Source organism: Narcine bancroftii, chromosome 5 (assembly GCF_036971445.1).
Source record: "Narcine bancroftii isolate sNarBan1 chromosome 5, sNarBan1.hap1, whole genome shotgun sequence".
Taxonomy (NCBI): domain Eukaryota; kingdom Metazoa; phylum Chordata; class Chondrichthyes; order Torpediniformes; family Narcinidae; genus Narcine; species Narcine bancroftii.
The window spans coordinates 256679281-256823459 of NC_091473.1; the positions used below are offsets into that span (position 1 = coordinate 256679281).

General features: G+C 41.3%; 1 protein-coding gene across 8 annotated transcripts; it reads left to right on the plus strand.

Annotated features, from left to right (window-relative positions):
- The first annotated feature begins 36097 nt into the window (after nucleotides 1-36097).
- On the plus strand, nucleotides 36098-78209 carry tmdd1 (transmembrane and death domain 1). 8 transcript variants are annotated; one of them, XM_069942317.1, is made up of 7 exons: nucleotides 36098-36223; nucleotides 36680-36750; nucleotides 38004-38098; nucleotides 56601-56777; nucleotides 58371-58490; nucleotides 72778-72930; nucleotides 77766-78209. In XM_069942317.1, the coding sequence occupies exons 4-7, from the start codon at nucleotides 56627-56629 to the stop codon at nucleotides 78128-78130; spliced, it is 789 nt and encodes a 262-aa protein (XP_069798418.1). In that variant the 5' UTR covers nucleotides 36098-36223; nucleotides 36680-36750; nucleotides 38004-38098; nucleotides 56601-56626; the 3' UTR covers nucleotides 78131-78209. The 8 variants fall into 8 exon arrangements, with proteins under 8 accessions (XP_069798418.1, XP_069798419.1, XP_069798416.1 ...); XM_069942318.1 differs by lacking the exon at nucleotides 36680-36750; XM_069942315.1 differs by lacking the exons at nucleotides 36098-36223; nucleotides 36680-36750; nucleotides 38004-38098 and adding an exon at nucleotides 49227-49333.
- The last annotated feature ends 65970 nt before the right edge of the window (nucleotides 78210-144179 follow it).

The window sequence follows — 144179 nt, forward strand, 5'->3', positions numbered from 1 at the left end:
GTGGCAGGCACCAAGAGATTTCTTTAGGCAGTCCTTGTACCTTTTCTTTGGTGCACCTCTGTCACGGTGGCCAGTGGAGAGCTCGCCATATAATACGATCTTGGGAAGGCGATGGTCCTCCATTCTGAAGACGAGACCCATCCAGCGCAGCTGGATCTTCAGCAGCGTGGACTCGATGCTGTCGACCTCTGCCATCTCGAGTACCTCGACGTTAGGGGTGTGAGCGCTCCAATGGATGTTGAGGATGGAGCGGAGACAACGCTGGTGGAAGCGTTCTAGGAGCCGTAGGTGGTGCCGGTAGAGGACCCATGATTCGGAGCCGAACAGGAGTGTGGGTATGACAACGGCTCTGTATACGCTTATCTTTGTGAGGTTTTTCAGTTGGTTGTTTTTCCAGACTCTTTTGTGTAGTCTTCCAAAGGCGCTATTTGCCTTGGCGAGTCTGTTGTCTATCTCATTGTCGATCCTTGCATCTGATGAAATGGTGCAGCCGAGATAGGTAAACTGGTTGACCGTTTTGAGTTTTGTGTGCCCGATGGAGATGTGGGGGGGCTGGTAGTCATGGTGGGGAGCTGGCTGATGGAGGACCTCAGTTTTCTTCAGGCTGACTTCCAGGCCAAACATAGGTCTTAACAATTCCACAGTTCTTTGCTACCTCCTTCACTGAATAATTTGCAGAAATATTGTTTAGTTTCTCACAATAAACCAATTAATCCCTAGTTTCTTAAAACAGGAATCTGTAAAAAAAGTGATCATGAATCTCTGAAATGAGAACTGATGCCCTGGTCAACTTGTGCATGTCTCATCCTGCCAGGATTCCAGTTCAGACAGGGTGCAGAAACAGTCCGTCTCTTACAGAATCAGACGTAGTCTGAAACCAAGTGCTGGTCATTATCCACAGTTATAATCCCTCTTTTGTGATCCTCACAAGATCTGATTTACAACTAATGGAACCTGCCTTGGTCTCTACACCCATCTGTGGCAATGAATGTCAATGGCTCCTCTCATCTCTGTTCTAAACGGACATCCTTTTATTCTGAGGCTCTACTCTTTCAATACTTCAATGAAATCCACTCTCATATTTCCAAACTCCAGCATGTACAGACCCAGTGTCATCAAATGCTCCTCATATGTTAACCTTCTCGTCCCTGGGATCATTCCCTTTTTAAAATTTTTTTTAAACTTTATTTAAGGTTTTCAAAATATATAAAAACAATACATAAAAATAATATTAAAATAATCTAAACATAAACCCATCCCACCCTCAGCAGGCCCTTCAAGGGGAGCCCAAAAAAAGTAACAGATACAGAAATAAACTCTATAGTATCTTCAGATATTTCCAACCCCATACATTTCAAATCGGGTGACCACATTTGAACGAAAAAAGTGTAATTATCATACAATTAAATGTTATCTTTTCCATACAGATACAAGATCTCAACTCATTCTGCCAACGAACTATTATTTACTTCTACGTCATCTTTCCAAGTAATCTCGATACATTTCCATGCTACAGCCAATGCTAAAGGAACAAAAGCTATCTGAAACTTATCCAACCCCAAACCAGTCAACAAAACAATGTAACCCAATAAAAAAATTTCAGGTTCTAATGGCAATTTGATCTTAAAAATACTCTAATTTTTTCCCAAAATGGTTGAACATTATCACAAAGCCAAACTGAATGCAAAAATGTTCCAACACGTTGTCCACATCTAAAACATAAATCCAAATGACTGAATCCATATTTTTTTCAATTTCTCAGGGGTCAAATACAACTGATCCAGAAAATTATAATTAACCATACTATATCTTACATTAAGTAATTTAGTCACCCCATCTTCATGAGGTATATCGTAAGATAGATCCCCTTCCCATCTATTTCTAGATTTATTTAAATTTGACTTATCCATACTATCCTGTAACAAAGCATACATATCAGAAAGAAAACCGTTTTTTGACGATTGCGAAATCAAAAATTCAAATTTCATTAATGTAGGCATTATAATTTATTTTCCAAAATTATCCCTAACTAATGCTCTCACCTGATAATACACAAATAAAGAATTCACTGATATTCCAAATTTTTCTCTAAGTTGATTAAAAGGAAGTCGTCCATCTTCAAAACAATCCTCCACCTTTATGCCTTCAAATTCCCATTCCTTTAAGTACCTATTATTCAACAAATAAGGAATAAGTCTATTTCGATAAAACAGAGTTTGGGTTGATATCTTACTTTTAATACCTATAAGAGAATTCTTTTTAGTCCAAATCCCGAGTAAATGTTTTAAAACCAGCACATTATATCCCTGTAATAGACCTAAATTCCACTTAAATATAAACTGATGAACCTGAAATTCAAAAATTCTAGCTCATTCCACTTTAGCCCAACTTGGAGGCTGTGTAACATCCAACATCCTGTTAATAAATTTTAACTGTGCCGCTTCATAATAATTTTGAAAATGAGGCAATTGTAAACCTCCCAAAGCATACTTCAATGTCAATTTTGCAATGCTCTTCTTGCTAGCTTCCCCTTCTATAAAAATTTCTGTACCGGATCATTCTCGGAAACTCTCTCTGGACCCTCTCCAACCCCAGCATATCAGTCCTTAGACATGGAGCCCAAAGCTACACACAATAGTCCAAATGTGGTCTGGCCAACACCTCATAAAGCCTCAGCATTACATCCTTGCTTTATTCCAGTCCTCTCGAAATTAATGCTAACATTGCATTTACCTTCAATCTGCAAATTAACCTTCAGGGAGCCCTGCACTCTGACTCCCAAATCTCCTTAGGCCTCTGCTTTCTGAATTCTTCGCCCAGAGCAAAAAAATTTTCTCTTGACATTACCAAAACCAAGGAGATTATTGTTGATTTTAGGAAGGAGAAATGCAGGACCATCTTGTCAGGATTAGTGGACGGAGGTGAAGAGGGTTGGTACCTTCAAGTTCCTGAGAGTCCATGTTTCAGAAGACCTCTCCTGAAGCCACCAATTGCAGTTACCATGAAGACACGCCAGACCTCGACTTTCTAACGAGTCTGAGAAGATTTGCCATGTTGTCCAATACTCCATCAAACTTCTATAATCTGGAATGCATACTGACAGATTGCATCACAGCTGGGTTTGGGAATTTAATAACCCAGGAATACAGAAAGTTCCAGAAGGCCACAAACACAGCCAGGCATCTCACAAAATCTGACCTCCCATCTATTGAATGCCTCAAGAAGACAACCAACATCATAAAGGAAAAAAAAGTTCAAGGTTAAATGTTCAAAGTTCAGATTTATTGTCAGAGTTATCTACATGACATATATCCCTGAGATTCTTTTTCCTGTGGGCCAGGCAGAATTTCTACTTAAGAATAGTGCAAAAAACTGTACTCAAGAAAAGATAGGTAGACAAAGAGAGAAATGGAAACAAAGAAAGAAATGTAAGCAAACTGACTGTGCAATACAGAAAATAAATACATCTTCAGTAATAAATAATGTACAATAAATTCTCATCACTCATTTGTTTGAACTTCAGAACATGTCATCACCATGACCTAACAGCTCTCCCAATGAAAGACCAGTCACCTGGCCAAGCTCATTTCCCAAAATAAGATTCAGCATTCTCCCTCCTTTAGTAGGAATATCCATGGACTGTATCAAGAAAACGAGAAATTTTGTCCCACTTAACCCTCTGGCATTAAGGAAGTCCCAGTCCATATTGGGTCAATTTCCCATGGTAAAAATGTCACAAAGGATATGCATTTAAAATGAGGGGGCTGGAGTTCATAGGAGATGTTTTTTTACACTGAGAAGTAGAGGCCAGGAACAGGCTGCTTTCTTAAAATTCAAATTTAAATTTACACTGGCAGCATTGTAAAACGGCCTTTAGGTCCATGAGCCAAATACCCCAATTAACCTACAACCCCCATAGGTTTTGAAGGGTGGGTGGAAACCCACACTTCTAGAAAGACACATGAACATGCAGGGAAAGAGAGACATACATCATAACCAGGCAGCATAGGTTTAGTTTAATTCGGGCATCATGCTCTGTACAGACACAAGGGCTGAAGGGCCTGTTCCCATATTGTTCTATTCTGTCCTCCATTTGAGGATATTCTATGAGATCTGTTATTGTGGTAGGAGACAGGTCTCATGACTCTTTTTGTCAGCCCACTGTAGCAGGATGGGATGTGAATGGTTCAAGATTCTACAGTAGCCAAATTCAGATGTTTGCATTGTCCTGTTAATAGAAAGATCAATGTCAATGGGCCATGGATCAAGAAATAAAAGAGAGTATACACTGACAAAATGCCTAAGGCGGTGCATTCTTTTTTCAATAGATGCTCAACAGAGAAATCATCCTTAACCTTTGCCCATTACAGTATATTCGATACACTCAGAAATGCTAAAATTATAATTATTTGTTTAAAATTGAAGAAATATAAAAATGTGAACAATGTAAATGGCAATGAAATCAGCACACGGACAGGAGCTGGCCAGTACATGCCCCAAATTCTGCCACATTCCAATAAGCTTCTCACTGATTTCTCCACTGTAATTCCTCTGAATAATCAGCTCTTCAATTATATAATTTGTTCTATTGTTTCATACTTAGCGGTGATTCAATCGGTAACAGTCTCACCTCTCTGTGGATTCAAGTTGCATTCCAGAGGAGAAAGCACCATCTGTGATTCTGGTGTGGAAGGAATGTTCATTCATTGGGAACGGTGTTCAACTCCCCCATATTAACTCAAAAATAGTATGAGATCATTCAAGTAATACGATGGTCAATAGATACCCATCAAAAATCATATGAGAACCAATCCCTCCCCATTTGGACCCAGATTGCTGTATTAGTGATACTTCCTCGATTCATATGGAATGAAAACAAAACAATACCTTTGGTTGCCACTTTCCATCTTGCTCTCACTTTTGTAAGTTCCATATAGGATTCCTCCTTTCCTTGACTTGTCTGTCTCCACCCCATGGAGATCAGTGACAAATCCCAACATTCCCACCCCATAAACAATTAGACCTCATTCCAGCCTATGTAGTACCAGCACTTCAGCCCATTCTCCCAGTCTCTGTGTCTCCATGACTTTCTAAATCACTGCTTCTGAGAGGTCATGGAGGTATACAGCACAAAAGCAGGGTCTTCAGCCCCACTCATCCATGCTGATCAAATGCTTATTCTAAGCTTTTCAATCCATGTAGCTGTCTAAACATATTTTAAACTTAACACTGGATAACAAAGATTTTTCTTGGATGTATTTTTATAGATTTTGGCAGCTGATCATGAAAATCACCTTAAAATTTCCTATCAGGTATCGTTTTTTAGATATAACCTATTTTTGTGATTTCCTCTCATATGTTGTCTACTTCAAGTATAAAAACAATGAAGTGCAACATGACGTTGAGCATTCATTTTCTCTTATTCCCACGTGGGCATCTTCCCTGCTGGTCTTGGTTCAGTCAGTGATGAACACGTAAAAGGTTTCACCAGGAAACTGCAACCATAGAAAAGTGGTATCAGGGAAACTGGAATCCATCAATGCTGGTCAACGATTGTTGGACACTGACACAAGAGGCATCAGATGCTAAGTTCAAATTAAAATCACTGGCAAAACATTTTGAAGTCAGTTGAACTAATGCAATGTGTCAGCATCATTATGTGTTAAACAGGATGAATTCAATCAAAGTTCATTAAACGTTTCTCCAACTTCCTACAGGTTTCAGATTCAGAATCAGAATATATTGTCATGAACATGAAATTCAGTGTTTTGCAGTGACGTCATAGTGTAAACCTCATAATTGTCCACAAAAAGTCAGGCAGTGTCTGGTTCATTGATCATTCAGGAATCTGATGGCGGAGGGGAAGAAACTGTTCTTGTGTTGCTGGGGGCTCGTCTTCAGGCTCCAGGACCTGATGGTAGCAGAGTGAAGAGGGCCTGGTCTGGCTGGTGAAGTCTGAGGATAGAGGCTGCTTTTTTAAGACACCGCCTCATGTCGATGTCCTTGATGGAATGAAGTCTGGTGCCTGTGATATCGCAGGCTGAGTTAACAACCCTCTGGAGTTTATTCTTGTCCTGAGAGTTGGTGCCTCCCTACCAGGTAGTGATGTAACCAGCCAGAATGCTCTCCACAGTCCACCTGTAGAAATTTGTGAGAGTCTTCTGTGTCATACTGAACCGCCTAAAACACCTCACAAAGTCTGGCCGCTGGCGAGCCTTCTTTGTGATTGCATCAACATGGAGGCTCCAGAACAGATCCTCGGAGATGTTGACACCCAGAAATTTGAAGTTCTTGACCCTCTCCGCTACTGAGCCCTCGACGAGGACTGGGTTGTGTTCCCCTGACTTCCTCCTGAAGTCCACAATCGTTTCCTTGGTTTTGCTGACATTGAGTGCAAGGTTGTTGTTGTTACACCATTCGACGAACTGATCTCTCTCCCTCCTGCTCACTTCCTCAGTGCTGTTTGTGATTCTGCTTCGTGGTGTCACTGGCAAACTTGTGGATAGATTGGAGTTGTGCCGGGCCACACACTCATGGGTGTATAACAAGTAGAGCATCCTTGGGGGTGCACCTGTGTTGATGATCAGTGAGGAGGAGATGTTGTTTCCAATTCATACTGACTATGGCCAATGAGGAAGTCAAGGATCCGGGGTGGGGGGGGTGGGGGATACAGAGGGCCAGAGTTTGTAGCCTCTCGAACAGCACTGAGGGAATAATGTATTGAAGGCTGAGCTCTGTGAAGTGCAGCTGTATGTGTGAATTACTGTTTTTTGAGGTGATCCAGAGCTGAGCGGAAAGCCAGTGATATTGCTTCTGCTGTAGAGCGATTGTGACAATAGGCAAATTACTGTGGATTCAGATTTTTGCTTAGGTACGTGTTAATTCTGGCCATGATCAGCCTCTCGAAGCATTTCATCAAAGTAGAAGTTAGTGCTACAGGGTGGTCGTCGTTGAGGCAGCTCACTCTACTCTTCTTGGGGACGAGGAAGATTGATGCCCTTTTGAAACAGGAGGGAACCTCTGCAACAATGAAAGGTAGAAAATGTCTGTGAAAACTCCAGCGAGTTGGCTGACACAGACTTTCAGTACCCTGCCAGGTTCGCCGTACAGCAAATCTGAAATTATCTTTATATTATGCTTGAAGTTGTCTATCATAATCCTCAGTTTTATTTAGGAAGCAAACCTTTCAAAAAAATGTTGTTTCCCAGTTTAATTGGACCCATCTTGACCACTTCCTCAGGCAATTATCATTGCTGCAGTGGAGGTTCACACCTGCTTCAAAAGGGGATCAATTAACCTGATTCCTGAGCTGCCTCAGTGACTGTACCCCAGTAGCATTCACATCCACTGTGAAGAAATGCTTCGAGAGGCTGATCATGGCCAGAATTAACACGTACTTAAGCAAAGGACTGGACCCACTGTAATTCACCCATCGTCACAATCGCTCCACAGCAGATACAATATCGCTGACTCTCCACTCAGCTCTGGATCACCTCAAAAACAGCTTCTTTTCATAGACTACAGCTCGGCCTCAATACCATTACTCCCTCATTGCTGATCAACAATCAAACCACTGTGCACCCACTCTCTAAAATGGATCCTTGACTTCCTCATCAGAAGACTAGAATCTGTACAAATTGGAAACAACATCTCCTCCTCACTGACTATCAACACAGGCACCCCAAGGATACGTGCTTAGCCCACTGCTTTACTCACTCTACACCCATGGCTGTGTGGCCTGGCACAATCCTAATGCCATCTACAAATTTGCCGATGACACCAATAGTTCTTTGGCAGAATTTCATACGCAATGAGGAAGATTCCAGGAGGGAAAAAGATCAGCTTGTTGAGTGGTGTCACAACCACGTCCTTGCGCTCAACGTTAGAAAAACAAAGATGATTGTGGACTTCAGGAGGAAGCAGGAGAACACGACCCAGTCCTCATCAAGGGCTCAGTAGTGAAAAGGGTCAAGAACTTCAAAAAGCATCATCATCTGTCCTGGAGCCTCCATGTTGACGCAATCATGAAGAAAGTTCGCCAGCGGCTATACTTTGTGAGGTGTCTGAGGAGAATCCATATGTCAATGAAGACTCTTGTAAACTTCTTCAGGTGGACTGTGGGGAGCCTTCTGGCTGGTTACATCACTGCCTGGTATGGAAGCACTAATTTTCAGGACAAGAATAAACTCCAGAGGGTTGTTAACTCGGCCTGCGACTTCACAGGTGCCAGTCTTCACTCCATCGAGGACATTGACATGAGGCGGTGTCTTAACGAAACAGCCTCTATCCTCAAAGACCCCCACCACCCAGACCAAGCCCTCTTTACTCTGCTACCCTCAGGGAAAAGGTACAGGAGCCTAAAGACGAACACTCAACAGCACAAGGACAGCTTCTTCTCCTCCGCCATCAGATTCCTGAATCATCAATGAACCAAAAACGCTGCCTCACTTTTCATGCAGTATTATTTTTATTTTTTATAGAAAAGTTGTAAGATGGTTATATTAATGGTTGCATCGTGATGCTGCCACAAAACAACGAATTTTGTGGCTTGTTCACAACAATAAATTCTGATTATTTACTATTTTTCCTTCCAAAATTATGCCAGAACATACTCATCACTGAGTTGAGGGAGCTTGTGTGAAATGGCTTGATCTGCCTAACCCTAATATGTCATCTGCAGAGGTGTAAATTGCAGAACTGCAAAGGATGCCAATGCTTCATCCAAGATCTTTGCTGCCTTCAGTTCAGGGTGTAAATGTAATGGAATGTCAGTGGGCTCCATGGGAAGTCCAGTTGGAGAGAGCAATCATGAAATTCCTCATGACCTTGGCCACCAAGTTCTGCACAATCGCATTTGTGTAATAGTTTAGAAACTGAATGGAATTTAGATTTTGAAATTCTTTGAATATCTTTGAAACACTCTCCCCTCCCCCCGCCCCACCTCCAAATATCTGGTCATTATGGGCGGCCTGTTTAATGCAGATGGGCGACATGGTTAGCGTAGATGGGTGATGTGGTTCGTGCTGTTAACGCCACGTTTTACAGAGAGCGGTTAACGCCACGTTTTACAGAGAGCGGTTAACGCCACGTTTTACATTGCCAGCAACCTGGGTTAGAACCTGGGTTAGAATTGGCCCAGTCAGGAGATTGCGCCTTTTCCCCATGTCTGCATGGGTTTCTTCCTGGAGCTCCAGATTCCTATTACCCTTCAAATTGTACCTGGGTTGTCAGTTAATTGGGTGTAATTGGGCACTATGGGCTGGAAAGGACTGTTATCGTGCTGTGTTAAAAATTTAACATTTCACATACAAGATCAAGACTGTTCATCTTATCATGAAAAAGGATGAAATGACCTCATGGAATGTGAAACCAAAATGCAATAGAATATTTTGAGAGTGAGATTCTTGCCCTTTTCCCCATTAGTGCCTGGACAAAGTGCAACATGCCAGGAATGATTTACTGTAGTGTTCTGTCATCTTATCTTCACTGTTGATCTTTCACACCAGGTGGAAATAGATTAATCTTCTCCCTCCTGCTTCAGGCAAAAAACTACATTCACATTTATATGGAAACCTTTACTCAAAATTCCTGAACCCTTGTTCCACCCACTAAAATGGAGAAGTGCAAGGCGATGAAATGTATTTCCTTCACTAAGTTCTCATCCGACAACTATTTTAAAAGTTTTTTGTTCTCTTTACATGAGAGAACAACAGTTTAAGTAGCTAATAAACTGTAAAGATACATGTCGGAATAAAATTGAAAGCCAATTAGATATTCATCAGGTGTACTGCATCTAATCTGAATGAGGATCAGCCTCAGCAAGACCAGACCTTCAGAAGCCCATGCAGAAATTAAAAGTTGTCCAAAATATTTCAAATAAAAACACAAAAATGCTGGAGGAATTCAGCAGAATATTGCAGAGTTTACAGAAGGTAAAGATACAGAACCAATGTTTCAGGTCTGAGCCTTCTTCAAGATGCAAGCAAAATGTAGCCAGGCACAAGAATTAAAAGGTTGGAGGAGAAGGGAAGGAAGAGCGGGGGGGTGGGGGAGTATAGGCCAACGGACAAAAGGAGGACAGGACAAGAAAGGTGATCAGGAGATGGTGTCTCTGTGAATACAGCGGTGGAGGAAAGGAGAGATAAGGTTAGGAAGGGAGAGAGGGTGAGAGAGAGACAAAAACAGAGAGAGAGGGGGGAGAGACAGAAACAGAGAGGGGGAGGAGAGAGAGAAGGGGAGAGAGAGAGACAGAAAGAGAGAGAAAGGGAGAGAGAGAAGAGGGAGAGAGGGGGGAGAGACAGAAACAGAGAGAGGTGGAGAAGGAGAGAGGGAAGGGGAGAGAGAGGGGAGAGGGAGAGAGGGTGAGAGAGACAGAAACAGAGATAGAGGGGGAGAGGGAGGGGGAGAGAGAGAGAGAGAGAAGGGGAGAGAGAGAGAAGGGGAGAGAGAGAGAAGGGGAGAGAGAGAGAAGGGGAGAGAGAGAGAAGGGGAGAGAGAGAGAAGGGGAGAGAGAGAGAAGGGGAGAGAGAGAGAAGGGGAGAGAGAGAGAAGGGGAGAGAGAGAGAAGGGGAGAGAGAGAGAAGGGGAGAGAGAGAGAAGGGGAGAGAGAGAGAAGGGGAGAGAGGGACAGAGTGAGGTGATATGGCTGGATGCACTGGCTGGCCCACCCTCTGGATGTCTCCCTACCTTAGCTCCTCCCTTGATCCTATCTGTTATGTCCTCGGTTGTACCATTGGAGGGTTTAATAAACACAGAGAAGCTGGTAAGTTTACAGCTCAAGTTTTACTCTCATCTCAGGCTGCCGGTCACGTATGAATACACTGTTGCACTGAGCAGGCTCACCACTCAGTGTGATGCAGCTCTTGCAGTGTTACTGCTCCAGCCTAAAATAGTCCCAAATTTCCACTGTATATAACACTACCCATGTGACCCCTGGCCATAAAGGTCGAGTCCCCTCTCCTTCCCGCTCATTTTCCTACACCCGGGCCAGCAGTCTCTTGCTCAGTCTTCTGTCTGCGTCATTATTGGGGCTACCGATAGCTCCCAACAATTTATTGAGCAAGATTTTGGAACTCTCCGGTTACGGACGAATTCCTGCGCCCTGAACAGTTGGAAGTAGACCCCCAAGTCCTGGGTGCATCGGTACTCTTTGAGCAGTGGGTGAACTGTTTTAATAATTTTCTTAACGCCACTGAAGAGGTGGTCGACTCAGATGAAAATAAGTTGATCCTTCAGGCATGAGTTGACCAAAAGGCCTATCTGACCATCCAAGGCTACACCGAGGCGATGGCTGAGCTATGGACACTCTATAAACCGAAGGTGAACTCGGTTTACTCCTGTTACCAGCCTGGTGAGTCCGCTGAAGAGTTTGTCCGGTCCCTGGTCACACTGGGAAAAGACTATATAGGGGATCTCATGGGCCTAGGCATGATATCACTGAACTAGTGCATGGAAGAGTTGATCAGAGACGCCTGTGTGTCTGGAGTGTACAGGCATCTTCAATATCCTATTGCTACAGATAGAGGTTCCCGCTTGCTTCAAAAAGACAGAGTGAGCTCCCTCAATGACTATCACCCAGTCGTCAAGTCAACAAATTTATTGTCATCTGATTGTACAAGTACAACTTGACGAAAGAGTGTTCCTCAGTGCAAAACCAGACAAAACCCACATACAGACAAACAATACATGAACAGGACAAGTATTTCATCTTTACAAATAAATAAATAAATTGATTTTTTTCATGACTATGAGAGTTTCAGATGGTTAGTGTGGCCCATGGGAAGAAGCTGTTCCTCAGCCTAGTGCTGCTGGCTCCGATCCTCCTGGATCTGTTCCCCAACAGGAGCAGCTGAAAGATGCTGTGTGCAGGGTGAAAGGGGTCCTCAGTGATTTTGAACACCCTTTTCAGACAACAATCCCAGTCAATCATGTCGGTGGGGGGAGGAAGACTCTAGTGATCCCCTCTGCCAGTCTTATGTCCTGTGGAATGACCTCCAATCCATTTCTCTGCAGAAACATACCCACACCGTGATGCAGCTGGCCAGGACACTCTTGATAGAGCTCCTGTAGAAGGTTGACACGATGGTGGCCGGTAGCCTTGTCCACTTCAGTCTTCTCGGGAAGTGCAGTTGATGTTGTGCCTCCCTGACAAGTGAGGAGATACTGAGTGTCCACAATAGGTCATTAGTTCAGTGAACTCCAAGGAACTTGGTGTTCTCCCCTCTCTCCACTACAGAGTTGTTGATGTGTTGTGGGGGGTGGTCGTTCCTGGTCCTGACCCTCCACAATCATCTCCTTTGTCTTGGCCACTTTGAGACTCGGGTTGTTACTCTTGCACCAGATCACCAGATCATGAGATTTCTACCTCTTCTATGTAAAGCGACTCATTGTTGTTGCTGATGAGGCCGATGACCTGCTGTTTCATCTGCAAATTGACGACAGTATTGGATCTAGTGATTCAGTCATGGGTGAGTAGTGTGAACTGGAGTGGGCTGAGTGCACAGCCCTGAGGTGCTCCAATGCACAATGATATAGTGCTGGACATTCTGTCACCACCCTGGACTGACTTTGGTCTTTCCATTAGAAAGTTCAAGAGAGAGGTTTTGAGTCCCTCTGAGGTCAGCTTCTCCATTAGCCTCTGAGGAATGATCATGTTAAATGCCAAGCTGAAGTCAATGAAGAGCAGTGTGTGTAAGAGGTGTTATTCTCCAGGTGGGTCAGAACAGAGTGAAGGGACAAGGCTATAGCATTCTGAAGAATGGTTTCTTCAGTAGGCAAATTGAAATGGATCCAGCATCTCTGCGAGGTGTGCTTTGATGCGTTCCATCGTCAAACACTCAAAGCATTTCATAATTGTGCCGATCAGTGCCACAGGATGTTAGTCATTGAGGCCTCTTATTGTTGCCATCTTGGTGATGGTAGCTGTTTTGATCCCTGTGGGAACGATGGACTGCTGTAATGAGATGTTGAAGAAGTTCATGAAGACCTCCATCAATTGGTCCATGCAGTCCTTCAGTACCTGACCAGGTATGTTGTCTGGTTCCACCGCCTTGTGTAGGTTTCACTTTGGATAGGGTTCTCCTCACCTTGGCCGCGACTATGTAGGGCACACATGTCAAACTCTGGCCCGCGGGCCAAATTTGGCCCGCGATATAATTATATTTGGCCCGCAAGATCTTATCAAAAATGTATTAGAGGTGGCCCGCTGGCCGCCGCGCCAGTATAGCGCATGCACAGTAACCGCTGTGTCCCAGGGTGAGAGAGAGAGAGAAAAATCCTGGTCCTTGAAAAGTAGTGGTGGGTGGTTTTATAAACACACTGTCGTGTCCCCCCGCCCACCCCCCCACCGCAGCGCAGCCTGGCCGGTGTCAGGAGAAGCCAAGTCTGCTTCCCAGCGCCCGGAACCCCAGTGGCACAGCATTTCTTGGAGCTGCAGATGGAGTCGGGACGTCGGAGGGAAGATTGGGGCTCCCTGCCGGGCGACGGGGGCACCGGCCGCCCTGCGCCTTCCCACCGGACCAGCAGCGGGTGCCCGGAGTACACGTGGAGAACGAGGCTGGTCGGGCAGGTAGGGTGGAACCCCCCGCCAATCTCTGGAGTGGCGTGAGCTGGATCAGGATTAGCCACGCTCACCTGCTCCTCCACTGCTGACCGGGATCCCAGCGCGGTCCTGAGAGCGGAGACTGCCCTGGAAAGGTCCTGGGACACCGGCACGGAAAGAAGAGCAGGGTCCGTAGAACATTACAGATCAGAAACAGGCCCTTCGGCCCTTTGACTCTACCTCGTGAAAACCCAACACTGGAGAAACTCAGCGGGTTAAACCGTATCCTTTATCCAGCAGAGAGGTATCTGACAATGTTTGGCCCTTGATCCCCCTCATCAATGTATGAGCGAAAGTCTGTGGTTCTCGTAAAAACACCAGAAGGGAGAAGGGGGTCAAAGGGGGTCCGGGAGAAACTCAGCAGGTCAAGGGAGGTCCGGGAGAAACTCAGCAGGTCAAGGGGGGTCCGGGAGAAACTCATCAGGTCAAGGGGGGTTCAGGAGAAACTCAGCAGGTCAAGGGGGGTCCAGGAGAAACTCAGCAGGTCAAGGGAGGTCCGGGAGAAACTCAGCAAGTCAAGGGAGGTCCGGGAGAAATTCAGCACGTCAAGGGGGGTCCGGTAGAAACTCAGCAGGTCAAGGGGGGTCTGGCCGAAACTCAGGGGGGCCCTGACCTCGCCAGGACCGTTGCCCACTCCCCCTCCATGCCGCAGGCCGACCCGCGACTCATGGTGACGGGGCCGCTGATCCGCCGAGATGCCGCCCTGCAGCGAGAGCCGATGCCCCCACACTGTCGTCGTCCAACCCGATCGCCCGCAAACCCCGCCCTCCCGCACACAGGCCTGAGTAAGTATTATGAACTTTAATCTCAGGATAAAACGATCTTCCAATAGTTTCATGTCACAGTGATCAATATATTCCTGGTTAAAAATGGTCCTGCACCTGGATACAAGCTCATTAGGCATAAAACTTGAAAAATGTGTAAATCAAAGGATATCTCTACCAATGGAAAAAGGGCAAGGCAAATAACCCTGCTAGAGTTCATGCCCACAATCAGTCACCCATTGGATTGTTTCAGGAATCATGTTATTCTCCCACATTCTCAATAGCCCTCAGATTTTACTATTCGACAGCACACTAGCAACATTTGACAAATCCTCTATAGAGAAATATTATTGATTGAATATTTTATTTCTCATTTGTTAATGCTTCTGGAAAGAGTTTATCCAAAACTATTATTAAACATTTATTTTAATAAGAAAAAGTTTAACATTACATATGTTGAAAGAAGAGAAAACATGCAGATGTGGTTGAAAATTTTCAATAAATATTTAGTTCGGCCCTCGACTTAGTCCAAGTTTTTAATTTTGGCCCTCGGTGAATTTGAGTTTGACACCCCTGATGTAGGGGGTTCGTTCATCAGTGGACACAGAGGCATCCTGTGGTTTTGTTGCGATTAAGAAAATAGCACTCACATCTACTGTAATGAAATGCTTTGGTCATGGTGAGAATTAAAGATCTGGACCAACTGCAATTCACCTACAATACTATAATCATTCCACAGGAGATGCAATCTCACGGGCTTCCCACTCAGCCCTGGATCACCTGGACCACAGCACCACATAATGCTTTTCATTCACTATATCTCAGCATTCAATACCTTTATTCTCTCAGTGCTGGTCAAGAAACTCCAAAACTTTGGCCTTTGAAACACCTCTGCAACTGGATCCTTGAATTTCTCATTGGAAGATCACAGCCAGTATGAATTGGAAACAACGTCTCCTCCTCACTGATCATCAACACAGGCGCACCCCAAGGATGTGTGCTCACCCCGCTGCTCTACTCACTCGACAACCATGACTGTGTGGCCAGGCACAACTCCAATACCATCGACAAAATTCCAGATGACACCATGATTATTGGTAGAATCACAGATGGCAATGAGTAAGCGTACTGGAGGGAGATGGATCAGCTTGATGAGTGGTGTTACAATAACAACCTTGCACTCAACGTTAGCAAAACCAAGGAGCTGACTGTGGACTTCAGAAAGGAGAAACAAGAAGAACATGAAGTCCTCATCGACAATGCAATCACGAAGAAACTCGGCAGCAGCTATATTTTGTTAGGAATTTGAGGAAATTTAGTACGTCACCAAAGACACTTGCATATTTCTACAGGTGGACCATGGAGAACATTCTGACTGGTTGCATCACTGTCTGATAGGGAGGTGCGAATGCCCAGGACAGGAAAAGTCTCCAGAGTTGTAAACTCGGCCAACGACATCACGGGCACCAGCCTTCACTCCGGACATCAACAAGAGACGATGTCTAAAGAAAGCAGCCTCTATCCTCAAGGACCAACACCACCCAGGTCTTGCCCTCTTCACTCTGTTACCATCGGGGAAAGGGTACAGGAGCCTGAAGACGAGCACCCAGCAGCACATGGACAGCTTCTTCCCCTCCGCCATCAGAATGATCAATGAACCACAGACACTACTTAACATTCTCTTCTTTTGTTCTAATTATTGGTGTCCCCATACCAGGCCATGGTGCAGCCAGTCAACACACTTTCCACCACACTCAGAAGTTTACTGCAGAAGTTTACCAAGGTTTTTGATGTCATACCAAACTCCTGAGCTGGTGAGCTACCTTCACAATGACATTAGTGTGTTGGGTCCAGGAAAGGTTTTTTGAGATAGTGACTCCCAGGAATTTAAATTTGCTCACCCTCTCCACCTTTGATTTCCCATTGAAACCTGGATCATATGCCTCTGGTTTTCCCTTCCTGAAGTCCTCTGAGATAGTGACTCCCAGGACAACTCCCAGGTGCTGCATCTGTGGTGCAGTAACGTGCACAGGATGTCATGTAGTGTGATGCCACATACATATTTACTCTGGCCATACATTTGATCTTTGACTTTGAAGTGATGCTACTAAACAAAGACCTTCTGATGGAAGACCTGCATGATCTCCTCGGAACTCTGTGTGTAATTTTGGCTGTCCCGTTACAGGAAGGATGTGGAGGCTTTGGAAAAGGCATAGAAAAGGTTTACGGGATGTTGTCTGGTTTGGAAGATATGCGTTATGGGGAGAGATTGATCAAACCTGAGTCGTTTTCTCTGATAGAAGTTTATAAAATCATGGGAGATGTTGATAGGGTGGACAGTCAGAATGTTTTCCCAGGGTGAACGTGCCACACACTGGAGAACATGTATTTAATGTGAGGGTGTGGGAAGGTTTAAGAGAGATGTTCAGGCCCAATTTTTGTTGTTACACACCAAGTGTTAAATGCCCGATAAGGGCTGCCTGGGGTATGGGTGAGAGCAGATATGGTAACTTTGAATTTAATATCTCTCTTTTGCACTTATTACCCTGTTTTAACTTAATTTAATCTAGGCTAGGTAGTGCTTTTTAACAAAGTATGTCCAATGGCAGCAAGTGAGAATTTTGTGCATATGTACATTACACTATGTACATGACAATAGACTCGTCAGCATTTTCACTTCCACCACTGTTCTTATAACCATATAACTATTTACAGCCATGCCGGCCCTTCGAGTCCACGCCGGTTCACTTGAGCAACTCCATTGTGACAATCTAAGATTTTCATTATTCTCCGTTGTCTTTACATGAGCTTTAATTTGGTGTCTATAAGTTGAATGAATTATTAATAGAGTGGAAGAATAACTTGCATGAAGTAATTTATTGGAGACTTCCATTGGTCATCACTTTAACTGCAGTTGAAACCACTACTTCATACCGGTATAAATGTTACCCTTTCTATTCAGCTATTACTGATGGATCATATATTTGATTATTAAACATGTTTTTAAATAACCAATGCCAAGTTTCAATACACTATTCTGAATATTTATCCTATCCATTTCTTTAAACTTCAGGAATATAATGTGCAGGAGACATCCAAAAATTAAACTTGAAGATCTTTATGGTCCCACTTTTTTTGCATCATTTATTCAATGTAGTGTTTATCTTTATCTTTATCTCAAGATCTATGAAAGATCCCTAAAGCACCAAGATATCCCGAACCAACATTGAGTTAATCTGCCTTAAGTTCAACACATTTATTTTCATTACCTTTGACTTGCCTTCCATCGCTTTGTTGGTGCATGTTTTCCCATTGAGGTTCAGCTGCAGGGAAACCTGTCTGCACCTGCCCCAGAAACTATGCAATGGAATGTAATGCAAGGCTTCTAGCATCTACACCTCTCCTCCACTAATTGAAAAGCATGATCTTTTCTCATTCCTGAGCAGTGTTTGAAATAATGCCTTTCAATAAAAGTCCAATACTTCCATTATTCTAAATTTAATGATAATTATTTTAATTTTTATTATAGAAACAATGGGGGCAATGTGATACAGGAGAGCAGGGAGCAGATACACATACCAATGGCCCCTGATAGGGTTCGAGCAATGGTGCAGCTGTGGAAGTTTTAGGGGGAGCAGGTGCCAAATTTCCTCTCGTTTTGAAGTCAAGGCTCTGGCGCACTTTTCTGGCCATTGCATAGACCTGGGTGGAGCAGGACATGTCATGGGAGGTTATTACCCTGCAACCTAAAACTGTCAACAGTCATCACGTCATCTCATTGATGTGGGCTGCGAAGTGAGCTTCCTGGACAGGTTATTGTCCTTGTGCCACATCTTCAGTCAATGCTTCATCATTGACAATGGTGTTATCCACTAACAGAACATTGAACAAAGCAGCACAGTACAGGCCCTTCAGCCCTTGATGCTGTGGTGACCCATATATCCCTTCCTAAAAAAAGCACTAAACCCTCTATCTTTCTTCCATCCATGTGTCTCTTAATGCACCCCCCCCCAATCTTTCAATCTCCACCACCATCCCTGGCAATGCCCTCCAGGCCCCCACAACTCACTGTGTAAAAGAAACTTACCCCTGATGTCTCCCCTAAAGTTTCCTCCCTTAACTTTGTACACGTGTCCTCTGGTGTTTGCTGATCCTGCCCTGGGAAACAGGATTGGCTGTCCACCCCATCTATGCCTCTCATAATCTTGTAGACCTCTATAAAGTCTCTCATCCTGCTACACTCCAAAGAGAAAAGTCTTGTTTCCCCATCCAGGTAACATCCTGGTAAATCTTCTCTGCCCCCTCTCCATAGCTTCCACATCCTTCCTGTAATGAGGTGACCAGAACTGAACATAATTCTCTAAATGTGGTCTCACCAGAGATTTGTAGAGTTGTATCATGACTTCTCTACTCCTGAACTCAGTCTCTCATTAATGAAGCCCAGCTTCCCATTGGCCTTCTTAACCCTCCTATAAACCTGAGCAGTGACCTTGAGGGATGTTTACATTTGAACTCCAAGGTCCTTCTGTTCATCCACACACTTAAGTAACCCTGTCCTCAGCCTTATGATCGGTACAGCCATTATGGGTCAAAGAATCTATTTTTGCGCTGTGCCATTCTATTCATCGCCATTTCTTAGATAGGAATGTAATAATTATCGTAAATTTAAGGCCCAAATTTTCTTCATAGGAACCATTAACTTATTTTACATTATCATGAACTGAACATTTATTGAACTTTTGTGGTTTCTTTTTCTTTGGCTTGGCTTCGCGGACGAAGATTTATGGAGGGGTATGTCCACGTCTGCTGCAGGCTCGTTGGTGACTGATGTCGACAGGCAGGCACGGTTGCAGCGGTTGCAAGGGAAAATTGGTGGGTTGGGGTTGGGTGTTGGGTTTTTCCTCCTTTGTCTTTTGACAGTGAGGTGGGCTCTGCGGTCTTCTTCAAAGGAGGTTGCTGCCCGCCGAACTGTGAGGCGCCAAGATGCCAAGAAAACAGTATTCACATACAGAGCTTGGAGTTAAAAGCTAGCATAGGGTAATGTGAAGAGGTTGATGTGAAATGAATATTCCAGATATGGTCAGGGAGTTAAATTACACATTCATTCTTTTTCAAGAAGCTGCATGTCTGGACAGAACAACAAAGTGAGTGAGGTTTTGTTTTCAACACACCTTGAATGGTGAGGTGGATGGCAGCTCGTCTGTGCAACTGTGCCAGCATCCGACAGGAATTCCTGCAGCACCAGGTGCTGCACGTCCTTCAACCTCATACATCCAGGTTTGTCTGAATCTGTTATAACATGACAAGGTCTGAGTCCTCCTTCAGTCTCATTCAGAACAGACCTTGCGTCGACAGAAAATCAGAGATAACACATTCCTCAAAGTCAAGTTGCAACAGATGTACGTCTTGATTTCAAACCTCACACTTGACGCTGATATTTTCTTGTGACTGTAACGAACATTATTCACAATCAAAAACATTTGATACATATACAGTACCAGGAGAGTAAAATTTCCTCAGAAGTTTCACAAATTAAAAGCAGCTTGTGAGATTTCAGAAGAAAGTGGATCGTGGAAATGGAACCTGATTCACCACGTGCAGTGTACCCGGGAAAGATCACAGTATCACCTCATCATTTTGCTTCCAGGATTCCAGGATTCCTTTCATGCCATGGCAGATGTCCACACAGTCCAATTCTGTGAATGCCTGTGGACTCTCAAAGTGCAGAGAAAACAATCCTGCTGAGTGTGACTTCCCTATCCACGGCTGGTAAAAGTCTCTCCCACATGCTGGGAACATTGTAAACATCATGACTGCTCACAAGTAAGAACAGACACACATATTTCCTGATTAAAGAGGCTGGAGAGGTGACAGAGAGTCCCCTACCTGAAGAGACAAAGGAAGCATGAGAAAGAGGAGGAATTCGTGAGGAGAATAACATCAGGAGTCAACGCCCACAAACATTTGTACAAAGCCATAAAATTGGTTGGATTGTTCTGGACCTGGCTAATGGCCCAAAAACGCCTGTCACAACATCCACCAATGAATACACTTTCCAGGTGAAGAGGGCTGACAGAGTTGACCCTCGTACTTGAAGGATGTCCAGCAAGGCAGAGTGGGCCTCACGAGAAGACTAAGCCACAGAGTTTGGATCCTCTGAAGATTTTAAATATCTCTCATTGTCAAAAGAATTTAGCTGGTTTTAAATCTCCAATAATGGTATATTTTATTAAAATAGAACATAGAACATTCCAGCACCGTACAGGCCCTTTAGCCCACGATGTTGTCCTAACTCAACAATCTAAGCCTTCCCTACTTCACACCCATAATCCTCTATTTTTGCTGCATCCATGTGCCTAGTTTAAGGTCCTTTAAATATCCTTTATACCAAGCTCCATCACCACCCCTGTCAAGGCATTCTGGGCACTCATACTCTCTGTATAAAAAAAATGTCTCTGACATCTCCCCTAAATATTTCTCCATTCACTTTGTACAGATGTTCTCTGGTGTTTGCTATTCCCACCCTGAGAAAAAAGGTGCTGGCTGTCCATCCTACCTATACCACCCAGAATTGTATAGACCCCAGTTGAGTCACCTCTCATCCTTCTTGACTCCGAAGACAAAAGCCCCATGTCTGCTAACCTTACCTTATAAGAAATGTTCTTCAATCCAGGCAGCATCCTGGTGAATCTCCTCTGCCCCCTCTCCATAGCTTCCACATCCTTCCTGTAATGAGGTGACCAGAACTGATCTGAACACAATACTCCAAGTGTGGTCTCACCAGAGATTTATAGAGAGCTACAACATGAAATATTCAAATGGATTTTAATAATAATAACAGATAAGTAAAGAATATTGAATGAAATTAATGTACAAATAAATAGTTTGAAAAATACCATAATATAACCTGTACAAAACATTTTCCACTTAAATGATTCTTTGTACACCAACCGGCCTTCATGTGAAGATAAGGTGCCAGTTGTGCCTTTGGCCTTGATCTAAAAATATTACTATATGAGAATTTATTGTACAACTGTAAGTGCAATGTACAGATGCACCAAAATTCTTACTTGCTGCAGCCCTGTGTAAGACAAACATAACAGTATAAATTCAATTACCACGATGTGTCACAAGGTCAGGAAAAGAGTGAGGGCAAAAAACAAATGGATGTTTCAATTGGGCAGACAAATCTTTTGGTGGAACTCGAGTAGTTTACGGTTAGAATTAGGGTAGCACAGGGACGTTCAATAGCCTGATAAGTGCTATTGAATCTGTTCTGGAACCTAGAGCCATAGTGAACATGGCTTTGTGTGAGGCAGGTCACTTCTTACAGCCTTGACTGAGTTTTTTGAGAGGACGACATTTGATGAGGGAAAGGCAACGAATGTTGTCTGCATGAATTTTATGAGATCTTTCATGGTAAGCTGATTCACAAAATAAAAATGTTTGAAATCCGTGGTGAACAGAGAATTTATGAAGTGATTTGGATGAAAATATGGAAAGTTGGGTTAGTAAGTTTGCAGATCCCATAAAGGTTGCCAGATATATGGAGAGTGCAGAAGATGATCAAATGATACAGTTCCAGATGCAGCTGAAAAATACCAGATGGACAGTCTGAGCAAGTGTGAGGTCAAATAGCAGGGCCCTTCGGAACACTGATGGACAGAATGATTGGGTGTCAGTCAATAGCTCCTTGAATATCCAGCGAATGGGAGGTGGAAAGGACCATTTGCAGACAGTAGAGATTTATTTTAATTTGGCATAGACATTATGTGTCAAAGGGGCTGACCCTGTGCTGTACCATTCTGTGTTTACAGTAAATTACAGGATTGTTGAGTAGGGATCTCCAAAAGCGGCAACACCAGTGGATATATGTTTAAAAGACTGAATCAGAGTGACTGCCTTCATTCACCAGGACATTGATATAAGAGGGTAAAAGCTGGACATTGAACATTGGACTGTATCAGAGTCCCTGCCTTCATTCACCAGGACATTGGGTATAAGGGGAATAAAAGCTGGACATTGAATATAAGGGGAGAAAAAGGGGAATAAAAGTTGGACATTGAGTATAAGGGGATAAAAGCTGGACATTGAATATAAGGGGATAAAGCTGGATGTTGAGTATAAGAGGATAAAAGCTGTATAAAATTTTGGTTAGGATGCATTTGATACATTTTGTGCAGTTCTGGTTACCTAACTAATGGAAGGATGTAAAAACTTTGGAGAAGCTTCCACAAAAGAGAAAAGCAGATCATTTTTAAAATAATTATACAAAGCAGAAGAATGTGGCTAAATGAATGCAGCTCCCTTGGAAGATGAGAAGGAATATTTAGATAGAATAATGCAGAAATGGCCTGATCCTAGGACAGCTATATTATCTTGGTCTTCCAGGCAATTGTAATTACTAAAGAGGCAGCTGTCCAAAAGTTAGACATCCTGGTCCTGATGGACTGAAAGAAACGGTGGACATTAGAGGCAATTGTGATAACTCACCAAGATTCTCTGAACTCTGTGCTGGTCCCGGCAGTTTAAACAACAGCAAATGTCACGCTCCTGTTTAAAAAAGGATGTAGACAAAATTTGGTATCTATAGGCCAGTCTGTTGACAGGAAAGGACATTCATATAAATACTTTGAAATATCCAAATGCCACTTTAGTTCCTTGTATCCTACATCCTGGTTATTTCTAATGATGGCAACTTTCAATAACATTTCATGGCAATGTCTACAAACCCAGCTCATATTAAAATCACTGACAAGGTTAAGGAGCATTTGATTTGAAACAAGTACTGTTCTAACATGCAAAAACTGCCTAATCATTAAGCAGTGCTTTAAACTATTAGTTTACAGGCCCTGCACAAGAGATTCAGCTTGGATTTTCATTTTTAAATATTTTCATTTTAATTTTTGATTTTCACATTAAGATCTACCATCTTTTCATTTGCGCTGAAGATTTCTTAATAAATCTGAAGTAAATCTGAAAGTTCATGAAAGAAAATTAACATATTAATGTGAGATTTAAAAAACAAGCCAGAAATGGAAATTTGGTTCACTTGATTTGCTCTTTACCAATCTCCATCGCTGGATCAATCCTTTTCAAATTCTGTCAATACATTATTGTATGCATGTGCTTGTTTGTTTAAAACTTTTTGATTCGAGTAAAAGCATATTCATAAATAATTGTAAATATGCAAAATTATATCCTGAAATGAAAGCTAAGACTCAAAATGGGGAATAATTAATTGGCTTCTCAAATGCTTCAGGTTTAATGGGACCTACTGAAGGTTTAGTTGATATAAAATACTCCAGGGTGACTTCCATTTTCCTGAAAAATAAATTTCACAAAATCTATTATATGTCCTGTTTAAAAGTAAACGTTAATACAAATCTACCCTAACACTTCCATTTCTATGCTCTCAGCGTGCTGTTGGATAACGGGCCACTATCCCCTATACTGGTTCAAATATTAGCTATATTTAAAGTCCACATACAAAATTGCAGCGCTATCAACATGTGTCAATGAAGTCATTTTCCTGTGGTTCCGATGTTTAGGAATTTATTCGACCACATTTCTAGGACTTCAAGAAGCACAAAAGAATCCTGTCACTTAGTTCATTAAGATGAATAGGCCAATCAAAACTCAATTCTGTGATAATGTTGTCTGAGCTCCCTGCATATCATTTGCCTGATGGTCTTTGTGCAATAAGGTTATAAAGTAGATCTGTAATGTTGCTCTCCAAATATTGTAAAGTATGCATTTTTTTTACTCTTTGATAACTTGATTCTTCTCTTGCACAATAGCAAATGATCCTGAAAGAGTTTCTTTATGCAAAGCATGACATTAGTAAGTTCTAGAGAGGCAGGGAAGTTGCTGTAGAAAAAGTAGCAAAGCAACAAATTCTCTCTTCAGTAAATAAAACACGACAGTCTGCAGACACCATGGTTAAAGTATAAACGCAATGCTGGAGAAACTCAACAAGTCAAACCATGTACTTTATACAGCAAAGATTTGTAAAGTTGGTTCTGTATCTTTGTCTTTGCTGTAGAAAGTACACGGATTGACCTGTAGAAAGTACACAGATTGACCTGTAGAAAGTACACGGATTGACCTACTGAGTTTTTCCAGTTTTGTGATTTTATTCTCTCTTCTGTTACATTATTGCATAAAGTTTGCTCGGTATTAATGGAAGAATCAAGTTTCTATTCTACTACAAAACCAAAAAGAAAGTTGTTGACACTAGAATCGCAGGGCATGGGAAGTCGAGAAGAGGGGCAGCAAATGGATGAACTGAGAGGATGCGAATGTTATTGCAACTGTCTGAAAGGAAGGACAAGGGAATGGCGAACTGATGGGCTGATGTATTTATTTTAATGCAAAGAGGTTTATGGATAAGGCAGACGAACTTAGACCCTGGATCAATATTTGGAATAATGATATTGTGATCATTACAGAGATGTGGCTGCAGGAGGGACAGAATTGGCAGCTCAATGTTCCTGACCTTTGATGTTTTGGACAGAATAGAAAAAGACAACCTCAATTTCATCAAAAAAACATTAGCGAAGAGGTGAGCAAAATACAGCCATCTCTCCCAGAACGTTAAACTGGAGCATATTTTATCATCTTTCACAGTTTTGTTATTCGAGCCAGATGCACAGACAACCAGTGGCTGATAACTTCTTGGGAATTAAAAGTTTAAAAGGTTTTCTGGAAACAACTGTAGTCTTATAACAAAGCTCACATTAGATAAACTACAGGTGCTCATGGCCTTATCCTACTTCGACAGTGCAAGAACACTGAACCCCATCGAATCCTTGCGTCTCATTCCAGACAACATCAGGGGATATGATACATTAAACAGCAGAAAGTGCACGTAACCTTTGTTAATTTCAATGACATGTCTCTAATGTTTAGACAAAGACTGGGGGGGGGAGGGGGAGGGGTTGGGGTTGATTGGGAACAGCTATTTCTTGGCAAGTCCGCAACTAACGTGGGACTTGTTTAAGGACAGAGTCCAGGACCAGCACATTCCAGCAGGAAGAAACGACAGGCACTGCCAGGTAAGAAAATCATGGATGATGAGAGATCACAAGATCACAAAAGGAGATGTAGGCCAATCGGCCCATCAGGTCTGCTCTGCCATTTAATCATGAGCTGATATTTATCACTCAGCCTTGCTCCCCACCCTTCTCCCATTAACCCTTGATATCCTGTCTAATCAAATACCTTATCATGGATTCAGTCAAGAAGAAAAAGAAGGCAGATGCAATGTTCAGGAAACTACAATCAGACAGGACATTGGAGTTAAATAAATATTGGTGGAAAGAGGTCAAGCAATGCATTAGAAGCCCGAAGGGGGCCATGAAATATCCTTGGTGTCTCATGTTAAAAAGAATCCAAAGGCATCTTATATTTACATTTAAAACAAGAAGACAACTAGGGAAAGGAGAGGATCTCTTACAAAAATAGGAGTGAACTAATGCCTGGAGTCAGAGGAAATAGGCAATATACTACATGAGTACTTTGAATTGACATCACCAAGGAAAGGGACATGGGGAATAGTGGCAGGGGGTTTAGTCTGGGGAATATTAGTGTGTTGGGGCAGTTTGAGATCAAGTATGATATGGTGTCTGGATGTGTGGACCTCAAGTTATTGAAAGAAGTAAGTGAGAAGATTGCTGAGGTTTTGATGAAGATTGTTGTATCCTCACTAGCAACCACTATGTCCCAAGGACTGAAGAGTAACTGACTTTGTACCTTTGTTCAAATAGGAATATCTCAGGAAATTATAGTCTGGAGAGCCTCACATCAGTAATAAGGAAATTATTGGAGGGGGTAGTTAGGGAAAGGTATCATGCATATTTGGAGAAGCATTGTCAGTTCAGGAAGGTCATGTCCTACCAAATTGACAAGATTTTTTGAGGAAGTGATAAAGATAGTTGATGTTGACATTGCAAGGCATTTGACAAAGTGCTTCATGGTAGACTGTTGCATAACATGGGATCTATGGTGAGTTGATCGTTTGGAGACAAAATTGGCTGGCTTGTAGAGGAAAGAGAGTAATGGTGGAATGCTGGCGTCCTGTGACCGGTGCTGTTCCAGAAGATCAGTGTTGGGATCCCTGTTGTTTGTGATTATATAAATACTGGAATGAAAAAGTAAGTGGGTGGATTAGTAAGTTTGCAAATGATAGAAAGACTGGTGGTGCTCGGGACAGTGGAGAAGCCTATTAATGTAAGATTTCAATAGAATATAGATCAGTTATGGAAATAGGAAGAGAAATGGTGGCAGAAGGTGTTTAATTCAAACAAGGGAAGGATGTAACAGATAAATGGAGGATATTCAAGGGGGACATTTTGAGAGTCAATATGCTCCTGTGAGGGTTAAAAGAAAGGTTAGAAAATATAGGGAGTCTTGGTTTTCAAGGGTTTTGGAAATTTGGTTCGGAGGAAGAGGGATGTGTACAGCAGGTATAGACAGCAGGGAATAGATGAGGTGCTTGAGATATAAGGAGTGAAAAAAAATCAAGAAAGAAATTAGAAAGGCTGAAAGGAGATATGAGGCTGCTTTGGCAGGCAAGGTAAAAATCAATCCAACAGGTTTCTACAGGTACATTAAAAGTAAAAGAATAGTGAGGGATAAAACTGGGCCCCTTGAGGATCAGACGGGCAGGTTATATGAGAAGGTCAGAAGAGATGGGGAAATTTTAAAAGATTTTTTTTTCTTCAATATTCACTAAGGAAAGGAATATTGAGCCCCAGATGAAGTAAGGAAATTGGGTAGTGAGGTCATGGACAATATAAATTAATAAGGAGGTAATATACTGGCTAGTTTAAAGAGAATCAAGGTGGATAAATCTCCTGGTCCTGACAAAATATTCCCAAGGAACCTGAGGGACGTTAGGTAACAAATACTGGGGGCTCTAACAGAAATATTTAAAATGTCATTAGCCATGGGGGAGATGCCAGAGGATTGGAGGGTTGGTAGCTCATGTTGTTCTACTGTTTAAAAAAGGCCCCAAAAGTAAACCTTATAATTATAGGCCTGTCCGTCTGACATTGGTGGTGGGTAAATTAATGGAGAGTGTTATTAGAGATTGATATTTACACTTATGAGGGGGATTGACAGAGTAGATGGGAGGGTAGGTGAGATTAAAACAAGAGGCCGTAAGTTAATTGTTAGTGGGCAAAAGTTTAGAAGTAACATGAGACGAAGCTTCTTCCTTCAGAGAGTGGTGGTTGAGTGGAATGACCTTCTGGAAGAGGTGGTTGAAGTAAGGTCAATTTTGTCATTTAAGGAAAAGTTGGATAGATGCATGGATGTGAGGGGATTGGAGGGTTATGGGCAGGGTGCAGGTAAGTGGGACTAGAGGAGATCACTTAAATTGGTACAGACTAGAGGGACTGAGATGGCCTTTTTCTGTACTGTAATTGTTATATGGTTATATATGTTTATTTGGAAAGAAAGGGATTGATTAGGAGTAGTCAACATGGTTTTGTATGTGGTAGATCATATTTTAAAAATCTTATAGAGTTTTTTGAGAATGTTACTAAGGTTGACAGGAAAGGCTATGGATGTTGTCTATATGGACTTTAGTAAGGCCTTTGACAAGGTTCTGCATAAGAGGTTAGTTAGGAAGGTTCAAGCATTAGGTATTAATGTTGAAGTAGTGAAATGGATTCACCAATGGTTAGATGGGAGATGCCAGAGAATAGTGGTGGAAAATTGTTGATCAAATTGGAGGCCGGTGATTTGTGGTGTGCCTCAGGGATCAGTACTGGGTCTCTTGTTGTTTGTCATATATATTAATGATCTAGATGAGATACGAAGATTGGTGATGTTGTGGACAGTGAAGAAGGTTTTCAAAGCTTGCAATTAGAAGAGTGGACTGAAAGATGGCAGATGGAGTTTAATACTGATAAATGTGAGGTGCTACATGTAGGTAGGACTAATCAGCAATGGTCATACATGTTAAATGGTGGATAATGGAGGAGTGCAGTGGAACAAAGGATTTAGGAATTCTGGTACATAATTCCCTGAAAGTTGAGTCACATGTAGACAGGGTGGTGAAGAAAGCATTTGATATGTTGGCTTTCATAAATCAGAGTATTGAATACAGGAGTTGGGTTGTCATGTTGAAGTTGTACAAGGCATTGGTGAGGCAAAATTTGGAATATTGTGTGTAGTTTTCGTCACCTAATTATAGGATGGACAGAAACAGAATAGAGAGAGTGCAGAGGAGATTTACAAGAATGTTGCCTGGGTTTCAGGGATTGAGTTACAGGGAAAGGTTGAGCAGGCTGGGACTTCATTCCCTGGACCATAGAAGATTGAGGGGTGATTTGATAGAGGCATTTAAAATTGTAAGGGGGGGTCAGATAGAGTCAATATGGACTGGCTTTTTCCATTTGGAGAGTGGGGGAAATTCAAACAAGAGGACATGGATTGAGATTGAAGGGGAAAAGTTTAAGGGAAACATGAGGGGAAATTTCTTCTTCACTCAGAGGGTGTTGGAAGTGTGGAATTCAATTTTAATATTTAAGGAAAAGTTGGATAGGTATACGGATGAGAGAGGTGTGGAGGGTTATAGGTGCAGGTCAGTGATATTAGGTGGGAGAAGGTGTTCGGCATGGACTAGAAGGGTTCAATTGGCCTGCTTCTGTGCTGCAATTTTTATATGGTTTGCATTGCACATTCGAAGGTTAAATATAAGGGGAAGGTTTTACAGTTTATGTCAGAACTCTTCAGATGCTATGTATTCATGGTGAAGTAGTGAAATGGATTCAACAGTGTCTAGACCAGAGAGTAGATGGTTGCTTCTCAGACTGGAGGCCTGTGACTAGTGGTGTTGCCTCAGGATCGGAGCTGGGACCATTGTTTGTCATCTATATCAATGATCTAGATGATAATGTGGTAAATTGGATCAGCAAATTTACAGATGACACTAAGATTGGAGGCGTTGTGGACAGTGAAGAATATTTTCAAAGTTTGCAGAGGGATCTGGACCAGCTGGAAAAATGGGCTGAAAAATGGCAGATGGAATTTAATGCAGTCAAGTGAGAAATGTTGCATTTTGGAAGGACTGTTACAGGTATGTGTAAACTTTTAATTTAGTGTTAAACTATATTTCTCATATAAAAATGTCTTCATAAAGTAATTTATAGAGTTAAAATATTGTATCTGTATTCTTAGTAAGTTAGTTGTGGGCTGGTACATACAGATCACACACAAGTCACAGCACATTTACAGAGAACCATTGTTTTCAGGGAAGAGCATTGGTTTTTGGAGTCGACATGTCTTGGAAAGATAGAGCTTTTGGTTTTGAAGTAGGTTTTAATTATCCAATGACAATGGAATGTTCGCTTTATTAAAATCTGAAATATCTAAGTACTCAATAAGAACTGCTGAAGGAAGCCATCTGATTTTACACTAAACCATTTAAGGCTCCTGATCAAGAGAAATGAAACTCAGAGCCATGTGAGTGATTTACTTAAACCTTTGAAACAGAAGTGAGGTAATTTTTTAATCTTGTCGTCTACAAGACAGAAGTATGAATATCACATGGTTTACAAGAAACTGGAGTTGGCAACTGTTAAAAATTCCAATAACTGATCACATGTTTTCTAGGAATTAAGATTGACCTTGTTGATGGTTTGGAGAAATATATTATCAAATTCAGACATTTTTGAAGGGGTTCAGTTTGGAGAGTACAGAAGTCCAAACCTTGTGACACCCAGGGGTTGAAACCTTGTGAAGGATAGGGCTGAGTTACAGTAACCAGAATAGGTGCTGTTATGTGTGTAACACACTTTTTCCTGGGACAAAGGGAACAGAGAATCAGTGGCTTTTGAAATAAGGAAGACCATTTCGCTGTTTCTACTGGGTCAATTTTTGTATGACCACTTCATTTAATCCTTGTCTGGATTTGAGAATTCATCAGGGAAGAAAATAGCCACATTCACTATCTCTGAAAAAAGGGCAGAATTGTAAGTAAAGAGGTCTGAAGATCTGATGTTAAAAGCACTTTATAATTATTTTTGAACTGAGAATTTAAGACCTTCAAGCAAAACAAAAATGATGCTGAAGTTTTTAAAATGGACTTTTCAGAGTGGGACTTTATTACACACACACACACACAGACACACACACACACACACACACACACACACACACACACACACACACACACACACACACACACACACACACACACACACACACACACTATATTTAACATTTGCGCATAGTTACATTAAGAGATAGTTAAGAAATGTTTTGTTGTTAATAGTTGAATTAAAAAACTATTATTTTGAATTTACCAGTGTCTGGTGAATTTTCCACTGCTGTTCCTGTGTTAATGCTAACAAAGTCCCTTTAGTCCCAAAAATAATTAAATGGGTTGTTAGTTTGTAACAGGACAAATCAAGAAAGGACATACATGGTAAATGCTTGGGCACGAAGGAGTGCAGTAGAACAGAGACATCTGCGAATACAGATATATAATTCCCTGAAAGTGGTGTCATGGTAGACAGGGTTGAAAAGAGAGCTTTGAGCTTCATAAACAAAAGTATTAAGTACAAGAGTTGGGATGTTGTGGTAAAGTTGTATAAGGCATTGGCGAGCCCAAATTTGGAGAATTGTGTGTCACTGAACTACAGGAAACATATCAATAAGATAGAAAGAGTACAGAGAAGATTGACTAGGATGTTGCCTAGACTTCAGGAACTGAGTTACAGGGAAAGGTTAAACAGGTTAGGACTTTATTCCCTGGAGCATAGTAGAATGAGGGGAGATTTAGTTTAATTTAACTTTGGCATCAGGTTCGGCACAGACTTGAAGGCCAAAGGACCTGTTTCTGTGCTGTACTTTATGTAGTTTAAGATTGAGGATTGACCTTACAGTTATATCAAACCATAAGAAGCATAGATAAGAGAGATGTCTCTTCCCCTGAGTAGGGGAACCTAGAGCAGTGGTTCCCATCCAGTGGGCCATGGCCCATGAGTGGCCCTCAGCATGCGGCCACAGAGACATCAACCCACTGAGGATAGGATTGTGTGACTGTAGCTTGTAACTAATTTTCAAGGAAACATCCCGACACGATAGTAATAAATTAAACTTAAACGAATGAAGCATGTATTTATGTATGGCAATTATTCAGAAGATGAACCCTTCATAAGGTGCTAATAAAATTAGTGTTTTCTTATGTTATTTGATGTGCTTTTCATGATTTGGAAATTCATTTCCTCCAGAAATTACTTGTTTTTTAGATATAATCCTTTTTACACTTTGGAAGTAGACTCATTTTTCAGAGAAATATTAATAATAAAAGCCTGATAACCATAGCCATCATGACAATCAACATGGATGGTATATAATTAGAGTTAAAGCAGAGACAAACCATGAAAAAAAAATATATATAACTAATTAAATTAAAAAGGGAGCACCAAGAAATAGCGCAATTATGCTTTGGCAACACTAGTGGTGAAGGCATATTAGGCCGGAACCTAGGTGGGCCTTAGACCAAAAATGGTGGAGACCACTGGTCTACAGGGAGGAGGTTTAAGGTGAGAGGGGAAAGATTTAAATCGAAACGGAGAAGCAATATTTTTCACACAGAGGGTGATAGATACATAGTGGAAGTGTAGGTGAATTGTTCATCATTTGAATTGTGAAAAATTTTGTTTTGTCTGCTCTCCAATCTGTATGAACTGCAACAATTGGTGCAAGGAATAGAGTTTGTGAAAAGTACATTGAGCAGTGCAGGAGAGGGTAGTGATAGAGAGCTATCACTAGGTGGAGTCAGAGATGAGTTTGTGGAATCTTAGGAATTCAATATGGAATACTCCATATGAGGTCTTAGTTCTGTGTGCTTTACTTAATAAATATAGTTGTTTAAAAGTTTCTTTATTGTAATAAAAGAAACATCACATGATACCAGGAGTAGTATAGCAGAAAATATGGAGAATGTGATGCTGTAAATTGGATGGAAATGTCAACTATGAGTGGAGGCTGTTCAAACAGAGATTTATGCTTTACCTACAGGCCATTGGAATCAATAGCAAACCTGATACATGGAAGATATCAATGCTACTTGCCATGCTGGGACCTAAAGTTCTAAAGCAGTTTTCAAATTGCCTCCTTAAATTCACATTCCACCTTAAATAATCTCGATGCCATAAGTGCTCTGTGATTAGTAAAGGACTGCTTAAAGTGGAATGTGAGTGGGAAGGAAGGTGGAGAATCATAGCTCTAGACCCAACTGTTACTGAAATATTTTGCTTGAGAAAAATTAGAGTTATGAAACTGTGCACATAACGAGTCAATGATGTACGATTAAAACAGTAGATTTCAAACTTTTTCTTTTCACTCACATCCCACCTTAAGCAATCCCTTACTAATCACAGAGCAATTATGGCCGAGAGATTGCTTAAGGTGGAGATGTTTGATGAATACAATTCACCAAAGAAATAAGTGCAAAGGCCAGCATCACGATGCAAAGCCACGTTTTTCCAAAGGGAAACAAAACAGAAGTGAAAGTGTGCCCACTGTAGAAGAAACTGCTCTCAGTGATACACTTTTTGTGGGCATGAAGGTACAAGAAATGAACAGAGTCAAGCAGGACAAATGGACTATGTCATTGCATACAAATGGAACAAATGTTCCTTTCAAGCTGGACATGGGGAAAAGGTCAATTTGATCTGTAAGTGTGTCATCAGGGCAATGAAGATAAAACCATACATCCATGTAAATCCTGTATAGCTCAAAGCCTACAATGCCCAGAGCATCGACATGAAAGGTACATGTAAACTCGATGAAGGTTAAAGATAAAGAGCACTATGTTATGTTATGTTATGTTATCAGGTTCACAGTAGTCCCAGATGGACATAAATCACTGCTTAGTGACAAAGCAATATAGTTGTTTAAAAGAACCCAAGTTTCTTTATTTTAATAAAATAAACATCACAGAGAGGTCCATTTAAAAGACTGATGACAGTAGGAAAGAAACTGTCCCTGAAGTGCCTGTTTTTAAAAATGTATCATTTGTCTGCTGGGAGGGATAGAAGAGATATGACCAGGATATAATGAATCCTTTCGTATGTTCATTGCTTTCCTAAGGCAATGGAGGGGAGGTTGGTTTGTGTGAGGACTGAGCTGTATTCACAGCTCCCTGCAGTATCATGGTCTTTCCCAGAGCATCCCCTGGTCCAAGCTGCAGCAGACAGGATACTTCCTCTGGTCCATCAATGGTGAGGCACAATGGACACATGCTGAAGTTTTCTAGGTTTCTGAGATAGTATGTTTTCCTAGCTGTAATATTAGAAATGGTACAATATCATCAAGTCAACTTTATTGTCATCTGATTGTACAAGTACAACCCAATGAAACAGCGTTCTACAATTCTCGATGCAAAAACATGCAGACATACAACCAGACATAACACACATACAGACAAACAACACTTATGTAGGACAAGTATTCAGATATACAAATAAATAAATATTGCTTTCTAAATATGAGAGTCTTGGAGGGTCAGTGTGGGAGGTTCCTTTGGTTGTTCAGCATTCTCACTGCCCGTGGGAAGAAGCTGTTCCTCAGCCTGGTGGTGCTGGCTCTAATACTCCTGTATCTCTTCCCCAAAGGGAGTAGCTGAAAGATGTGAATGGAGCGGAAGGGATCCTCAATGATTTTTGCACCCTCGTTAGACAGATAGATCTCATCAATGGGGGAGTAGGGAGACTCCAGTGATCTTCTCTGCCGCTCTTATGATCCTGTGGATTGACCTCCAATCCAGTTCTCTGCAGCATCCGTACAACACTGTGATACCGCCGGCCACGATGCTCTCTATAGAGCTCCTGTAGAAGGTTGTCATGACGGTGGCCAGTAGCCTTGTCCACTTCATCTCAGGAAGTGCAGTCACTGTTGCGCCTTCCTGACAAGTGAGGAGATGTTGAGTGTCCATGATAGGTCTCTAGTTAAGTGAACTCCAAGGAACTTGGTGCTCTCCACTCTCTCTACTACAGAGTTGTTGATGTGTAGTGGAGGGTGGTCATTCCTGGTTTTCCTGAAGTCCTCGATCATCTTCTTTGTCTTGTCCATGTTCAGACTCAGGTTATGGTCTTTAAAATACTTTTAGATATATACAAAGATATGAGTGGTTTAGACAGGTATGGTCTAACTGAAGACAAATGGGATTAACTCAGGTAGACAACTTGATCAGCAAGGACAAGTTGGGCTGGAGACTGTTTCCATTGCTATATAACTCCATGATGCAGTGAAGAATTGTTCCTACCAAGAATGTTATTTATATGTCAATTTTATTGGACCATTGTTAAATTGATGCTTATGAGATCTTACATATAAATTGACTGTTGCATTACCGATTTTACAGAAATGACTACAAATGAAAAGTAGAGACAAACAGGAGACTGCAGATGCTGGAGTCTGAAGCTAAACACAATCTCCTGGTCTCAAGAAGGGGTTTTGGGTTGAAATGTTGACCATTCTTTATCTCACACTTTTGCTGTGTGACCCACAAATTCCCTCCAGCAGATTGTGCTTAGCAAATAGAAGAATCATTCATTGGCCGTAGAGAGTCAGAGTTGGCTCCGCAGAATTGTAAATCTTTTTGAAGTCCAGCAGAAGATCCTATGAGTTGTGACAAATACTACAAAATACAAACAAATGGATTGTTTTGCAACTCAGGAAAATAAATCAGATTATATATGATGGAAAGAAATCTGATATAATTAAATTTTTCTGGAAGAACAATAAGAAATTACAGTTAAGTCATAAGAAGGTGATAGATTTAGAGTGAGAGATGCTTGAAGTCTTTAATAGTGGAGAATCAAGTTCATCTGGAACTGGAGATGGGATGGATTACCTTGTCTACTGTAAAATGCCTTGTCTGCCAGTTAAATCAGCAATGCCCTAACTTCTTTGTACTTATGGAGGAAGATTATGCTCTCATAGGAAAATATTGAGATACATATTAAAATGGTTCAATTTTCCACTTTGGGATCTTGGTGTCCCAATTGAAGATAGTGAGACAATGTTGCTAATATTTCAAATGGCTAGCAATTCAGAAAGAAAATAAAGAATTTAAATCTCATTAGAGATGAATTGCTTGGGTTGGAAGACCTGGGCCACCTTAGTTTGGACTCCTGTAGACAAATTCAAATCAAAAGGATTTAGTGGGTTTTGGGAAAGTGGGCATTTTCTACTTCCTCAGATGTTTCCACAGGAAACACAGGAAACAGGATAATTTCATTATCTTGTTGAAATTAAAATCAGTGGGGTTTTTTTGTCCACGCATATAGTGTTCATCAGGTATCAAAGGGTTAAGTATCCTGTAACTGCTGGTTATTGGACTTCCCTGGATAAAACCAGGTGTCAGCTTTTGGAAACAAAGACTTCCCCCCAAGCATAAAATCTTTAACATGTCAAATTGGAGGCGGAGTAGAGTTGGGGAGTTGCTGTTTATTGGACTGTTGTGTGAGACAGGCTGACAACTGGGATGTCGAGACTGGTAGATAAGAGCTAGTAGCCCAGGATGAAACTTCTCATCTCAAACTTCCTCAAACTGCTATCCTTCTGTTTCTTGTTTACCTGTTTGGTTAAAATAACATATTTTGCTTTTTGTTTATCTTTTAAAAAGTGTTTATCTATTTACACGGGGATTTCTTTTTACGAAATACTTATTTCTCCTTTCTTTATATGAAAACTTTCTGCAACATTGTATCTTCATGCCAAGTATTCTCACTGTTTAATCTTCTTAACTTTTCAGTTAAACAAAAGTGATACATTTCACTCATGTTCTGGGAAACTTAGTTCTTCGTTTGGTGATGAACATGTCAGGAAGTTGGTGAGTGACTTCAGTTTGGTAAGCTTTTATAATAACAGACACAGGTTTTAAAAGTTCAGACAGCAGTTGCTTTTATGAAAAAGAAATGTGGTTTGTTTAATTTTATTAAGATTAATTTATAATGGTATTTCTTAGCTCCCTCTTCATTAGATGTATATTGTTTGGCTATTTTTGGCCCTATGAGTTTTCTCTGACAGAAAGTGAAAACAATCCAGGTCCCCACAAAAGGTGACACTCCTGGTAATAGTTTAAGGGAAGTATGTGATCCTGGTAATAGTTTAAGGGAAGTATGTGATCCTGGTAATAGTTTAAGGGAAGTATGTGATCCTGGTAATAGTTTAAGGGAAGTATGTGATCCTGGTAATAGTTTAAGGGAAGTATGTGATCCTGGTAATAGTTTGACTTAATCTCGTGCTCTTCTCTTTCTTCATCTGTAAAACCTAACTCCACTGCAAGTCTCCTTGATGGCTTGGTGAAGATCAGAACAGTTTAAACATCTGGAGGATTCATTCAGTGAAACCAATGTGGTGAGAGTGTAGTCACTAAATTATTTATTGCTACTGTGAACCTCAATTGAAAGGCACTCTCAGATAGTTGGGAAGCAGAAAGTAAACCAAGTTAATTATTTTCCTTTTCTTTCTGAGATTATTTTAAAATGAGGTGCTCACATATGTAACTGGGGAAACAATGTTATTGTGATGTGAAAAGACATCTTTACAGGAGTTATCATCCCAGGATTAATTAAACCAAAAATTTTGCAAACATTGAAAGTCTCTGTAATCTGATGCAGGGTCTTGGCTTGAGACAGAGACAATTTCCCAGCCCCTACAGGTTCTGCTCAAACTGCTGAGTTCCTCCAACTTCTTTTCTCTCTCAATTCCAGCATCTGTGTTCTTCATTGTCCAATGAAAATCTCATCCAGTGAGGTGATTTGAAATTTTAATCAGAAATGTATCTGACGTCTAATTACAAAGTTTTCCAATATTAACAATCACGTTTTTGGGTTCAAACTTTTAATCAAACTCTGATCAAATTAAAGTTCCAAGAAGCCATAATAATTTGTGAAAACTGAAATATCCTTTCATGACATTTTGATTAAAAATAAATCTGAGAAAGGGTTTAAAATGCAATTTCTTGTGTGATTTGGAGTAAATGTATAGAAAGTTTCTAATTATTGATAGTTGAAACGTTATGAGCAATAAAATCCTGAATATATGAAGAAACGTTCATTTTGGTTGAAAATTTTCCACTTTGGAAGTTTAAATGATCCCATGTTTTAATTTTTATATGGGACAGTTCCATATAAAGGGCTAATGCCAGAATCGCTGGAAATGAACAATGGCTGTTTGTTTCTCCCAACCTGCAGCAACCTGCAGAAAGAAGGAATGTTTGACAAGTCTGAAATGGTCTGAGAATTTGCAGTTGCCAGGTGTAGTCATCTTTAGGTGTGGACCTTCTGACTCCAAACCAACCTGCTGTCGCAAAAACTTGAGAATTTTCTTCCCTAAAAGGGAAGCTTATCCTTGTGCTCAGGCAAAATCTATTGCTTATCCATTTAAGGACTGGATTTCCTTACTTGCTCTAATCCATTATTTTTAAAGAACCCTGTAGTAAAGTTGAATATTACAAAATGAGATGAATAGAATAAACCTGAATGACCTTAAATGCTGTATTTTGCTCAGTACATGGAACTGTGTGCAACTTAATGCAATATTTATCTTTAATCTTCAAACAATGTTTTTAGACTGAATGCATTTATTTCTACATTTTGTAATTTCAGGTCTACAAATGCTTGCTGACAAAGCAAGAAATGCCCCAGATTACATTCAAAGCTTTTCAATCTGCAAAAACACTCTTAGTGGATATTGTTAAACTGTAAGTAGCAATATAGTTAAGGCTAACTAATTAATCTGCAAGCCAAACTGCTTGTTATTTTCTAAAATTCTCTTTTTTTAAAACCCTGGCTTCATTCCAAGAAATTAGAAACTTCTGTTGTGATAACGTTTGACAATCTCAGTGTGCTGAGATCTGTTTCCAATATTGAAAGAGTCTCAAACAAGGGACTTAACAACAAGAGAAAGGGGTGGTCTTTCAAAACTGAGGGATGTACAAATGTTGGAGGGTGCTGAATCTCTGTTTTGCTGGATGATGGAAGCTGGATCATTAAAAGTATTTAAAGTGGGTGGATCAAAGAATATCAGGGGCAAGGAGAAGAATCACAGAAAAGAAGTTGAGGCCAGCATCAATCACCTATGATCATGTTAAATGGTGGGGCAGATCTGAAGGTTCTGATGGCCAATTCCTGCTCCCATTTTCATATTCTTGAGTTCTTTTACATAATTTATCATTTCCTTTCATCTTAAATAGATGTAAAATATTTGAAAGGGAAATCACTTGCCATATTCCTGCACTCTCAATTTGTTAGACACCTAAAACTGAAATGATTTCATTAAATGGAGCCTTGAGTTGAAATTTCCTACCTCCAGACTCATTATGCTACATGGAGAAGACGTGTTTGAAGGTAGAATGTGGAAAACAAATTAAATGACAAAACACTTTAAGAACAAGAGATGTAACTTCTAAGCTGGCCTATTAACATCTGGAATTAACCTGACCTGCTTCCTTAGGGATTGGTATCATAGGTTGTTGTTCGTTTGAAATGGCATGTGATATTTTGAAACTATTAACCAAACCTCAATACTTGACAACAAAAACTCAACACATGGTTCACTGGAATGTTTTAATCCCTAGTTCTAGAATTATTTTCCAAGCAGTCTTGCTGTAAGGATTTGTCAGTTCATAGTATCCTGCATTGGTCGGACAAAGGGATTTGGGGATAGCAGTTACATCTCCAGCACCAAATGGCCACATCATCCCTCATTTTAAAAATGGCTAACTATTGTCAATGTTTTGTCGGCTTGGATCTTTAAGGACTTCAAATCAGTCCAGATGCATTGGTCTTAAATAGACATATCGCTATCAATATATTCGAGCAGATGGGTTGAATATAAAAGGAGCCATACATGTTGAAACAAATTTTACTCTCTGCATGTACAGTCTGAGGTTAAAAGATGCCCAAACAAAATTTTGTGATGTAATACAACACACAGCTATTTGTTTCATGAATGTATAGATATGTAGCACTGGAAATCACGGAAATGTGACCGAGACTTGTAAACACTTTATTGCCATGAGCATTTTGATGAATGTACTGATGTAATCCATCCATCCTACTGTCCTTCATTCCACCGGAGTCTGTGGCATTAACCAATCAGATTTCAGTGGAGTGAAGTACATGAGACATGGAACCCAATCGTCCAATCAACAGCTTCTGAATGATGGCTACATCCACCAAACAGCTTCAAGGAAAGGAACCACATTCTGTCAAGCAGTTTTGAGATGCTCAATACATGTAATTTATCACTACAGTGTTCCCTTTCAAAGGAGCAGAGAGAATTAAAATAATTCAGTGATCATTTGTAGGCTAATTTTAATCAAAAACTCATTCCATTATTTTTATGCTTTAGAGTGTAATTTGAGAAGATTAAGTGTTACATGATTGGAAGATAAAACTGAAGTTTGCTGAAACTAATTCAATAAATTGAAGCATTTTGAACAATATGGAGTTTTGCTTCCATGAAGTTTTTGCCTTTGCATCAAGAATTTCAACCACTTACAAATTTTGCTGCCTCTAAGGGGCTTTTTTTTAGCATCGTGAGAAAATGTGTTCCCTTTTGCATTTCACAATAAAGATTGTTGGGCATAAATGTGTGTTTTTTTTCTTATAAAGAATTGTTCACTTGTGTTCTATCTGCTAAATCCAAGAGGTACCAAATTTAGAAGAACAAGGAATCAGAAAGGGGGCCTCTTGTCTGCCTGGCCAAACTCACTCAGGTTCCATTACTGGGTCCATAACATAGTACAATATAATACAATCCTGCCAGGCAGAGATTTGAAAACTCCTATCATCCTCTAATTTAAAAAAAACTTTATTTGTCCACTACTCCTTCAACGAATTAAACGTCTAGCTCCTACATTTTGATCACTCTCCAGAAGTAGACAGGCCCTTTCTACTTATTTTATCTAAACCCTTCACCACTTTGTACATAGAACAGTACAGCATACATGGCCCTTTGGCCCACAATGTTGTTCTCATTTATATAAACCTACTCCACCATTAATCTAACCCTTCCCAACCTCACAGCCAATAACCCTCTATTTTTATTACATCCATGTGCCATCTGAGCCTTTTAAATGTCCCTATTGTCTCAACCTCCACCACCACCTGTGGCATAGTCACACAGGCACCCACCACTCACCTTGGTATTGCTCATTGATGCGATGAGAAAAAGGTGCTTCTCATAATCCTATATACCCCCATTAAATCACCTCTCATCTTCCATCAGTCTGAAGAGAAAAGTCTGATCTTGGTCAACTTTATTCATGTTCTCCAATCCTAATAAATAATCCATAGCCTCCTCCCTAAACCTTCAACATCCTTCCAGTAATGAGGTGACCAGAACTGAACAAAATACTCCAAGTGGGGTCTAACCAGAGTTTTACAGGGCTGCAATATTAATTCATGGCTTGAACTCATTCCCCTAACAAATGAAGACCACTACACCATATGCGTTCTGAACACCCTATCAACTTGCTCAGCAACCTTGAGGGATCTATGGACTTAGGTCATCGGATCCCTCTGTTCCTCCACATTGTTAAGAAACCTGCCAATGACCATTTACTCCACCTTCAAGTTTGACCTTCCAATCTGCATTACTTCCCTCTTAACCAGATCAAACTCCATCTGCCAAACTTTGCATCCTGTTTATATCCTGTTGTAAGCCACAACACCTCCAACCTCTTTCATTACAAACCTACTGACCCATCCCTCTAGTGAGAACCAAAGAATATTGCAGCACACAATCAGGTCTCTCAGTTCATCTGGTCCTTGCTCATCTATTTATTCCACCAAGACCCATCGACCTGTATCCAGACTATAATCCTCTATACCTCACCCAACCATGTACTACCCAATCTTCTCTTTAAACCTGAAAAGTGTGGCTGAGTTTCTTCAGCATTTCTGTGTTTTTACTACAATCACAGCACTCATCTCAAGATTGCTGCCCATGCCACGTGCTAGTGAGGTTAGAAATTGGAGGATAACATGATGGCTAAAAACATGATGCAGGAGGTAGGGTTTCAGGTTTCTGGATCATTGGGCTCTTCCGGGGAAGGTGGGACCTGTTCTGATGGGATGGTTTACATCTGAACTGGAGGACAGGTTTGTTAGTAGTGCTCTGGTGGGTTTAAACTAGATTGGCAGGGAGATTGGAACCAAAGTGCCAGAGAAGATAGAAGAGAGGAGGAGGGAAAAGATGATGTTAAACTGAGAAGTCAACGAGTTGTATGTGGTGGAAATGTTCTCAGGTGCATCTATTTCAATGCAAATGGATTGGTACGTGGAATTATGACATTGTGGGCATTAGTGAAATAATTGCAGGAGGGGGCCAGGACTGGCAGTTCAATGTTCCGGACATCCATTGCTTTAGACAAGATAGAACAGAGGGATGAAAGGGGGAGGAATGGTCTTGCTCATCAGGGAAAATATTTGAGCTGTGTTCAAGCAGGACAGACCAGAGGGCTCATCTACTGAGGCTATATGGGTGGAACAAAGGAACAGGAAAGGTGTGACCATATTATTGGAGTTGTATTATAGATTGCCCAATAGTCAACAAGAATTTTCAGGGACTCTGGCAGAAATATTTAAAATGTCCTTGGCCACGGGTGAGGTGCTGGAGGATTGGAGGGTAGCTCATGTTGTTCTGTTGTTTAAAAAAGGCTCCAAAAATATCCCTGGAAATTATAGGCTGGAGAGCCTGACATATATCAGGACCACAGGACGTTACAGCACAGGCCATTTGACCCTTCTGGTCTGTGCTGACCAATAAAACTACCTGGTCCCACTGACCTGCTCTCATTCCACAACCCTCCAGACCTCTCTTATCTACGTATTTATCCAATTTTTAAAACTTAAGATTGAATCTGCATTCACTACATCAGATGGCAGCTTATTCCACACTCCCACACCTCCCTGAGTGAAAAACTTTCCCCTAATGTTCCCCTTGTACCTCTCCCCTTTCAGCTTAAAGCTATGACCTCTTATTTTTATCTAAGTGGAAGCATCCTACTCACATCTACTCTGTCTGTACCCCTCAATCTTATAAACCTCTAACAAGTCTCCCCTCATTCTTCATTCCAAGAAGTATAGTCCTAACCTGTTTAATCTTTTTCCCGGTAACTGAACTGCTGAAGACCAGGAAACATCTTGGAAGGTGTTCTAAGAGATAAGATATTTGGATCGCCAGAAACTGATTAGACATTGTGCGTAGTAGGTCATGCTTAACCAATCTTAATACAGTTTTCGAGGAGGTTACCAAGAAAGTTGACAAAGAAAAGCCTGTGGATGTTTTCTACATGGACTTTAGTAAGGCCTTTGACAAGGGCCACATGAGAGGCTAGTTCAGACACTCGGTATTCATGGTGAAGGAGTAAATTGGATTTGACAATGGCTGGAGAAGCCAGAGAGTTGTGGTGGACAATTGCTTCTCCAACTGGAGGCCTGTGACCAGTGGTGTTGCTTCAGGAATCGGTGCTAGGACCATTGTTGTTTGTCATCTATTATCAATGATCTGGATGATAATGTGGTAAATTGGATCAGCAAGTTTGCAGATGACACTAAGATTGGAGACGTTGTGGACAGTGAGGAAGGTTTTCAAAGGTGGCAGAGGGGTCTGGACCGGCTGTAAAAATGGGCTGAAAAATGGAAGATGGAATTTAATGCAGATAAGTGTGGGGTGTTGCATTTTGGAGGGACAAACCAAGAAAGGACGTACATGGTAAATGATTGGGCCCTGAAGAGTACGGTAGAACAGAGAGATCTGGGAATACAGACATGTACAACCTGGAGGCCATAGGTTTAAGGTGAGAGAGGAGGGAGTTAGGAGGAACCTGAGAGGGATATCTGTCCACATCTGGGATGAGCTGCCAGGAAACTGTAGAAGCAAGTACAGTGGCAACATTCAAAAGGCATTTGGACAAATTGATGGAGAGGAAGGCTTGGAAGGATATGGACCAAATGCAGGCAAATGGAGTTAGTCCAGAATACCAATTTGGTCAGCATGGATTAGTTGGACCGAAGGGCGTGTTCTATGACTTTGATCCTGTCACTATGGTTAAAGTGAATGCTTCTTCCCAGGGAATGCAATTCTGGAACAAGCAGGCACAAGTTTAAAATGGGAGGGGAGAGATTTAAGAGAGACCTGAGGGGCATCTTTTGAGAGGGTGATCCATGTCTGCAGCATGCTGCCAGACGAAGCTTTGGAAGTGGAAATAATTGGTATGTTCAAAAGATATTTGGCCAGATATATGGAGAGAAAGGGCTAAGAAGGATTTGGTCCAAATGCAGGTAAATGGGACTGGTCCATAAGGTGAACTTAGTCAGAATGGCCAAGTTGATCTGATGGACCTGTTCCATGCACCATGAATCTGTGGCAAAAGAAAATTCTCCCAAAGTGAAAACACTGATTGCACTGCCAGCCGTCCAATTTTGCATGTGCTGGTCTGTGGACAAGTTTCACTGGAATCTTTCAGAACTAGTGCAACTTAATGCTGACTTTCGTCAGCATGGGTTCCTTTAGGGGAAATTTTGCTCGAAAATCCTATCGGAATTCTTTGAGGAGGTTTTAGGAAGGACAGACAAAGGAGTCAGTGGATCTAGTTTAATTGGATTTTCAGAAGGGCTTTGACAAGAAGCCACAAACCAGCCTGCTAAACAAGATAAGAGCCCATGGTATAATAGAAATGTATGAGCGTGGATTGGCTGGCTGGCCGTAGGCAGTGAGTAGGGATAAAAGGGGCCTTTTCTAGCTGGCTGCCAGAAACCAGCGATGTTCTGCAGGGCTTGGTGCAGGGACCACTTCTTTTCACATTAATGTTTTTAATGGTGGAATTGATGGCTTTGTGGCCACGTTTGCAGATGATACAAAGGTAAGAGGAGGTGTGGGTAATATTGAGGAAGCACAGAGTTTGTAGAAGGTCTTAGACAGATTAGGAGACAGGGCAAGAAAATGGTAGGTGGAATACCATGTAGGCAAGTCTACGATCATGCACTTTAATGAAAGGAATAAAGATGTTGACTATTTTGTAAACAGGCAGTGAGTTCAGAAATCAGAATCAGGGACATCTCAATACATATGATTTCCTGAAGTAGAGTCAGTGGTGAGAAAGGGAAATGAATAAAAGCCTGCTGGCTTTTTGCTCAACCCTTGACAAAGGCCCAGCCCTTTGTTTCCTAAAGATACCGCATTAACTGCTGAGTATCTCCAGCACTTTTTGTGCATTGCAGAAAATGCCATGATGGAATGGCAGGAGGGACTCGACGGGCTGAATGGCCTATTTCTGCTCCTACGTCAAATGGTCCAAGCTTACAATTTGCATGCAAAACGGTCAACTAGTTTACCTACCTTGGCTGCACCATTTCATCTGATGCAAGGATCGTCAAAGAGATAGACAACAGACTCGCCAAGGCAAATAGTGCCTTTGGAAGACTACACAAAAGAGTCTGGAAAAACAACCACCTGAAGAAACACACAAAGATCAGTGTGTACAGAGCCGTTGTCATACCCACGCTCCTGTTTGGCTCCGAATCATGGGTCCTCTACCGGCATCACCTACGGCTCCTAGAACGCTTCCATCAGCGCTGTCTCCACTCCATCCTCAACATTCATTGGAATTACTTCATCACCAACATCGAAGTACTCGAGCTGGCAGAGTCCGCAAGCATCGAATCCACGCTGCTGAAGACCCAACTGCGCTGGGTGGGTCACGTCTCCAGAATGGAGGACCATCGCCTTCCCAAGATCGTGCTCTATGTCGAGCACTCCACTGGCCACCGAGACAGACGTGCACCAAAGATGAGGTACAAGGACTGCTTAAAGAAATCTCTTGGTGCCTGTCACATTGACCACCGCCAGTGGGCTGATCTTGCCTCAAACCGTGCTTCTTGGCACCTCACAGTTCGACGGGCAGCAACCTCCTTTAAAGAAGACCACAGAGCCCACCTCACTGACAAAAGACAAAGGAAGAAAAACCCAACACCCAACTCCAACCCACCAATTTTCCCTTGCAACCGCTGCAACCGTGCCTGCCTGACCCACATCAGACTCGTCAGTCACCAACGAGCCTAGAGCAGACGTGGACATTACCCCTCCATAAATCTTCATCCGTGAAGCCAAGCCAAAGAAAAAGAAGACAACTTGCATCAAATACTTGCTTATAAAAAGTGGAAGTAAAACGAGGTCCAACCAGAAATTGGTTTACAGTCAATGTCTCCCTCCACTGGTAGTCGAAGGGATGTCATGGGATGGTCAGCGGAGAAGGCACTGTGGGATGTTGTGGCAAAACACTGTTTCTCCAGCATTGTGTTTTTACTAAGTTCAAGGCAACTGACAGAAGCTGATTATTACTGTAGTTTTTTCACAACTTCACACACGACGTTTTCTCCATTTCTTAGACTATAGATTGTTTATACTCTATTTTCCAGCATCTGCAGTCTCTTTCTTGTGCTTTCATTATCGTTTAGACATACAGCACGGTAACAGGCCCTTTTAGACCATGAGCCCGTGCCACCCAATTACACCACTGGTATGTTTCAAACAGTGGAGAAAACCCACACAAACATGGGGAGAACCTACAAACTCCTCACAGACAGCGCGAGATTCGAATCCAAGTCCCAATCGCTGGCGCTGTAACTACGCTAGGCAAACCACTACACTAATCATTCATTCCACCTTCATGACCCTTCCTTAAACTGCCTCCTAATGAAATATCTTCTCCCTATGATCCATCTGAATTTTGTTCGCTCTCTGCGCTTTATGCACAATGAACTTCCAATCCCCTTTCTCTGCTGCACTAATGTCATTTACCATAATGTGTGCGTGCATGTGGGCTCCCGCAAGTGCGTGCACGTGGGCTCCCGCGAGTGCGTGCACGTGGGCTCCCGCGAGTGCGTGCACGTGGGCTCCCGCGAGTGTGTGCATGCATGCGTGTGTGAGTGTGTGCATGCATGTGTGTGTGAATGTGTGTGTATGTGTGCATGCATATGTGTGTGTCTGTGCGTGTGTGTGTCTGTGCATGTGTGCATGTGTGCATGTGTGCGTGTGTGAGTGCGTGCATGCATGTGTGTGAATGTGTGTGTATGTGTGCATGCATATGTGTGTGTCTGTGCATGTGTGCGTGTGTGCATGCGTGCGTGTGTGAGTGTGTGCATGTATGTGTGTGTGAATGTGTGTATGTGTGCATGCATATGTGTGTGTGTCTGTGCGTGTGTGTGTCTGTGCATGTGTGTGTGTGCATGTGTGTGTGTGTGAGTGCGTGCATGCATGTGTGTGTGTGAATGTGTGTGTATGTGTGCATGCATATCTGTGTGTGTCTGTGCATGTGTGTGTCTGTGCATGTGTGTATGTGTACATGTGTGTGTGTTTGAATGTGTGTTTATGTGTGCATGCATGTGTGTGTGTCTGTGCGAGTGTGTGTATGTGCATGCGCATGTGTGTGTGCAGTGTGTATGTGTGTGTGAGTGTGTGTGCATGAGCACAAGCTTGTGTGTGTGTATATGTGTGTGTGTACGTGTGTGCATGTGCATGCATAAGTGTGTGTGCGTGAGGGTGCATGTGTGTGCGCCTGTGTGTATGTGTGCGTAAGTGTGTGTGCGTGGATGTGTGCGTGCGTGGGTGTGTATGTGTGTGTGTGCACGTGCGAGTGTGTGTGCATGCGCACGCACATGTAGGTGCGTGTGTATGTGTGTGTGCATGTGCGTGTGTGTGTGGGTGCCTGTGGGCTCACGTGTGTGTGTGCATGTGTGTGTGTGTGAGGATGCATGTGTGTGTGCACACATGTGTGTGCTCATGTGCATGGGTGTGCGTGCATGCATATGTGTGCGTGTATGTGGGCTTGTGCGTGAGTGTGCATGTGGGCATGTGTGCGTATGTGCATGTGTGTGTACGTGTGTGTGTGCATGTGTGGGTGCGTGTGTGTGTGCGTGTGTGTGTGCTCATGTGCATGTGGGTTCATGCATGTGGGTGCATGCGTGCATGTGTGCATGTGTGTGTGTGTGTGTGTGTGTGTGTGTGTGTGTACTTGAGTGTTTGTGACAGGATGTAAAGTTGGGCAGAGAATTGGCAGATGGCGTTCAATCTGGATAAGGTTGAAATGATGGATTGTAGAAGGATAAACCTGCAGGCAGAGTTCATGGTTAATGGCAGGATTTAACAACATGGAGGAACAGAGAGATCTTGGGGTTCAGGTCGATAGATCCCTCAAGGATGATCCATAGATCCCTCAAGGATGGGTGGTTAAGAAGGTGTATGATGTGCCTTCATTTGTCAGGGGATTGAGCTCAGGAGTCGTGAGGTAGTCTTGCCGCTCTATAAATCTCTGGTTTGACCACACTGAGAGTATTACATTCAGTTTTGCTCACCTCATTACAGGAAGGATATGGAAGTTATGGAGAGGGTGCAGAGGAGATTTACCAGGATGTTGTTCATATGAAGTAAGGTTAGCAGAGCTGGGACATTGCTCTTTGGAATGAGAGGTAACTCAGTAGAGGTTTGTAAGGTTATGAAGTGCACAGACAGGGTGAAGACCCAGCACTTGTATCCAAGGGCAACTATAGCCAATAACCAAGGAAATCTAGTTAAGGCAAGTGGAGGAAAGGGAGATGTCAGGGATAGGCCCATCTATAGGGGAGGAGGAGGAACACAGCAGGATTAGCCCATCCATCAAGGGGAATTCAGCTAGATAGGCCCATCCATGGGGGAGGGGGAGGAACTCAGTGGGATAAGCCCATCCATCAAGGGGAACACAGTGGGATAGCCCCACCTATAGGGGAGGGGGGAACTCGGCAGGATAGGCCCATTATTGGGGGGGGGATCTTGGCGGGATAGGCCGACGTCCCTGTTTTAATCTCACCTGGAGCCTCAGCCTGACTCTCATTTCCTGAAATGACCTGGGATCCATCAGCAGAAATGGCCATCCCCACAGATTGCTGGGTGCACCCTGGGTCAAAACTGTGATGCCGGGGGAACTGTGATCTCGAAGGAGACAAGTTGGTGATATTCGGGGGTCATGATCGGGGTGTTGAGCCAAGTTCCTAGCTCAGGATGCTGGAGAATCAATGCTGAAAGGGTAGTGTTCCTGATGGTGGGAGTGTGGGGTGGGGTGGAATTAGGGATGGGGTGGCTGGGGTGGTTGAATGTTGGGTGGGGTGGATTTAGGGTGGGGTGGATGTGGTGGGGTTAGGGTAGGGTGGAGGGAGAGGTGTGTGGAAGGAGGGGATGGAGAGTGAGGTGGAGAGAGAGGGAAGGTGGATGGATGGGAGGGGAGAGTGGAGGTTGAGGGCAGAGGGGGGATGGTGGAGGGAAGATGGAGGAGGAGGGTGCAGGGAGGGAGGGTGGAGGGGAGGAGGGAGAGGGAGGAAGAGGGGAGCAGGGAAAGGGAGGAAGGGTGGAGGGGAGGGTGGAGGAAGAGGGAGGTAAGGTGGAGGGATGGGGAGGGGTAGGGTGGAGGTAGGAGGGTGAGGGAGGGAGGGTGAAGGGGAGGATGCAGGGAAGAGGGAGAGGGAGGAAGGGTGGAGGGAGGGCGAGGTGGAGGCAGTGTGGAAGAGGGTGCCATGGCAGTTGGGTAAAGTGGTAGTTAATCTGGGGACTGAGATTTCCTGGGCAGCTTACAGAATGACATTGTACCCCAGATCCAGTTCCATTTCTGATGAAGGGTTTGTTCATAAAGGATTTCATTCACCGTTGTCATCTGACCTCTGGTTCTATCAGTTTCCTCTGACTTTCTATATTTTGTTTGGTGTATCACTGATCGGGCATTTGGCCCCAGCAGCACTGGGACTTTGGATTCCTACTGACAGTTTGCTTCATTCAAAATTCTAAATGTGTTTAAATCCAAACTCCTGAAGACATTCTGTGTTCATGTACAAGATGAAACTTGCAAGGACATTAGTAGTGTTGGTTTTCTGCATCCGAACATGTTCAGCAGAGGACACAGGTGAGAAATGAAAGTTCTGTAAGCATTTTCCCAGATTAGAACATTGGGATTGCATCATTTGAGGATGATCTTCAGAGGTTGTTGTGTCGTAGAGCGGATCATGTGGGTGATTAAGTTCCCGGACTGATGACATCCCAGATTGATTTGGTCATTCGATTGCCCAGGAATACAGAGAACTGCAAAAGGTAGCAACTGAAGCAGAGTCCATGATGGACTCCGATTGCCCACGCATTGAATACATCCACGAGAGGGGCTACCTCAAAAAGGAACTTCTTGCTGCTACCTTTCGGAAGAAGGTAAAGAAGCCTTAAGATCACAACTCGAGGTTCAAGAACAGACTTTTCCTCCCAATGGGGATCAGATTCGTGAACCTGCCTTTCCTACACTCATCTAAAACTACTCTGGGTTACAAAAGATTTGCCTGCGCGATTGTAATGCCATTTTTATTTTCTTGTACAATGTTAACTTTAATACTGAACATCTCCCTGTCTTTTGCATATACTCATCTGTTAACTTTATTAATTTAAGGTATCTAATGTCCAGCTGTAGCAAATAAGAATCTCGCTGCAGATGTGCATCATACATTGTGTAGAGCAGGAACACTTCATTATCAGTGTTCATTGGAAGGGTTGTTGAAACAATTGGCAGGTTAATTGTTTCAGAAACTTAAAAAAATTAAGACCAAAACAACATTGAGTTACTGAATTTTTCCATGAGTCTGCAGTTGGTTGCTGTGGCGATTAATCAACGATCCATGTGTTCTTTTAGAATGTGATGTTTCGACTTTAAATCTCATTCATTATGGTTCCATTATAATTAAATATTCTGAATGAGTTGATAAAAGTCACTGTCAATTGTGACCAATGTTCCAAAAAGGCCGGGGTTTGTTTGTGTGAGATTGGCTAATTAACTGTAGTCAATAAAAGGAAGGGAAGGTCAATAGGAGAAGCCAGTGTGTGAGAGGGGCTTCAACAAGGAGGGCTGAGGAAGTAGTGAAGGTGACAGTGGCCATATCAGAAAAAGGCTTTTGTAAGAAGGCACAGGTAAGAAGGCAGGTGAGGTTAGGTAATGTTTTCTTTTTATTGTACAGTTGTCCATAAAATATAGGAGCAGAAATAGGCCATTCAGCCCATCAAGTCCACTCTACCATTCCATCATGAGTTGATCTATTCTCCAACTCAGCCCCATTCCTCTGCTTTCTCCCCATAACCTTGATACCCTGACTATTCAGATACCAATCAATCTCTGCCTTAAATGCACCCAACAACCTGGCCTCCACAGCCACCCATGGTAAAAAATTCCAGAGCTTCACCACTCTCTGAATAAAGAAATTCCTCCACATCTCTGCCCTGAAGTTGTGCCCTCCTGTCCTAATTCCTAAAACATGGGAAACAACTTTGCCACATCTACTCTGTCCAGGCCTTTCAATATTCAAAATGCTTCTTTGAGGATCCCCCCTCTTCCCTCCCCCCCACCCCCACTCATTCTTCTGAAATCCAGGGAGTCCAGTCCAAGGGTTGTCAAACATTCCACGTAGGCTAATCCCTTCATTCCAGGAATCGTTCTTGTAAATCATTTCTGAACCCTCTCCTTTCTTAAACAAGGAGCCCAAAACTGTCCCCATACACCATGTGAAGTCTCACCAGTGCCTTATAAAGCCTCAACACCACATCCCTGCTTTTGTATCCTATCCCTCTAGATATGAATCCCAACATTGCATTCGCCTTCTTCACCGCTGACTCGACCTGGAGGTTAACCCGCATTGAGACTCAGGTTGAGGCTCCCATTTCATGAGATTTTCCACCTCTTCTCTGTAGTGCGACTCATCGTTCTTGCTGACAAGGCCGACGACTATTGTGTCATCTTCAAACTTGATGTAATGTGGCACTTTTTATTTGTTTTGTTTAGCATTTCTCATTTTTCTAGCTTTTGTTGAGCCTTCCCCCTCAACTCTTCCACTTGCTGCCCTGCAGTTCTGGTACCCAAAGAGCACAGGCAAACCACAAGAATATTAGTCCCTCCCATCTCTCTTGTACAGAATCAGAAACTAAATTTATTATCATGAACAAGTCACGAAATTTGGGGTTTTGCATTAGCATCACAGATCAAATGTTCATATTATAACCATCTTACAATGTTAAATATAAAAAATAGTACACAAACAGTGAGGCCGTGTCTGTGGTTCATTGATTATTCAGGAATCTGATGGCCATATAACCACTTACAGCACAGAACAGGCCAGTTCAGCCCTACTAGTCCATGCCGTAACAAATCCCCACCCTCCTAGTCCCACTGACCAGCACCTGGTCCATACCCCTCCAGTCCTCTCCTATCCATGTAACTATCTAGTCTTTCCTTAAATGTAACCAATGATCCCGCCTCGACCACGTCTGCCGGAAGCTCATTCCACATCCCCACACCCTTTGTGTAAAGAAATTTCCCCTCATGTTCCCCTTATAATTTTCCCCCTTCAATCTTAAACCATGCCCTCTTCTTTGAATCTCCCCCACTCTTAATTGAAAAAGCCTATCCACATTTACTCTGTCTGTCCCTTTTAAAATCTTAAACACCTCTATCAAGTCCCCCCTCAATCTTCTATGCTCCAGAGAAAAAAGCCCTAGTCTGCACAACCTTTCCCTGTAACTCAAACCCTGAAATCCTGTCAACATTCTTGTGAACCTTCTCTGTACTCTTTCTATTTTGTTTATATCTTTCCTATAATTTGGTGACCAAAACTGTACACAGTACTCCAAATTTGGCCTCATCATAACCTCCCTACTCTTGAATTCAATACTCCGATTGATGAAGGCCAACATTCCAAATGCCTTCTTCACCACACCATCTACCTGAGTATCAGCCTTGAGGGTACTATTTACCACAACTCCTAAATCCCTTTGTGGCTCTGCACATCTCAATAGCCCACCATTTAATGCATATGACCTATTTAGATTTGCCTTTCCAAAATGTAACTCCTCACACTTATCTGTATTAAATTCCATCAGCCATTTCTCAGCCCACACCTCCAGCCTTCCTAAATCACCTTTTAATCTACGGTAATCTTCCTCACTCTCCACAACACCACCAATCTTTGTATCATTCGCAAACTTGCTTATCCAATTCTCCACCCCTACTTCCTGATCGTTAACATATATAACAAACAATAGTGGACCCAGGACCGATCCCTGAGGAACTCCACTAGTCACCGGCCTCCAATTGGACAAACAATTTTCTACCACTACTCTCTAACACCTCCCATCCAACCATTGCTGAATCCATTTCACTACCTCCTTATTTATACCTAATGCCTCCACCTTTTTTCCTAACCTCCTGTGGCGGAGTGGAAGAAGTTGTCCTTGTGCCACTGAGTGCTCGTCTTCAGGCTCCTGGACCTTTTCCATGAGGATAGCAGAGTGAAGAGGTCTTGGGTGGTGGGGGTCTTTGAGGATAGAGGCTGTTTTTTTAAGTCAACGCCTCATGTAGATGTCCTCGATGGAGTGAAGTCTGGTGCCCGTGATGTTGCAGGCCGAGTTAACAACTTTCTGGAGTTGTTACTTGTCCTGAGGTCTGGCACCTCCATACCAGACATTTAATGCAACCAGAGAGAAGGCTTCAATGACATTAAATTTATTTTTTTATTTTAAATTAAAATTTTGACATACAGCACAGTAACAGGCCATTATGGCCCACAAGCCTCTGCCGCCCAATTTATACTCAATTGACCTTCAACACATTGTATGTTTTGAACAATGGGAGGAAACTGGAGCCCCAGGGAAAACCAATGCAGACATGGGGAGAACGTACAAACTCCTCACAGACAGCGCAGGACTTGATCCCTGGTCCAGATCACTGGCACTGTAAAGCTGTTGTGCTGACTGTCAGAAATAAAACTTCTCACACATGAGTCTCTTTAAAACTGATGACACGACAAGCTTTATTTACAAGTCTGCAGAGTTGGACTTAACTGGCTTCTCATCAGTTAAGCCCCGATACATACAGTGCATTGATTTTTATACCCTTATTGTTTGCCCTTCCCCTTCTTATTAATACTGTTTTAATTGGTTAGTATTGCAAAAGCATTCTAAGTATAACTGCATTTTTAATTATCACGTTCGTTACGTACGCTGTGAACTCTACATACACTAAATTTTGTTTCTCACCCTTCTTATCAATCCTTTGTCTCCTGCATGTCTCTCACTATGACCATGAAAAGATAGGTTTTTAAAAAAACATATTCAGCTGAACCTTTTGTCCTTGGCTGCTAGTAAGCTCCCTGTCCGTTCTGGCTTCCCTTTTTATGATTAATCATCACATTTTAACTTAAGTCATTTTAACCTAAATTCTCTATATAACACTGACCACTATGTGAACATTGCTGCCCTCCTATACGTACCGAATCTCCTCAAACACCTCAAAGTGTAGCTGCTGGCGAGCCTTCTTTGTGATTGCATCAATGCGGAGGCTCTAGGACAGATCCTCGGAGATGTTGACACCCAGGAATTTGAAGTTCTTGGCCCTCTCCACTACTGAGCCCTTGATGAGGACTTGGCCATGTTCTCCTGACTTCCTTCTAAAGTCCACAATCATCTTTTTGGTTTTGCTGACATTGAACACAAGATTGTTGTCATATGTATGAGTTGCTGTTTTCAAGGTGATCCAGAGCTGAGTGGAGAGCCAGCGATATTGCATTTGCTCTGGAGCAATTATGACGATAGGTAATTGCAGTGGGTCCAGATATTTGCTTAGGTTCATGTTAATTCTGGCCACGACCAGCCTCTCAAAGCACTTCATCACAGTAGAGGTTAGTGCTGATGTAGTCATTGAGGCAGCTCACTCTACTCTTCTTGGGTACCGGGATGACTGATGCCCTTTTAAAGCAGATGGGAACCTCCGACTGCAGCAGCGAGAGTTTGAAAATGTTTATGAACGTTCTGGCTAGTTGGTTGGTGCAGATTTTCAGTCCCCTGCCAGGTTCGCCATCAGGACCTGATGCCTTGCGATGGTTCACCCTTTTGAGTGATGTTCTGACATCGTTCTCAGAGACAGATACCACAGGGTCCTCAACCTTTGCAGGGATTCTAGTGAGCACTGTTTGGTTCCCCTTCTCAAAGCAGCATAGAAGGTGCTCAGCTCATCAGGCAATGAAGCATCACAGCCCTCTATGGTGTTTGCCCTCGCTTTGTAGGCTGTAATGGCCTGCACTCCCCGCCATAGCTGGCGGTATTTGTCTCTGTCTCTAACTTCCTCTCGAATTTCCACTTTGCTTCAGAGATAGTCTTCTGCAGGTCGTAACTAGACTTCTTGTAGAGATCTGAATCCTTGACCTTAAATGCTCTTAAGATCCCACCTGCCCTGGATCTTGTCAATAGATAAGTTAAAGTGTGATTCTGTTTGCATGTTTAAAGATAATGAAAAACAACTTTTGTTTAAGTAACCATTTGTGATTTATTAATTAATTGGAGGTTTTTTTCAAGCTAATTTAAAGCTTGTGTGTGTATAAACAGCAGTAATGGATGTTGATACATTTTTGTCACAACCATCACCTGCAGAGCTGTAGAACAAGAGGAAAGAGGAACTGATGGTTATTTCTAACTTTAACTTATCACTATTGACTTAACTAACCTAAATTAACCCCCTTCTAATTCTAAGTGCAAGTGTATGTAATGTGTGTGTAAGTTCAAAAGATTGCAGCCATTTCTTATACTGTGCGCAGAATTTAACATGTATAAAGTTCACCAGGCTTTGGTGCTTGAAAGGTAAATGGTTACCACTCAGGAAGGTTCTTGTCGGTTTTCAAAGAGAGATTTGTTGTATAATGGTCACCCAGCCACTTCAGTATCTTGCTGATGAAAAGTCCCCCTTCAGGGTTCTCCAGATGATAACTTCTTTCTTTCAGGTCACCACAGAGTTCCTTCTTGTTTCTCTTATTTCAAGTGAAGCATTAGACAGCCAGTCCTCTCCTCTTGCATGAACCACAAGGGCTTTGGCCAGGCTGAACTAAGAACTCACAAACCATCTTTCAAATGGGATTTTTCACAAACTTGCCAGCTTGTCCTGTTCCAGTCCCAGCTGCTGTTACTGTCTGTAACACTGTAGAACGGGTGTGTGGGTGTGTGGGTGTGTGGGTGTGTGGGTGTGTGGGTGTGTGGGTGTGTGGGTGTGTGGGTGTGTGGGTGTGTGGGTGTGTGGGTGTGTGGGTGTGTGGGTGTGTGGGTGTGTGGGTGTGTGTCTCTCTCTCTGAGAGAAAGCCTGTTTTACTCTCTCTGCTTTCAAAACCACATGACCCTCCTAGAACAGCAAGTTCTCTTCCAGACAGAGTCAGCTCCAACGTGTTCTTTCATCTGCTGCCTTTTTGTAAACAACAATCCATTAGTGAAGTCTCTGGGGCCGATATGTCTTGCATGAGCAGAGCTCCAGTATTTCAAATAAGATCTGTTTTAATGTATGCGACCAACATTAACAGCCCTTCTCCAATTTATCTCCCAAAAACATATCTATATTCTGTCACATCCCACCTTTCAAAATTTACTGAGGTTGTAGGTTAATTGGGCGGCACAGACTCATGAGCTGAAATGGCCTGTTGCTGTGCTGTATATGTAAATTTAAATTAATTAAACATTTAAAAATACAAAATTCAAAAACTTTAAAGTACACTATTGTCGTTTTTTGGTTGTTTAAGTGTTTTTTTTTGTTCTAACCAAGAGCCTGTTCAAGGTGTATGACAATAAATTTGTTATCACCATCTGCCTACCTTTGAGAGGTGGGCCCACCTCACTGACAAAAGGCAAAGGAGGAAAAACCCAACACCCAACCCCAACCAACCAATTTCCCCTTGCAACCGCTGCAATCGTGTCTGCCTGTCCCGCATCGGACTTGTCAGCCACAAACGAGCCTGCAGCTGACGTGGACTTTTTACCCCCTCCATAAATCTTCGTCCGCGAAGCCAAGCCAAAGACCTTTGAGATGCAGATAAAATTGAAACATCTAGGGAAACCAGTGGAGTCACTGGGGGAAGGTGTAAATTGCACACAGTCAGCATCAGAGCTCAAGACTGAACCCTGATCATTTGATTTGTGAAAGAGGCAGTAGCTCCACTAGTTGTGCCACTGAACCCCCTTCCCTCCACCCCCATTTCTAATCTTACGAACAAATTAACTACTTGAAGTAAAATTTGTTACTGATACAGCTGGGCACACCGGCAAAAGAAGCTGGAAGCATCAATTTAATAATCCTATTTTGTACACTGATACAAAACTATTCTCTTTCTCAGCTGCCGATGACATAGGTATTCACCAAATGAGTCGAATTGCAGACTTGCTCACCTCAGTTGAATGTGACACTTTACACACTCAGCTCACTCATCCTGAAAAAGACGCTATGGAGGAGATACACAACATGTTAGAAGAAAATGACAATCTCTTCAAGACCAGGAAACGCAGAGAAATCAGTAGGTAGATTTGTTCTGAGGAAGCAGAGGTGCTGACGTGCTTTCTTCTCGATGAATTAATGTGTTGGATCCAGGAAAGATCCTCCGAGATAGTGACTCCTCAAAATTTAAATGTGCTCCCCCTCTCCACCTCTGTCCCCAGATCCAAGTGATAAAACATTGTATGGACTGTGTGCAGGTCAATGGGACAAGGCAGAAAAATGGTTCGGCACAGACTAGAAGGGCCGAAGAGACCTATTTATGTGCTGTAATATTCTATGATTCCAAGGCAGAAAGAGCCACCATTAGTGTTACCTGACCCCCTTTACTGTACAGGAGAAAGGGAAGCAAACGAGAGCCCTTACAGAATCACCGAGTGTCCGTGGATTCACCTCCTGCAGCCTCCGCAACTACACAAAGTCCTGTTCGAACCATCGGGGACCTGAGCTCCAGATCGAAACCTCCAACACAATCAGGAAGCTTTCTGCACCAGATGCTTCCGAGATAGAGTAGAAAAAATATTTCCCTTGGGAAAGGTGTAAAAATTCAACCAGGTTTAATCAAATTGATAAAAGGATGAGAAAAGAGGATATTTTATTACCCAGAGTATGGGCAGGAACTAAGATATTACCTGAACGGGTGGTTAAGAGAGAAAGCATGATCATATTTAAAAAGCTCTGGGATATTTACTTCAGAAGCTCTGGTCTGGAGAATCCTGTATCAAGCACCAGAATGTGGGATTAAGATGGCATCTTGTGCACTTGGGCATCTATTGTCCTATTACATTGTAATACAGTAAAACCCTGGCATCTAGCACTTATAGGGATTGGTAGATGCTGGATAAGTGAATTTTCCAGTTGCTTGAGATGACTTGCTGTTTGTTTGGAGAATTGATGGCAAGGTGCACCAATTTTTACCTATTTATTTTATGTGTTTTGCCTGAGGGCTGCCAGTTGCTTGAATTACAGATAATGAGGGTTTTACTATGTATACTGTATAAAGTTGGTTACGTTTCTATACTATGTGACGTTCGCTGCATGACCTGCTGAGTTTCTCCAACACTTTTGATATTAAATTCGCTTTCTAGTGTGTTTTCTAATTCCTTGATATGTACCATTTTATTTTACATCCAAATCCAGCAAAAACTCCTTGGTATGAATTGTTACTTTGAAGGTGTTTTAGCGTGAACTCTTCTGATATCCCAAAGATGCTACCTTTCATTGATGACCATTTTTTCATTGCCCTGAAACCAGGTCCTCACATGTCTAAATTTCAGCAAATCAAAGTTGCAGTTCAGACAGCAGCTGGAGTGTGAAGTGTACTCTGCCCCCTCAGCTTGAAGCAAACACAGAGGGTCTTACCATCACAGGCAGCTTTGATATGTTCAGAGGAAGTAGAAGGAAGGCGCTGTTCTCCCACATCCTGAAAAATGCTTCATGTAAAATGCCAAGTTTTTGGCATCAGGCGGTCTAGATATTAATTTCCACCTTTGACCAGGACTGGATTGAATTTATTGTGGATCATTGGACATTCAAACCTGCTCGACTCACACAGTTTGCCATTGGAGGACCCATAATCACTAATCTTTTCCATCATTCACTGGTTGCTTCTTAGCTGATGTCAAAGACTGCAGGGAACTTTTGATCAACTGGCTGAGAAAGGATGGTGACAGCATGTATTGGGATCGGCTCTCACGGGCATTGAGGCAAGTTGGTCGGGAAGATATCGATAAAGGTACTCTTTAAAATATTTCACTCCTAGACATATTTGATAATGATAATTTTGTTATCAAAACTAAACCATATGTATTTTGAGGTATAGCTGAAATAATGGAATTTGAATAAAATATATGGATCATTTTCACCATATATTCAGCCTAAGATTTTGAATGAGGCTTGTTTCTTCAAGATGAAAAAAGGCTGTATCCACAGAAAGTGGATAGAAAAGTGTAGAATTGAGATGAGATGTAACTTGAGAGGTTATATAATTTTTACTTGACACTAATAGAGGGATTCAGGTCATGTGCAGGCTGATGAGACAGGCATCATGGTGGGGGCAGATCTGGTAGATCAAAGGGCATATTCCAGAGAGAGTATGGAGTTAAACCAAGTCAGCAGTTGAATGCAATACAGAAATGTGCTGGGCAAACTCAACAGCATCCAGAGTAAGTAAGGCATAGCCAATGTTTTAGGACTGAGCCTTTTGTCAAGGTACAAGCAAAAAACAGAGTGCCTGAATAAAATGTTGGGGGGGGGGGGGGGAGGGTTGTTGAGGAGAGGAAGGAGGGGCAGGGGGCGGAGCACTGGCAAAGAGATACGAGTTCATAGGTGGATATAGGTGGGAAGGTAGAAGAGAATGGAGCTGCGAAGTGAAGCGGATGGGTAGCTCTCTGATAGGAGAGAGAGAAGGAGGTGGGGAGCTGGAGACAGAGGGATAGGAAAAGAGAGAGAGAGAGTCAGGGAGAGGTTTAACAGAAATTGGAGCAGTTGATACCATCGTTGGAGAGTGCCCAGATGAAATTGTGGATGGAATTAACTGAAACTTCAAATATCGTTTCACAGACTTTATTTTACATAATATATTTTGAAGAGTAGGCAGATGTCTCCACTGCTATCCAACTCTGAAATCTATTTCAACAAGCATGGATATTTATGCTGAGAGACAAAGTGTTACAGAAAATAGGATTAAACCATAGAATAAGCCTATTGAAAACTACATCAGGACCTTTATTTCAATTTTTGTCTTTTAAAATCTTTCAGCTTTGTCTAATTTGAATGCATCAACAAGCCATTTATCATCCTTGACTATTTGTTAAGTCTAGACATCGGCATGAAAATGATATCTTGCTCAACGGATGCTATATTAAAGCCAATTATGTTGCTAATAAGTGTCAATTCTTTCTTCATAAAATTTCTTCCACAGAAATATAGAGCATGTTCCTCAAATTTGCAGGTCACCTTGGCTTGGCACTGTACGAGGCCACGTGGGAATGGTGTGTGGAATTAAAATAGTTGGTCACAGGGAGGTCCTTGCTGTTGCAGTGGACAGAGTGAAGGTCCTCAATGAAATGATCTCCTAGTCTGCATCCAGTTTCACTGATTATAGAAGAGGCCGAATGCAGAAAATGACCCTTGCAAATTCACAAATTGTTGTTTCACTTGGAAGGACTGTTTGGGGCCCAGAAGGGCAGTAAGGAAAGAGACGTGGGAGCAAGTGCAGCATTTCTTGTGGTCACAGGGTAGGTGTTGAGGGTGTAATTAGTGAAAAGAGATGAATGGATGAGGGAGGGATCAGTCCCTGCAGGATACAGAGAAATCAGGGGAGGGGAGGATATGTCTGGTGGTAAGATCACATTGCAGGAGTTGAAAATTGCTGGATGCAGACTGTGGTTAGATGGTAGGTGAAGACCAGGAGAATTCTGTCCTTTTTTCATCTTAGGGCAGAAGGGGCCAGGTAGGATGGATAGGAAATAGAAGAGATTCAAGCAAGGGCTGAGTTGAATGCAGTGGAGGGGAAGCCACACTTTTGAGAAAGGAGGTCATCTCATTTGTTCTAGAATAGAAGACCTTACTGTGGGAGCAGATTCAAAAGAGATGCAGGAATAGAATCCCAATGGGAGATAGAGTGTGAAGAGGTGTAGTCAAGGTAACTCTGGGAGTTTCCAGATTTATAGAAGGTATCTAAAGAGAGTTTGTCTCCCAAGATGAAGACTAAGGTCAAGAAAGGGGAGAATGTGGCCAGAGATGGACCAAGTGAATTTGAGGTCGAGGTGAAAGTTGGCAGCAAAGTGGATAAAGTTGGTGAGTTCATTGTGGGTACTTGAGGCCACATCAATGCAGTCAACGATATAGTGGAGGAAGAGTTGAGGAGCCTTGTCTGTGCACGCATGTAGCATGGATTGCTCCACATAACCAAATAAAAGGAAGGCACAGCTGGGACCTATGTGGTACCCATGGATACCCCTTTGACTTGGAGAAAATGTTATTGAGGTGGTGGAGAAGGGAGACTAGTTGAGTATGAAAATTAGGACTTTGAGACCTTCAGTATGGGGAAATGGAGGTGTACAGAAAAAAAAGAGTCCGAAGTGAAAGTGAGGCAGTCAAATCAAAAGAACTGGAAGTTGTCTTTCAAAAATGTTCAGGGATTATCGGTTAATCTGGTGTAATTGGGTGCACGGGCTCATGGACTAAAAGGACCTGTTAATGAGCCGTATGTCTAAATTTAATTTATTTTAAAATTGTTGAAGTGATGGAGGGCATATAAGCTATTACAGATGTAGGTTGGAAGGGACTGGACAGAGTCAAGGAGAAACAATGAGTCCACTGGGAAAGTTGGTTTGTAGATTTTGAGTAGGAGGTAGAATCGGGCAGTATGAGGTTGGGAAACAACGATGTTCGAGGCTGTGGGAGGGAGATGACTGGAAGAGATGATGCGTAAGATAGTGGCTTGATGTTTCTTTGTGGGGTCCTGTTCAAGGTGTAAGTAAGAGAAGATGTCTGAGAGCTGTTGTCTGATCTCAATAAGGTAGAGGTCAGTGTGCCAGATGACCACAGCACCTTGGTTTTGTATGATTTTGACAGTGAGGTTGGCATTGTTGAGGAGAGAGTGGCCAGAAGTGTGTTCCGAGGGGGTGAGATTAGGATAAGTGCTGGTATACCACTTGCAAGATTATAACCTATCAATTGTGAACACCTAGAAAATCATTCACTTACTTTCATCTCCTGCCCCTGTGTAATCATTCTTGCATTTCTACATTTGGAATAAGTGACAAAATCATCATGAAGTACACTTTGTTCGAAATTTTATTTTAAAATTTCCATCATGAAACCAGGAGAGCAAATCACTGACTGTTACAGAGCTTATCAATATCTTCCAGCAATCTGCATACACATGATGTTTCTCCCCCTCCCATTCCCAACCCCACGAGAGAGAGGGAGAAGTAGAGGTAACAAGAGAGAAAGAAAAAGAGAGAAAAGGGAAAAAAGAAAGGAAAGAGAGGCTGGGCGTGGCATCAGTGCTTTCAGTACATATCCATAGAAGCAGTGGAGCTACCCCCTTGTACAGCTACTTCTCTTGATCCATCAGTTGGTAAATTTCTGTCTTTTTGTCAGGATGTGGCTACAGTTGTTCTCCCATGAACTTCAGATATGGCTGCCTTATTTTAACAAAGGTGCTGAGTCAGTTCCTAAGATTTATACATAATTTTTTCCATGGGAATACAGCTATGCATCTCAATAATCCATTTGCTGGTATGAGGAAACGGTGGGGGGGAGGTGGTGTCAGACTTCCAGGTCATCACTATGCACCTTGAAATACTCTTTTTATTAAAAAACAAAAATAATGAACACTCCTCAGGCCTGGTTCATTTATAAGGAAAGAAACGGGCAGTTTACAGTAATGGGGTGCTTTAGCTTTCCATATAATTACCAAACATGCATAGATACATTGGACTGGGATATTTTTGCAATCACAGAAACCTGGCTGAGAGGGGGGCAGGATAGGTAGCTTAGTGTTCCAGATGCTTTGGATGACATAGAGCTGGAGGTGAGAGAAGTGGTGTGTTATGTACTTGATTAGGCAGAACACTCCCGTACGAAGGAATATATTCTTGGGGATCCTCCAGGGTAACTATATGGGAGTAAGTTAAGAATAAGGTACGTATGATCATTTTGAAGGGATTGTATTTTATTGGCAGCACTTGGAGTGTTGGGAGATCACAGACAGTTGTAGTAAGAAGAAGGTCATCATAATAGATAATTTCACTTGTATTGACTGGGACACTCATGGTGCACAATGTTTAGATTGAGTAGAATTTATTAAATGTGTCCAAGAAAGTTTTAGAAATGCAATATTACACCACAGAAGACAGGAATTTTATCGACTCTGTGCCAAATTGTTATTCTCCCTAGTCCCACTGACCTGCACCTGGACCATATCCCTCCAGACCCCTCCCATCCATGTACCCATCCAAATTTTTCTTAAATGTTAAAACTGAGCCTGCATTCACCACTTCAGCTGACAGCTCGTTCCACACTCCCACCACTCTCTGTCGATGGGTCTAAGCAGAATAAATGGCTCAGCACAGTCGAGATGACTAGATGTTGCTGTGCTGCAGTATTCTGTGGGTGGTTCATGGACCATGTGAATATGAAGGACCTCTTTCTGTTCAGTGTGTATCTATGACTATCTGGCTGATTCTAACATTGCTTGTTTTCCTCCATCATACTGGTTTAGAGTTAGATGGTGCAGAACAGGCCATTCTCCCCAACTCATTCATGCCATTTAACTGTATTCTTGTCCATATTCTAAAGCTTTTCTTGGCATATTCATATCCTAATGTCCTTTGCAAAATAAAATTGTACTGTACATGCACTAGACACACAGTGAGCGAAACGACCACGCAGAATCAAAAGTGAGGTGAAGCAAGTGACTTTAATGAACTCTCACACACATTTAAATCCCTCGGAACTGGATGACGCTTCTGACTCCCGGGACCTTGATGACATCAGCCGCTAGGCTGTGGTCTTGCCCTGCACCTGGAACTCTCACAATCAGATCTGCCATGCACTCGCCCGCAACTCCATGAGTTGGTTCACCTGCTGCGTGGACGAGCTGCCACATGATGCCCCCCCAGAACCGGCATTAGGAGGTGTGGAGTCCACGGCCAACACCTCTTTAGTCCGTTTGGGAGGTGATTCGCCTTTTGCATGGGCGATCCACCACATTACCCACTTTTGTACGTTCATCTGGCAGCTCGTTCCAGATGAGGCCCACCCACTGAGTGAAAAAATTGCCTCTCAGTTTCCTCAATATCTCACCTTAAACCTTTGCCCTCTGAATAGAACATTACAGCACAGAACAGGACTTCCACACACAATGTTGTGCTGACTGATGTAAACCTACTCCATGACAACCTCACACCCATAACCTTCTTTTTTCTTTACACCCAAGTGCTCATCCTGTAGCCTTTTGAATGTCCTCTTTGTACCAATCTCCACCCTCAGCAATGCATTCCAGACATCCGACGCTCTCCGAGTTAGAAAAAAACCTACCCTCTTCTTTCCTCCACTCACCTTTAACAGACGTCCTCTGGAATTTTTGATTGTCACCACAGGAAAAAGGTGCTGGCTGTCCACGTCATCTCAGCCTCTCCATCTTGTCTACCTCTATTGAGTCACCACTCATCCTTCATCATTTCCAAGAGAAAAGCACTAGCTCCGTCAACTTTGCTTCATGCAACATATCCAGGCAACATCCTGCTGTCTCCTGTACATCTAAAGCTTCCTATGGAAAAATGAGGCAACCAGACTGTAGACAATACTCTAAATTGTGGTCTGGTTAGAGTTTTGTAGAGCTGCAATATTGCTTTGCAGCTCTTGAACTCAATTCACCAACTAATTAAGGCCAGTACACCATACATCTTAAATACCCTCTCAATTTACATAGAAACTTTGATGCATGGACTGGGACCAAGAGCCCTGCTCCTCCACATTGTGAAGACTGTTAAGAATCTTGCCATTAACCACATACTCCACCTTCAAGTTCAACTTTCCATGGTCCTGTAGCTGCACTACTTTATAACAGCTTACAAACGCATGAAGAATACACTCATTCGTTTCTTCCAGCACACTAAGAAATCAACTTTTTTAAATCAATTCTTCAACTCCTGCAACTGCTCCCCCTCCCCTCCCACCCAAGCCTCCAACCCATGCAAGGAGGGGACTGATTGGAACTGTCCCACTTGGTAATGGTCCAGAGGGCTGACAGTTTGGGCAAACCTCGTACAATAGTGCGAGACAGGCAATGAACGGTCTGACTGGCAATGATGTCACATTTCCTCTGACTTGGGTTCTGACACAGAACGTGGACCATTGATATACACCAGCTCCAACCTGCCGATGGAAACTGTTGGGTTTTCCATTCCTATCAATTATAAAAGTCTTCAGGTGACGTTGTAAGACCTGAAAAGGACCAGCATAAACAGGCTGAAGTGGTTGGCGACAGCATCGTGCCAAAGTACATGAGTACAGCGTTGTAAATTATTCAGCCCGTGCACTGCAGGTAATGGCTGCCATGTCGGAGTAGGCTGGAGTGATCTCATGTTTTCCCAAAGACAATCGACATAACTAGCTGGATCATAGAGCATTGTGCTCGGCCAGATTCCCAGACTCGCCTGGCAAGGTTAACGTAGAGCCATAAACATAAACTAGCTCTGCAGCTGCACGTCCAAGATCTGCCTTAACAGCACACCAAGAAGAACCATGGGCAAATGTTTGCTCTGTGTAGATGCATCACCACCTCCAGTTAATGCTGCCTTCAGTCATCAAGGGAAATGCTTAATGAGGCTGTTGGCCTGCAGATGGTAATCCATAATGTGAATACGAGTTGTGCCCAGAAAATCAGTGAGAGCTCGGAACAACGGCAACTTGAACTGAGGCCTTCAATCAGTTGTAATAATGACTGCAATCCAATGATCCATGAAAGCCCTAGAGACTGTCTCTGCAACAAAGTCAGTGACAGGAATGGCCTCCTACCACCTGGTAGTCCGGTCTTCACACGTCAGCAGATAAGTTTATCCCCGAGGTGGCGGAAGTGAGTCCATCAAGTCTAGGTGCACGTGCTGGAAACAGGAATCCAGAACAACAGAACCCTAAGCTTGGATTTCGAGTGTCTGGAAACTATAGAACATTGACCCAGCAAGCAGGTCCTTGCCCATAATCCAACATCCCATTTAACATGAGGCCAAGTAAAACGTTCCGTAACTAGTTTGATTGATGTTCTTCTACCAGGATGCGATAGATTGTGAAGAGACACAAAAATCTTCCACCTCGTAGTCACTGGCACAAAAGCCTAGGCCTTCCTGTGGAAAAATCATAAACTAACTTTTCACCTGATTCATCCAGCATAACATCTTGAAGATGGAGACCAGAGCTGATCTGGCAGTACCGAATGAGATCGGGATCGATGTGCTGTATACGTGCCACAGCAGTGAAATCAATGGAATAGTTGTATTTAAGGCATCAATGTCACATTTGGACAGGGCGTTGGCCACAGCATCTGGTTTTCCTTGGATGTGCCACATGTCTGATGAAAATTGTAGGATGAAGACCAAGTGCCGAATCTCTCTGGGAGAGAAGAGATGTGTGCTTTTACCCGTGGTATGCGTAAGAGGCTGGTGGTCTGTATAAATGGTGAAAGGACAACCTTCCAATAAAGTTGCACTGCAAGATAGATGGCCAAGAGTTCTCAGCCAAACATACTATACTTTGCCTGAGCCAGTGGCAGCTTGGCAAAAAAAAACACCAGAGGTTCCACTTGCCCACAGATTCATTCTAATACTGCAGCCAAAGCATTGATAGACACATCTGTGGTAAGAGAGAGCAAGGCATTGGGCTTCTGATGTATAGGCATCGTGTGATTCACAAGCACAGTCTTAACTTCATTGAAAATCTGCATGGCATCAGCTCCCAAAGTTAATTGTCTTTTGAAAACAGACTTATCGGATCATTTTAGTAGTTCAGACGGGGGTAATAGAGATGTTTCAGTACTTGTTTCATCACGCCTACAAAACATCGCAACTGGCCAAATGTAAAGGGTGTAGGAAATTCTCAAAAATCTCACACATCTGGCAAAATACCATGTTGCGAAACTCTATATCCCCAAAATATAGGATCAGAAGCGCCAAAAATGGATTTACTGGGATTGATCACAATGCCAAACTCATCAAGCCTCTGAAACAATGAGATAAGGTTCTCCTCTTCATCTATACTTGTGACCAGAATATTGTCGATATAAACAAACACAAAATCGAGGCCGGTGAGTACGTGGTCCATAAACTGCCGGAATGTCTGAGGTGCATTCCATAGACCAAATGGCATTCGCAGAAACTCCACCGTGCCAAAGGGGGTAATCACTGCCGTCTTCACAACAACCAAGGGCTCAACTGAAATCTAGTAAGCATGTACTAGATCAATTCTCAAAAATATACATTTTCCTTGGAGCTTTGCTGAAAAGTCTTGTAAATTGGGGATATTGTATTGGTCAGGCACGGAGGAATCGTTCAGAGCACGATAATCACCTCGACACAGCCAATCCCTAGGAGATTTTTTTTGGAACCAAGTGCAACGGTGAACCCCAGAAGCTGTCAGATCTGTGGACTATGCCCAACTCCTGCATATGGTCAAATTCCAATTTCATGCTTTTAAGATGGTCCAGGGATAATCTACGAGTCTGCACTGTAACCGATGGACCCTGAGTCTGTATGTGGTGGTTGCTGCATGTTGAATGTCTGTATGATGGGGTCACTAGGCAGGGGAACCTCTTGAGCAAGGCTAGGAATGGGAAGGATCCAGGTTGAAGGCTCGTCAGGCAGCTGATGACATTAGAGGGACGATAGATGCAGCTCACTTGCATACAAGAGCTGCAGTCCACGATGCAACAGTTTTTCAAAGCCACCAACAAAGAAAAATTTGATAAGAAATCCGCTCCCAAGATGGAATTTGCCACATTTGCAACCGTGAAAACCCACCAAAAAGGATTCTTGAGACTGAAATCCAATGTGAGTGACATCTGACCATATGTTTAAATATGAGAATCATTCGCAGTTGAAAGAACACAACATATTAGAGTTGGAGGGAAAACTGAAATCTCTGCATTAGAATCAACAAGAAATTGGACACGAGAGTTGGTCTTTGAGGAAAAGATGGCAGCTGACATACCCACGGGCAGCAGCTCCCATTGCTACCAAGCCTGGTCATTTCCCGGCTGCCATTTGTAGACCACCACAATTCCAACCCAGTCGACGGAAGGAATTCCATTGCGTTGCCAAAGCCTGGGGCTGCATAGACATTGCTGCCAAATACTGCTTCAACAGTTACCTTCATCTGAGATGGTACCGGCGCCTCACAAGGTGCAGTAAGGAGTTGTTCCAGATCCATTTGCTCCTGTTGACTAGGGGAAGATGCCAATCTTCAATGCAGAGGTCGTGGGCATAACAAGGTCAGCTTGATACCCCAACTGATCGAGGGTGGACATTCAAAAGACACTCACCAAATGCCCTTGAACATGATGAGGTAAACATTGTTTCCAAAAATCACCTTAGACAGGATCTGTCCAGCCAGCCTGCGTCACATCCTCAACATCTATATTCTTCTTGCATCTTTATGTCAATCCAAGAGTTTTTTTTAATGTTGCCCATCGCCTAGGATGTCATCAGCTAGTAATTAGGCAATACAAGTCTCCCCAGATGGTGCAGTAGGCCACAAAATAGTTACTTTAAGCATGTTATATGGGAGATTGCCATCCGGATCCACGAAATCATCCTCCGCTTCACAGGCAACTTGCTTGTACTTCACCTTCTGTCTCGACACACAGAGAACAGAGAAATGCGCTACGAGGATCGTGAGCCATGCTGGTGCTTTATTAATATAAAGGGTTAGGTTTAGTTTGACCTATAAGGGGTCCTGTAAGGGGTTTAATCCTCATCACTATCTAGTTCAAATCAGAAGGTCCTGTGAAGTCACAAAGTCACCATTTGTAGCTGCACTGCTTTATAACAGCTTACAAACAAATAAAGAATTCACTCGTTTCTTCCAGCACACCATAATTCAACTTTCTTTTATTCCATTAGACACAACAATGAATTCTTCAACCCCTGCAGTCCATCATTTCACACATCCTGATTGAACTCCATCTGCCACTTCTCCACCCAGCTCTGCATCCTGTCTCTATTTCTGGAATTTTCTACCCTGGGAAAAAGACTGACCATTAATGTTTTCTATGCACCTCATGATCTTAGAAACCACAATGAGGTCATCCCTCAGCCTCCTGCAATCCAAGGAATAAAGACCCATCTTGTCCCACATGTCCCAATAATTGAAGTCCTCCAGACCTGGCAACATACTGATTGAATCTCTTCTCCACTCCTTCCAACAATGACTCCTTCCCACAGCTGGATGAACAGACTCCATGTGGTTTCACCAACGACTTATCATGATGTTCCAACTTTTGGTCTTCAAAACCCCGTCCACTGAAGGTAGATGTGCCAAATTCCTTCATCACTGTATGTGTAAGTCAGCACTTTCAGGGAACAATGCCCATATTCCCAAGTTCCTCTCTTCTACAGCATTCTCAAGGGCTCTACCATACACTGTGCCAGTCCTGCCCTAGTTTCACTTACCAAAGTGCAACACTTCACAGTGTGCCATTCCTTAGCCCACCTTCCCAAATAGTAGTTGGAATAACAAAGGAATGTGTGGCTTCTTCTATTCCATTTCTCCTATTTTACTGAAACCTGTCACTCTCACTTTCTTATCTTAGTTTAGGTTTATTTATTGTCACATACAGTTCTTGTATCTTGTGCGGTGCTTGCTTTTCCTGAGTTACCACGTTCCAATGTAATCTTGCAAAACAAAAGAGAAAAAACAAAGAAAGCCAAGTCCCTTCACATTCAGTGAGGTTTTCCAATCTAACTATCTTCCCATATTCAACTGCCTGCCCTGCATGGCACCGCTTCAATCCCTGGTCCCAATTCCAAAAGCCATAGACTTCTGTTGGGAATCTGGCTGCCTGCAGAAGACCAATGCTGGTCTCCAGAGATCGATCCAGCCAGAACAAAGCCTTCTCGGTCTGAGTACCATTGGGACTCTAAAGTTGTCACCTTTGCTCCACAGCCATTGTTCAACTGAAAACTGTCCCTGATACTGAATTCACATAAAAATTCCTCCATCCGTATCACATGTTACAGGTTTCTGGAAAGGCTCATTTGTCCCCACAAGGACATCCTCACTGTTGTGGCCCTCATAGGTTGAAATTTATTCTCTGCATTCAGTCTGACAGTAAGTGGTGGTGAAAATCGTGCCATCCATTCCTCTGTCATAACCAGTTGCCTGCCAGCCTTCCATGTCACCATGCCAACGTGCCACTCAACCTTTCTGCTCCACATCTAGATTTCCAACAGAGAGAATGCTTCAAATCATTCCAGTAAATTTTTAATTTTTCTAAGTTTAGACATACAGTATGGTTATGGCCCTTCTGGCCCACAAACCCATGCAGTCCAATTTACACCCAATTAACCTACACCCCTGGTACGTTTTGAACGGTGGGAGGAAATTGGAGCCCCCAGGGAAATCCCATGCAGACATGGGTGGAATGTACAAACTCCTTACAGACAGCGAGGGATTCGAACCCTGGTCCAATCCCGATTCCTAACCCTATAAAGATGATGCACTTAACCACTACGCCAAGCATGCTACCATAAATAACTGCAATATTAAACAATTTCACATGAAAACGGAGATCATTACAGCAGAATACAGGCCCATCAGTCTAAGATGTTGTGCTGACTGATGTAAACCTACTCCACAATTATTTTTCCTACCTCACACCCATAGCCCTATCTATATTCTTACTGCATCTTTATGTCAATCCAAGAGTTTTTTTTAATGTTCCTATTGCACCAGCCTCTATCATCAACTCTGGCAATGCATTCCAGACACCAACCGCTGAATAACAAAACTTTCCTTTGACATCTTCCCTAAACTGTCCTACACTCACCTTAAACAGATCTCTCAAGGTTGCCACACAGTTGATAGGTATTTAAGAAGGCTTATGGTATCCCAACCTTCATTAGACAGGGGGTTAAGTTCAAGAGCCAAGAGGTAATGTTACAGCTCTATAAAACTGGTTAGACAACACTTGGACTATTGTGTTCAGTTCTGGTCACCTCATTACAGGAAGGATGTGGAAGCAATAGAGAGGGTGCCTGGATGTTGCCTGGATTTGATAATGTGTCTTATGAGGCAAGGATGGTAGAGCTGGGACTTCACTCTTTGGAGTGAAGAAGGATGAGAGGTGATTTAATAATTTAACAGATGTCTACAAGATTATGAGAGGCATAGATAGGGTGGACACCCAGCAGCTTTTTTTTTAATGCAGCGAGAGTACCAAACTCCAGGGGACACCTGGACAAGGTGAGGGGAGGAAAATTTTGAGTAGACATCAGAGGTATGTTTTTCTGACACAGAGTGCATTAGGGTTAGGGTTAGGGTACCTGGAATGCATTGCCAGGGGTGATGTTGGAGGCTGCTACAATAGGGACATTTAGGAGACTCTTATCAGGAATCAATGGTATCCCCTCTGAGATCTTGAAGCTTGGTGGCAAAGCATTCATCTCTAAGCTCTCAATACTATTCAAAACATGCTAGCTCCACCGCTGCATCCCCAAAGATCTGCGGGACGTGAACATTGTGACCCTCTACAAGAATAAAGGTGATCGGCAAGACTGCAACAACTACTGTGGCATCTCACTGCTCAGCCTTGTAGGCAAGATACTCTGTCATGCAATCCTCCCCCACCTGCAAACCATTGCCAACAGAATATTGCCTGAAAGCCAATCGATCAACTATCGATATGGTCTTCACCTTCCACCAACTGCAAGAGAGATGCATCAAACAATGCAAACCCCTCTATGTGTGTTTCATTGACCTCACCAAGGCCTTTGACTATGTTAGTCGCTTAGGCCTATGCTTAAAACGTCTTGGGTGCCCTGACACACTACTGTCCATCATCATCCAGTTTCACAACAACATGCAGGCCACTGTCCAATTCGACGGCTCGAGATCAGAAGAGTTCCAAATCCGCTGCAGTGTAAAACAGGGCTGTGTACTCGCTCCAGTTTTGTTTGGAAATTTCTTCTCTGCTCTTCTGCACTGTGCCTTTCCAGAAGTTTCAGGCATAGCCGTGCACACAGGAGCTCCAGAAAACTTTTTAATCTGTCACGGCTCTGGGCCAAGACCAAAATCAGAAGAGTTATGATTCGAGAACTGCTCTATGAAGATAATGTTGCCTTTGTGGTCACTCCCAGCCAGAGCTGCAAGCGTTGTGTGACGTATTTGCATCTGCCTGCACTGAATTTGGTCTGAAAATTACCCTGGGCAAGACCCTCATCTTTAGCCAACAAACCCATGACACTCCATCAATTACCATCAATGGTCAGTGCTCACCAACGTAGAGAAATTCTGCTACATGGGCTCCACCATGACAACAAAATCACTCCATGCAGAACTGGATGCATGCCTGGGAAAAGCATCTACTACCTTCGGACGCCTCCGTGCCCGCGTGTGGGATAACTGCCCCTCTCCACCAAGTTGAAGATCCGAGTCTACGAAGCCTGCGTGCTGAGTACTCTTCTCTACAGCTGGGAATCCTGGGTCACATATAGAAAGCAAGAACACTGCCTTAACGCATTCCATTTCTGCTACCTCAGATCCATCCTCGGCTACTCATGGCGCAACAGAGTCACAAATGTCCAAGTCCTGGAGAAGACTGGAAGTATGGACCTCTACTCAATCATCTGCACTCACCACCTGTGGTGGGCTGGCCACATTGTCCATATGGAGGACAGCCAATTGCCCAAAGATATCCTCTACAGTAGGCTAACAGATGCTCCCCGCCCTGTTGGCTATCTATGTCTTTGCTACAAAGACATAATCAAGTGCGATCTCCAGTCATTCCATGTCAACCATACTGACTGGGAGGACCTCGCAAAAAATCACACTGCATGGCATCATAATATGCCAACCACTTATAAAAGTTCTGTGAGGGCAGAAGAGCTACAAGGCACCATGTTCATATTCACTCGTGAAGGGATGGGCCAAGCTGATAATGATCGAGCACATGGGTGCAAGAAAAATAAAGGGTTATGAGTGTGAGGTAGGGAAGGTTTAGTTTGTTGGGTAGGTTTATATAGGTCAGTCCAACATTGAAGGACAAAGGGCCTGTAATGTGCTGTAAAATTCTATGTCCCCTGGTATTTGTTATTGACGTCCCAGGAAATCAATACGATGTCAAAACTTATGCATTGATTATGAATGTGACTGAAGGAAGTTTGTATGTAAAAGGGAAATTAACTTTATATTTTTAAGTTTTATATTATTGTATTATGTGAGATTTAAAATATCTGTATTGGAATTCACTTGCTGAAAACGGAAAGTCAGAGATAGAATCTGTCTCCTTTTGCCAGAATTGCGAAAGAATATGAATCAAGATAAGACTCTGGAGGTGAATAAAAACGTTGAAGAATATGGTAAAACACTGGAGCATGCACATTCCTCACTGGTCGTGACTGACGATGAAATTAAATTTAAGGACGGAAACAGAGGCAAACGTAGTGAAGGCAAGTTCAAATGAAAACAGGTAAACATACAGCCTACACCACCATTCATTTTGATCATGGCTGATCATCCACTCAGTACCCTGTTCCAGCTCTCTCTCCATACCTCTTGATCCCCCTAGTCACAAGTACTAAATCTAACTCTCTCTTAAATATAGCTATGGAACCGGCCTCAATCACTTCCTGTGGCAGAGAATTCCATCAATTCATCACCCTCTGAGTGAAAAAATTCTTCCTCATCTCAGTCCTAAAAGACTTCCCCTTTATCCTTAAACTGTGACCCCTGGTTCTAGACTTGCTCAACATTGGGAACAATCTTCCTGCATCTAGCCTGTCAAATCCCTTAAGAATTTTGAACGTTTCTATTAAATCTCCTCTTAATCGTCAAAACTCCAGCGAGTATAAGCCCAGTCGTTCTAGCCTTTCTTCATATGCAAGTCCCGCCATCCCTGGTATCAATCTGGTCAACCTTTTCTGCACTCTCTCCATGGCAGTGATGTCCTTCCTAGATAAGGAGACCAAAACTGAACACTATACTCCAGGTGAGGTCTCACCAAGACCCTGTACAACTGCATCAATACCTTTCTGCTCCTCTACTCGAATCCTCTTGATATGAACGCCAACATACCATTCGCCTTTTTTACTGCTTGCTGCACCTGCCTGCCCACTTCAAATAACTGATGCACAGCGACACCCAGGTCTCTTTGCATTTCCTCTTTTCCTAATTGGATACCATTAAGACAGTACTCAGCCCTCCTATTCTTTCCTCCAAAGTGGATAACCACACACTTATCCACTTTATATTGCATCTACCATGCATTTGCCTACTCACCCAGCCAGTCCAAGTCACCCTGCACACTCTTAACAGCCTCTACACAGCTTACAACGCCACCCAGCTTCGTGTTGTCTGAAAACGTGGACATGCTGTTTTCTAATTCCTCATCTAAATCTTTAATATATATCGTAAATAACTGGGGTCCTAGCACTGAGTCTTGTGGTACCCCACTAGTAACTGACTGCCATTCCGAAAAGTACCCGTTTATTCCTACTCTTTGCTTCCTATCTGTCAACCAATTCTCTATCCACCTCAATGCCATATCCCCTATACCATGTGCCTTAAGTTTGTATTGTAATCTCCTGTGTGGGACCTTGTCAAAAGCCTTCTGAAAATCCAGGTAAACCACATCTACTGGTTCTCCCCTATCCACTCTACTAGTTACATCCTCAAAAAATTCAATAAGATTAGTCAGACACGATGTTCCCTTCATAAAACCATGCTGCGCTGACCAATGAATTCACCACTTTCCAGATGTGCCACAATCACATCTTTAATAACTGATTCTAACATTTTCCCCACTACCGATGTCAAGCTAACCAGTCTATAATTCCCTGATTTCTCTTTCCCTCCCTTTTTAAAAAGTGGAGTTACATTAGCCACCCTCCAGTCCTCAGGAACTACTCCAGAATCTAAAGAGTTTTGAAAAATTATCAATAATGCATCCACTATTTCATGGGCTACTTCCTTTAGCACTCTGGGATGCAGACCATCTGGCCCTGGGGACTTGTCTGCCTTTAATCCCTTCCATTTATCCAACACAACCTCATAACTTGCACTTATTTTCCCCAGTCCTTCCGTCACATTAGCCCCGTGGCCCCCTATTATTTCCTGAAGATTATTCATATTTTCCCTAGTGAAGACCGAACTAAAGTAGTTATTGGTCTGCCATGTCCTTGTTCCCCATGACCAATTCATCTGTTTCTGACTGCAAGGGACCCACATTTGTCTTTACTAGTCTCTTTCTCTACATATCTATAAAAACTTTCTCTCATAATCCCTTTGTCTTCCTCTGCAGAACTCTGAATTTCTCCCAATCCTCTGGTCTTCTGTCTTTCCTGGCGAGTCTATACGCTTCCTCTTTACACTTGATACTCTCCCTGATTTCCCTTGTTATCCAAGGATGTACTACCCTCCTTGAGTTATTCTTTTTCCAAACCAGGATGAACAAACGCTGTATTTCATCCAGGTGATCCTTAAATGCTTGCCATTGCCTTTCTACAGTTAATCCTTTAAGTAACATTTGCCAATCTAACTTAATCAATTCGCGTCTCATACCCTCAAAGTCACCCTTCTTTAAATTCAGAACCTGAGTTACAGAATTAACCCTGTCACTTTCCATCCTAATGTAAAATTCCACCATATTGTGGTCACTCTTGCCCAAAGGGCTTCGCACAACAAGATTGTTAATTAACCCTTCCTCATTACTCAGAACCCAGTCTAGAATGGCCTGTCCCCTCACTGGTTCTTCAACATACTGGGTTAGAAAATTATCCCGTATACCTTCTAAGAAATCATCCACATCAGTACCCTTACCAATTTGATTCATCCAGTCTATATGGAGATTAAAGTCACCCATTATAACTGCCTTGCCTTTGTTGCACGGATTTCCAATTTCCTGTGTAATGCCATCCCCAACCTCTCTACTACTGTTAGGTGGTCTATATACAACTCCCACTAACATCTTCTGCCCCCTTGCATTTTGCAGCTCTACCCACATTGATTCCACATCATTCAAGCTAACATCCTTCCCTTCTATTGCTTTTAACTCCTCTCTAACCAACAATGCTACCCCACCTCCTTTTCCTTTCTGTCTGTCCCTCCTGAATATTAAAAATCCATGAATGTTAAGCTCCCAGCCTTGGTCCCCTTGAAGCCATGTCTCTGTGATCCCAACTATATCATAGTCATTTACAGCTATCTGCACATTCAAATCATCCACCTTATTACGAATACTCCTTGCATTAAGACACAAGGCCTTCAAGCTTGTTTTTACCAGAGCCTTAACCCTATCACCATTATGCTGTAAAGTGGCCCTTTTTACATTTTTGCCCTGTTACCTGCCTGCCTCTTTTGCTTTTCACCCTCCTATCTCCGACTTCTTCCGTCATGCTAAACCCCTCCGTCTCTCTACTCCTGATTCCATCCCCCTGCCACATTAGTTTAAACCTTCTCCAACAGCACTACCAAACACTCTCCCGAGGGCATTGATCCCGGCCCTGCCCAGATAGAGACCATTCTGTTTGAACTGATCCCATCTGCCCCAGAACCGATTCCAATGCCCCAAGAATCTGAACCCTTCCCTCCTACACCACTGTTCAAGCCACATATTCATTCTATCTATCCTGCAATTCCTACTCTGACTAGCACTGACAATAATCCAGAGATTATTACCTTAGAGGTCCTACTCCTTAACTTCCTTCCAAGCTCCCTGAATTCTGCTTGCAGGACCTCATCCCGCTTTTTTCCTATGTCGTTGGTACCAACATGGACCACGACAGTTAGCTGTTCACCCTCCCCATCCAGAATGCCCTGCAGCCGCTCCATGATATCCCTGACCCTTGCACCTGGGAGGCAACACACCAACCGGGAGTCCCGTTTACGGCCACAGAAGCTCCTGTCTATTCCCCTTAAAATTGAATCCCCTATGACTATTGTCCTACCACTCTTTTTCTAGCCCTCTTGCACAGCACAGCCACTCACAGTGCCCTGACCCTGGCTACTGCTGCCTTCTCCTGATGGGCGATCTCCCCCAACAACATCCAAAGCAGAATATCTGTTTTTCAGGGAGATGACCACAGGAGACTCCTGCACTACCTTCCTCTTCTTACTCTTACCCTTGGTCACCCAGTCCCTATCTCCCTCAACTCTATGAAGCTGTGGTGTGACCAACTCACTAAAGGTGCTATCCACCAAATCCTCAGCATCCCAGATGCTTCAGGATTTAACATGGGGTACTTTAGAAGCAAAATTGACAAGGGTGATGAATATAGAGTTGAAGTAACAGTGGGAGCTCCCTCTTTAAATGTATTTATCACAAAGCTGGACGGAATTTTCCAGAGTCTGGGAACTGAGGATTATGGGGAAAGACAGGTTGGTTGAGCTGTTGATGCACCATCAATTTCTTCCAAAGACTAGAAATTATATAAGAACTGAAAGGCTTTTATTCACAACAAAATGTTCATGCTGGTCAACTGTCCTGGACTGAGAAGGGGACTGTGGCACAGTCAGCAAGGGGTGTGTCCAGACAAACTATAACAAAGTCAAAACATATATCCGGTGGTTTTCCACAGCAGCCATGCACTTACTGAATCCCAGAGCAGACTCAATTGGCTCTGATATTAGAGGTTGTCCTTAAAATTCATGAACAATTTCTTGTGTTTAGGATCTGCTCCCTCATGAAATCATTCCTGCCTTTCTTATTCTTCCCTTAGCTTCTTACTTCCCTGCTTGGGTTCTGACAAGGAGGTTCTGGTATGACACATCAGCCCTGTTTATCTTCCCCACAGAGGCAGGCTGGCCTGCTGAGTGTTTGCGGCATTTTGGTTTTGTTTTAGATTTCCAGAGTTTTCACTTTTCAGGTTCAATTCTTGTTTGTTTCATATCAGACGTGTTGTCTTTTATTATATGATAAGAACATGTGAAAGAAACAAGAGACACATCCATGGAAGGAGATGAGGCAGAGTTGGAAAAATTGGGAGAAATCAATAGAATTCTTTTAGGGTGGAAGAGATGTAGTCAAGTTAACTGTGGGAGTTAGCAGGTTTATGAATGGATGTCGATAGTTTGGCTCCAGAAAGGGAGACGGAGAGATCAAGAGAGTTACTCAAGGTGGACCAACTGAATTTAATAGCAATGTGGAAATTGGTAAAGAGGCATCACCAATGGAATTGTCACTATAACAGCATGGTATTCCTCTGTGCACAGGTGCTGAACGTGGCCACCATTTTCTGAATGAATTTTTGAATGTATTGATCTATCTATCATCTGTTCTCTGTTCCAGATCTGGAAATCAACTGGGATGAACTGGAACTAATTGTTGAAAAGGAAAAACTTCCACCTTATCCTAAGAAACTCACAGAAGGATTAAGGACAGTGCTCTGGGGTGTAATGTTTGGATTTGTTGGGTCCATTCTCTTGGGTACAATCAGTCTGTATTTCATCATCAGAATCACAGAAAAAGACTGTCTGGCGATAACGCACAGATCCAGCCCACCTCGCCACATCGCACGTCGAGGAAAGCCAGTGAAACACATCGTGTACTCTTCAGATGATGAAAGGGTGGACGTGAGTAAAAGATCAGAACATCTCAAATATTATCTCTCTCCCTTTCGTCCAGTGAATCACAACCAAGAAATGTCCAAATGAGCAGCAACTGAAAAGGTCCCACACAGCAGGATTTCAGCGATGAGAAAGTAAATAAATAAAAACACAAGGACACTTTAAACTAGCAGTCTCAGTTGTCTAATCCTTGGATATAATACATCCCTGCAATTCTTCCAAATGTGTCGATTGCACCAAAACTGCTGATGTTGTGTGAAGAAGGTTATCTGAGATTACATGATGAATGGTTGGGCCCTGGAGAGTGCTGCAGAACAAAGAGACCTAGGAATGTTCCATGGAGGTAGAGTCACTCACTGACAGGGTGAGGAAGGTGCTTATAATAGAAAAGAACAGAACTTAACAGCACAGGTCCTTCAGCCCATGATGTTCTGCTGACCTACATAAATTTCATACAAAAAAAATCTTCCTTACCTAACAACTCTCTATTTTTCTTGCATCCATGTGCCTGTCTCAGTGCCTTTTAAATGTCCCTATTACACCAGCCTCCACTACCAGCCCTGCCAATGCATTCCAGGCACCCACTACTCCATGTGTAATAAAAATCTTGCCCCGGACTCTCTCCTAAACTTCCCTGCCCTCACCTGGGCTCCGATCTCCTCTCGTGTTTCCTACTCGCACCCTGGAAAAAATGGTGCTGCCTGTCCACTCTATCTCTACCACTCAATCTTGTGGATCTCGATTAAGTCTCCTCTCATCCTTCTTTGCTCTGAAGAAAAAGTCCCAGCTCTACTAACCTTGCCTCAGAAGACACATTTTCCAATCCAGGCAACATCCTGGTCAATCTCCTCTGCACCCTCTCCATAGCTTCCACATCCTTCCTGTCATGAGGTGACCAGAACGGAACACACCATTCCAAATGTGATCTGTTATGCATTGGGTTAATACAATTATGATTTTAAAACATCATAAAAAGGTCCAGATTGTGGGGGTTTAGTTTGGGTACACTTCACAAACAGACATTAACATTTCACAAAATATATCTCATTTAAAATGCAAGAAACTTCGTGTCCACAGGTACTTTCCCGAAACTTTGAAGAAGGTCTAAGGAGACTTCATGCGTAGGTGCCTCATTGGACTGCTGTTCTGAAAAAAATGGACCATTGTCTTTTAAGGACAGATGTCCAGGCTCAGCAACTGATTCTGGTGCCAGTGATCCAAGTATGGTTGAAGGTTGCTATTCTAAGAGGGGTCATGTGGTCTTTGCAAACAGAGAGAGGATAAACAAACAAGTGATTTCTCTTTGGAGAGAAATCAGTTTACAGCAGGAGTTGGTGTTGGAAGCTGCAAGCTTTGCACTCCTGCTATAAGACCCCATTTGAAGATAGGTTTTGAGTTCTGAGTCCAGCCTATCCTCAACCCTTGTAGACAATTACAAAAGGAAGTGGCTGGTTATTGTGTTTCTCCTGGAATAGGGGAAAAAGCACTCGTGGTAACCTGGAACAAGAGGTTATCTTCGGCAAGACACTGAAGTGGCTGATTGAATGAGATCGATTTTGTGTGTGTGTGTCCAACGAACAACGAATATCTTGCTCTGAAACCAACACATTGCAGTAACAATTTAAGTTAAAGCTGCAGAGCCTGGTGAAGATCATAAATATTAAATTCTGTGCATAGTTTAGAAATTGCCTGATTCCAGTGAACTTTGAGAAGTGAGAAGTGAATGACTTGACAGTAAAACAAATAACTTTCCTGAACACATAAACATTATATACATGTGCGCTTAGAATTAGAAGAGGGTTAAGTTAGATTAAGTTAATAGTAATAAGTTAAAGATTAATCGTATTATTATGTTTGAAGAAAATTAAAAGCAACTTTTGTTTAAGTAACCATCGTCTTGGTGAATTTCTGCTTCTGCTGGTTTTTGGAGTCCTCTGGGCTCATGACAGGTCTCACCAGAATTCTATCGAACTGCAACATTACCTCACAGCTCTTGAACCCAATCCCCCCACTGATGAAGGCCATCATATCATAGGCTTTCTTAACTAACCGATCAACCTGCATGAAAACCTTGAGATCTATGGATTTAGGCCCCAAAGTCTCTGTGTTCTTCCACAATGTTAGGAATCTTCCCATTAACCATGTACTTTGCCTATAATTTTGTCCTTCCAAAATGCATCACTTCACACATCCCAATTGAACTCCAACTACCACATCTCTGCCCAACTCTGGATCCTGTCTATATTCTGTGCAACCTACAGCAACCTTCTACACTATCCACAACTCCTCCAACCATCATCTGCAAGTTTACTGACCCTCCCTCTACTTCTTCAACCAGGTCATTTATAAAATTCACGAGTTACTGACCTCCAGGCAGAATAGGTTACATCCACTACTACTCTCTGTTTTCTTCGGACAAGCCAGTTCCCAATCCATGGATCATGGATCCCACACCTCATGACCTTCTGAATGAGTCTACCCTGGGAGACCTTGTCAAAATCATATACACCACACATCTACCACTTTACCTTAATCAATTACTTCTGTTACCTCTTGAAAAAAACTCAATTAGGCTCGTGAGGCATGAGCTACCCCCATGTTGACTATCCGTGAGAAGACTATACTTCTCTAAATGGTCACAAATCCAGTCCCGAAGAATGCTTTCCAATAGTTTACCCACTACTGATGTAAGAATCACTTACAAGAATCAGTGGATTCTGGTATAGTTCTGGAGGAGTGGAAAATTGGAAAGATTACCACACTATTTAAAAAGGGAGGGAGATAGCAAAAAGAAAATTATAGACCTGTTGGCCTAACTCCGTTTGTTGGGAAGTTGTTGGAGTCAATTATCGAGAATGAGGTTATGGATACATGGAAGTGCCTGGCCAGATAGGCCCAAGTCAGCATGGTATCCTTAAGAGAAAATCTTGCCTGACAAACCTACAACAAATATTTGGAGAAACAACAAGCAGGCTGGACAAAGGAGATGCAGTGGATATTGTATATTTGAATTTTTAAAAGGCCTTTGACAAGGGTTCCACACATGAGGCTGCTTCACAAGGTGGGATTACAGGAAGGGTACAGGCATGGGTAGGGCATTGGCTGGTTGGATGGAAACAGAGAGTGGGAATAAAGGGATCCGTTTCTGGATGGCAACTGGATTACCGGTGGTGATCCCCAGGGATCAATGTTGAGGTCACATCTCTTTACGTTGTATGTTAATGATTTGGATAGAAAAATAAATGACTTTGTGGCAAAGTTTACAGATAATACAAAGACAGGTGGAGGGGCATGTAGTAAGGAGGAAATTGAAAAGGGCAGAAAGGCTTGGATCGATCAGGAGAATAGGCAAAGAAGTGGAAAATGGTATAAAGGCTGGAAGGTGTATGGTTGTGCACTTTGGAAGAAGGAATAATAGGGCAGACTATTATTTGGAAGAAGAGAAAATTCAAAATTCAGAGGTACAAAGGGACTTGGGATCCTCATACAGGATGCCCTAAAGATTAACCTCCAGGTCGAGTCGGTGGTGAAGAAGGTGAATGCAGTTTTGGTGTCATATTTAAAGGGATAGGATATAAGAACAAGGATGTGGTGTTGAAGCTATATAAGACACTGGTGATGCCTCATGTGGAGTATGGGGATAGTTTTGGGCTCCTTATTGAAGAAAGGATGCACTGGTGTTGGAGAGGGTTCAGAAAAGATTCACAAGAATGATTCCTGGAATGAAGGGATTAGCACATGAGGAATGTTTGATAACTCTTGGACTGGACTCCTTGGAGTTCAGAAGAAGAGGGGGGGACATCATCAAAGCATTTCAAATAATGAAAGGTCTGGAAAGTGTAGGTGAGTCAAAGTTGTTTCCCATGGTAGGGGAGTCTAGGACCAGAGGGCACAACATCAGGATTGAAATGCACCAATTTAAAACAGAGATGTAGAAGAATTTCTTTCCTCAGTGAGTGGTGAACCTCTGGAATTTGCTACCACAGGCAGCTGTGGAGGCAAGTCATTGGATGTATTTAAGGCAGAGATTGAATTGTATCTGAATAGTCAGGGTATCAAAGGTTATGGGGAGAGGGTTGTGTGGACGTTAAAACCTTGTGTTTATGATTTATCGTTGTTTTATGACTTTACCTTTAAGGATTCATTGTTTTTGTAGAGTTACCATAGATAGTATGATGTCATATGTTGTAATATCCAAGCAGACGAGGAGCTCATTCCCTTTAATGGAAGAACGAGGGAAGGAGAGTAAGCTCACTTGAGAAACTTTTCTTTGAATGTATTGTAGAGCTGGACACAGCCAAGGAAGACTCAGCCACCATGTTGAAAGCCGTTAATGATTGTTTTTATTCAAATTCAACGCGCGCCCCTTTAAGGGCAGCAGGAGCTCAGTCACCTCGTGCATTGTGATATCATAATCGCTGCCCCAGGCACGTGCTGGGCAGGAGACGAGGAAGGGAGAAAACCCTGACAGCGCTATTTTCCCAAGGCTTCCCCACCACGCAGCATTACACACAGGGCCGGTTTGCCATGAGAGAGTGAGCCGCCACGGTATCATTATTAATCATTTATTATAATTTTAATTTGTTTATATTTGTTTGAAATTGAGAATCGTTATCATTGACAATGTTTTTACTCATCATTATAAAGTGCAAAGCTATGAAAATGTTTATTCGCTTTTATCAACAAAAATTAAAACTATTTAAACTGCAATTACGAAGTTTGACTTATTTGGATGAATAAGATTCAATTCAGAATATCGAGGCTTACATTTCCTGGAAGATGACATGTTTTGAGATTGGGAAATATTAGAACCTGGGAAGTGTCATTTACAATTTATTCAAAGAAAAGTATTTTATAAAATTGTGAATTTGGTTGGAAGAAAGAAGCTAAGATTTAAAGAAAATCTATTAGAAAGTTCTAGAAGCCAGAAGCCTTTGTTAGAACATGTTTGTCTGTAATTGTGCAGTTTAAAATTAAGCTAAAGCCTCAGTGAGAACAGATGTCTTGCAGGACACCCGTTGACGTTGGAGAGAAAAGATAGAACTATGTGAAAAACATAGATAAAAGCAGAGCTACCAGGCAAATTGGCAGGAAGCTCAGGGATGTTTTGAAAACAAAAGATATCACAGCAGGTTTGCAGATCACAGAACTAAGAAATACTCTTCAAGGAGCCATGCAAAATAAAAATTTGTTTACAGTTCCCGGAACCATAGAAGAGGCCAATAAGACAAGCTGCAGTGTAAAGAATCCAATATGGAGAAGAAGAAGTCTCATCAGACTAGAGACCTCAAGCAAACAGCTCCTCTCACAGAGCTGTCTGATCATGAGTTGAGCCAGCAAGGTGGATTGGCAACGCTTGGCAGAAGGTTGGAGTCAGTGGCCAGAGAAGAAGTTGCTTCAACTATCAAGCAGGAAGAAAACTCTATTAAGGCACTGCAGATCTCAATGGCTGGTTTAGAGGTTAGTGGAACTGGAACAGATAAATGAATGTTGCAAAGCCCCACTGGTACTGGACTGAGGGAAATGCTGAAGATAGAGACTCAACCAGTGGTGTCCGAATGTTCAGATGTGCATCTGGATGATAGTATTTCCAGAGCTATAAGTGTAGGAAGCACTTCAAAGTCTTCAAAGGCATCTAGAGCAAGTACAGCTTTGCCTGCTTCAAGCATACATGCTAAAGTGCAAGCAGGCTTGGCTACTAATGAGATACTAATGTGCAAAAACATGCTTTAGAAGATATAAAAACTGAAATGAAGGATGATCAACTTAGACAAGAAGCTGCAATGAAGATTCATCAAGAAGAATAAAAAAGATTATTGAAGAGAGAAAAGACTAGAGTTTGAGGAACAAAGTGCTTTGAAGATGGCCAGAGTAAAAGCTTTTGCAAGATCTATCACTCAAGTACCCAAGGAGCTACCCGCAGATCAATGGGTACCGCAGCCACAAGAAGTGGGTATACTTGAGGAAGAAGCCACAGATGGCATTGCTAGTGCTCCAATGTCAATGAGCAACCCTGTGGAAAAGGCGAGCGGCATTCTATGTTTACCGAGCACACAATTTATGAACCTTCCTGAAAGAAGAGCATTTCAACCAAGTTCAACCATGTGAGTTGATCATATTCAACAACTGGTGTCTCCACCATGTGCTGCTGAAGAACCAGTGAGAAGTCAAGGATCTCCATCAATGCCATCACTTGCATTTCTATCACCAATGCCACCAGTTCTAGTTCAGCCAAGCTCCATTGCAATCAAGACAACCAGTTGCAAGCCATGGTGGTCAAGACAATATATTATCATTCATAGCGAAACAAGATGAAATTTCTGCTATGTTAGCGCAGCAACAAGGTTCACGTGGTTTACTCAAGAAGGAAATCCCATTTTTTAATGGAGATCCATTGCTATAAGTACCATCAGAAATAATTTCTATGTTGATCATTGTCTTACTTCAGTTGTTTCAGAAAAAGAAGCAATAAATCTTTATCATGAGTTAAGAGATCTGTAATAAAGGAGGTTTCTTCCTTATGAAATGGATTAGTAACAGTCAAGATGTGATGGCTGTTATTCCTAATGCAGAAAGAGCAAAGGAGATCAAATATCTTGACTTGGATTGTGATGTTCTACCTGTCAAAAGAATTCGGGGAGTGCAATCTGATGTTTTCAAATTCAAAATTGTTTTGAAGGAACGGCCTTTGACAAGAAGAGGTATTCTTTCGATCATAAGCTCAAAATATGATCATTTGGGGATATTAGCACCAGTCGTATTAATAGCCAAGAAAATTCTGCAAGAATTGTGCAGAAGAAAATTTGGATGGGAGGAAGCTCCACCAGAATCCATCACACAAGATTGGATGAATTGGATTGAAAGTCTTAAAATGTTAGAAAATTTTGAAGTCAACAGATATTTTAAACCGACAGACTTTGGAATTCCCACATTTGCTCAGTTACATCATTTTGCTGACACAAACATAGATGGTTTTGGTACTGTCAGTTATTTAGTACTGCAAAATAATCAAGAGCGAATACATTGTGGATTTGTAATGGGAAAGGCCAGACAGGCTCCATTCAAGCCAGTCACCATCCCTCAAATGGAATTGACTGCCACGATTATGGTGAGCAAGATGGACACTGTGTTAAAAATGAAATTATAGATGGAGTTAGCAGATTCTGTGTTTTGGTTTAATAATACATCAGTGTTTAAATACATTAATACCAAAACCATGAGATTTTGTATTTTTGTGACTAACAGAATTAATGAGATCGAGAAGGTTTTGGATGTTAAAAAATGGAGACATATTAAAACAGTGGATAATCCAGCTGATATGGCTTCACAAGGAACAAAAGTTCAAGCGTTTCTAAATGAGCCAACACTTGGGTGTTTGGTCCTCAATTTCTTTCACAATCTCAAGTAGATTGGCCTCAAAATCCAGGAATTAAAGGAAATTAACTGAATATTTAACACGGATCACATCATAGTGGTGTGTGGGGAAATAAAGAAAAACCTTAATTCCATTTTAAATAATCAATTGCTGAATAATGACAATCTTCAGACAGAGATTGAAGCTATTTTAAATGGTCGTCAATAACTAAAGTTTCTATTAATTCAAATGACATCAAGGCATTACACTGAATCATCTCTTACTTCTTAAATCTAAACTTTTAATGCCTCTGGGCCAATTTCATAAAGAAGATACCTATGCAAGACGCAGATGGAGACGTGCAGTTTACTGCAGATTTATTTTGGAAAAGAGGGACTAAAAAATATCTTTCATTATTACAAGAAAGACAAAAATGGCCTAAAGTTAAATGCAATTTTGTATATGGAGACATTGCAATTATCATGGACGGTTCTGCACCAATAAATACTTGGTTGCTGGGGAAAATCATGGAAACAGTTCCAGACAAGAAAGGTTTCATTCGGCAAGTGCGGATTAAAACCTTAATATGATACTTACTATATTTACTTTTGTATCTATAATAGTAATTATTATGTATTAGTTATTAATGTCTATTATAATAATTAGGGGCCGGAATGTCGATGTTAAAACCTTGTGTTTATGGTTTATGGTTGTTTTATGACTTTCCTTTTAAGGATTAATTGTTTTTGTAGAGTTACTATAGATATTATAGATGTCACATGTCGTAATATCCGAGCGGACGAGGAGCTCGTTCTCATTGTTGGAATAACCATGGAAGGAGAGTAAGTTCACTCAAGAAACTTTTTTCTTTGAATTTATCATTATTATTCATTATTAATCATTTATTATCTTTTTAATTTGTTCATATTTGTTTGAAGTTGAGTATCATTATCATTTACAATCTGCTTTGTTTTACTCATCATTATGAAGTACGAAACTTTGAAAATGTTTATTTACTTTTATCAACAGAAAATTAAAACTATTTACAGCTGCAATTACAAGTTTGATTTATTTGGATGAATAAGATACAATTCAGAATACTGAGGCTGACTTCTCGAGGAAGGTGACATGTTTTGAGATTGGGAAATATTAGAAGTTGGGAAGTGTCATCTGGAGGTTGGGCTGAGTAGGAGAATGGATCAGCTCAGGATAGAACTGCAGAGTGGACTCAATGGGCTAAATGGCTTACTTCTGCTCTAGTACCTTATGGTCTTGTGTAAGGAAGTGCATGGATGCACCTCTTGCATTAAATTTTAAATTTAGACATACAGCACGGTAACAGGCCATTTCTGCCCACGTGTCTGTGCATCCAATTTACACCCAATTAACCTACACCCCCGGTACATTTCGACCTGTGGGAAGACATCAGAGCACCCAGATGAAATCCACACAGACACGGGGAGAATGTAAAAACTCCTTACAGGCAGCACAGAATTCAAACCCTGGTCCCGAATGCTGGCGCTGTAAAGGTGTTGCACTAACCGCTACTCGAAGTGCGCCACTTCATCACAGACACTTGTGCTGTCCCAGATTTTCCACATCTGTGATTGGAGCATACCACTGTCCCAGCTGCCATCTCCACTACCCACTGTGGGTCATGTTCCAAGTCCAGAGGGCCCCAAAACCCAGAAGCAATAGATATGCACCATGACAAGGGGTTACTTAAACAAAAGTTGCTTTTAATTATCTTTGAATATGAAAATGGAATCAAACTTTAACTTCTCTCTGTTGACTCACTTAACCTACTTTACCCCCTTCTAATGCTAAGCGCATGTGTGTGTAATGTATGTTTAAGTTCAGCAAAGTTCTTTGGTTCACAGTCCAATCTCACTGGTTGCAGGCAATGCTTATACTGTTCAAAGAAGTTAACATTAATAAAGTTCACCAGGCTTTGGTGCTTAACAGGTAAATGGTTACCACTCAGAAGGGTTCTTATTGGTTTTCAAAAAGAGAGTTTTTCCTGTTCAAGGACATCCACAACTGATTCCTTTTTAATCAACCACTCCAATGTACTGCTAATGAAACTTACCCCCTTCAGGGTTCTCCAGATGATAACCTTTTTCTTTCAAGTCACCACAGAGTTCCTTTCTGTTTCTCCTATTCCAAGGGAAACACCTTTGACCCCTCTCTCTCTCTCTCTCTCTCTCTCTCTCTCTCTCTCTCTCTCTCTCTCTCTCTCTCTCTCCAACTCTGAGAGCAAAGCCTGCTTTTTTATCCTGTTCTCTACCTGCAAATATCACATGACCCTCCAGATAACAAGTTCTGTTTTCCAGACAAAGGTACCACTGCCTGTTGTTACATTTGTTGCCCTTTTGCAAAACAACAGTCCATCATGAGTCTGAGCATCTTGCAAAAGCTCCTGCAAAAATTCTGTTTTAAAGTGTTTGTGTGTGACCTGCTGTAACAAACCTTTCCCAATTTATCTCCCAAACACATATCTATATACTCTGTCTCAGTTACTATGAAAAACTCTTACCTTACCTCGTCTTGTAGCATGTCCTCAGCTTCTGTTTGCCAAGATTTTCAAGCTGAAACCTTTAACTCTCCACTCCTACACTTGGGCCACTCACACACCAGCTGCTTCACCTGAGTCATTGTGAAACCTATGGAGCCAACAACAGACTCCAATTATTCATCAAAGTTCAACTCCCCTGAAACAGGACAGAAGGTAAAACTGTTACATTCCAACTGCAAAATTGTAAATTTCTTAAAAGCATTTGGACAGGTACATCGATAGATGAGGTTCAGGGGGATATGGACTGAAAAGGGAGGCAAGGTTAGTGCAGCACCGATAGAGCACCAGCAACCAGGGTTCGAATCCCATGCTGCCTGTAAGGAGTTTGTATGTTCTCACAGTGTCTGCGTGGGTTTCCTCAGGGTGCTCCAATTTCCTCCAACCCTTCAAAATGTACATGGTTGTAGGCCAATTGGGTGTAATTGGGTGGTACGGGCTCATGGTCTAAAAGGGCCTGTTACCGTGCTATATGTCTAAACGATAATGAAAGCACAAGAAAGAGACTGCAGATGCTGGAAAATAGAGTATAAACAATCTATAGTCTAAGAAATGGAGAAAACGTCGTGTGTGAAGTTGTGAAAAAACAGTAATGATCAGCTTCTGTCAGTTGCCTTGAACTTAGTAAAAACACAATGCTGGAGAAACAGTGTTTTGCCACAACATCCCACAGTGCCTTCTCCGCTGACCATCCCATGACATCCCTTCGACTACCAGTGGAGGGAGACATTGACTGAAAACCAATTTCTGGTTGGACTTCGTTTTACTTCCACTTTTTATAAGCAAGTATTTGATGCAAATTGTAAGCTTGGACCATTTGACATAGAAGCAGAATTAGGCCATTCAGCCCATTGAATCCTTCCTGCATGGCTGATTTTCTGCAATACAGTAAAATTGGGTGGCGCGGGCTCACCTGTTACCGTGCTGTATATCTAAAAAATTGGATCTGACTTGGGTCGACAACTTGGTTGGTCTGAAGCAGTTGGGCTGAAGGGCTGTGTCCTTGCTGCAAAGTCTGTGACTCGCTGATTGTACAATATTTAGGTAAAGCCACAGTTGGAGTCTGGTACATAATTTTGGCCAATAAGCTGTAAGAAAGGTGACACTTGGCTGGAAAGTATGCAGAAAAGGTGAACGTTACCAAGACTAATGGGCTTAGATGGAATCATACAGTTGTTGTCAGCCCACCTTCTCCATGCTGATCAAGTTGTCAACTAAACCTAGTTCCATTTGCCTGTGTTCGGCTCATTATGAACTAACAACCCTTTTAATTTTTTTTGTGACTAAAGGGACTTTGTTAGCACCAATGCAGGAACAGCAATGAAAAATTCACCAGACAATGGCAAATTCAAAATATTAGTTATTAAGCAATAACATAACATGACTTCGTGATCTCTAAATTTAACCCCACTATGTACAAACGTTGTGTGTGTGTGTGTGTGTGTGTGTGTGTGTGTGTGTTTGTGTGTGTATGTGTGTGTGTGTGTGTGTGTGTGTGTGTATGTAATAAAGTCCCACTCTGAAAAGTCAATTTTTAAAACTTCCGCATCATTTTTGTTTTGCTTGAAGGCCTTAAATTCTCAGTTCAGAAATAATTATAAAACCCTTTTAAACATCATATCTTCAGGCCTCTTTATTCACAATTCTTTTGATGAAATATCTTAAGAGATATTCTTTAAATAGAAGTGACCATCTTTTGTACATCCTGTGAAAATACAATTCCTGTCTATCCAGAATCAAATCTTTTACTGAAAATTTTGGAATCTGTTTTCCACACAAAGAATCTGCCCTCTCTTCAAAGAGACAACAAATGTGGCTATTTTCTTCCACAATGAATTCACAAACCAGACAGGGTCAAACATAGTGGCCAAGCAAAAATCGATCCAGTAGAAATCTGTGTTCTTTTCCAAAGAGACAGTGAAATGGTCTTCCTTATTTCAAAAGCCACTTATTCTGTGTTCCCCCTTTTGCCAGGAGTAACATACAACACCACCAATTCTGATTACTGTAATTCAACCCTGTCTTTCACAAGGATGCAACTCCTGTATGTCACATGGTTTGGACTTCTATACTCTCCTAACTAAACTGATCCAAAAATGTCTGCTTTTGATCATATATTTCTCCAAATCATGTGACTGTTACATCATCAACAAGGTCATCCTTAATTCTTGGAAACCACTTGACTATCAGCTTTACTTCTACCAAAATTCTGTTCCTTTTCCAAAACCATTCCATATCCATAACAACCTCTGACCTCATCTCTGTTCAAGAGGCTTAAGAGGTTTTGTTTAAAAACAGATGGCTTCCTCAGCAGTTCTTATTGAGTACTTAGATACTTCTGTTTTTAATAAAGCAAACACTCCCTGTTCTTGAATAATTAAGAACCATATCAGATCCATTAGTTCCGTCTTTCCAAGACGCTGCGACTCCGCGAATGAACTCTCTTCTCTGAGTATAATGGTTCTCTGTAAATGTGATGTGACCTGTACCAGCCCACAACTAACTTACTAAGAATACGTATACAACATTTTAACTCTATTATTTATTTAACTAAGAAATATAACCTAACCTTAACTTAAATATTACTATTAACTTAGATCCATAAACCCGGAGTGGGCAGCCTTTTATTGTGTGTGGGCCAGAGGTGGTTGAATGGCGGGCTGCACTGATGCTATCATAAATGAAATAAATACCGAAACACAGACATTATTTAAGTTTTCAACTGTCTCTGCATGAAGTACGTAATGTATAATGTATGAACATATCTGAAGATAATTTATCAACAAACAATCCACAGAAAATGTTCAAGAACCATATTCCTTCCAAAAAACTATGACGATGCATTTCACATCAGGGAAGGGATTTCACATCAGGGAAGGGATTTCACATCCAGGGAAGGGATTTCACATCAGGGAAGGGCCTCTTCGAATCTGGAAATGCATCAAAAATCATGAGTTCGTCATTAAAATGACACAATTTTACAAAATCAAATAAGAGAAAAACTAGTCATATTGAAAGCAAAATAACAAACCGCAAAACAGACAAAACTTGATTTTGTTTGTTGTTTGAAAGTATTTTGTGTCCACAATTTACAATGGTCCAACCTACAAATCTTGAAGTTATGATGGTTCTACCGGCATCACCTACGGCTCTTAGAACGCTTCCACCAGCGTTGTCTCCGCTCCATCCTCAACATCCATTGGAGCGCTTTCATCCCTAATGTCGAAGTACTCGAGATGGCAGAGGTCGACAGCATCGAGTCCACGCTGCTGAAGATCCAGCTGCGCTGGGTGGGTCACGACTCCAGAATGGAGGACCATCGCCTTCCCAAGATCGTGTTATATGGCGAGCTCTCCACTGGCCACCGTGACAGAGGTGCACCAAAGAAAAGGAACAAGGACTGCCTAAAGAAATCTCTTGGTGCCTGCCCCATTGACCACCGCCAGTGGGCTGATCTCGCCTCAAACCGTGCATCTTGGCGCCTCACAGTTTGGCGGGCAGCAACCTCCTTTGAAGAAGATCACTGGCAAAAGGCAAAGGAGGAAAAACCCAACACCTAACCCCAACCCACCAATTTTCCCCTGCAACCGCTGCAACCGTGTCTGCCTGTCCCGCATCGGACTTGTCAGCCACAAACGAGCCTGCAGCTGACGTGGACTTTTACCCCCTCCATAAATCTTCGTCCGCGAAGCCAAGCCAAAGAAAAAAAAGAATACATACTTTCAATTTTGAGTTCTGATGTAACCCCGCTCTTGTGATATGTGGCACACTACTCACATGATTCTGGGTGATGGCCGCATCATGTGAGAAAATCGTACAGTATATTCTCTCAGGATGCTGACTCGACCACTCTCACAGTCTCTGTATTCAACATTCAACAATTTATATTCAACATTTCATTATAAAATGGCAAGTGTGGTTTATTTGTTGAGTTATGATTTTTTCAAATTATAGTGGGCGTGCCGGAACACAACCCCATTGTAAGTCAGGGACTACCTGTATTAGGTAACATAGTGGTTGACGCCAATAGCAAGATCATCTAAATGGACACTAGTCATAGTTGTTCTCAAGTGGTACTTGGGGTACTTCATTTTAGAGAACAGTTGCTCATACCTATATGTACTGCCAAACAGACTATGACACGACATGATGTGAATTTGGCGTGTTGGCAAATTTGACATGATCTGAATTTGACGTGATGCGACTCTGACGCGACATGAATTTGATGAGACACAAATTTGAAACGTAATGTGAATTTGATGACATGAATTTGAAATGATGTGAATTTGACTTGACGCGAATTTGATATGATGTGAAATTGACGTGACACGAATTTGATGTGACGTGAATTAGATGTGATGTGAATTTGACATTATGCGAATTTTATGTGATGTGATGCGAATTTAATGTGATGTGAATTTAGCGTGACGCAATGCAAATTTGACGCGACGCGAATTTGACACAACACAAATTCGATGCAATGTGAATTTGACGTGATGTGACTTTGATGTGATGCGACACAAATTTGACATGATGCAAATTTGTCATGATGCGAATTCGACACGATGCAAATTTGGCGTGATGTGAATTTGACGCGATGTGAATTTGACATGATGTAAATTTGACGCGATGTGAATTTGACATGATGTAAATTTGACGCGATGTGAATTTGACATGATGTAAATTTGACGCGATGTGTATTTGACATGATGTAAATTTGACGCGATGTGTATTTGACATGATGTAAATTTGACGCGATGTGAATTTGACATGATGTAAATTTGACGCGATGTGTATTTGACATGATGTAAATTTGACGCGATGTGAATTTGACATGATGTAAATTTGACGCGATGTGTATTTGACATGATGTAAATTTGACGCGATGTGAATTTGACATGATGTAAATTTGACGCGATGTGTATTTGACATGATGTAAATTTGACGCGATGTGAATTTGACATGATGTGAATTTGACGCGATGTGAATTTGACATGATGTGAATTTGACGCGATGTGAATTTGACATGATGTAAATTTGACGCGATGTGTATTTGACATGATGTAAATTTGACGCGATGTGTATTTGACATGATGTGAATTTGACGCGATGTGAATTTGACATGATGTGAATTTGACGCGATGTGAATTTGACATGATGTGAATTTGACGCGATGTGTATTTGACATGATGTAAATTTGACGCGATGTGAATTTGACATGATGTAAATTTGACGCGATGTGAATTTGACATGATGTGAATTTGACGCGATGTGTATTTGACATGATGTAAATTTGACGTGATGTGAATTTGACATGATGTAAATTTGACGTGAGAGTGACACGAATTTGAAACAACACGATGTGAATTTAATTTTTTTTACACTACTTGTATCAGCAGGCTGATTGGATAAATTTGGATCTCGGACCGGATCCACCCAGAAGGCCATTGGTTACCCACCCTTGCTCTAAACCTTCCCTATCCATGTAAAAAACATAATTATAACAATCTCTACTGCCCTCAATGCGAAAACAGTACCATCTATGCCCTCTTGTTCCATATTCCCCCGCCCTTGGAAAGAGTATGATTATTGAATTTATCTCTGCCCTTCACTGTTTAGGAAAAGGCTGGGTCTGTTCTCCCAGATCACAGAAGGCTGAGGGGGTATGTTAGAGAGGTGTATGAATCATGAGGGACATTGATAAATTCATTTATTTTTGCAGGGTAGAGGGTATGGATTTAAAATGTGGTGAAAAGATTTGATGTGACCCCAGGCAGCTACTTCACACAGAGGCTGATAGGAAGGTGGAATGCCCAAAGGAAGTGGTTGAGACATTTAGACAAGAGCAGGCTGCAGCTGCTGTTGGTGTGGACCCAGGAGAACAGGGAGTGGAAACACAGTGCTCCTCCATAGGGTCCTATTGCCGAGTAATTGCATGAACAGCCGTGTACAGGTTTTGATCAGCCTGTGGAAGAGGCTGGCAAAATATTTTATTTGCAGCCCAGAGCAGAGGGTTGCAGATTCCAGAGGATCTGCACACTGGTGCAGAGCACTAAAACAGGAGAATACCTCACCCCCCCCCCCCACCACCCCACCTTCACCTTCTACATCAAGAAGAAGCAGTGGCCCAGCAGGGAATGTGACCACAGAAGCAGGCCAGCTGCTTGGTGAACCAAGGACATACTCTACTGCTGACTGCTGGCTTATGAAAACCAGTTATGAGAACAAGGTCCTGAGAGAGTGTCAAGATGGAATACAAGGTGCTGAGTTAAAAAGGAAGTAAAACAATGTAAGCCTTGCACCCACACCTCTCTCACCACTCATTTGGTGCCCAAACAGTCCTTCCAAGTGAAACAAAACTTCACTTGCGTATCTGCAAGGGTTACTACGGGATCCTTTGTGGCTTCCTATACATTGGAGAGACTGGACACAGACAGAGACTCTGTTTCATTAACCACCTTCATTCACTCTGTCTCTACAATAACAGGGACATCCCCAGTGGCAATTCACTTCAATTTCACACACCATTCCCAAGCCAACATGTCTCTTCATGACCTCATGCATTGCTAAACAGAGGCAACCTGAAAATTGGAAGAACAACACTAACATTCCATCTGTTCACTTTCCAATGAGACGGTATTTAGAAATAAAAAGTTTGAAAACCACTGTTTTAATTATCCCTAAATGACTCGTTATTTGCACAGTTTCAGAACTCCAAAGGAAATGGGCCAATGACAATTTTTCTCAAGCGAAATATTTCAGTAACAATTGGGTCTGGACCAGTGATTCTCAACCTTCCCTTCCCATTCATGTACCAATTTAAGTAATCCCTTACTAATCACAGGGCACCTAAGGCATAGGGATTATTTAAGGTGGCATCTGAGTGGAAAGAAAAAGGTTGAAAATCACAGGACAGAATCCACGTGGCAGAAAAGGATCACTGGAGTCTCCTTCCCCCTCCCCATCGACATGGTCTACCAGGATCATTATCTGAAGAGGGCACGCAAAATCGTTGATGACCCCTTCCACCCTGCACACAGAATCATTCAGCTGCTCCCGTCGGGGAAGAGATCCAGGAGGATCAGAGCCAGAACCACCAGGGTGAGGAACAGCTTCTTCCCACGGGCAGTGAGAATGCTGAACGACTCGAGGAACTGCTCACACTAACCATCCAATACACTATTTATTTAACAATATTTATTTTTATATATGAACTACATAGAAATTGCTTGTCAAGATGTGTTTGGATGTTTTTTACACCGAGGACCAAAAATGATGCTGTTTCATCCAGTTGAACTCGTACAATTTCATGATAATAAATGATAATGATGTACGCCCAATTTCCTTTGTAATGTCTGAGCCCTCCTCCCAACTCACTTTCTTTTCTTTGGCTGGATGGTTGACATATGCAGAATGTTCAAGTATGTTATGTATTTAACAATTGAAGAATCTGAAGCAGGTAGACAAAGTGGATGTCACTCCAAATGCATGGCTGCAGGAGAGGAAGAAATTCTTCTTGCAGACTTCTGCAGAGGCAGACTAATTGAATATGTATTGATAAATATTAAAACTACTTAGTAACAAGTAGCTATGGAAACAGAGCAAAAAAATTGATATAGAGGCCAACTCTGGATCAGTAATAATCTTACAGGTTAGAGATATAGTGCAGTAACATGCCTTTCTAGCTCATGAACATATAACCAATTTCAGATTTATTGTCAGAGGGTTTTGTCTGTGATTTCCTGGGCTGTGTCCATTGCCTTTTGCAGGGCTTTACGTTCAGGGGTATTTGTGCCCACTCTGTCTTGGGAATGCCCAGAGGAAACCCACACAGACACTGGGAAAATGTACAAACTCCTTGCAGACATTGTCGCATTAGAACCCAGATTATTGCTGCTACAATAACTTTGTGTGAACTGCTACTCTAACTAAACCCCCCTTAGAACAATTTCAAGGGACCAATTGGCCGACCTCTGCTCTCAGTTCCAATCTTGGAACCGAGAACAGTATCGCACAGGACAATGTCACACTGCTGTGCTGACCTATAATCCCATATTCCAGTATCAATTTAACCCTTACAGCCCAGAACCCTCTTTTTTCTTCGATACACGTGCCGATCTTCAAGTATTTCAAAAATGTCCATTACACCAGCCTCCACTACACATTCCAGCAATCCACTCCAGGCACCCACCACTCGAAGAACCAATTCGGACATATCCCCTAAACTTTCCTCCTCTCACCTTAAACTGATATCCTCCAGTATTGTCCCTTGGTGCTCTGGCTATCCATCCTATTAATGTCTCTCAATCTTATAGACTTCTATTAAGTCAGCTCTCATCCTGAAAAGATAAAAGTCAAAGCTCAGTCAACCTTTCTTTGTAAGACACATCCTTTTGAAAAATTTAGTTTTTTTTCTGAGGAAGAGAACTTGGGATTGTTCAAATTGAAAAACATCTTGAAATATCTTTGCTTACATTTGGTCACCATAAATATGTTTACTATCCACTATCATTGTGTGTGCATACACACACACACACTCACACTCTCTCACACACACATATATACACACACACACATATACTCTCTCACACACACACACACACACACACACTCACTCACACACACTCACACACACACACACACACACACACATCAGAAGCTTGAATAGAGAAGCTTTGTTCTGCAAAATGTATTTTGCACAATTTTACTACTGCTAATTACAAACTTTAGAGAATCAATCCTTATTTTTATTGTTACTGAAATCCAAACCATTGTGACAACAACACTTTACGTGAACCAACAAGACAAGTTCATTCTAAAGAGTGAGTGCTCTCTTTCTACAATATTACTCAGACATTCAAATATAAGCATCAGATTGAGATATCTATACGCTTGCAATTACACTGCACAACTTATCTTTTCACAAGATTTGCTGTATCATGTAGGAAGTTGGAGAAATATTAATTGAATTTAGCATGTTTAAACATATAAAGATGCCAACACACTGCATTAGTTAACCGACCTAAAAATGTTTTGCCGCTGATTTTTGTTTGTACTCAGCATCTGATGCCCCTTGCGTCAGTGTCAACAATAGTCAGCCAGCATTGATGGGTTGCGGTTTCCCTGATCCCACTTTTCCACGGTCACAATGTCCTGGTGAAACCTTTACCCTATTCATCACTGACGACACCAAGACGGGCAAATGTGAAGGCAGAAAATAAATTTTCAATAACATCCTGCACTTCATGGTTTTCTATGCTTGAAGTAGAGTAAAATAGGTCAAGAAATCACAAAGATTGGTTATATCTAAAAAAGGTACGTGATACGAAAATTTTCAGGTGATTTTTGTGATCAGCAGCTGAAAATCCAGAAAATTCAACCAAAAGTGTCCAGGAAGCAAAATCTTTGTTGCCCAGCATTATTTATCCAAATGCTGAATGTGGTTTAACAATTAGGTAGAACTTACAAACTGAATAAGGATCATAAAATATTAACACCAGCCTGGAAAGATGTTCAATATTGTGTCTGTTGCAGATATTTTCTTTTGATTTGTTTTCACTTTTCTGCTTGGGGAAGAGTTTCTGCCAAATTTCCAGCTGGCTTTGCCTTTGCACATTTAAATTTATTTTGGACTTTCCGGTTAGAAGCAATAATTACAATGGGACTGATAGAAGCATAGAGCGAAGAAAAAAACACCCGAAGGTCTGATATGAGAGAGGTCTTCATGGTCCTTGTAAAAGTCAGAGTGTAAACCCAAAGAACACTATCAACCCCAAAAAAAAGAACATAAAGTGTAACCAAAGAGACCACAGCCTTGGCTGCTCGGGTCTCAACCGTGGATGCGTTGTTTGTATTGGAGCTCCGAATGCCTTTGACCTGTTGCCTGTGTCTGTGCAGGATGAGCAAAATGTAAACACTGGCAAGTACCATTAGGACAATGGGAATGACATCTCTCAATGTTTGAACTGTGCCATTCGCAAGCTTCATTGTCAGCGAGGGAAATTTCACGAAGCAGTACTCAAGTTTCACAGCAAATTGTTTCCCACTTGCATTGTTTTCTGAAGAAATGGAAAATAATACTGCTGGAGTACTTAAGGACATATTCAGCAACCAGAGAATGACAAGAGCTACAGAAAGGAACTTTGCTGCTTGCCTTTTTACCCTGATCCAAGTTGTAGTAACTGGTGTCAAACTAATACATTGGAAAAAACTAAGAAGAAAGGTCAGCCAAATTGACAATGATCTGCTGCTTCTATACATGAAAATCACAATTTTGCAACCATAGTCATCAAAGACTTGCTTTAGTCCAAATGCAGCTGTGGTTTCCGGAATGCATCTTACCAAAACTACCAGGAAGTTGACAGTAGCTAGATTGTACATGATTGTATCTGCTGGTAAAATCTTCTGGTCACAGGAGATGATATGAATGAACGAAGCGACGATGGCCAGATTCCCTGGGATTCCAATCACTGATAACAGCAAGTACAGAGTACCCTTCACAACATTCCTTCCCGCCATAATATTCTATTCTTGTAATTACTTGTATCGTCCTATTTTTGTGCCTGTGTTGAAAAAGGAATCGACAATAATGTGACAGAAACAAATTTAACCCGATAAGCAATTGTTTTCACCTTTCACGGTATTTTAGTTTATGGATTAAAGCACGAAATTCTCCAGACACCATGAGTGAAGTAAAAACACGATGCTGGAGAAAGTCAGCAGGTCAAACAGATTCTTTTCTGCAGGAAGATAAAGATACATAGCCAACATTTTGGGCTCAAGCTGTAGTATTCTATAGTTCTATCGATATCCTGTTGCAGCCTTCAACAGCTTTCCATACTATCCACAACAGGATCATTTTCATGTCTGAAAATTGACCAATCAGACCACACTTTTTTTCACCCAAGTTGTTAATGTGTATCTTAACCACTGATCCTTGTGGAACATTAGTAGCCACAGAGCTCCAGTCAGAAAATTAATTCTCTGCCATGACTCTCTGATTTCCATGACTAAGCCAATTTTATACCCACCCCACACCAATTGACTGTGGACCCCGTGTGATTTAAACTTCTGGGCCTCCCTACTATAAAGAAACTTTACAGAAGCCCATGCAAACAACACCTACTTCCCAACTCTTGAATACGTTAAAAATGTTTAATTCCTTAACTATTCAGTGTCTTTATAAACCTCTTCTAGTTTAAAACATTTATCAACCACAAGTTGAATTAATCTCTAATGGAATGGTGGCAGCACAGGAGAGCATTGAATTCAATGACTGACAGTTCCATCCCAACTCTTTCCCCTCTCAAAGCTATAACAATTTTTGTTTGAAAGCAGAAACTGATTGTATTTGCTACTGAATCTTTAATTCCATAAGCCTCTATTTGGATAATTAGTCTTTTGTGGGAATTAGTCCATTGTTTCCTGAAAATCATTGAGTAACAGCACCTCCTTTCCCAACAGCGAGAAATGCCCTCAGAACAGTCACGGAAATCTGTATTATTGTGTTCTTTCTGATATATATTTAATCCCCTTTTGAATGCTAATATTGAATCTGCTTCCAAAATATTTCTAGATACTGCAATGTGGATTGCAACACTGAGTGAAAAAACCCTCACATCTCCTCCACTCAATTCAAATCTATGACTCTCGTCATTGATGCCCCTTATTTACTCAATCAACACCCTTGCTAATTTTTTTTTGAATATTTCACTTTGATTTTATCAACAGACAGTACGAAAATTACCATCACAGATAAATAATTAAATGTCAATTAATCATTGATACGCTTCCAAATACAACTCCTTCCTCCCCCCCCCTCCCCCACCCCGATCCACCCCCCAAGCAAATCCTTGAATAAATGAAGAAAATAAAAGGGAAGAAAGAAGAAAAAAGAAATAAAAGAGAAGAAAGAGAAAGAAAAAGGAAAAGATAAAAAAGGAGCTTTTGAGATCTGGAATCCAATTCAACAAAAAAAAAGGGGCTCAGTTGTTTTTGTCTAGATCTCAATAAAAGGAAGAGAAATGAAGGGAAGAAAAATAAATAGGATAAATATCTTACTGATTAAGTATCAACCCTACCCTTGCGTCTTATATCCACAATATTTCATAAAAGAAACAATTCTGGACTTAGAGGCAATTATTTCCCAATAATTTGATTTAGTAAAATGCTTACATTTTCCCAAAAAGGTTTCAATTTGGAACATGGCCAGGTAGAAAGTAAGAAGGCATCTGTTTATTCCCCACATCTAAAACAGATTTGGAAAAATTAGTTTAATTTATGTCATTTTTTCAGAATAAGACATAGTTGATGCAAAACATTATATTGCACCAGCCTAGATTTTACAATAATTATACTGGTCGTGTACAATCATGCCATAAATCCGATCGGGTCTTATCTCAATACTAATATTCGTCTCATTCCCATCTTTGTTTTGATCTCTATAACTCCCATTGAGGAGTACCCAAATGAAGAATATATATAACTGATGTTCATTTATTTTTGTTCCCCCTTTTGAATTAGAATCTCCATTTCACTGCACTCTGGTAACATCATAATGAGTCCTAGTTCTTCTATGAGAAAAGCTCTTCATTGAAAGTAACAGAAGATTGTATTATTATAAATATCGTATTTATTTTTTAATTCTTCAAATGACATTAATTGCCCTTGCATATAACAATCTTCCACATATCTCATCCCTTTATGGAATCAGGCATGTCGAATTAAATTCTCCATAGTTAAAGGAATTAACCTGTTCTTAAACAAGGCTGTTTTGGGGGTAAAAGAGAAGAATTAAATTATTCATTTTATACAAAATACTCAAAATGAGTTTTATTGTTGGGCTTCTTTTCCAGCAAAAATAAAGTCTATTGATATATAAATTCTTCTGCCACACTCTCCCCGACTTTGTGCAGTTACCCTTGCTCATTTTTAATATTTTTATTAACCTTCTCTTTCATCTTCTAGAAAACAAAACAACCTGAGATTTTCCATAAAATCTATCTACAAAACTGCAAAGGCTTATATACCTAGTGTTCACACCGCACTGTCCACAAGGTTTGCTGATCTTGTGAAGCTTTTCTCTACAAAACCATCTCAGTTACAGCCTTGCATTACAATACTGGGCATTTACAAGATTTAAGCCTCATCTTAAGCTCAGGATCTTATTATCATGTTTCATTCACCACATTTAGGCTTGTATTCATAACCTTGTCTGATGAATACATCACAATTAAACATTTTATAATTCGACTTATAACTATTAATTTTCACTTGTTTAAATATTCTAAACAAGATTTTAAACTCATCAAGATGAAATTCTATTAAAATCCTTTTCTTCAAAATCACCAGCTAACTTCAACTCTTCCTCTGCGAGCACCAGAATTGTGATAACATGAACAGACCATTTAAATACACACACAAAGAGCTGAACCCCAAAAAGTTGAACAGTGATAGCTTTGAAATAAGACCATGCTTACCACTTTATGTTAAAGGTAGAGTCAAAGGCATTTGAATTGTATATATACTCCTTCCCAATACATTGGAGAATAAAGGGCTGATGGAAAATGTTTATATTTAACATGAGATACATACAAGAGGGAATAAAATGCTGCATCTTTGCCAATGCTCCACAGCATAAAATTACTGCTGTTATTAACAGTAAAAATCTTAACTAATCAAGGTAGAAATGAAGAACGTTCTTATACAATCAGACATATCTGTAACTCAACTTATGGGGTTCTTGACAGATTTTTTTCCTCATTTTATATTTAACAGACATTCTCAAAGTTTCAACATAAGGACTTTCAACTAAATATTGAGAGAGGTGTTGTCGGAGATTGCTGAGATTAATGAACTGTAGTTACATTTTCAAATAAAGACAGAGAAAGGGCAAGTAACAATAATATTGTGATAATCAGTATGTGGCTAGAAGGGCTCAACAAATAAGGTAAAAGTTCAAAATTCAAGGTTTTTTTATCTAAAAGTGAAAGGCATCTGTAACAAGATAAATGAAGTGAATGAATGTCACCAATTATGATCAATTGTTGTGATTTAATAGCCCATTGCAGCAATACCATTCAAAGGTAAGGAAAGCACAGAAATGAACATTCCAAACTTTTGGAAGAATAGGCGGAATTGGAAACAAATTGGGTTTGCTCTGATAATAATCAATAACATCAGGAAAGATGAACATGAATGAGTAGCAAAGGAAAGAATTTATGATAGTACTCTATACACCAGATGTCATGTTGGACAAAGCATTCACCAAGAAATAATGGAGATTGTTTAGGAATTGGAGCTAGAGTTGGATGAACCAAATCATTTAGGAGGCTGAGAGGGTGATCGACAGGAGTTGCAGGGATGTTGTCACACCTAGGAGGCAGGAGAAAGGTAGCTGGGTGACAGTCAGTCGAGGGAACGAGTAGCCCTATGGCCGATTCCCTCACTAATCTATATATAGTTCTAGATACTGTTGAGGGGTACAATCTATCAGTGACAAGATGTGCCAGTTAGGTCTCGAGCACAGAGACTAGCACTGTGGCTAATAGAGCATGGGAGGAGAAGGGGCAAGCTTTAGTAATGGGGGATTCAATAGTGAGGGGAACAGGTTATGTGGAAGAGAGAGAATCCTGGATGGTATGTTCCCTCCCAGATACCAGGGTCCAGGCTATCTCAGATCGAGTTTATGGCATTCTCAAGAGGAAGGGCTAGCAGCCATATATTCTGGTTCATAGAACCATAGAACATTACAGCGTAGAAAACAGTCACTTTTGGCCCTTCTTTTATGTGCCAAACTATTATTTTGCCTCATCCCAATGACCTACACTCAATCCATAGCCATCCACACCTCTCCCATCCAAGTACCTGTCCAAATTTTTCTTAAATGTTAAATTTAAGCCCGCCTTTACCACTTAAGCTGGCAACTCAAACCACACACCCATTGTTCTCTGTGTGAAGAAGTTCCCCCTCATGTTCCCCCTAAACTTTTCCCCTTTCATCCTTAACCAATGTCCTTTGATTTGTCTCTCACCTCCCCTCAGTGGAAAAACCTCTCTACATTTACTCTATCCATATTCCTCATAATTTTAAATACCTCCATCAAACCTCCCCTCATTCCTACGCTCCAGGTATAAAGTCGTAACCTGTTTAACCTTTCCCTGCAATTCAGTTCCTGAAGTCCCGGCAATATCCTAGAAAATCTTCTCTACATTCGTGTAGGGACCAATGACGTGCGTAGAAAAGGTGATGAAGTCCTGAAATGAGAGTTCAGGGAATAAGGTGTGAAGTTGAAGGACAGGACAATCAAGTGAGGTTAGAAATGGGAGGATAATGCATCTTAACACGTGGCTAAAGACATGATGCAGGAGGGGGGGCTTCAGGTTTCTGGATCATTGGGCTCTTCCATGGAAGGTGGGACCTGTTCCAATGGGACAGTTTGCATGTGAATTGGAAGGGGACTAATATCCTTGTGGGAGGTTTACTAGTGCTGCTCCGGTGGGTTTAAACTAGATGGGAACCAAAGTGCCAGAGCAGATAGAGGAGTGGAGAAGGCAAAAAGTTGATGTTAAGAGTGCAAATAGAGACAGAAATCAATGGTGGATATAATGTTCTCAGGTGCATCTATTTCAATGCAATGAGTATTGGAGGAAAGGCAGATAAGTTTAGAGCATGGATTGGCACATGGAATTATTACATTGTGGCCATTAGTAAAACTCGGTTCCAGGAGGGGCAGAACTGGCAGCTCAAATTTCCAGGCTTAATTTGCTTTTTCAAAAATATTTTATTTATATTTTCACACAAGGTTGTACAGCCCATATACAGTGTCCTGCCAACAATGGGAGTTCACATTCAAGTCTACAAATATTCATTTTCTTTATGACTATATATACAAGTGTGTGTCTCTACCATACCCCCTCCCTCCACACAGAAAACAAGATAACTCACTCAAACTTCAACCAACAACAACAAAACTTTAACATCAGGAAAATAAATAATAAGTAAGGGGCAGGGATTGTCACAGCTCAGTGGGCAGCCTCTGGGCCAATATTCATTCCTGACATCTTATTAAGTGCAAGGGAGAGGAAGCCGCAGCAAGGAACAGGGAAACCAATCACCAGCATGTGCCTATGTAGTGCATGTATGACTGCCATATCTTATGAAAGTTACTGTATTTCTATCTCAGGTTATATTATTTTTTTCCAGGGGAACACACTCTTCATTTCCTTATTCCATCGTTTGATACCAAGACTAGAGTCAGACTTCCAAGTCGGTGCAATGTACTTCCTGGACACTGCCAAAGCGATTAACACAAATGCTTTGGATGTGATAGAATGGAGGTGGGGTGGGGTATATGAAAGAGAGATGAGTGGCATTGCTCGTCAGGGAAATATCACAGCTGTGCTCAGGCAGGACAGGCCAGAAGGTTCATATGGGTGCAACTGAGGAACAGGGAAGGTATGATCACATTAAAGGGGTAGTATTAGAGACCACCGAGTTGAAGGGCAAATCTGCAGAGAGAGAGAGCAGATAGCTGCAGGAAACAAAACTGTGATAGTAGGTGATTTTAATTTTCCACATATTGATTGGAACTCCGAAAGTATAAAAGGGCCGGTGGCTTAGCTTGTCAAATGTTTTCAAGAAATGTTTTTGAAATTAATACATCAAGGTACCATCCTATCAGGATATGAGAGATGACATGTGCAGAAGTATGTGTAGGGGAACAATTTGGTTCCAGTGATCATAATGCCATTGGTTTCAAGTTAATTATGGAAAAGGGTGCATCTGGGCCTCGAGATAAGATGCTAAAAATTGGAGAGAAGCCAATTTAGAGGAAATGAGAAAGAATCTAAAAAGTGTGGATTGGGCTTGGTTGTTTTCAGTCAAGGGTGTGCTCGGTAAGTGAAAGGCATTCAAAGACGAAATTGAGAGGAGAGGGAGAGCAGCCTGACGTCTTGGTACATGTGGGTACAAACGACATTGACAAGAAAAGGGAGGAGGTAATGAAAAGGGATTACAGTGAGCTGGGACGAAAGCTGAAAGACAGGAACGCTAGGGTGGTGATCTTGGGATTACTACCTGTTCCAAATGCAGGTGATGAAAAGAATGTAAGGATAAGGAAAATGAACGTGTGGCTGAGGGGCTGGTGTACAGGGCAAGGATTTGGCTTCTTGGATCATTGGGATCTCTTTTGGGGAAGGCATGATCTTTACAAGAGGGACGGGTTGCACCTAAATCCAAAAGGTGTCAACATTTTGGCAAGTATGTTTGGTACAGCAGAGGGGCAAGGTTTAAACTAATTCGGCAGGGGTATGGGAACCTGAGTGATAGGGAAAAGGGTAGGGAAGATAAAGTAATGGCCAGGAAAAGTAAAATAGGAAAAGTAATGTTGGGAGGAGAGAGTAAAAAATCAGATGGTGCAGTGAGTTTTCGGGTCAATGAGAGTGTTAAGAAAATTACAAAGAAAAATAGTGGGCAGAAAAATCAAAAGAAAAGGTTACAGAAGTCACTAGATATTAAAAGGACAAAGAGCATAAGGGCACTTTATCTGAATGCCCGCAGTATTAGAAATAAGGTTAGTGAACTTGAGGCGCAAATTGGTACCCATGCCTATGATTTGGTCGCCATCACGGAAACATGGCTACAAGGTGACCTAAATGGGAATTAAACTTTCAAGGGTATCAGGTACTGCAAAGAGATAGACAGGATGGTAAGGGAGGTGGAGTTGCACTCTTAATCAAAGATGAGCTCCAGGCAGTAGTGAGGGATGATATAAGATCTAAAGAGCATAATGTTGAGTCCATTTGGGTAGAGATAAAGAATAACAAAGGGAAAAAAATATTGGTGGGTGTTATCTATCGCCCACCAAATAACAATAGTTTAGTGGCACAGGAAATAAATAGAGAGATAAGTGAGGCATGTAATAATGATACGGTAGTCGTCATGGAGGACTTTAACTTCCACATAGATTGGGAAAATCAAGTTGGTCGTGGAAGTCTGGAAGAGGACTTCATAGAATTCATCCGCGATAGCTTTCTTGAGCAACATGTTAAGGAACCCACAAGAGAAAATGCTCTCCTGGATCTAGTGTTGTGCAATGAGATAGAGAGAGTAAATGATGTAATAGTCAGAGAGCATCTGGGAAATAGCGATCATAGTATGATTGAATTTCTCATTCAGATGGAAGGGGAAATAGTTCGATCTAAAACTAATATATTATGCTTAAACAGGGGTGACTAGCAAAGGATGAGGGAGGAATTGGGCAGAGTGGACTGGGAGCACAGGCTCATTGATGAAACAGTTGAGGAACAGTGGAAGATTTTCAAAGAAATATTTTGTAATGCTCAACAAAAATATATTCCGGTCAGGAAAAAGGGCAGGAAGGGAGGGAAAAATCAACCGTGGTTAACAAAGGAGAGCATAAAATTGAAGGCGCAGGTGTACAAAGCTGCAAAGAGCAGTGGGAAACTGGAAGATTGGGATAATTTTAAGAGACAACAAGGGGTTACAAAGCGGGTAATAAGAAATGGGAAAAAGGATTATGAAAGTAAATTGGCACAAAATCAGAAAGCAAAAAAAATTATAAATATATAAAACGGAAGAGGGTGGCCAGAGTTAACATAGGACCCTTGGAGGATGAGAAAGGAAAACTGGGAGCAAAAAATGAGGAAGTGGCCGAGGCATTGAACAAATATTTTGTGTCAGTCTTCACGGTGGAAGACATGTCCAGCATGCCCAAGTGTGGAGTTAAGGATGCGAATGTTGGGGAGGGCCTTGATAAAATAGTTGTTACAAAGGAAGTAGTGATGGAGAAACTAATGGGACTAAAGCCAGACAAATCACCTGATCCTGATGATATGCATCAAAGGGTTCTGAAGGAAATGGCAGAAGTTATAGTTGATGCATTGGTGGTCATATCCCAAAATTCTTTGGATTCTGGGCAGGTCCCGGCAGACTAGAAGACAGCAAATATCACGCCACTTTTTAAGAAGGGATGTAGGCAGAAGACTGGAAGTTATCGGCCAATTAGCTTGATGTCTGTAGTTGGAAAAATGCTTGAAGCCGTCATTAAAGATGAAATAGTGAAACTTTTGGAATATAAGGGTTCAATCAGGCAGACACAGCATGGTTTTAGAAAGGGAAGATCTTGTTTGACAAACTTGTTAGGATTCTTTGAGGATATAATGGGTGCGGTGGATAGAGGGGAACAGGTTGATGTTGTATATTTGGATTTCCAGAAAACGCTTGATAAGGTGCTGCACAAGAGACTTCTCAGTGAGTTACAGGAAAGTGAAGTCCGGGGAAGTCTATCGGCATGGATCGACAGGAGGCAGAGAGTCGGGATAAGTGGGAGTTTTTCAGGTTGGCAGAGAGTGGTAAGTGGGGTGCCGCAGGGGTCGGTGTTAGGCCCACAACTGTTCATCACTTACATTGATGACTTGGAGGAGGGGACAAAATGTGGTGTAGCCAAGTTTGCGGATGACACCAAATTGAGTGGAAGAGCAAATTGTAATGAGGATGTGGAGAGTCTGCAGAGGGATAGAGTTAAGCTGGATGAGTGGGCAACGGTCTGGCAGATGGAGTACAATGTTAGTAAGTGTGAGGTTATCCACTTTGGCAAGAAAAATAAAAGAGCTGAATATTATTTAAAGGGTGAAAAACTACAGCATGCTGTTGTGCAGAGGGACTTGGGAGGGCTTGTGCATGAATCGCAAAAAGTTAGGTTGCAGGTGCAGCAGGTTATTAAGAAGGCAAATAGAATGTTGGCCTTCATCGCTAGAGGAATTGAATTCAGGAGTAGGGAGGTCATGTTGCAACTGTATAAGGTTCTGGTGAGACCGCACCTGGAGTACTGTGTCCAGTTCTGGTCTCCATATTTGAGGAAGGATATACTGGCTTTGGAGATGGTCCAGAGGAGGTTTACTAGGTTGATCCCTGGGATGAAGGGGTTGACTTATAATGAAAGATTAAATCGTCTAGGATTGTATTCGCTCGAGTTCAAAAGAATGAGAGGAGATCTTATAGAAACATATAGGATTATGAAGGGTATGGATAGGATAGATGTAGGAAGGTTTTTTGAGCTGGCTGGGGAAACTAAAATGAGAGGACACAGTCTCAAGATTCGGGGGAGTAGGTTTAGGACAGAGAGTAGTGAATGTTTGGAATTCTCTATCCAGGAAAGTGGTTGAGGATGCTTCATTAGACATATTTAAAATTTAGTTCGATAAAATTTTACATGATAGGGGATATGGGGAGAAGGCAGGTAGGTGGAGTTAGGTCATAAATTAGATCAGCCATTATCTTATTGAATGGCGGAGCAGGCTCGATGGGCCATTTTTGGACTAGTCCTGTTCCTACTTCCTATGTTCCTATGAGAGTACAGGGTTTGTAGGTTCCTCTCAGGGTTAAAGGCAAAGTTAACAGGCATAGGGAACCTTGATTTTTGAGGGATATTGGGGATCTGGTTAAAAAGAAGAGGTATATAACAGGTATAGGCAACAAGGAGCATATGAGGTTCTTGAGGAGTATTTAAAAAATGCAAAATACATTAGGAGGGCTAAAAGAAGAAGCAAGGCTACTTTGTAACAGGTATTAAACTCTGGGAGAAGAGATATTAGTCAAAGAAGATATCACAATCATCCTCAGAGAGGATATGGCCAAAGAATGACTGTGTGAGCCAGTGTGTTTGGAAATAAAGAGCCTAAAAGGAGTAATCAGCTTGATTGGTGTATACTACAGGCCACCAAACAGGCACAGGGAGATAAAGGATCGAATATGCAGAGTTTGCTGATGTCAGTAAAATTGTAATGCTAAAATAGTTGGAGATTTCAACCTCCCAAACATTGAGTGGGGATGACAAAGTGTTAGAGGATTGGATGGGGTGAACTTTTAATGGGTCCAGGAGAAATTTCCACAACAGTATGTGGATAGGGTGGCTAGGGAAAGAGCAATATTGGACTGTGCATTGAGGAATGAGGCTGGTCAGACAACAGAGTTTCGGGATGAGATTACCAAAAGTATGGAAAAAGATAACATTGTTCCTCAAGTTAGAACCCTAAATTGGGGCAAGGCCAATTTTGGCACAATTTGGCAGGGAGTTGTTTAAGAGTACATAGATGAAAGTTCAAGACAAATATATTCCCAGTAGGGAAAAGGAACTTTGTGTGGTAATCCACTGTAATGTATAATTATTTTGTTAAGCATGTCTATTGGCCGGTTGTTTTTGTGGCTCCTCCCACAGGCTCTTGTATAAAGGTGGCTGTTCCACAGCCCCCTGCAGCTCACTGCACGACAACTGAACAAAAGGGATATGCTATGTTCTCAAGTGAATTTTTCACAATAGTCTCCTGAGTGATTGATGGTGCATCACCCTGGTTAACAAGAGAGGCACAGATTAGGAAGAAAAAGGAGAAGAAGACAGGTTTGTGAAAATCTCTCAAGAAGTACAAGGAATATAGGAGCTTGGTGAAGAGAGAAATAAGGAGTGCTAAAATAAATTTTGAAATGGTATTGGCAGATGGTGCAAGAGAGAATCTGAAAATATTTAATGTATATTAAGAACAAAAGAGTCACAAGGGGAAGAATAACTCACTTTAAAAATCAGGATAATCAAGATGTGCAGAATTCTCCAGGGGAGATGGGGAAAGATCTTAAATGAATATTTTGTCAGTGTGTTTACTATGAAGCAGGATAAACAAGTGTGGGAGGTGAGGGAAGAAACAACAGATAGTCTTTAGCATGTAAGCATCAGCCATGAAGAGGTTTTACAAGTCCTAGATCATATGAAGGTGGATAAATCAGAGTCCAGACTAGGTGCATCCCAGAACATTGTGGAAAGGCAGGAAGGAATTTTTTTGCGGGCCTTTAAAGACATTTTTAACTCATCACTGAGGACTAGAGAGATTCCAGAAAACTGGAGAATGGCAAATGTTGTGCTGTGATTTAAGAAGAAATGAAAGGATTATCTGGGTACCTCCAGATGTCAGTAGTTGGGAAATTGCTGGAGAGGATTCTGAGAAATAGAATCTATCAAAATTTATTTGGCCAGGGGAAAATTAAGGAGAGCTTTAATTTGTGTATTCAAAGTAGTGTCTTACAAACAACAGAATATTTTGAGGAGATAACAAAGAGACTAGGGCAAAGCAGATGTAGTTATTTATATGGATTTTAGTGAAGAGTTTAAATAAGGTCCCACGTTGTGAAAGGTTTAGGCACACAGGACAGGAAGCCAACTGCATAAAAAATTGGCTGGGAGATTGGAGTCAGAATGGTGTGGAGGACAGTTTTCAGTCTGGAGGACTGACCAGTGAGTGTCTCAGGTTTTTGGACTCTTTGCCTTTTGTACTACACATCCATGATGTGGACAAGGACTTTTATGGGAAGGTGAGAAAATTTTCTGAATGCATGCGTGTATGTGCTGTGGTGGACAGTAAAGGCAATTTAGGTTTACAACAGGATCTAGACCAGTTGGGAAACTGGGCTAATGAATGACAGATGCAGTTTAACTAAAGGAAGTGTGAGGCATAGTTTTTGGGCAAATTGAACCAGAGCAGGGCTTGCTCTGTCAAAACCACCACCTTAAAGTGTGTTCTGGAGCAGAGGAACCTTGGGATGCAGGGACATAGCTCTTTAAAGAATGCAGAACAGATAGACTGAGTGGTGAAGAGAGTGTTGGGAACACTTGGTTGGAAATTGAATACGAGTGTTGAGGTGCCATGTTGAAGTTTTTCAAGATGTTGGTGAGGCCACACTTTAAATGTTGTGTACAGCTTTGTTCATCGAGCTATAGAAAATATTTTATAACATTTGAAAGGGTACAGAAGAGGTTTACAAAGTTGTGGCCAGGATTAGGGAAGTTGAGTCATCATGAGAGAGTGAAAAAACTAGGCCTGTTTTCCTTGGCAAGTAGGAGGTAGAGAGTCTATAAAATCATAGATTAGATGAATAGTGACAATCTGTTTCCAGGAGTTGGAGTATCTAAGAATTTAAGATAGGAGGGCGTAAGGTGAGGGGGTGGGACAAGAGAGGAGATTACTCAGAGAGTTATGAGCATGTGGAACGAGCTCCCAAATAAAGTTGTGGAGGCAGGATCATCAGCTTCCTTTAAACACACTTGGATAAAAGGAATGGGAGAGGATTGGAGGGACATGGGCTCAATGCAGGTGTTGGATTAAAGCAAGACTTATTCCAAGGTTGAATTCTGGAGCGTGTTGTTGTAAAGAGACCTAGATGTACTGGTTCATAGTTCCCCGAAAGTTTTGCACACAAATGCAGGACGCTGAAGGCAGTATTTGGTCTTCTTACCTTCATTGGTCATGAGGGCAAAGGCAAGTTAATTATTTATACATAGTTATAAAACTGTAATTATATTACATTCTAATCAGAATCAGAATTTATTGTCACGAACATGCAGCTAGACTGGGAAAATCTAGCTGGTGCGGGACTGCAAGAAAGTGAGTTTATAGAATGTCTCCGGGATACATTGTTAGAGCAGCTCCTGATGTACCCCTCCAGGGGGAAGACAATTCTGGATTTGGTGTTGTGTAACAATGCAGATTTGATAAGAGACCTTGACGTTGAGCCATTAGGTAATAGTGACCATAATCTGGTAAGTTTTAATTTGCAATTTGAAAGGGAGAAGGAAAGAAAGTCGGAACTATAAGTATTACAGTTGAATAAAGGGGATTATACAACCATGAGGGAGGAGCTCGCCAAAATACAATGAAAGGATACCCTGGCTGGGAGAACTGTGGAACATAAATGGCAGGTACTAAAAAATTTACTTCAATTGCGTATATTTTGTTACCTAAAATAGGTTTGTTTAATTCAAAAGAAAGGTGGGAACAAGATTTAGATACAATAATAGATCAGCAGGATTGGCAAAATCTATGTAAAATGTTATGACTAATACCATTAATGTAAGATATAGATTACTCCATTATATTTTTTACACCAATTATATATTACACACCTCAGAAACTGAGTAGTTTGAGATCGAATTTATCGAATCAATGTTTTAGATGTGGAAAAAAAATTGGAACTTTTTTCATTCTACATTGTCTTGTTTGAAGGTCAATTGTTTTTGGGTCTCTGTTAGTAAATTTTTGCAATGAATCACTAGAGTGATTTATCCATTAAATCCTGGATTATTGTTGTTAGGAAATTTAAAATGTGTTACTCCTAAATTATTGTTGTCAGATTCTCAATAAAGAGCACAAGTAGGAGTCCTTAGATAGGTCCTGACTGAGTTTGTTGTTGAGGAGTCTGATGGTGGAGGGAGAGCAGCTGTTCCAGAACCCGGTGGTGTGAGTCTTGTGGCACCAATACCTCCTTCCTGATGGCAGCAGCATGTGCTGGGTGGTGTGGGTCTTTGATGATTGCTGCTGCCCTCCAACAGCAGCGTTCCCTGTAGATCTTCTCAATAGTGGGAAGCGTTTTGCCTGTAATGTCCTTGGCTGTGTCCACTAACTTTTGGAGGGCTTTATGCTCAGGGGTATTGGACTTCCCAAACCAGACTGTTATGCAGCCAGTCAGAAAACTTTCCATCACACCTCTGTAGAAATTTTACAGGGTTTTAGGTGTCATACCAAACCTCTGCAACTTCTGAGGAAGTAGAGACGCTGACATGCTTTCTTCATGATTCCATTGGTGTGTTAGGTCCAGGAAAAATCCTCTGAGATGGTGATTTTAAAGTTCCTTTAAAGAATTCTCCTGGAACCAGCAAATTAACACAATGATAAAGACGACCCAACATCACCCCTACTTTCTAAGAAGCTTGAGAACATCTGGGATCATCAAATATATCATCAAATCTCTGCAGGTGCGCTGTGCAGTGTACTGACTGGTTGCATCACAGCCTGGTGTGGGCATTGAAGTAACCATGCATGCAGAAGGTAACAAACACAGCCAATTACAGGCCCCAAAATGCCAATACACTGATGACACAAGGGCAACCAACATCATGATGGATCCCCGTCACCCTGACGACAACCTCATATCACTGCAACCTTCAGGCAAAAGGAACAGAAACTTGAATACCAGCTTATCGAGGTTCAAGAACAGTTTTCTTTTTAAATACAGCTCTCTGGCTCTTGAACCTCCCTTGTTAAATTAATCATAGACCAGAGACCACAGATTTAGGCGCAGAAGTAGGCCATTTTGCCTGTGGCATCCATTCTGCCATTCCATCATGAGCTGATCCAATCTCCCACTCAGCCCCACTCCCCGGTCTTCTCCCCATATCCTTTGATACCATAACTATTCAGATACCTATCAATCTCTGCCTTAAATATACCCAATGACCTGGCCTCCACAGCCATCTGTGGTAGAAAATTCCATCACTCTCTGGGTAAAGAAATTCCTCTGCTTCTGTTTTAAATGGGCATCCTTCAATTCTGAACTTCTTCCGCCTTGTCCTACATTCCCCTACCATGGGAAACAACTTTGCCACATCTACACTGTCCAGAGCTTTCCACATTCAAAATGGTTCAGTTCGGTCCCCCTCATTCTTCTGAACTCCAAGGAGTCCAGTCCAAGAGCCATCAAATGTTTCTCATATGCTAATCCCTTCATTCCAGAAATCATTCTTGTGAATCTTCTCTGAACCCTCTCCAACACCAGCACATCCTTTTTTAAATAAGGAGCCCAAAACTGTCCCTGTTCTCCATGTGAGGCCTCATCAGTACCTTATAAAGCCTCAACATCACATTCCTACTCTGGTGACCTATTCCTCTAGGTGTGAATGCCAACACTGCATTCACCTTCTTCACCACCTTTAGGGCATCCTGCGCAAGATCTCCCAAGTCCCTTCACACCTCTGAATTTTAAAATTTCTTTTATTCCTTCTACCAAGGGCATGACCATTCAATTTCCAACCTTGTATACAATTGACCATTTCTTTATTCATTTCAAAATCTACCCAGATCTTGCAGCATCACTTCCCATTTCCCTCTCCATTTTCTTCTCACAACGTCCCCCTCCCCTACTTTTTATAATCTGCAAACTTAGCCACAAAGCCATACAATGCAAAAAGAAATGGTCCCAACACCAACCCCTGTGGAACACCATTGGTAACAGGTAGCCAACCAGAAACGGATCCCTTTATTCCCACTCTGCTTCCAGTCAATCAGCCAATGCCCTACCCATGCGAGTAACTTTCCTGTCATTCTTGTTAGGCAGTCTCATGTGTGGCGCCTTGTCCAAGGCCTTAAAGAAGTCTAAATTTGTCCAGCCTCTGCTTGTGGCTTCCTCAAAAAAATTGCAGTCAGTTTGTCAGGCAAGATTTTCCCTTGAGGAAACCATGTTGACTTAGGCCTATCTTGTCAGGCACCTCCAGATATCCCATAACCTTGACAATCGATTCCAACAACTTCCCAACCACCGATGTTAGGCTAACAAATCTATAATTTCCTTTCTTCTGCCTCCCTCCCTTTTTAAATAGTGGAATGACCTTGGCAATTTTCCAGTCTTCCAGAACCATGCCAGAATCTATTGATTCCTGAAAGATCATTACTTACGCCTCCATAATACCTACAGCTAGTTCTTTCAGGCCCTGAGGGTGCAATCCATCTGGTCTGGGAAATGTTGCTACCCTTAGCCCTTTCAGCTTCCCAAGCACCTTCTCTCCAGTGATCGTGACTCCCAACTCCCTTCCTTGACACCCTTGAAAGTCCAGTAAACTGCTATATCTTCCACAAGGAAGAGTGATGCAAAATACCCATTCAGTTCCTCTGCCATCTCCTCATCTCCCATTACAATTTCTCCAACGTCATTTTCTATTGGTCCCTTATCTACTGCATCTTTTTTATTCTCAAAAAAAGATTTGTATCCTTTTTGATATTATTTGCTAGCTTCCTTTCAAAATTAGTCTTTTCTTTCCTCATGGCCTTCTGCAAGCTTTTCAAACCTTCCCAGTCCTCTACCTTCCAACTAATTTTTGCTTTCATGTACAGCCTTTCCTTTACTTTTACTTTGCCTTTGACTCTTTTCAGCCACATTTGTGTCATTTTTCCATTCAATTATTGTTGGAATATACCTGTCTTGCATCTTCCTTATTTTTCATAAAAACAGTTAATTGCTGCATTTCCAATGAACTTTTGCCATTTCCTCTCTCATACCTGTGGAAGAGTGGGCTAAAAGATGGCAGATGGAATTCAATGTAGACAAGTGTGAGGTGTTGCATTTCAGTAAAAATAACCAGGATCGGACATATGCAGTTAAGGGAAGGGCATTGAGGCACACAGAGGAGCAGAGGGACCTGGGGGTTATGGTACAGAGTTCACTGAAGGTGGATTCCCATGTAGACAGGGTGGTTAAGAAGGCATATGGTATGCTGGCCTTCATAAATCATAGTATAGAGTATAGGAACTGGGAAGTGTTGCTGCGGCTTTTAAGGCATTGGTGAGGCCAGGTTTGGAGTACTGTGCTCAGTTCTGATCTCCAAATTGTAGAAAGGATATGGATAAGGTGGGGAGGGTGCAGAGAAGGTTTACAAGGATGTTGCCTGGCTTACAGCATCTGGATTACAGGGAGAGATTGAGGAGACTGAGACTTTATTCATTGGAACGTAGACGACTGAGAGGGGACTTGATAGAGGTATTTAAAATTATGAAAGGAACAGATAGCCTAGACATAAACAGACTTTTTACAGAGGGCAGGGGAGGTTGGAACAAGAGGACATGTTAAGGGTAAGGGGGAAAAACTTTAGGAGAAATATTAGAGGATGCTTTTTCACCCAGCGAGCGGTGGCAGAATGGAATGATCTTCCAAATGAGATAGTTGCGGCAGGGTCCCTTCTGTCATTTAAGAGAAGGTTGGATGTGTACATGGAAGTGAGGGGGTTGGAGGGTTATGGGCAGAGAGCGGGAGGGTTGAGCTAGTCGAGTTGTTTGAGTGAACCAGTGCAGACTCGAAGGGCCGACATGGTCTGTTTCCGCGCTGGTTATATGGTTATATCCCCTTTGTTCCACTGGTAAACTGACACCTCTGATTTTAGTTTCTCCCTCGCAAACAGCAGGATGAATTCTATCATATTTTGATCACTACCTACTAAAGGCTCCATGTTGTCCACGACCTCTGGCTGTTTCCCCTCCTGCTTGAGAATGCTGTGGATTCGATCGAAGACGTCCCTGACCCTGGCACCTGGGAAGCAACATACCATCCAGGAATCTCAATCTTGATCACAGAACCTCCTATCTGTTCCCCAAACTATTAAATCTCCAATCACTATTGCTCTCTTCTTTTCCCCCTTCCCTTCTGTGCAAGAGACCTGCCTATTACATTTTGTCACTGGTAGATGCTCGCTACACCCCCAGCAGTATCCGAAACAGTATATTGTTGAGGATAACGACCACAGGCGTGCTCTGCACTGACTGCCTATTCGCATTCCCTCTCCTAACCATCACCCAGTTACCTGTCTCTTGCCTCATGGGTGTGACTGTCTCCTTACAGTTTCTACCATCCTCTCTGCCTCACAAATGATCTGGAGTTCTTCCAGCTCTAGTTCTCTCGCACTGCTTTTAAGGAGCTGATGTAGTCATCAGGGACACTTGTGTTGTCCAAGATTTCCTACATCCTGCAATTGGAACATACACTGCCCTAGATGCCATCTCCATTTCCCACTTCTGGTTAAGTTAAAGAGATATTACCTGACCTTACCTGAACATGTAACATGTCCTCAACCACTTGAGCCAAAGCCGCTAACTCTCCACTCCTACGTCGAGCCACTCACACCTTGTCGCTCTTACAATGGCCACTCCACTTGCGCCTACTTCACTTTTAACTGTTCCTGCTAATGAATCATGATTTGATTGGTCAAATTTGATTTAAAAATACTCCTTTTTAATCTCTTCTCCCTAACCTGTGGAAAACTCACTCCCTCTCTTTGCCAATCAATTGGACTGGCCCAAGAGCTCAAATAGCCTGTCTGCCCTATTGCAATGCCACCTTTTTCTTGCATGATGGTAATTGAATATTAATTATCTATCTTTTGTGTTTCCCTGTTTTCAAATTCAAGGTATTTTATTTTGAAAAAGTACCTGTCCATCTGCAGAAAGGAAGAATTTCAGCAGACTTGTTCATTGCACAATGTATATCAGATTTTAGTGTTGTGACGGATTATATTATATTTTATATTATGTATAGATGTGTTTTTGGAGGAGATAGATTGTGGGGGTTGTGTAAGTCACAAACAAACACAAACACTTCACAAAACAGATCTTGTTTAAAATGCAAGAGCTTTGCTCAAACCAGACCCTCCAGGCCCAGTGCCTTTGAAAAGACAATAAAAACTGCTTTGCTAAAGGTTTTCATAAGGAGGTGCAAACAGAAGACCCTTCACAAGTAGATATTAATTGGACATGCTGTGGAGTAATGAATTATTATTTTGAAAGCAACAGATGAATGGGCTCAAAAGTTTGGGTCTGGTGCCACAATCTGGTTGCAGTTTGCTGTTCTGAGAAGGTCATGTAGTTTTGCAAGCAGATAGAGAGAAGAGATCAAACAAGCTTTCTCTAGGAGAGAGAGAGAGAGAGAGAGAGAGAGAGAGAGAGAGAGAAAGTTTCTGCAGTGGCTTTTACAGGCTGCAGCATGACAAGTTGGCTGCTCGTTTAAACACCATTTTGAAGACCGTTTGTGAGTCCTGAGTTCACCCTGTTGAAAACCCTTGTGGTCCATACAAGAGGAAATGGCTGGCTAGAGTGTTTCACCTGAAATAAGGGAAACAAAAGGAACTCTATGGAGACCTGCAGAAGAATAGGCTATCGTTTGGAAAACCCATGACGGAGCAAGTTTCTTTGGCAAGACAGTGAAGTGGTTGATCGGAGGGAATCAGTTTGTATCCAACAAGCAAGAAATCTCTCTCTGAAACCAACAAGAACCTTCCTGAGTGGAAACCACTCACCTTTAAGCACCAAAGCTTAGTGAAAATTCATAAATGTTAAATTCTGTGCACACATAAGAATTGCCTGATACTGGTAAACTTGGAGGAGTGAAAAGTGAGATTGGATTGTGAATCAAATAACTTTTCTGAACTTATACACACATTACATACATATGCACTTAGAATATGAAGGGGGTTAAGTTAAGTTCATAGTAATAAGTTAAAGTTTGATCCTGTTTTTATGTTTAAAGGAAATTAAAAGTAATTTTTGTTTAATTAACCATTTATCTTGGTGAATTTATATTGCTGCTGGGTTTTGGGGTCCTCTGGGCCTGTAACAGCGTACACACATGGCATCATATACAAACCTGAGATTCTTTTTTCTATGGGTGAGGCAGAATTATCACTTACCGGTAGTGCAAATAAAACTGTACACAACATACCAATGTAACGAAATAAAGAAATGTAATCAAACTGACTGTGCAATACAGAGAGAAAAAGTGCAAATGTAAGAGTCCTTAAATGAGTCCCTGATTGAGTTTGTTGTTGAGGAGTCTGATGATGGAGGGGGAGCAGATAATCTTGAGTCTTATGGCACCTACACCTCTTTTCTGATGGTAGTAGCGAGAACAGAGTGTATGCTGGCTGGTATGGACACCTGATGATTGCTGCTGCTCTCCGACAGATGAACTCAATAGTGGGGAAGGTTTTTGCCTGTGATTTCCTAGGCTGTGTCCACTACCTTCTGCAGGGTTTTTCCAGTCATCACACTTTCCACTGCATAAGAACACTAAAGCACGATACAGGCCCTTCAGCCCTTGATGTTGTGCTGACCCATGCATTCCTTAAAAAAAAGTACTTAACCCTTCCTACCCTGTAACCCTTTTTTTTCCATCCATGTGCCTGTCTAGGAGTCTCTTAAATGTCCCTAATTTTCCGCCTCCACCACCATCCCAGGCAACACATTCCAGGCCCTAATGTCTCCCCTAAACTTCCCTCCCTTCACTTTATGTCCTCTGGTGTTTGCTACTCCTGCCCTGGGAAACAAGTGCTGGTTGATCACCCTATTTATGCCTCTCATAATCTTGTAGACCTCTACCATGTCTCTTCTCATCCTTCCACGCCCCAAACAGAAAAGTCCCAGCTCTGCTAACCTTGCCTCATAAGACTTGTTTTCCAATCCAGGAAACATCCCAATAAATCTCCTCTGCACCATCTCCACAGCTTCCACATTCTTCCTATGTTGAGGTGACCAGAACTGAGCACAATCCTCTAAGTGTGGTCTCACCAGAGATTTGTCGAGTTGAAATATGACCTCTTGAACTCAATCCCCCTATTAATGAATCATGGCATCCCAGAGGCCTTCTTAACTATCATATCAACCTGTGCAGTATCGTTGAGGGATGAATGGATTTGGGCCCAAAGGTCCCTCTGTTCATCCACACTCTTAAGTAACCAACCATTAACTCTGTGAGAAAACACACAAATGCTGGAGAAACTCAGCAGGTTAAACAATGCCTTTATGTAGCAAAGGTAAAGTTATATCACCAACATGTTGGGCTTGAGCCCTTCATCAAGTTGTGGGGGAACATGATAGATGTCCTAACAAAAGGGGGAAGTGAGGGGGGTGGTGAGAGTGGGAGATGATAGATGGAGGTGGGGGGAGGACTGCAGGAAGGGGGAGGAGGAGCCTACCATTAACCCTGTACTTTGCATTCTGGTTTGTCCTTCCAAAATGTATCATCTTACACTTATCTGGAATGAACTTCAACTGCCACTTTCTGCCAACTCTGTATCCTGTCTTTATCCTCTTGTAACCTTCCATAACATTGAGCTCCATCCACAACTCCTCCAACCTTCGTATCATCCACTGACACATCCTTCCACCTCTTCATTCAGGTTATTTATAAAATAATTAAAAGGGTTGTTAGTTCATAACATTGGTATCACCAATATTTTGCACAATTGTCATTTGGCATCCCTTCATCCACTCATTGTCCTGATTTATGTATGCAAGGGCATCAAGCCCTTTCTTCACCATTCTGTTTATCTCTGTTGCTACTCTCACAGGATTGTAACCCCAAGTCTCTCTTCTACAACAGTTTTCTGGCCTCTGTGCACTGGAAACTGTACAAGACTTGCTCTGGATTAACTTCACAAAGTGTAACATGTAGAACATAAACCACAAGACGTAGCAGAATTAATGTTTGGCCTTTGAAGTCTGCTCCAGCATTCAAATCATGGCTGATACATTTTTACTCTCAGCCCTATTTTTCTTTCTTTTCCCCATAATCTTTCACATCCTTTCTAAAGAATCAATCAACTTCTGCTCTAAATATACCCAGTGACTCTACCACCATACTTGTCGGTGACAATGAATTCCATGGCTGCACCTTCAAACTATACAACATAGGAAATCCATTTGACCCATTCTTTACTAGGCCATTTCATCATGGCTTCCTTATTAAATGTTTTAATCCCATTCTCCTACCTTTACTAAATTTACTGTTTACACATAACTTGTGAAAAGCAAATATTCAGATAATGCTTTGTTTCTGTGACAAATGAAACAAAAATGACCTTGAAAACTCAGTGCCCATAAAAGTAGACCCAAAACATTTCCTTCATATTGATGTTCCTCAAAATTATTCACAAGAGTTGTCTCAGCTGTTTTTCTTTTAATGATTGGTTCCAAAGAGACACAAATTACCCAGCTTCAATTCCCATGATGCTGTGTTTTCTAATTTTTTTTAAAGGTCATAAACAGAGGATAAACATGCAGATTATGTTGCTAATTAGTTCATAGGGAATGAGGTGAATGAGTATCGAGGGAAATCCTGTTTAGTGCAAATCAGAAAAACATTGTCATGTTAGAATTTGGATATGTTATGAGATTATTTTTAATTGTGTCCATTTAATTGTTGATCTACACCTGCCATTTTCTTTGTACAATCCTCATGTTAAAACTGTGATAAACACTTATTTCAGATAATTTTTCTCCCCTCTACCACTTCATCATTGATTACAAAGAGAATGCTGACTTTCACATACGGTTTAATTATTCCACAAATAGAAACGTCCATGTTTGTCGTTTCCTTTTCTAGAGGAACATTGTTCACAATATTATTCTGCTTGATCCATTTGAAGCCTCGTAGGTCTCCAAGAGGATCAAAAGCAGAAGATACTACTGTAAGTTTCATCCAAAACTGGCAAGAAATGAGTACCATCTGTTGAATTTAACATCCAATAATAAACAAATAAATCATGGTTGTGTATTGAAAATGTGTTCACAATGATCTAATAATGGAAGATTATACTCCATATTTTGGAGGTGCCAGCCTGGTGTTGAAGTATACCAGCTTCTGTCTGAGTAGCAATTTGTCTACCGGAGCAACATCACATTGGCTCTTCACAAAACCCTGGAACACCTGGACAGCAAAGATGCTCTTTATGGACAACAGTTCAGGATTCGACACCACCATCCCGTGAAAATTAAGCAGTAAACTCCAAGACCTAGGCCCAGACCACAGTCAGTGCAGATTAGCCAAAACATCTCCTCCACAAACTCCATGAGAACAGGAGCACCATGATGATGAAAACTTACCCCCTCTATTCGCTTTACACTTACGATTGTGTGGTTCTGTATAACAACACCATAAACAGTTGGGCTGTATAAAGAAGATGATGAGTCAGCATTACAGGAGGGAAATTGAAAACTTGGCTGAATGGTCTCCAAGACCAAGGAACTGATTGTAGACTTCAGGAAAATCAGAGGTATGTGATCCAGTAATCACTGGGAGATCAGCGATAGAGAGGGTGAGAAACTGCAAATTTCTGAGGGTACTAAGCTAGAGGACCTGTTCTGGACCCATCATATCCATTGCCATCTTGAAGAAAGTCCCTTTGTTTCCTCAGAAGATTGTGGAGATTTGGTAGGTCATCAAAAACTTTGTAAAACTTCTACAGATGTGAGTTGGAAAGTATGCTGACCAACTGCATCACGGTCTGGTACAGGGGCAGCAATAAAACAGTGATAAATCCTGCGAAAGAGAGTGGACTCAGATTAGTGCATCACAGGCAAAGCTCTCCCCATTGTCAAGAACATCCAAATGAAACATTGCCATCGGAGAGCAGCTCAAATCATCAAGGATACCCAAGGCACGCTCTGTTCTTGCTGCTATCAGGAAGGATGTACAAGTGTCACAGAACTCGTACATTTAGATTCAGAAATAGTTGCTTCTCCTCAACTATCAGGCTCCTGAACGTCAGACTCAGTGTAGTGTGGATTGTGGAGCGTCACGTGACTTCTCTGTTTGGAAATTGGTCAGAAGTTGCATCACCTGCCAATCAAGGTTGGACTCTGCCAACCCATTAGTGCACACCTGTCCAATGGCCCTTTTAATTGCCTAGTGATTACCAAGACTGAACCCTCCAGCTGACTATACTATAAAGTCCATCACGTACAGTAGCTCGGCCTCTTTTGCTCTTCAATCCTGAGACGAACCCTGCTGTGAACAACGCCAGAGGAGACGTTGGTAAGGTATGTAATCCATAGGGATCAGGGCTGTAGAGCTTGTAGTTGCAGATGGCATCTGTCCTGTGCCCACGTTAGACAAGGAACAGCTGGTAATGTATTGTAGGCCTTAGTTGTAATAAGTCTGTATAAACAGTGCTGGTATTGGTAGTTTTAAGCCAAATGTGACTGGTTGTAGTGTCCTTGTAAGAGTGTAAACAGTTACTGGTATCAGTCGTGTTAAATTTGATGTGACTGGCTGCACTGTGTGGTGTGATTGAGAATACATGCATGTTGTTATCCCTGTTGCGATCCCCTTGTGTGTGTTTCTAACTTGTTTTAATTTTTTTTAAAATTTAGACATGTAGCACAGTAACAGGCCATTTCCACCCAAGAGTCCATACTGCCTAATTATGCCCAATTAACCTACACCCCCAATATATTTTGAATGGTTGGAAGACACCATACCCCCTGGGGAAAACCCACACAGACAGAGGAAGAATGTACAAATTCCATACAGCATGGGATTCAAACCCTGGTCCTGATCACCAGCACTGTAAAGGTATTATGTTAACCACTTCATCAACCATGCTGCAATTTTTCAATAAAAATTATTTCTGCATTCAGCCTGTATCTAGACGCCACCAAACATTTCCCTTTTCCTTCTGACACTGCATGCACATGCAAACCTGCACGCACACGGTGCGGGGTGTGGATAATGAGAGAGTGGAGGATAATGAGAGTGCGTTCCGAGGGGGTGGAGTAAGTGAGTGGGGGGAGTGGTGATGTCGACACACTTGATGTCTTGGTTTGCTTGGTTTTTTTACGCCAGGGAGAGTGAGAGTGGGTTGAAGAATGATCTTCATCAAACTGTTTTCCTTGCCTGGCCCCACATGTTCCAGACCTGTTCGATGAAAGCTGAAATCTCCTGAGAAAGCAGAGGTAAAGGGAAAGCCAAGTTGTTTGAAGGAGGACATCTCTGATGATCTGGTATGGAAATGCTCATCCTGGGTGCAGATGCATCAAAGACAGAGGAATTGAGAATGGAATGGAATCTTGAGAGGGGATAGGATGGGAAGAGATGTAGTCGAGGTAGCTGTGAGTTGGTGGGTTTATAGAAAATGTCTGTTGAGAGTTTGTCTCCTGAGATGGAGATAGAGAGATCAAGGAAAGGGTTTTATTCAAGATGGACCAAATGAATTTGAGGTCAGGGTGGAAGTTGACAGCAAAGTGGATGAATTCAACCAGCCCATCATAGGTACATGAGGCAGCATCAAAGTAATTGATGTAGTAGAGGAGCCTTCAGCTCCACCTTCAACTCCTCCAACATGGCTTCCATCTACCACCATCAACTCGGCCCTCACCCGCATATCCTCCATTATCCACACATCTACCCTGGTCCTTTTCGCCCCCCCGCCCCCATGCGTAATGAGGGCTGAATTCCTCTTGTCCTCATCTACCACTCTACCAGCTTCTGCATCCAATGCATCCTCCTCTGCTATTTCTACACCACATGATCCATCATTAGACACATTTCCCTCCCCTCCCCTCTCCATCTTCTGCAAGGAGCACTCCCTCTGTGACTCTGTTATCTCCACCCTCCCCACCAATCACACCCTTGGGACATAACCCTGTGAATGCAGGAGATGCTCCACTTGTGCCAACATCTCCTCCTTCAGCACTATTTTGGGCCCCAAACAGTCCTTCCAAATGAAGCAGCATTTCACCACTTGCACCCCATCAAAAAAATTGCCAACTTTGATTTTCAAATATTTTTTTAGCGATTAGTGAGACATAGTTGCAGGAGGGATGTGATTGGCAACTGAATATTCCTGGGTTTCGTTGTTTTAGGTGTGATAGAGTCGGAGGGGCAAGAGGAGGTGGGGTTGCATTGCTTGTCAGGGAGAATATTACAGCGGTGCCTTGGAAGGATAGATTAGAGGGCACATCCACGGAGGCTATTTGGGTGGAACTGAGGAGTAGGAAAGGAGAGGTTACACTTGTAGGGGTGTATTATAGACCACCCGGAGGGGACCAAGACCTAGAGGAGCAAATCTGTAGGGAGATAGTAGATATTTGTGATAAGCACAGGGTTGTAATTATGGGAGATTTTAATTTTCCACATATAGATTGGGAAACATATTCTGTGAAAGGACTGGATGGATTAGAGTTTGTGAAATGTGTGCAAGATAGTTTTTTACAACAATATGTAGAGGTGCCGACCAGAGAAGGAGCAGTGTTAGATCTACTGTTGGCAAATGGGATGGGTCAAGTGACGGAGGTTAGTGTTGGCGAGCACTTCGGGTCCAGAGATCATAATGCCATCAGCTTCAATGTCATTATGGAAAGAGAGAAATCAGGGCCAAGGATTGAGGTTTTTGATTGGGGAAAAGCTAGATTTGAGGAGATGCGAAAGGACTTGCAGGGTGTGCATTGGGACAATTTGTTTTATGGGCAGGATGTAGTAGAGAGATGGAAGTCTTTTAAAGATCAGATTTTGAGAGTGCAAAAGCTTTATGTTCCTGTTAGGTTAAAAGGAGGGGCAAAAGGTTTGAGAGAGCCGTGGTTTTCAAGGAATATTGTAAACTTGGTTCGAAGAAAAAGGGAGGCGTACATTAGATATAAGAAGCATGGAGTTAAGGAGATGTTTGAAAGATACATTGAATGTAAGAGGAATCTTAAGAGAGGAATTAGGAAAGCTAAAAGAAGGTACGAGAAAACTATGGCAAGCAGGGTGAAAACTAATCCAAAGGAGTTCTACAAATATCTTAATGGTAAGAGGAAAGCTAGAGACAAAATTGGTCCCTTAGAAAATCAGAGCGGAAAACTGTGTGTGGAGCCTAGAGAAATGGGGGAGATATTGAACAGTTTCTTTTCTTCGGTATTCACTAAGGAGAAGGATATTGGGAGATGTGTGATTAAAAAAATCAAATTGGGTAAATATGGGGAATATAGAGATTACAAAAGGTGTAGTTTTAAGGCTTTTGAAGAATATAAAGGTGGATAAGTCTCCGGGACCAGACGGGATCTTCCCCAGGACATTGAGAGAAGTGAGGGAGGAAATAGCAGAGGCTCTGGTGGTAATTTTCCAAATGTCATTAGAAATGGGGATAATGCCGGAGGATTGGCGCATTGTGCATGTGGTTCCGTTATTTAAAAAGGGTTCAAGGAGGAAGCCTGGCAACTATCGGCCTGTAAGTTTGACGTCTGTGGTAGGTAAATTAATGGAGAAAATTCTTAGAGATAGTACTTATAAACATCTGGATAGACAGGGTCTGATCAGGAGCACTCAACATGGATTTGTGGGAGGAAGGTCATGTTTGACCAATCTGATTGAATTTTTTGAAGAGGTGACTAGGAATGTGGATGAGGGTAGCGCAGTGGATGTTGTCTATATGGACTTCAGTAAGGCCTTCGATAAGGTACCACATGGAAGGTTAGTTAGGAAGGTGCAGTCTTTGGGTATAAATTTTAAGATAGTCAAATGGATTGAACATTGGCTGAAAGGGAGAGGCCAGAGAGTGGTAGTGGATAATTGTCTGTCAGGTTGGAGGCCGGTGACCAGTGGTGTGCCTCAAGGATCTGTATTGGGCCCATTGTTGTTCGTTATATACATTAATGATCTAGATGATGGGGTGGTGAATTGGATTAGTAAATATGCAGACGATACTAAGATAGGTGGAATAGTGGATAATGAAGAAGGTTTTCAAGGATTGCAGAGGGATTTGGGCTGCTTAGAAAAGTGGGCTGAAAAATGGCAGATGGAATTTAATGCTGATAAGTGTGAGGTGCTTCATTTTGGTAAGAAGAATCAGAATAGGACATACGTGGTAAATGGGAGAGCATTGAGGAATACAAAAGAGCAGAAAGATTTAGGAGTAACGGTACATCGTTCCCTGAAGGTAGAAACTCACGTGAATAGGGTGGTGAAGAAGGCTTTTAGTATGCTGGCCTTTATCAATCATTGCATGGAATATAGGAGTTGGGAGGTGATGTTGAGATTGTATAAGACGTTGGTGCGGCCTAATTTGGAGTTCTGTGTGCAGTTCTGGTCGCCTAATTATAGGAAGGATATAAACAGAGTGGAGAGAGTGCAGAGAAGGTTTACCAGAATGTTACCTGGGTTTAAGCATCTAGAGTATAGGGAGAGATTGGACAGATTAGGTCTTTATTCTTTGGAGCGTAGAAGGTTGAGAGGGGATTTGATAGAAGTATTTAAGATTATGAAAGGGATAGACAGAGTGGATGTGGATAGACTATTTCCGTTAAGAGGAGGAAAGATTAAAACAAGAGGACATGAGTTAAGAATTAAGGGGCAGAGGTTTAGAGGTAACATGAGGGGGAACTTCTTTACTCAGAGAGTGGTAGCCGTGTGGAATGATCTTCCAGGAGAAATAGTGGCGGCGGAGTCAATTGTATTATTTAAGAAAAGGTTGGACAGGTATATGGATGAGAAGAAGATGGAGGGTTATGGGCATTGTGCAGGGAGGTGGGACTAGAAAGGGGTGTTTGGTTTGGTGTGGACTAGAAGGGCCTAATGGCCTGTTTCCGTGCTGTAATTGTTATGTTATGTTTACAGAACTTGAAACTGCTAAATTTATTTTAAATCTTTGATTATCTTTCTCAAATGCAAAATAAAATATTTTGGCATACAAATAATTTTGAATAAAGGGCACTCAATAGAATACAAGGGCCACACAATATTAAAACATTTTAACAACACACCTTTAAGTTTATACACCTTTTAAGGTTATTTGGCATAACCAACCCAGTTCCGGATGATGACAGTACAGCATGGCTGCAGCAACCTCTCCAGACCGTGATGCTACCAAAATGGTCTAAGCAGAAAGCCGTGCTCAATTTTTAAAGGGTGAAAATTGGACGGTAGCATAGTGGAGACAGGAACCTGAGAAGAACCAACAAGGTGAAGGTGTGAAAGAAATGGCATGACCTGGTCTGCTGTGGTTGGGCCTCTGTGGTGGGGATGAGGCTTCCAGACATTGGTTGTTTCCAGTAGCAAAGGAGGAGACGCCGTGGTAGATCTGAGGAGCTGCATCTGCGGAGCAACATATGCCTGGCTGGCTGTTCTGCAGAGGAGGTGTCTGGGAGCCCAGAGCGGCCATGATGTGTGCCTGCTTGGCCTGGAGGTTTGGGAGGCTGTGCCACCTTGGAATGCGGGGCCCTGCAGCGGATGGTGGGGTTGGAGAGGAGATCATGGGGATCCTCTACCATTACAGTACTGAAGCTGATTCTTCTTTTCAAGCCACTGGACCTATTAAAATCTAATTCTCCGAAATGTGATTCTGTCCACTAAGCATATTGTCTCGTTTTTCATCATTCACTGTATTGTTAGCACCGTTTCTTTTACTCATTTTGTAGTTTTGTGTAGTTTATATCTTTTGTTTTATCTGGAGCAGAAATGGTGTCTTGTCTTGTCTGATGTGTAATTGCAGTTATATGGGTAGCCTTAAGGTTTCTGGAGGTCGTAATTTTGTTTTTAACTATATACTGCATTCTGGTTTCAAATGACAATAAAGGCTACTACTACATGTTGGGACAATATTTTGCTTAGTCAGAGAAACAAACAAAAAGCAGACATATGGTTATAAATGTAACCTCCTTGTCGGAGGTAGTAATCTTCTGAATTGTGTTGTTAAAATTTAAGTCTCAAAAAAGTTTCAATTTCAGCCACATCAAAATTTCACTTTGTGAGCCTTTCCTTTGCAAATTTTGTTACCCATTCAATCAGATCAAGTGTTGATGCCGGGTCATGTTCAATTGATGTAGTTGCCAAGCTCTAGTCTCCATTGTGTGGGGAACAGAACATGCAAATGGGGGATTGGGTGAACTCTTGAATTTCCACTGCTACAATTCCCCACTTCAATGAAAATTCCAAATTCTCCCTTGTTTTACAAGAGTCCACTGCAGGCCATGGATAACAACAAGGGGTCTCCCAGTGAAGATAAACATTGGGCAAGTCAGGTGCGGGGTTTTTTTCCTGCTCCACCCACATATCTCTCCCCTTGCACTTTATGGGATTCAAACATAAACATTGCTGCCACATCGGGGCAAAATGAAGTCTTACCTCTGATTGTTCAGCAATTCGCCGAAGGAATCAGAACCATCCACCCAGCATTTAGCGTTGAACAAGAACTCGGTGTAAGTAAAGAGTGCCAAGGTTTTGAAAGCATTCCAAGTTTTCAAACCAGTGCACTTGAAAGCCTGCCATGATGGAATTCAGACCCAAAAGAGCTGCCTGGGCTGAGGATCGGAGCACACGGGCATCTCAGTCCGAGAGTCAATTTCAAACCAGAGTTTGGCAGTAAAACTGTAAGGCATGGAGAGGGAGGGAGTCGCCTGGTTCCGACAACACTGAACTGATGCACACTCACAATGCAGAAACCCCAGGACACCTCAAAGTCAAAAGCCAGACTCTCCAGTCTAAAACTGGACATTTGGCCACCCTGACAGTTCCCCTCTGAGGTCTGCACCCTAGGCGGCTGCCTAGTTGGCCTCATGGTACCAATGGCCTTGCTCCCAGAGCCCACCTATTTCAATTCCCTTCCCAACATGTCTGTCCATGGTCTCATGCACTGCCCAAATGAGCCAAACGCCTCATCTTTTGACTGGGCACCCACCTACCAGAAGGCATTAATATTGACTTCTCTGGCTTTAGTTAAAACCCCCACCCCTTCTTCTCTATCGTCTCTCCATTTCCTGTCTCCTTCCGCACAGACATGATTAATTCTACCTAGTCCCCTATCATATCCAATTAACACCTTTTGTTGGTCTGGATTCCTCCCTGTTGTTTGAATTCTGAGATGTTCTGATATGTCCTGCTTCTGGCTCATTCTGTTTATTCCTTGAAGAAGGGCTCTGGTCCGAAATGTTAGCAATGTATCTTTTACCCTCTTTACATGGAGACTTCAAGCTGGGTATAATCCTCCTTTCATATGCCTTGCTTACCTGTTGAAATGCAACAAAGACAGATTGGGGAGTCATTTCAGACTCATCCTTTATCCGCCAAGTGAGGTAGTATTAGAGGCAAGGCGAGGCAAGTGTAAAAGGGTGAGCTGTGTTGCTGGGTCCAAACAGGAAAGGAATGTGGCGTCGTGATGACATCTTATTTGTAGAATGTAAATGCTGTTTTTCTCAGGGAAACATGTTAAATTCAAAAAAGCACTATTGAAGCCTCATTTATATTTTATTTCCCCCAGATCAGGAGGGAATGTAGCTTTTATTTTACTCTCTTGCGCTGGGAACTGGTGGTTGAAGAAGAGATATATTATCTATATTTTATGGTTTTATGTTAGTGAGGTGTCAAAGAGACAAAATAAATTGCTAAGGCATGAGCAAAGCCAACACCTTTGGTTTGCTGCGTGTCAGAACTGTGTGGAAGAAGTGGTGATATGAGATTTAGAACAGATGACAGGCTCTGAGAGATTTCTGATGGAAATTACTCTCTTGTCCTGTATAAAATTAGTGACTGATGATGGGCTTTCTGACTGAATTTAAAAGCACTCATCCTCAGGCAAAAGATTGGCTCTCGATTTCTGACAATAAAAAGCACTGGGTAAGGAAGGGCAATTTGACAGAATAGGTGTGTGAAACAAAATGAAGAAATTTCCGATATCTCACATTCGTCTTGCCTGTGGTTTGATTGTGCAAGTAAGAAGTCTTCTTTCCCAAAGCACAAGACAATGGCTTTTTACAAAATGTTGAACTGTATTCATAAGTACGAGGCTTGACCAAACACTTGATTAAAAACATTTTTTTTGTTTAATCACCTGCATTGCATATCAATTAGTCATTAATTAGCAATTATCCAATGAAAGAATGAAAATAAATTTTTATTGGATAATTGCTATATGATCCAAAACAGTTTGAAGAATATTGACCACAGTGACCCATTCATCCCAACACACCAATGGCAGCTTTGACTGGGGACCTTAAATCCATGTGTGCAAGCCTGATAGCAATGGCCAAACAAACTTTAGTGGCTTCCTTTGATCGATGAATTCTGTAAAGCATTTTTAGAGGATTCTACTTTCAACAGATTTGGGAAGTTTCCTTGGCAGGGAAACATTCTGCACCAGTAATATATTATGGTTATCATGTAATTTGATTCATATCTTGAACACTGCAGGAATATAAGTGGCTCTGAAACTCTTCAAGCTTTCTTCCTCAGATTTCATATGTGCAAAGAAAGGAGTTTGTAAGAGTGATTTGAATTTACTACACACCTGAATGACTGCATACAAATATGTCAACCATTTGCTGTGTTTGCCGTAAAAGACAGAATCAAGCCTCTTGGGAATTTAATCACCAGCCTCTAAAATAACCCATCCATCCATGCAATGTTTTTATACCGATATATAAAAAATAATCCATTCCTGTCTGCCTATCGTAGTAACAGGTCTACAGCAATTGCAATCTCACTAGCTCTACACAAAACCCTGGAGCACCTGGTCAGCAAAGATGCATTCATCAGGGTGCTCTTTATCAACTACAGTTCAGCATTTAACTCATCATCCACTCAAAACTGATCTGAAAACTCCAAGACTTGGGAGTTAACACCCCACTGTGTAATTGGATCATGAATTTCCTCACCTCCAGACCACAATCAGTGAGGATTGGTAAGAATATCTCCACAACCTCCATCACTTCCGAAGCACCAAAGGGCTGTGTTCTTAGCCCCCTGCTCTACTCACTTGACACCTATGACTGCGTGGCTTGATACAATAATGACACCATCGACAAATTTGCTTTCGACATCATGAAATTGGGTTGTTCAAAGGAAGGGGACGAGTCAGCACACAGGATGGAGATTGAAAACTTGCCTCAAAGGTGCACCAACAACTTTGCACTCAATGTGGCCAAAACTAGGGAGCTGATTGTTGACTTCAGGAAAGCTAGAGCTGTACAACCCTGTGATAATTGGGGGTTCAGAGGTGGAGAGGGTGAGCAAATTTAGGTTCTTGGGAGTCACTTTCTCAGAAGATCTTTCCTGAACCAAACACACCAATGGCATAGTGAAGAAAGCATGTCAGCGCTTCAACTTCCTCAGGAGTTTATGGAGGTTTGGTATGATACCAGAAACCCTGGAAAATTTCTACAAAGGTATGGTGGAAAGTGTTCTGACCAGCTGCATCAAGGTCTGCAATGGGAATACCCATGCCCCTGAATGTAAAACTCTCCAAAAGGTAGTGGATACACCCCAGAACATTACAGGCAAAACCCTCCCCACTATTAAGTACATCTACAGGGAGCACTGCTATCAGAGGGCAGCAGCAATCATCAAAGACCCTCACCACCAACACACTCTGTCCTCACTGCTGCCATTAGGAAAGAGGTATCAGTCACACAAGACTAACTCCACCAGGTTCAGGAACAACTGCTACCCCTCCACCATCAGACTCCTCAATGACAAAATCAGTCAGAGACTCATTTAAGGACTTTTACTTGTGTAGTTTATTGATTTTCTTTGTTCTCTCTGTATTGCAGTCAGATTGTTCATATTCGTTATCTGTTTACAGTTATTTTATTTGTTTACATGCTTATTCTGTGTACATTTTATTTTTACACTACCAATTAGTTGTAATTCTGCTGCGCTCTCAGGAAAAAGGAATCTTAGGGTTGTTACATCATACACCAGGAGCAACAGAAATTCACCAAAATCTTACTTCACTCTAAACTTTTTTTTAAACTTTATTTAAAAATTTATGACATGAATAAAATAAAAATTACATTTAAAGAAATAATAAAAAATAAGATAATAAAAATTAAACTACACAAATTAACCCCCCCAATAATTATAACACAACATTAATCATCTAATTTAAAATTAGTCCAACCCTCCCCCCAAAATAAAGAGTGAAGAATTAATTAACAATATTGTAAATAAAATAGAAAAAAACCCACTTACAAAAAAAGGATAAAACTTAACAACAAAAAAAATTACTAACAAAAAAAATCAATACTAAAATAATACCCTTAAACATATATTTAAATCAAACATAATACATGTATTTAACAAATGAAATCCACTTTAAAACTAAGTTCAAATATTAAAATCATATATCAACCACATATCTGTTATTCAAAAAAATCATAATTAATAATACATAAATACAGAATTTCCATTAATACCAAGTTTCCTTTATAATTCATCGAGAGAACAAAAACATCCCTTAGAAAAACAATCAGATAAACTTTTTATTCCCTTCCCCTCCCCTTATATAAAAAAAGAAAAAAAAGTTCAAACTCTTATAAAATTCTCCATATTCTTCATTTATAACATCTTCAAAATTCTCTATCGAAATTAACTTAATTTTATTAAACTCTTCTCCCTCAATGTATTTGTACTTAATTTTCTTCTTTTTCTTCTTATCACCTTTCCCCTCATCTTCCTCTTCATCTAAATCAACATCCTCAATTTTTGACTTATTATCTTCTGTGACATCATCCTCTTAAAAAATAAAGAAAAAAGAGAAAAAAAAACCCAAAAAAAGAGAAAAAAAAGGAAAGAAAAAAACCTCCTAATTCCCTCTCAATTACAATCAGAAAACAAAAAGAGTTAAAAAAAATTATTTATTTAAAAAAAAATAATTAAAAAACCTTCACTTTTTAACCCAAAAATTAAAAAGAAAAAAAAAACAGGTCGGAGGTCACAACTACCTCCTCCTGTTTAAACCGCCCAAAGTGGTAACTCCCCCAAAATATTGGGTGTGAGATAACTCACAGGTAGCTGATGACTTCTGGAAACTAGTGCCCACCCAGTTCCCTCTCCCAACTCCCATTTCATTAAACTATCATCATTATTTAAACTATTTAAACTCTTCTCAAAAAAAAGATAAAAGATTTATTTTTTTAAATCAACGTTACCACTTCGGTCACCATTGCTTCCATTTCTTTTAAAAAACTGGATCCCACCTTACATCTCTACTCTCTTTGGAGACCTTGAAGGACTACATCGTTCCTGAAACTGCATGATTGGTAGAGACTGAGCAAAGTCCATAACCTCTTTAGGATTATCAAAGAACTTTGGCTAATTTCCATCCTAAAAAATCTTCAGTACTGCAGAATACCTGAATGTTCCCTTATGTCTTTTTTTCCACAACCGTTCTTTCACAGAATTAAATTTGCGTCGTTGAAACATAATTTCTTGACTCAAATCTTGATAGAAGAAAACAGGATTATTCTGAACCATCAAAGGAGATCTATTTTGCTGGGCATTTCTAATAGCCGTACGTAAAATTGTCTCTCTGTCACAATAGTTTAAACAACGGATCAAAGCAGATCTTGGATTCTGTCCTGAAAAAGATTTTCTTCTTAAAACTCTATAAGCACGTTCCAGTATTAAACCGTCAGGGAATTTATCCTGTCCTAACACTCGTGGAATCCATTCAGTAAAAAATTTTCTTGGATCTGGTCCTTCTATGCCTTCTGGCAAACCAACAATTTTCACGTTTTTCCGTCTAGATTGATTCTCCAAATAATCAACCATTTTTGCTAAATTTTTATTTTGGATCTGCAATGTTTCAATTATTCTATTTTCATCTTGCAGTTGATCCTGTGCATCGACTAAACCTTGATCACACATTTCAAATCTTTCAATGGTTTCAAGCTTAAAAGCTCCATTAATGACTTCCGCCATCGCATTAATCTTGGAAATAAAGAGGTTCACAAAATTAGCTAAGTGACTCGATACAGAATATATCTTATCTTCAAGATCCTTAATAAACATTTCAACAGAAGTAGATTCAGGCATAATGGGGTCTTGCTGTTCCTTAGAGACCACGGGATCTTCTGTCCCTTCCCTTAATTTAGTATCTTTTCTAGCAGTTTGACTTCATATAAAAATCCCTCTCAAAGTCCCCCCAGCAATGCCAGGAGACTGAAGATCAGGGTTATCTTTAAGCCAAATCTCTTTAATCATCTTCACTGAATCGATGTCTGGAAAAACCGTTGTAATTGAAGATGCATTTTGCGGCGCCACCACTGTAGCAGTCGAATGACAACTCTTTAACTCTCCAGCTGGTGGCGCCCCAGCTGATTCAACTGTCAAAGTCTCAGCAACAACACCCGCAGTGGCCACCGTGCGAAACACTGGCACCCGTCCAGCCCCTTGTTCTGAAAGCTGTTGAGTGCGACCTTCAGAGAGCCTCACCGGCTTAAAACGAAGCTTCAATGCCGAACTCTGCACGTCCTCCTCTGGATCCATTCTACGTTGAGACCTGGCTTCTTGTAAACAAGTAGGCTCAGACAATTTCGGAAAATGTAGTTTTTTAACAGTCTGTTGATATTTTCTTTTACCTTTTTTTTTGCATATAAACCATTAGGCACTAATCCAACACCTCTTATTATTTATAAACTTTTAAAAGAACTTTAACAGGCACTTAAAGACAAAACAATAAATCAGAGTCAGGAGAGGTCTGGAAGGCACGTCTGTTCCCTACGCCATCTTGCCACGCCCCCCCTTCACTCTAAACTTAATGCCAACTCTGCACAAATATGCGTGTGCGTGTTATCCAAACCATTACACCTCAGGCACAATTATGAACAGTCTTAGAAATCTTGTGCTGAAACTCAGAATCTTCAAACTGATGTTCAGAAGTAATTATGGAAAAGATGAGACACTGAATCATCAGACTTCTCAAAACTCACGAATTCTTCTCAAGTTGCTTTTAGAGAAATGTTTCTTCATACGAATTATTTTTCAACAACTTCCTCCTTTCTTGCATAGGGGTTACAAAGATCATAGAACAGTGTGACATATGCTAGACTTTCCAGAATAGTAAACCACTTAAGCCTCTTGGAACAGAGATTAGGGCAGAGGTTTTTATGGATATAGAGTGGTTTTGAAGAAAGGCAAAAGGTTCTGCAGAAATAGAACTGAAATACTAGTGATGTGTGCCATATGACTTCAGAGAAACATAAATGAAGAGAGACATTTTGAAACCAGAAGGAGAAATTGACCCTACTGTGAAAGACAAGGGTAAAACCAGTCTCTGGAGAGTAAAGGAGACTGTACATTCTGTACTGTATCATCCTTTTCATAGGAGATACACAAAATCAATGGTCATAAAGAAGAGCCACTTCATTTTCTCTTGAAATATAACCATATAACAGTTTATGGCATGGAAACAGGCCATCTCAGCTCTTCAAGTCCACGTCAGTTCACCCAAACAACTCCGCTAGATTCCCCTGCCTATTCTCCTCCCATAACCCTCCAACCCCCTCCTCTCCATGTATATATCCACCCTCCTCTTAAATGAAAGAACTGATTCTGCCTCAACTATTTCCTCCGGAAGATTATTCCATTCAGCCACTACTCTCTGAATGAAGAAGCATCCTCTAATGTTTCTCCTCAAATTTTGCCCCCTTACCCTCAACTTGTGTCCTCTTGTTTCAACCTCCACTGCTCTCATGGGGAAGAGTCTACTTCTATCTAGTCTATCTATTCCCTTCATAATTTTAAACACCTCTATCAAATCCCCTCTCAACCATCTACGTTCCAATGAATAAAGTCCTAACCTCTTTAATCTTTCTCTGTACTCTGGGTATTTTAAGCCAGACAACATCCTTGTAAATCTTCTCTGCACCCTCTCCACCTTATCTAGAACCTTCCTATAATTTGGCGGCCAGAACTGAACACAATACTCTAAACCTAGCCTCCACAACAACTTAAACAGTTGCAGCATCACTTCCCAGCTCCTACTCTATGCTATGATTTATGAAGGCCAGCATATCAAATGCCTTCTTAACCACCCTGTCAAGATGGGAATCCACCTTCAAGGAATGCTGCACCATGACTCCAAGATCTCTTTGTTCTTGTCCATTCCCCAATGTCCTCCCCAAAATATGTCCATTTTGATTATTTTTTACATACAGAGAATAGAGGGATTGTGGAATGAGCTGCCAGCTGATGTGGTGAAAGAAAGGTTTGGTTGGGTATATGGATGGGTGGAGTATGGAGGGCTATGGTTCAGGTGCAGGTCAGTGTATCTAGGCAGGATAATAGTTCAGCACAGACTGGATGGGTCAAAAGGCCTGTTTCTGGACAGTTCTTTGATAACTACTCCATCCCACAGGGATTGATGAACATTTATTTTCATCAGTCCCTGTGGGAAAAAGTTAAATTCCAGCCTGGCAGTCCTGATTTTGATGCTCCTGTACCTCCTTCCTGATGCTGTGTGCTGGATGAAAAGGGTCCTCAATAATTCTTTGAGTGAAAGATGACCAAAGGAGTATCTGTCCAAATCTCTCATCAACACTCAGCGATTAGCATTTGGAAACTCTTCTCACAGAGCAAAGGAAAGCTCAAAACTGAATGTTTATCTTAAACATGCAAAATAACTATTTCTGGTTGGCTGCAGGATGAAGTAAAAGTGTGTTACTTGCTCCTGGTTACTTTTCACTTTCCTCAACTTTTAACTTGTTTTAACCACTAAAAGTGTTCCATATGTTTCATTATCAGCCTCCCTCACCACGAATTGCTTTACAATGTCTACAAGAAGCAGTAAAGCAGGGAAGAAATAAGAAATGCCAACAAGCTTAACTACAAAGATCATCAAGGAGCTAATGGAGAGGGGAGTCACGTGATGGAGTAGTGGCCGGACGGTGAACTCCAGCCCTCTCCAGAAAAGTCGGAAAAAACAAAGGAAAACACAAAGGCACAGAAATAAAAATTAAAGAAAAGTGAGTATAAAGGTAGAAAGAAGATGGCGACGAAAAAAGAAAAATCGAACAGGTAAGGCCTTCTCCTTCTTCTTCCGTTGTCTTCTCTTCCTCTCTTCTTACCGTTGATTTCGATTTTTCTTTTTTCGTCGCCATCTTCTTTCCACCTTTATACTCACCCGGTGGAGAGAGAAGCCCGCTCCCTCAGGTCGGTAGAAAGTGGACTACAAAAATGGCTCGCTGAGCCGAGTAAAAGTGCGCAACCGCGCATGAAAAAAAACACACCGATGGGAGGGGTGACCAGCTGGGGAGTCGATCTCCACAGCCTGCAATGACAGCTGCAGAACACCTGCAGCAAGAAGAGACCACAGAAGACAACGAAAACAAGAAAGAAGAGAAGAAAAGGGCAACAAAGAAACAACAGATGGCCAACCCAGAGGAAGAAGAAGAGGAAGAGGAAGAGTACAGTGAAATAGAAGAAGAAGGGAAAGGCAAGATAAAGGATATACTTTCTCTTATTAAAGAATACATGGAGTCATTTAAAGAATGGCAAGCGCAGGAATTTAATGATTTAAGAAGAAGAATAAACAACACAGAAGAGAAAATGAATAAAATAGATATGACCTTAACAGAAATGGGAAAGAAAATGGACAAGATGGAAGAGCGGGAAGCAGCAGTAGAAATGGAGGTAGAAGACTTAAAAAAGAAATTAGAGGAATCTAATAAAAAAGATTGGATCCCCAGGATCCTAGGATGTCCAGAACTACAGCAAGAAATGGAAATAGAAAGGGCACATAGAGCATTGGCCCCTAAACCACAACCACAACAAAAACCAAGATCTATTGTAGTAAAATTCCTAAGATATACTACAAGAGAAAAGGTACTGGAGAAGACAATGGAAAAAGTAAGAGAGGGCAACAAACCACTGGAGTATAAAGGGCAAAAAATCTTCATTTATCCAGATATAAGTTTTGAACTCCTGAAGAAGAGAAAGGAGTTCAATACTGCAAAGGCGATTTTATGGAAGAAAGGGTATAAATTTATACTAAAGCATCCAGCGGTATTGAAAATATTTATTCCAGGACAACAAAACAGACCATTCTCGGATCCAGAGGAAGCACAAAAATTTGCAGAACAATTACAAAATAGACTGAGGGATGAAGACATGTAATGAGAGTACAAAAGACTGAGAACTAAAAAGACACATAAGTTTTGAACTCCTGAAGAAGAGAAAGGAGTTCAATACATCGAAAACGATCTTATGGGGGAAAAAAAAACTATTCTCGGATCCAGACGAAGTAAGGAAATTTGCAGAACAACTACAAAACAACCAGAGAGATGAAGACATGTAATAAGAGTAAAAATGACCATGATTTATATGTATGTGGGTAAAGAGGTATATGTGTGTATATGTATAATGTGCATACATTAATGTATCCGTATTTAGAGGAAAATATAGATAGTATAGACAAGAATTAATAAGGGAAGGAAATGGAATAGAGGGAATAAGGAGGGAACTAAAAGAGTGACCTTTGTTACATATGAAAAGTGAAATCTTTTCTGGGGAGGCTGGGTGGGGAGGAGTTGCGGTCACTGCAAAATCAGTTGACGCTTGCGAGTGAATTCGCAAATCCAAATGGAGAGGGGAAATGTGGTTGTCCGACAAGGGATAAAGGACAACTCAGGAGGGGAAGGGGAGATTGGGGCTAAAGAAGTTTTAAATAGGAGAATAAGGAAAATGTTTGATGTTTTAGGAATGTTGTCTTATAAAGGGTTTAAAACAAGAAAACAGAAATGGATAAGGAGGAAAGGTAATGATGGAGAAACAGAAAGGGAAGATAAACAAAGTATAAAATGGCTACGTTGAACTATATGACTTTAAATATTAATGGAATACATAACCAAATTAAAAGGAAGAAACTGCTAAATTTACTGAAAAAAGAAAAAATTGATATAGCATTTGTGCAAGAAACACACTTAACTGAAAAGGAGCACAAGAAATTAAAGAGAGATTGGGTAGGACACGTAACAGCAGCATTGTATAATTCAAAAGCAAGAGGAGTAGCTATATTAATTAGTAAAAATGTGCCACTTAAAATAGAAGAGGAAATAATAGATCCAGCAGGGAGATATGTAATGATAAAATGTCAGATATATTCAGAGTTTTGGAATCTACTCAATGTATATTCACCTAACGAAGAAGATCAAAAGTTTATGCAAGATATCTTTTTGATGGTAGCAGATACGCAAGGGAACATATTAATAGGAGGGGATTTCAACCTGAATTTGGATTCAAATATGGATAAAACTGGGAAAAAAATTAACAGAAAGAACAAAGTAACCAAATTTATAATTAAATCAATGGAAGAAATGCAACTTTTGGATATATGGAGGAAACAACACCCAAAAGAAAAGGAATATTCATATTACTCGGCTAGACATAAAACATACTCAAGAATAGACCTATTTTTGTTATCAGCTAGTATGCAAGATAGAGTAAGAAAAACAGAATATAAAGCTAGAATACTATCAGACCATTCACCCTTAATATTGACAGTAAAGCTAGAGGACATCCCTCCAAGAATGTATAGATGGAGATTAAACCCCATGTTACTTAAAAGGCAGGATTTTAGAGAATTTATTGAAAAACAAATAAAAATGTATTTTGAAATAAATACGGAATCAGTGGAAGATAAGTTTATACTATGGGATGCAATGAAAGCATTCATTAGAGGGCAAATAATAAGTTATGTAACCAAGATGAAGAAGGACTATAATCAGGAAACAGAGCAGTTGGAAAGGGAAATAGTAAATATAGAAAAAGAATTAGCAATGAAGGAAGATACAACTAAAAGAAGAGAATTGGCGGATAAAAAAATAAAATATGAAACACTACAAACATATAAGGTGGAGAAGAATATAATGAAGACAAAACAGAAATATTATGAACTGGGTGAAAAAACGCACAAAATCCTAGCATGGCAGCTTAAGACAGAACAAGCTAAGAAAATGGTATTGGCATCAAGGAAAAAAAAACAAATTACATATAATCCAAAAGAAATTAAGGAAAACTTTAGAGAATTCTATGAACAATTATACCAAACTGAAAACGAAGGGAAAGAAGGGAAAATAGATGAATTTCTGACTAAAATTGAACTACCAAAACTACAAATAGAGGAACAAAATAAATTAACAGAGCCATTTGGAATAGTAGAAATACAAGAGATAATAAAAAAATTACCAAATAATAAGACACCAGGAGAGGATGGATTCCCAATAGAATTCTACAAAACATTTAAAGACTTATTAATTCCGCCCCTCCTGGAAGTAATCAACCAGATTGATGAAACACAAAGCTTACCAGATTCATGTAAAACAGCAATAATTACAGTAATACTAAAGCAAGGGAAAGATCCACTCTCACCAGCGTCATATAGACCAATATCTTTACTTAACACAGATTATAAGATAATAGCTAAACTATTAGCAAACAGATTAGCAGAGCATGTACCGAAAATTGTAAATTTAGACCAAACTGGATTTATCAAAAAAAGACGCATAACAGACAATATTTGTAAATTTATTAACTTAATTCATGCAGTAGAAGGAAATAAAGCACCTACAGTAGCAGTTGCTTTAGACGCAGAGAAGGCCTTTGACAGAGTAGAATGGAATTATTTGTTGAAAGTATTGCAAAAATTCAGTTTACCGGAGAAGTATATTAATTGGATTAAAGCATTATATAAGGGACCGTTAGCGTAAGTGACAGTAAATGGACATGTATCAAAGCAATTTAACTTAAGCAGGTCAACACGGCAGGGATGCCCACTATCACCTTTATTGTTTGCGTTAGCTATAGAACCACTAGCAGAATTGATAAGAATAGATAATAATATAAAAGGAATAAAAATAAAAGACAAGGAATATAAAATCATTTTATTTGCAGATGATGTTATAGTGTACTTAACAGAACCAGAACTATCAATAAAAGAATTATATAAGAAATTGAAGGAATATGGAGAAGTGTCGGGTTACAAGATAAACGTAAATAAAAGTGAAGCAATGCCTATGAATAATGCGGATTTCTCAAAATTTAAGAAGGAATCACCATTTAGATGGCAAATGCAAGCAATAAGATACCTAGGTGTACAAATAAACAAAAATCTCGGCCAACTATATAAACTCAATTATTATCCACTAATGAAAAAATTACAGGATGATTTAGAGCATTGGAAAGATTTACCACTAACACTAATAGGAAGGATAAACTGTATTAAAATGAACATTTTTCCAAGGATATTATACTTATTTCAGGCATTGCCAATACAACTGACAGAGAAATTCTTCAAGGAGTTAAAGAAAATAATAAGGAAATTTTTATGGAGAGGGGGGAAACCGAGAATAGCACTAGATAAATTAACAGAATGGTATAAACAAGGAGGCTTACAACTGCCAAACTTTAAAATTTATTATAGAGCCGCACAATTAAGATACCTATCAGATTTTTATCAAACAAGGGAAAAGCCAGACTGGACGAGATTAGAATTAGATAAAATAGGGGAAAAGATACCTGAACACATATTATATAAATGGGATGAAAAATTGGTACAACATAGAAGTTCTCCAGTATTACATCATCTCCTCAATATTTGGAAGAAGATTCATGTAGAAAGAAATAAAACAAATTATCAATTACCAAAACTAATATTGACGCAAAACAAGTTACTCCCTTTTACAATAGATAACCTTTCCTTTAGAGAATGGGAAAAAAAAGGGATTAAAAGAATAGAAAATTGTTTTTCAGGAAATAGATTCTTATCCTTTGAACAAATGAAAGATAAGTACAATATAACTCAAGATATAGCGCTGGCATATTACCAATTGAGATCCTACTTGAAGGATAAATTAGGAAGCAGTTTGAGTTTGCCAGAGGCAAGTAACCTTGAATATGTGATTACAGATACAATGATAATCAAAAGATTTATAACAAATATGTATATTAAACTGCAAGAAAAGGAGAATGAGGAAACAAATGGTAAAACTAAACAAAAATGGGAACAAGATTTAAATATAAAGATAAAAAAGGAAACATGGGAGAAGTTATGCTCCAGAACGATGAGAAATACAATAAATACGAGGTTACGTATGATACAATATAACTGGATACACAGGCTATACATTACACCTCAAAAGTTAAATAAATGGGACCCAACAGTATCTGATAGATGTTTTCGATGTAAAAAAGAAATGGGAACAACAATTCATGCAATCTGGACATGTGAGAAAGTAAAAAAATTTTGGGATGATCTAAATCAGATATTAAATAAAATAACAGAAAACAATATACCAAAGAATCCAGAGATCTTCCTCTAAGTAACATAAAAAACAAAGAATTTGGAATTGATTTGGAGGACGCACAAAAAAGATTTGTTAAGATAGCTCTAGCCGTAGCAAAAAAATGTATTATGTCAACCTGGAAATTGGAAGATAATTTGAAAATACAACAATGGTATATAGAAATGAATAAATGTATTCCATTAGAAAAAATAACATATAGTTTAAGAAATAATATTGAAATATTCAAACAAATATGGGAGCCTTACATTAAATACAATAGCGAAAACCTACCGGGGACAATCATTACCTAAGTTGATGGAAGGAGAAGGAAATGAAAAGAATGGACTTAGTAGAATTTCTGGTGTATTTTTGTTGAGTGACAACATTGTCTGACTGGTTTAATGTATCCTAGATTGTATACCTTAAATGGACGGGAGGGGGGGGAGGTGGGGGTGGGTTGGGAGGAGGGGGGGGGAGAAAATGGCACTGTATATGTGTGAAAAGGAAAAAGTGTGTACCATGGTTAATGTGATTTATGGTGTGAAAAATAAAAAAAATTTTTAAAAAAGGAGCTAATGGAGAAGCTTAAGCAATCACTGGTGGAAGAATTGGGACAGATTGAAGTTAAACTTGAACAGATTTGTTCAGTAGGTCAAGAACATGGTGAGTGGTTGTCATCTATTGAGCTCAACTTAGACAAATCGAGTGACTGTGTTAAAGAATTTAAAAATGTATGCTTCAGTCTAACACTAATTCAAGGTCGCTGATCTAGGAAAACTGGGACAGAAGGAAAATTATACGTATTCTGGGCTTTTCTGTGTCTACTGAAAGTGGGCAGCTTATGAATTTTTATTTTTTGGAGCTGCTCTGCAAGGTTTTTGGGAGAGATCTAATCCCATCACCACCTGAGATTGATAAGAGTTCACTGTTCCTTTGTACCCATGCTGACCATGGGCCAGAAACTGCACTCTGTCATTCTTAGATTACATCTTTTCGAAACCAAGGATTTTTTGATCTGTGAAGCCCAACAAAGAGAGAAGCTTGAATATTGTGTCCAAAAGATCAGGATTGTCGAAGATTATTGCCGTGAAGTAATGAATCAAAGTGCCATGTTACAAAGAAGGTATGTTGGAACTGTAACATTGGGATTTAAAACCTTCATTGATACACCCTGCTTGAGTCTACATTACACTTTGGTTATAAGAAGTGGTTGATTTTGGTGGATGAGACTCAGAAGTATATTGATGATCTTCCTTCTGCATCACACCTTGTGTGAACTGTTATTTCACGATTGAGGCTAATAAATTACTGCTTCTTTTAAGGTTTCTTTAATTTACTATACAAGGTCTTTTGGATAAAGATTAGTTGTTTCTAATTTGCTTATTTAATTGTGTATGGAGTGATTAATCCATTTGGATTGCAGTTATTGTAAAGGTTTCTCTTGGTATTCAATTCATTGAGTTATTTATTTTTTTATGATAAGAAAATAACTTATATACTTTCATTATATTTTTTATTTAGTATTAATTAGTAAAGATGGAAAACAATTAATGTTTCTACCTATTACACATTTTTTAAAATTGCATTAGAAAGTGATTGAAGATTAAACATAATCTTGTTCTAATTAGAAGTGCAGAGAATATTTACATTTGAAGCCTAGGAGCGTGAGATAAAATGCTTATCAGGAAGGTATTTGGGTATGTTTTATTTATGAGATGTGGGAAATAAGGGCTCGGGTGGAGGAGTTAAGGGAGTGTATTTTTTTATGTTGCTATGGCACTGGGAACCTTAAAAACATTGGCTTTC

Coding starts and splice junctions, on each gene's coding strand:
- tmdd1 (XM_069942315.1), top strand. CDS start 49,258: ATGTACAAGATGAAACTTGCAAGGACATTAGTAGTGTTGGTTTTCTGC. Junction 49,334..56,600: donor ATGTTCAGCAGAGGACACAG/GTGAGAAATGAA, acceptor TCTCTTTCTCAG/CTGCCGATGACATAGGTATT. Junction 56,778..58,370: donor CAGGAAACGCAGAGAAATCA/GTAGGTAGATTT, acceptor GTTGCTTCTTAG/CTGATGTCAAAGACTGCAGG.